The sequence below is a fragment of the Telopea speciosissima genome, chromosome 9 (assembly GCF_018873765.1).
Source record: "Telopea speciosissima isolate NSW1024214 ecotype Mountain lineage chromosome 9, Tspe_v1, whole genome shotgun sequence".
In the NCBI taxonomy this organism is placed as follows: domain Eukaryota; kingdom Viridiplantae; phylum Streptophyta; class Magnoliopsida; order Proteales; family Proteaceae; genus Telopea; species Telopea speciosissima.
In genome coordinates, this window is record NC_057924.1 from 41,977,736 (window position 1) to 42,121,914 (window position 144,179).

The 144,179-nt window shown below is 41.3% G+C and overlaps 4 protein-coding genes and 1 long non-coding RNA gene across 10 annotated transcripts; 2 read left to right on the forward strand and 3 right to left on the reverse strand.

The window, feature by feature from the left end:
• Window positions 1–23,155: 23,155 nt before the first annotated feature.
• LOC122640475 (potassium channel KAT3-like) lies at window positions 23,156–28,230 on the reverse strand. Of its 6 annotated transcripts, none has more exons than XM_043833683.1 (11): window positions 27,868–28,230; window positions 27,558–27,773; window positions 27,259–27,414; window positions 27,102–27,159; window positions 26,669–26,986; window positions 25,998–26,237; window positions 25,481–25,579; window positions 24,814–24,846; window positions 24,540–24,725; window positions 24,024–24,465; window positions 23,156–23,388 (listed from the first exon to the last, which is right to left on the reverse strand). In XM_043833683.1, the coding sequence occupies exons 1-11, from the start codon at window positions 28,038–28,040 to the stop codon at window positions 23,222–23,224; spliced, it is 2,088 nt and encodes a 695-aa protein (XP_043689618.1). In that variant the 5' UTR covers window positions 28,041–28,230; the 3' UTR covers window positions 23,156–23,221. The 6 variants fall into 6 exon arrangements, with proteins under 6 accessions (XP_043689618.1, XP_043689615.1, XP_043689620.1 ...); XM_043833680.1 differs by having other exon boundaries at window positions 23,736–24,465; window positions 27,868–28,229; XM_043833685.1 differs by having other exon boundaries at window positions 23,736–24,465; window positions 27,279–27,414; window positions 27,558–27,789; window positions 27,868–28,008.
• On the forward strand, window positions 26,595–27,399 carry LOC122640476. The gene is made up of 3 exons (XR_006329666.1): window positions 26,595–26,725; window positions 26,910–27,078; window positions 27,270–27,399. It is a non-coding gene; the product is annotated as an uncharacterized LOC122640476 (long non-coding RNA).
• Window positions 28,231–35,934: 7,704 nt separating the features above from the next.
• LOC122638911 lies at window positions 35,935–38,155 on the reverse strand. The gene is made up of 2 exons (XM_043831761.1): window positions 37,612–38,155; window positions 35,935–36,032 (listed from the first exon to the last, which is right to left on the reverse strand). Exons 1-2 carry the CDS (start codon window positions 38,153–38,155, stop codon window positions 35,935–35,937), a joined length of 642 nt encoding a protein of 213 aa, XP_043687696.1.
• A 17,617-nt stretch (window positions 38,156–55,772) lies between these two features.
• On the reverse strand, window positions 55,773–60,976 carry LOC122638912 (exopolygalacturonase-like). Its single transcript, XM_043831762.1, has 5 exons — window positions 60,534–60,976; window positions 59,945–60,460; window positions 59,632–59,851; window positions 56,617–56,757; window positions 55,773–56,335 (listed from the first exon to the last, which is right to left on the reverse strand). Exons 1-5 carry the CDS (start codon window positions 60,969–60,971, stop codon window positions 55,773–55,775), a joined length of 1,878 nt encoding a protein of 625 aa, XP_043687697.1. The 5' UTR covers window positions 60,972–60,976.
• A 33,735-nt stretch (window positions 60,977–94,711) lies between these two features.
• Window positions 94,712–96,057, forward strand: LOC122638913 (exopolygalacturonase-like). Its single transcript, XM_043831763.1, has 3 exons — window positions 94,712–95,147; window positions 95,221–95,736; window positions 95,830–96,057. Exons 1-3 carry the CDS (start codon window positions 94,740–94,742, stop codon window positions 96,055–96,057), a joined length of 1,152 nt encoding a protein of 383 aa, XP_043687698.1. The 5' UTR covers window positions 94,712–94,739.
• The last annotated feature ends 48,122 nt before the right edge of the window (window positions 96,058–144,179 follow it).

Below are 144,179 nucleotides of genomic sequence, written 5' to 3' on the forward strand. Positions count from 1 at the left end.
TTTTTTTTTAAAGGAAATCAGGGGTAAATTTATCCGATACGACTGATCCATGGCGATACCGTATTAGTATCATATTGGTTTTGCAAGTGACGGATACCCGATCTGATACCGTGCACTAAAACCATGCCCTTTGCTGCGTGAATATTGTCCTATGGATGTCAAGTGTACTACACGTTTTCAACAATAGACACTCTTTATCCCCTACGGTTCTGTCTGGTACAGTTCCTGCAATTCTTCTCATAGAGGATGGAAATGAGCAACTTACCCCTCCCGAACACACTGCCCGGGTGGGGTCCACCCCCTCTTATTAGAAGCACTAGGGAACTTTACCGGACAGAGAATCGCAGGAGATAATTTTCCCTCGTTTACCCAAACACCCCCCAACCAACAAAAAGACTATTAAAACATCGGGTTTTCGGTTGTAAGCCACCGACCCGCCCGCGAGCTCTTCTGCTACTCGATTTCGTCAAATTTCGGTCAGGTACCTGATCTGCTTCTCTCTCTGTTTCGTTAATTCTATTACCTGAGAAGAATTTCGAAAAAGAAGAAGAGTAAGAAAGATCCATAACAGTTCACAAGGACGAGCATGTCGAAAGAGCTACTTATTTAAATGAAAGATTTTGATTACGACAATGTAAAACTCCATCCTCGCTCATTCTTCAAGGTTATTTACTTCTGTATTGAGTAGTTTCAGTTGAATTTTGAAGTAGATATTGATCGCCTGATACTTGTTTTGTTTGGTTCAGTTTGATGCGGATTTGGATTGCGCTTACGTACGTGGAATGGAATTTTTTTTTTGACTAATGAAAGAATGATTCGGAGTTTAGGAATGGTTGAATTTGGATCTGTTTTGTTTATATGATTTTTCTACTAGTAATATTAGAAATCTGGAGACCTATCACAGTTTGTTCTTGTTCGTTTGTTACTGCAAATGTTCTATTAAGGCAAACCTAGTTCTGATCACCACTAGAGGACTAGAACAATTGATTCCTGCTGCTTCTGATTATATTTAAAGGCTAGGGTACATGTTTGTGGGTCTATTAGTTGCACTTGAATGTGAATTGATTGATTAATGTGGGAATTAAGTTGGTTCTATCGAGGCTCTTTGGATTTTGAATTACTTATAGCTATGATCGCACCATAGAGATCCAATGAAAAAGAAAGGAAAAAAAGCTAATTTTTGTTTTTTTAACAGTTTGTCGAATGGAAACAGAACTTCTTTTTGGTTCTCCCTGAAAATGACCATATTTTTTAAACCCATTTTAAAAGAACTTGAAAAAAATTCAAAAAGTGAAAATAATTTTTTTAGTTCTAAGAATTTTGGAAGGAAAAAAAAAAAAAAAACTGAATCAATGCATATATTTCTAAGTTGCAGTGATCCCCTTTTCCTTAAGTGGTGTTTGTGTCAGATAGTTGACTGAGCTTATTTGACCGAATTATATTGGTTATAGGTTGTCAAGCATGCAGATATCATTGTGGCCTTGGAAATGCTCCTGACTACTTGTCCATTTCTGAGATTTCTAGATGAGTTTCATTTGGATGAATCAGAATGACAGAAAATAATTTGGCATCGTTTGAAGGTGAATTCTACTAATAAAGTTCTATTGGTTTCTTCTTCTTTGTCCTTTAAAAGAAAATCTTTCTAGAGAAGTTTCATTTGTATGAGTGACAATAGCAAATAATGAATTTGCATCCTGGAAAGATGAAACTTTTCTAAAGAATTCCTCTTCAGATGAATAACAAGTGGTTTTTGAGGAGGGAAATCCAACAAGATAGAAAAAGAAACCAGAAATAACCGTAGATCACCTATCTATGGGCTCCCAATCTGACTAAATCATCCAACTAAGAGTTCACAGACCTTTGAAACAAGGAGAGTGAATCAAATTAGGGCCTTCTTCAAACTGTAAAATGTGCAGGTGGTCTTCTTCAAGCTTTATCTGCCACACTATAATCTCATTTGACCAAAACAAAATAAAGAGAGAAATCCTCCTGCGTTTCTCAATCCAGAAAGAAGAAGCTTCCACCTCACTAGGTTTGTTTATCTTAAAGATGAACAACTACTGATATGGTTTGTCTCTGTAATAGTGATTGATCTTTCGTCAATAGCATACAAATCTGTCTCAAGTTTGGTTTGTCCTCGATAAAATGTCTATTAGCTTCAAGCCTTCCACATGCTTTGCAATTTCATTTGGATTACATGGGATAATGAAAACAGTTCAACTGTTATAGATAGCCTCATTGGCGCTGGAGTAAAAAAAAAAAAACCTAATTCTCTTATTGGAGTTTCCTTAGTGACAAGCCGACAAGAGCTCACAAATGAAGTGTCTATCAGTTCCAACGTGTTTTGCAAAGTCATGCTAAAAGGATTGTTTGTGATATTAATAGCAGCTTATTGTTACCCTATTCTTTTGGAAGTTTCACCATCTACAAAGCTGCAAGAGCTCACATGTCCCCTGGGCATGGTTTTAAAGGTCTGTCTCAAATCAGTTGGACCATCCACTAAAAATTAGTATTGGATGGTACTATCAGGTATAGTGGATTGGCCAATCCAGTACCAGTGTTGGCATTTTTGTCACTGGATTGGCCGATCCGATCTGTGTTGATAACTCTATTTATCTGGGAAAAGGCTTAGCTGAGCTGATTTTGATCCTTTGATAGTGTTGTCCAATCCAGACGAATCCAGATTGGTATCATATGGATCTTTAAATCCCTCTGAATTGCTCCCTATGTACTCAGATCTTAATATTTCAAATTGCTTGTCAGTCTTCTGCTAAATCGCTAATAGAAGTTCAATATCCTGAGGTTTCCCTTCTATGTGTAATGAAACCTGCCCAATCTGGATTTATGTTGGCTTTCCTGTTATATGAACATGCCTACATAACTAGTTTCAGATAATGTATAGTGTATTGGGTAAATGGGTGGTTTCCAAGTGAAATCACATAAAATTTATTGGGTGGCTTCGTAATGAATGATCTTAGTAACATGATAAACTGGCTAACTAGACTCATGGCATTCTGTTATAAGAGTATCGATACTATCCGGATATTACGTATCATGTTACAGCCTATTGATACAATACAATAAGATATGATGCATGAAGTATAAAAAAAAGTTATCGACCCATATCAATTCGTCTTGGTTGATACGACCCGAGAGAGGGTCAATACAGGTTGAATTATTGAGACACAACCTGCAAACAGAGAACAAAAGCCAAAGAAGAAGATGATGCAGCCGCCACTGCCTCCCGCTCTCCACCCCTCTTACCACGACCATGGGAGGTGCAGCAGCGGTGACAGCAGAAGAAGAAGATGATGATAGGAGCCACTACTGACAGTGCCCCACCATCCCTCCACCACCACAATAACCACAGCAGTGACGACGGCAGTAAAGAAGAACTCACCTGGCACCAGTGGCAACGGTAGTGGTAGCGGGCACAGCAACAACTATAGTAACAATGACGGCAGCAGCGATGGTGGAAACCCTCGACCGACCCCATGTCCCTCCTTTCCTCTTTTATAGTTAGGTAAATGTTGTCATGCCCCAAACCCGGGTAAAAAGTAAATGTTGTCATGCCCCTAAAACAATCAATAAAAGTTACAAACCACCTATAAGGCTATAACCAGAAGTAGAAAAACAACGGGCAGGACCCCATACATTAGAATGAATTAAACCAAAAGGAACCAAACTTCGATTATCAGAAATAGGAGAAATGGCTCTGGTTTGCTTTGCAAAAATGCAAGCATCACAAGCAAAACTGTTGGGGTTACAATTCTTCACGAAATTGGGAAACAAAATAGATAAAACTCCTAAAGGAGGGTGGCCCAAACGATGATGCCACCGATGTAATTAGCCAATGCAGATGCAGACGAATTAGGGAGAGTAGTCTGGGAAACCAATGCTGATGGGGAACTATCAAGCAAGTAAAGACCACCAGCCACCTTACCACTGCCAATCGTATGACCCGTTACCAAGTCCTGAAAAAGACAATGATCAGGAAAAAAGGTTACTAATGTAGCTCTAAATAGGAGGCAGTCCTAGTAGAGGCCAGGTGAACAATGTTTCTAAAATTGATCAGCCAATTGGGGCAAAGTAGGCTGATTTGACTCAAATTAGGGTTAGGTAAGAGGAATGAGTGAGTGTGATATATGAAAATGATGGGCAGGTCTAAAGGAAGCTAATGGTATAGGATTTGAATAGGTTTAAACAAAAAAATTAAAATTCTGAAATTCTAGGGTTAGGGTTTCGGGTTTTGGGATTTAGAACTTAGGTTGAAATTAGGGTTTTTAATGGGAGTTTAGGGCTAGGGTTAGGATCGAATTTTCCAGGTAGGGAGGGGAAGGTTTGATCCAAGTATGAGAGGTTTTTGATGGTTGGAAGTACTGATTCTGGAATTTTGGGGTTTAATGGAGTTGGGGGATTTTAGGGTTTTGACAGACATATAGGGGCAGCAGCTTGGGTCAAGTGTAGGGGGTGTTAAGGAGAGGCTGTGGTTTGAATTTGAGATAATTCTAATGGTTAAATATAGCTGGGCAGCAAGATCTAGGGTTCAATGGAGTTAGTTTTTATGGGATTCAAACCAAAAATAAAGGGGATTGATTGGGGGAAAGGATTAGAGGGTAAGAAGAAGAAATTGGGTGTCAAACTTACTGGAGATTCCATTGGCAGCAGCTTGAACAGATGTGAAGGATAGAACCACCTTCGAATTGGAGAAGATCCTCCTAGACGTCACGGCGTAAGGAGTCAATCGGAATCCATCAGTCCCTTTCCACCTTGAGATCCACAAGGATGCAGACACTCACAAGGGAGCAAGGAGCAGCAGTAATGGCAGCCAACCAAAAACGAAATTTTAATTCAAATAATCTGTTGGGGGAGCCTCCCACGATATTACTATTTATAAAATAGGCTAACAGCCCAAATCCTATTACAATCTAACTTCTCCCTTGCTAAATCATGGAAGGGAAGGAATTAAAATCAAAGCTATTAACTTAAAGCAGTAAAATGTCCTATCTACCCCTAATAACTTAAATTAAAAGACACTTAACTAAATAACTTAAATTGACCCAATTGAACCAATTGGATGCAACCAATTTTGAACCGGCTCAATAAAAAACATAAAAATAAGACTAAGTATTGGGCTAATCCCGTATGCAACCTATACACCCTTTTAGGTTCATTAAAGTGGCCTATTACATAGAGAACCCTTGGGAACGAAGGCCCAACATATATATATCCCAACCCTAAACTTATTCCTAATAAAAGAAACCCAGTTTGGTGATAAATCTGCATCAACTCTCCCCAGCTTGAAAAAATTCGTCCTCGAATTTTGTAGTGGTAAGGGGGAAACAACATGTGAGTAGTAGATTTGACCATTCCCAAACAAAACTATGGTGGGATAGGAACATTAGGAATATAGTCTTCCAGGCGTGGAGCTTTCTCTTCGAAGAACCATGGTGGCATAACAAACTCTATATGCTCTATCTCTGAATCAGCACCAACTGTGAATGTCCTATCCATAGAGTCTTCAGTGTTAGCAACCTTCTCATCTAATACTGGAGACACATGCTCCACCTCTTCAAGAACAACATCTTGAAGGTCATTGTTCTCTTGTGGAATCACTTCTGAATCAATTACATGCTGAATATCCCTTAGTGGGGGTAACTCGTTTAGCAGCTCCTCTAGCACTACCTTAGAAAAAACATGCAATAACTCCTTGATGGGCTGTGCTAACTTGACCTCAGGCTGGGCAGCAGCTTCTGGTGTAACCACGGATAGGATCAGACCTGAATCATGGCTGGTCTGTTCAAATTCCTTCTGTAGTACAGCTAAGACTTTATTCTCATAATCTGTCCCCTTCTGACTGGTGCGCATGGGTTTTCGTTTACACATCTCGGAGGATAAATTAAGAGGATTTAGAATGATCTGCTGTCCCTTTTGTTCTCTATATCCATATCTGGGATTCCCATTTCTATCAGGGGGTGACTCTCAGCACCATTACTTGTGAGCATTGTCATAAGCCTTATCACACCAAGGAAAAATGTTGGAAACTTCATGGGAAGCCCGCTGGATTTGAGGCTACATGGGTTGCCAAGCGAAAACCAAAAACCAAGACCAATCACTCTGAGTTTGTCATTGCAACCCCTACTACTGACACTGGCCTATCTCAGGAGGATTTATAGGCATTCCTACATGTGCTAAAGTCTTCCACTACTGCTGCCTCTACTACACCAGCTACTACCACTTCGTCTACTCCCAAGGTTCACACTTTGCTCGGTCAGGTATTTCGTTTGGTGGTCATTGTGCCTCTGTAGCTTCCCATCCTTGGATCATTGATTCTGGAGCTACAGATCACATGACCGGGTCCTCTAGCCTCTTCCATCGTTATTCTCTTACCTTTGGGAAAGACAAAGTCAAGGTGGCTGATGGTTCCCTTTCCTCCCTTTCTGGAAAAGGAATCATTAACTGCACTCCTTCCCTTCCTTTATCCAATGTTTTACATATTCCAAATTTTACTACTAACCTTCTTTCTATTAGTAGTATAACTCGTGATCTTAACTGCAAAGTAACCTTTTTTTCCTTCGCATTGTGTTTTTCAGGATCTGTACTCTGGGAAGACGATTGGATTGGGTAAAGTGCATGGTGGCCTGTACCTGCTTGACGATGGATGTCTCACTCCACCTCCATTACTACCACTACATCAGAATTCCTTAGTATTTTCTGAAATTTATCAGTGGCACTCTAGATTAGGTCATCCCCCCTTAGGCATCTTAGCATCTTTATTTCCTACTTTGGTCAAACATTGTGATAAGACCGATTTCTTTTGTGAGGCTTGTGTTCTGGCCAAATAGACACGTTCAACTTATTTTATTTCTAATAAAAGGAGTTCTTCACTTTTTCAATTAGTACATTCTGATGTTTGGGGCCTCAGTCGTAAGACTTCGGTTTCTGGTCACCGTTGGTTTGTCTCTTTTATTGATTGTCATTCTAGACACACATGGGTTTATCTTTTACACACCAAAGGTCAAGTTTTTTCTTGTTTTTAGCATTTCCATAACATGGTCAAAACTCAATTCAATGCTACTCTTAAAGTCTTAAGAAGTGATAATGGGACTGAGTATGCAGAGACTCAATTTCAGAAATACCTTGCTGATAATGGGATTGTTCATCAGACAAGTTGTGTTGATACCCCAGCCTAAAATGGTGTGGCTGAAAGGAAGAACCGATACTTGTTGGAAGTGGTCAGGGCATTGTTGTTTTCGCGCCATGTTCCTTCCCAATATTGGAGGGATGCTATTCTTATTGCAACCTATCTTATTAATCGGTTGCCTTCCCGTGTTCTTGACTCCTGCAGTTCGGCCGATATTTTACATGAGAATTCCACCTTTGTGGTTCCTCCCAAAGTTTTCGGTTGTGTGTGTTATGCCAGAGACACTAAACCTCATGGCAAATTTGATCCTCGTGGGTTAAGGTGTATTTTTTTGGGTTAATCTCCAACCCAGAAAGGTTATAAGTGTTACCACCCTCCTTCTCGTCGTACTTTGGTCAGTATGGATGTGATCTTTCATGAAAGTCTTGCCTATTATCAGTCTACACATCTTCAGGGGGAGAATTTTGGTTCCATTGAAGATGTGCTTGTGTTTCCTCCCCTTGAAATTTCTCCTTTGGCTGCTGCCCAGCCTCCTACTGCTGCTGCCCACCCTCCTACCGCTGCTGCCCAGTCTCCTTTGGCTGCTGCCCAACCTCCTTTGGCTGCTGTCCCTTCATCTGTAGGGACTCCTTTACAGGGGGAGTGTGTAGGAAATAATGGTGGTAATGATCATTGTCAGGGGGAGTTGACTCCAGTCCAGAGAACCATCAATGAATTTCGAAGAAAATTGACAACTCTAATATCATTACCTACAAGAGACACTCCAATGCAGGGCAGCATCAATCCACTCGTGGGCACCAATACCTATCCAATTGCCAACCCAAAGACTGTATGGGCTGAAGCTGTCACCGAGCATGATTTGGTCGGTTTTGACAAGGCAATGACATCTCACTGATTGGCTCACAAGCAAAGTAATGCTGATCATACTCTCTTTATAAAGAGGGCTGGTTGAGAAGCTCACTGTTCTTATAGTGTATGTGGATGACATTGTGGTTACAGGCAATGATGGGGATGAGATCAGCCGGTTGTAGAGGTTTCTTGGGCAGGAATTCGAGATTAAAGATCTAGGGCCGCTACGGTACTTTCTTGGGATTGAGGTTGCCAGATCTTCTAAAGACATCTTTCTCTCCCAAAGGAAGTATGTCCTAGACTTGTTGGCTGAAACTGGTCTGTTAGGATGTCACCCTTCAGATACTCCTATGGAGGCTACTGTTCGTCTCAAAGAAAAGGAGGGTGAACCTGTTGATAAAGGCCGGTACCAACGCCTAGTAGGAAAGCTGATTTATCTCTCACACACTCGTCCAGATATTACTGTTGCTGTGAGTACTGTGAGTCAGTTCATTCATGATCCCTATTCTTGTCACATGGAGGCTATTCTTCGGATTCTCCACTACTTGAAGTCAGCTCCTGGAAAAGGCATTCTTCTGTCTCCTAATGGTAACCTACGGGTAGAGGCGTATACCGATGCTGATTGGGCTGGTTCTGCAGATTGGAAGTCTATCTCTGGGTACTGTTCTTTTGTAGGAGGCAATTTGGTCACTTGGTGTAGCAAGAAGCAGAATGTGGTGGCTCGTTCTAGTGCTGAAGCCAAGTTTCGGGCTATGGCATAGGGCATTTGTGAGTTACTTTGGTTGAAAGGCTTGTTATAAGATCTTGGTGTTCTTGTTCATCTTCCCATGATGTTGTACTGTAATAACAAAGCTGCAATCAGCATTGCACACAACCCGGTACAGCATGATCGCACTAAACATGTTGAAGTGGACAGACATTTCATTAAGGAAAAGTTGGAAGAAGGGTTGATTTGTGTTCCCTTTGTGAAGTCTGCTGATCAGGTTGCTGATATCTTCACTAAGGGATTATCTGGGAAATTGTTCCATCCCATTCTAGTCAAGTTGGGCATGATAGATATATTTGCACCAACTTGAGGGGGAGTGTTAAATTATGTACACCAGAATACCACCATGGTATTTTGGTCTTTTGGGTGTTTTATTTATTCTTTATTTATATATTTATGAGCAAGGGTAGAAATGTAATTAGGGCTGTGACACTGTTCACGTGAACAGTGTTGTGAATAGTATTTTTCCCCTTGTAATCTCTTTTATTATTATAAATAGAGAGCTTGACTGATCTCATTGATCATTCAAGCATTATTCCACAAACCTGTTTTGTTAACAAAAAGAAAAGAGAAGAAAGAAGAAGAGAAGAAAGAAGAAGAGAAGAGGAGAAGAAGAATGAGAATTTGGTAGCTTTGGAGTGTCTCACATAATGTGTGAGCTCCACATTCATTCACTATATATAATGACTTACGAGACACAATAGCAAATAAGAAAACTGAAAAATACCTAAACTACCCTTGAACATACCGAGACATAAAACAGTCCCTACTAACACTCCCTCTGAAGTTGGAGCATAGATATTAATCATGCCCAACTTGTTACAAATATATTTCACTCTAGCACTCTCCAAAGACTTTGTAAATAAATCTGTAAGTTGTTCTCTTGTACGAACATGACTAGGAGAGATGAGTCCCTGTTGCAGCTTCTCTCGAATAAAGTGACAATCTACTTCAATGTGTTTTGTTCTTTCATGAAACACAGGATTTGAAGCAATATGAACATTAGCTTGATTATCACACTATAATTGCATGGGAAAATAATCCCTAAATCCAAGCTCAGTCAACAACTGTTTCACCCACATCAACTCACAAGTAACGTGTGCCATGGCTCGATATTCTGATTCTGCACTCGATCTAGCCACGACAGTCTGTTTCTTGCTCTTCCATGACACAAGATTTCCACCAACGAAAGTATAGTAACCAGTAGTTGATCTCCTATTAATGGGAGATCCAGCCCAGTCAGCATCAAAGAAACCTTTAACACGCCCATGTCCATGATCAGAGTAAAGTAATCCATGTCCAGGAGCCTTTTTTGAGGTACCTCAAGATACTTATAACAACATCCCAATGAGATGTACGGGGAGCGGATAGAAACTGACTCACAACACTGATAGGAAAGGCAATGTCAGGTCGAGTCACAGTCAAATAGTTTAGTTTCCCAACAAGTCTTCGATACTTCTCAGGATCATTAACAACATCACCAACATTAGCTGTAAGCTTTAAATTAGGATCCATAGGAGTATCTAGAGGTTTGGATCCTAACAATCCTGTCTTTGAAAGAAGATCAAGAACATATTTTCGTTGTGAAAGCAAAACTCCTTTCCTAGATTGAGCTACTTCCACACCTAGAAAGTATTTCAATCCTCCCAAGTCTTTAGTTTGAAACTTCTGTTGTAAATGCATCTTCAACTTCTCAATTCCTGAAGAGTCATCTCCTGTAATGACAATATCATCCACATATACAATAAGAAATATTCTTCCTGCATCAGAATGCCGGAAAAATACAGAATGGTCACTACTACAATGTGTCAGTCCAAATTCCAAAACAACTTCAGTAAACCGACCAAATCAAGCTCGGGGTAACTGTTTCAACCCATACAAAGACTTCTTGAGCTTACACACCATCTTATACTCCCCCTAAGCAACAAACCCAGGAGGGTGCTCCATATAAACCACCTCCTTGTGGAGATCTCCATGCAAGAATGCATTTTTAACATCTAACTGAAAGAGAGGCCAATGATGTGTGGCCGCAAGAGAAATCAATATACGAACAGAAGTAAGCTTAGCCACAGGAGAAAAAGTGTCCACATAATCAACACCATACACTTGGGCATATCCCTTGGCAACAAGGCGAGCCTTCAAGCGAGCCAAAGAACCATCAGGATTCACCTTCACCATAAAGACCCATCGACAACCAATAGCTGATTTACCTGAGGGTAAAGGAACAAGATCCCATGTTTGATTCGCCTTTAAAGCCAACAATTCCTCAGTCATGGCAGCCCTCCAGCTAGGACTAGATAATGCCTCTGCAACAGACTTAGGAATAGGGTGGTGCTCAATAGTAGTCAAGCAGGTATGGAAAGTAGAGGATAAACCTGAGTAGGACACAAAGTTAGAGAGAGGATGTTGGGTACAACTCCAAACACCCTTGTGAACAGCAATAGGCACATCAAGGTCAGAAGGAACATCAAGGGAAGAGGAAGGATTACCTGGGGCAGGAGCAGCCGACGAAGAAGATGAGGCTGAAGGTGGAGCGGGGGGGGGAACTTTCCAAAGATGGCGCTGGTATATAACAAGAGGTGGCGGTGCAGAGGAGGCGGCGGCGGCGGTGGCGGCTGTGGCAGTTGTGTTGGAGGAACCTGTAGAGCAGAAGACTGAACAATATACAAAGGAAGATCATCATCCAAGTCAGAAGCAACAACAGTAGAATCAGTATAAGGGGTAGACTCAAAGAAAGAAACATCAGTTGTGACAAAGTATTTCTGTAACTCAAAGGAATAGCATCGATAGCCTTTTTGAGTACGAGAATAACCAACAAAGATGCATTTAAGAGCTTTGGGATCCAACTTAGAGACACCGGAACTATGATCGCGAATAAAACAAATACTACCAAAAACACGTGGTGGTAAGGTAAATTAGGGAGCAGAAGGAAACAAGAGAGAATGAGGTATCCCACCACGTAAGACAGAGGAAGGCATGCGGTTGATGAGATAGCATGCAGTCAGAATAGCATCAGCCTAAAAAGGTTTGGCCATCTTCATCTCAAATAAAAGTGACCGTGTGACCTCCATCGAATGTCTATTCATTCTTTCTGCCACACCATTTTGTTGTGGGGTGTCGGCACCATAGTTCGAGAACTCGCGAGATCTCGGTTTTTCGAAATCCCGAGACGAGATTGCCTACGAGTCTCAAAATGTCAATATCTCGTCGAGATCTCGGATCTCGGATCTCGGTCGAGAACTTAGTTTGACATAGGAAAATGCCCATCTAGGTCCTTTATATGAGTGCCAGATCTCGAGATCGTGTTGGAAATTCTTGGTATACAAACACCTATCTATGCTAGGAACCAAGACAGAGAAGACAGACACTTATTTATGCCTAATATCATTTACATTTACTTAAGATATTATTCATAAATAAGCAAATATCCCCCTATTTGAATCCAATAAAAATAGTTAAAAAATCAAATTCCAAAAGGAAAAAAAGTCAACCCCCCAGTTTAGGAACAAAAACTGGATTTTCGGCGGTAGGTGCAATTTTCAACTTTCTAATGCTGGGTTTTTTTGTCAAATCTAAAAATTTCATAAATTTTATTATGGTAAAACATTGCTAAAAACCGAAAGTGCGGTAAAATATTCATTTGTTTTGATGTCCAAAAATATATTTTCATTCAAAGCGATTTTGACAGCATTCGCGCACACCAAATTAAGTTTGACCGGCACATAACTCTTTCAATATAAATCAGATTTTAGCAATCTTGGACTTGTTGGAAAGCTTTGTAGAAAAACCCCAACATTAGAAAGTTGAAAATTGCACCTACCGCCGAAAATCCAGTTTTTGTTCTTGAACTGGGGGGTTGACTTTTTTTCCTTTTGGAATTTTATTTTTTAACTATTTTTATTGGATTCAAATAGGGGGGTATTTGCTTATTTATGAATAATATCTTAAGTAAATGAAATACAAATACAAAAGCATTTACTTAAATGGTATTAGGCATAAATAAGTGTGTTTGTCCTATGTCTGTCCTGGTTTCTAGCATAAGTGTGTGTCTGTCCTGCTTTCCCACTAACTGAAACTCCTATTTGGACTTTGTTTTTGCAAAATCTAATAGTGCCATTGTGTTTAAATGGCCTAAAATAGGCTGATTACCAAGTTTCAGATCCAAACTAGGTCTAAAACCCACCGAGATGAGGCTTCGAGTCGAGAAAAAAAAAAAAGTGCACCAACTCAGCGAGATCTCGACTCAAGGGACCGAGTTGGCACTGAGACCCGAGTTTTCAAACCTTGGTCGGCACAAGATTGATGTATTATGCCATGGTGAGTCATAAAATCAGTGAAGGGAGCCGAAAAGTATTCCTTAGCATTATCACTACGAAGAATGCGCAAACGAGTACTAAATTGAGTCTTAACTTCATTCACAAAAGCATAAAAAATAGAGAACAACTCAGAACGATTCTTCATTAAATAAAGCTAAGTAATTCTTGAATAGTCATCAACAAAAGTAACAAAATAGCGAAATCCCAATTTAGAGACAACCAGACAAGGGCCCCATACATCGGAATGAACTAAAGTAAAAGGTTTATTTGACCTTTGATTGACTTTAGGGGTATAGCTTGCACGGGGAAGCTTCCCAAATTGACAAGATTCACAATTTAAACTAGAAAGAGACTGAAAACGAGGATCTAAAATCTATAAACTCTGCAAGGATGGATGACCCAAACGACAATGTACTTGGTGAGGAGACGCCAAACTCGAACATGCCACAGACAAAGTGTCTTCAAGAAGATCCCCTCGACTCTCGACCTCTACCAATCATCTTCTTCGTCGAAAGGTCCAGAAAGACACATGAATCAGAAAGAAAAGTTACAGAACAGTTATAAGTTTTAGTAAACTTTGTAACAGACAGGAGATTAAAGGGAAACTCAGGTAAATAAAGAACAGAAGATAAGGATAGAGGAGTGGCCTGAACAGTGCCTGTACTAGTTACTTTAGCTAAAGAACCATTAGCTAAGGTAACACTAGAGGACGATGCACGAAAGGAAGAAAATATACCTGAGACCTCAGTCATGTGGTCCGATGCTCCTGAATCAATGATCCAGGGGCGGGAAGCAGTCGAAAGACATGCAGTGGCATTACTTGTCTGACCAAAAGTAGCAGAAGGCTGGGAAGACTGAGAAATCTGGAACTGGGTAAAGCGAGCATAATCCTCATCAGACATCATCACAGTCTTACCCTCAGAATGAGAAGATGATGGAATAGTAGACTCAGTAATTGCAGCAGAATTAGCAAACTGTTGTTGTGGTGGTTTGCCATGAAGTTTCCAACAGAAGTGTTAGATATGTCCAGTACGACCACAATGGTGATAGGTCTTCACTATGCCTGAAAGATCTGAGCCAGAAGTAGGTGCTTTCCCAGATATAGAGGCTTTGTTAGAACCACCCCCAGGACCACTGCCACCCCCAACCCCTGTCCCACTACTAGGACCACGGCTAGGTGTGAAAGAGGCCAAGGCTGATGTATCCACAGTAGTAGAATCATGAGAAGTCTCACGAGATACCCATAGAACTCGTGAAAACGTGTCAGAAAGGATGGCTACCTTATCACCACCAAGTATTTGAGAACGCACAAAGTCAAACTCCTTACCAAGACCACCTAGAAACCCCATAACTGTGAGCTGCCCTCGCTGGTTCTGCATCTGTTGCACATCTGAGGTGATAAGAAGTGGAGAATTCAGCTCCTCATACATCCTCTTAAAATCAGCAAAGTACTGGGTCAAGGGACGACCCTTTCGATAAGCTCTGTAGAAATCTTGAGATAACTCATAGATACGAGATAAGTTGTTCTGCCCAGAATACAGAACATGCAAATAATCCCATAGCTCCTTGATTGTATCAGTATGAGTTACCAGATCAACAATCTGGTTGTTCATAGAGTTCAGCAGCTGTCCCAAAATGCGAGCATCCACTGTATCCCATGAGGCATCACTGGCTGGTTTGGTCTTGGTCAAATGATCTTGTTGATCCCTACCAATCAGCACCAATCTAACAATCTTCTTCCATTGTTGGAAGTTGTTGATTCCCTCTAACTTCTTCTCAGTAATACAGTTAGATGAGGAAGACACAACTTCACTAACAACATTCTTCGATGGGTCAGACATTTCAGCAAACACAAAGGGTGCAAAATTAGAAGAAGAAACCTGAGGAAATCGATCTCAGCTCCCAAATTTCAACAAACACAGAGGATGTAAAATTAGAAGACGAACCTGAGAAAATCTATCTCAGCTTCCAATACCTGAATGTCGATCTCAGCTTGACATTTCAACAAACACAAAGGGTGCCGAATTATAAGAAGAAACCTTTGGAAATCGATTTCAGCTCCCAAAACCCTCAAAGTGAGGCTGATCTCCAACTTCAAATACCATAAGAATTAATCTCCAGTCACTGTGGTGAAGAAACCAGTCATAAACATGCAACCAAAACTAGATTTCAACCCGTTTCTGCAGAAATCGATCTCAAAAACCCAGACAGAAATTCGACTTTCAATTCTGCCCCAAAAATTGATACAAAAACTTCAACAAAACTTGATTTCCATGGTCTGGAATGTATTCTTCACTCCATAGATCAATCTCCACCAACAAAGAAGACCTAGTTCTCAATCTCCAGTGAGGAACTAGTCTCTAAACAGTTTGAAAATACAGCATAGGGTGCTGCACCCCTTTTACATGAAAACCGAAGAGCCTCTCAAGACTTTGAACTGAGATAAATCAATCAATGATGATTGAAACCTTGAAAGGAAGAGACAAGATGCTAGGAAGGTTGTAGCAGTCCCTAGAGATCTTGCTCTGATACCATGTAAGTGTAAACAATAAAGAAAAGAGAAGAAAGAAGAATAGAAGAAAGAAGAAGAGAAGAGGAGAAGAAGAATGAGAATCTGGTAGCTTTGGAGTGTCTCACATAATGAGTGAGCTCCACATTCGTTCACTATATATAATGACTTAAGAGACACAATAGCAAATAAGAAAACTGAAAAATACCTAAACTACTCTTGAACATACCGAGACATAAAACAATCCCTACTAACACCTGACAAAGGAGAGTACTGGGAAAAGTGATTGGGAGAACCAGTCATATGGTTAGTAGCCCCTGAGTCAATTATCCAGGGAATGGATAGGACTGAGGAACTATGACCATAAAAAGAAATACCTAGATGGTCAGATGAAGAAGAAGAAGGCGGTTCAGATTGCCCTAGCAGGGAGGTGGCCGAAGCTACAGATGGAGTTGGTGAAGAAGATGAGTCTAGTTGAGTCATCAGACGACGCAGGGTATGGAGTTCCTCTCGAGAAAGAGATTTGTCAGTAGAAGTGTGCTTAGATGAAGAATGATGTGCTCTAGCAGAAGAGGGTCGACTCTGCCCATTACCCTGAGTATCAGTGAGACGTCCATGTAATTCTCAGCACTTGTCTCATGTATGGCATTCCTTGCCACAATAGTTACACTTCACGGGAGCCCGATCAGGAGCAGGACGATCACCAGTACCAGGAGAGAGCCTTCCACAGGATGAATTTTGAGAACTAGTGGAAAGGGCTGATCGTTCTTAAGAAACTGGGTAAACCATGACATTGCAACGACTGTCCACTGATTGCACCATGGCATAGGCCTGCTCAAGTATGGGAAAGGGATCACGATCAGGACATGAGCTCGAATCTGATCTCAATGTTGAGCCCTGCAAGAAAATCGAAGACACGAAGGCTATCCTCCCATTTTTTAAAGGCAGTAGCATCAGTATCACAGGTAGCGGTGAATGGCCCATAAAAATCCAACTGTTGCCACATGCTACTCAGAGATGAATAATACTAGGAAAGAGATAACTCCCCTTGTTTGGTAGCATGGATTTTCTGGCGAAGTTCATAACACTGGGCAACGTTACTAACCTGGGAATACGTGTCTTTGGCTGTCTTCCCTTGGCAGAAGTATCGAGAAGCAGATAGCCCCCGACTATGGTAGGATCCATGGAGTTTATGAAATAGAACATCACAAAAAGTTAGATGTCATCCATTTGTCTTGGGAAGGACCAACAGTATTAGGTATAATAGTATCTTCTGTAATATAGCCTGAAAGACCACGTGAACCAATGGCTAGGTAGCAAGATCGCGACCACATCAACCATTCCTCCCATTTAGTTTAATGGAGCTAATAGGGAACATAAGAAGATCTCGTTGATTAACTCCTTCCTGTCCAGTAGATGTGGAGATCTTAGAATCACCCACGGTTGCTGGTCAGAGAAGATTCAAACACATCAACACGAAGTGGATTCAAAATAGAACATCAATCACCTTGAGTTGAAGAAGAATCAGACCATTGGGTGGTCAAAAGATCCCTTGGTGGGAGAAAAAACAAACCACCAAGGGTGAACCGAGAAGGAGGCTAGGGCGGTGGAGCTGCTAGAGGTGGTGGAAGGGAGAGGCGGTGGATGGTGTAGGTGGCGTTGGCTAAAACCGTGAAGAAAAGGGAGAGAGAGAGAAGGTGGAGGCGGTGGTTGGTGCTTGTGGCACAGAAAACGAGAAAAAGAGATGATGGAGAGAGCTTAGGGTTTTGAGATGAGAACCATTAGGGTTTGGATCCCAAAGTGGATCCCCTCTCTGATATAATGAGGAGATTTGAGAATAATGTCTTGTGACTTTATGATCACAGTCCCTCTTTATTTATAATAGATGAGAGAACATTCTAGAATACGTACAAGGACAGAAATACCCTTGAACCCATTTTACAACAATTATAAATAAAGTGCACCTCTGTTATTAATAACACGTCACTTCATTCCTCAATCTCTGATTCCGAACTTGGTATTAGAGCCCAAAACCCTAGAAAGTTTTCTCGTTCTTCGTGCTTCTCGTCTCTTCCACCGCCGCCGCCCATTGGAGGCTATTGCCTCCTCGTCTAGCATGGTAGATGACACCTAAACCATACACCTCTAGTTTTCTCTCTTTATTGTGCCACCCTCACCGTGCCTCATCCCACCATTGCGACCACGCTTTTGGTCGCCTCTTACCGCTCCGCCTTGTCCGTTATGCCTCTCTTCACCGCGATCCCTTCTTGATCGTCATGCCCTTCCCGCTGTGAGCAGCGACACTCCCCAATCGACTCTCTTGGCGCTGCCACCGCGATCACCAGTCGTCGCTGCCCATGTCGCCTCGCCTCTGTCTGCCAGCCCCTATCGTTGGTGCCACCGTGACCTCCAGTTGCCGCACCTTTTGTCCGTCGCTACCCAAGTTGCTGCGCCTCCTGCCGTTGCCTCTCGTGGCCTGCTTCTATTGCCCGTGCCATTGTGCCCTAGTCACCGTGACCCTAGTCTCCGTGCCTCTTTTGCCTGCTCCTTTTGTCGGCCTCCCTAGCCGCTGCCACAATTCGCCACGACCTACAAAGTCGCCATGCCTCTCGTGGCCTGCTTCTCTTGCTTGCTTCTTTGGTTGAAGAATGATAGTCCTACTTTGCAGTTCCCATGGCTGATGAAACTGTTAGTGCTACCTCCACTGGTGCGCCTCCACTAGCACAACTGAGGTGCACCTAGTTGGTCGTTTTAGTAACTCTGGGCATCACTCTCCAACCTGGTCCCATCAAACTTAGTGGTCAAAACTATCTCACCTGGTCCTGTGCATGTCTTCGCACTCTCCGGGGACACAATTATTTGGCCTCATTATAGGAGACACTCCCAAGCCTACAGATCCTATTGCAGCTACCACATGGTTGTCTAATGATGCGTTGGTTATGTCTTTCCTGCTCAACTCTATGGAGCCATCTATCAGTCCCAGCTTTGTTCTCTTTAATTTTGCCAAGGAACTATGGGATGCAGTTTGATACATCTACTCACAGGCAGGGAATTATGCTCAAATATATGAGATATGACACCAGGTTCGTAGTACTACTCAAAAGGAGCTCTCCCTCACTGCTTACTACTCTGCCTTGACCACCCTTTGGCAGCAATTAGATTTCTATCATCTCGTTCCCATGGTGCACCTTGATGATGCTGGTACATTTAAAAAGGAGAGGGAGATGGAACATGTGTGATTTTCTGACCGGCTTGAACCTTGAATATGATTAAGTTCGGGTACAGATACTAGGGAGAGATACATTCCCTACTCTTCGACAGGCATATAATTTGGTTAGTCCGAAGAACGTTGACGGACTGTTATGATGCCTCCAGCTATTCCCATACGGTCTGCCTTACTTACTACACCACCTATTGAAGGAGTTATGTTCCGGTCAAACTTAATTTGGTGTGCGTGAATGCTGTTTAAAATCGTTCTGAATGGAAATAAATTTTTGGACCTCAAAACAAATGAATATTTTACTTTTCTTTTGGTTTTTAGCAATGTTTTATCATATTAAGATTTATGTAATTTTTGGATTTGAGAAAAACCCAAAATTGAAAATTGCACCTACCGCAAAAAATCCAATTTTTGTTCTTGAGCTGGGGGGTTGACTTTTTATCCTTTTAGAATTTGTTTTTTTAATTATTTTTATTGGATTCGAATAGGAAGGTATTTGCTTATTTATGAATAATATCTTAAGTAAATGAAATCATTTACTTAACTGATATTTGACATAAATAAGTGTCTCTCCTGGTTTCTAGTTAGGTTTCCTCAAGTTTCGATAGGGATTAATGAATTTATATAGGTGTTCAGGTCGAAACTTGCGAAATTACGAAATATGGTTGAAACTAGTCGAAACTTGGTATTTTTTAAACTCCGTTAAGGTTTCATCTCGGTCAGTTGCGATACATATCAATACCTTTTTTTATATTTTAAAATAGGGACGTCTTGGCGTGTATCATATCGACACCTTGCAATACTGATACGTAATGCGGGGCAGAGAACCCGTTGCTGTCTCGACTGTGCTACTGGAGGCTCTGGGGAAGTCGGAATATGAGAGCACTCATCCTGGGGCTGATACGATATCGTACAGGCCGATACTTTAAACCATGATCATACCCCTCCCATAGGCTAATAACATCATTATAATACTCAGAAATGCTCCCATCTCCCTGCTTCATTGTAATGACTTTCTGAAGGAGTTGGTAAACCTTACCCGAGTCACCCACTCGCTCAAAGGTCTTGGAAACATTATCCTAAATGTCCTTGGCAGTCTCCTTTCTCATAAACCTCCTACCAAATTCAGGTTTCATAGAGAAGATCAGCCAAGTCATAACCACGGAGTTCTCAGTCTCCCATTTCTGATCCGTCGGAGCATGGGGTCAAGGGCTTGAATGGTCCCTGTAACATACCCTAGCTTCCTCCTACTTCTTAGGGAAAACTTTACCGAATGGGCCCAGTCCAAGTAGTTGGTGTTGTCAAACTTCACAATGGAAATCTGGGTGTTGGCGTTCTCAAAGGCTATCGTAGTAGGCTGATAGCCATTTGAAACATTTGCCGAAGCATCCATAGGTCCACTAACCTTATACATAACGAAGGAATACTCTTAGAAATATGGGAATGATATCCAATGATATCCAAACCAAATGGGGAGTATACACTCAACCCAAACACACTTCCCCAATACTAAAAAAAAATCCAGCAAGAAGAATCAAGCACCAAACTTGAAGTAATTCCACTCAAACACACCCATCAAAGGGTAACATCATCTAATGGTGGCTCAAAGAATCCATACAAAGTAGTTCACTACTATTATGTAACAGAAACCATCACACATTGCATCTCAAATGCACAAAGAAGCAGAAAAAGTTATACCGGCAGTACCTGGCAGACCACAAGGGATTGAGTTGTGTGCTGACAACTCATTTCTTCAATGATGGAGACCATGGAGCAATCAAAGAGGACCCCTAGGCTATTCACATGGGCCAACTGTTGCCAGAAGAGAGAAAATGAGAAAAACGAAAAAAAAAAAAGGCTGGCGGTAACCGTAGAAATCTGTCCTTGTCGATTTAGAGCTTCAAGGAGCTCATAGTCTCACATAGGATCTTCTTTTGGTGCTCCTGTAACCTCCATTCAAGACCTATTGCATACTTTCAATCTATTCACATGGTAGTCTCTTCCTTGGAACCCCTTTGTACCCTAGGGTTCCAAAGAGAAGGTAGAGATGTTGAACTTGTGATACGACTCTCAAGCCAACCATGGAGCTTTGATACCAAGTTAGAATCAAAGGTTGCAAGAGAATAAAGGAAGAAGATGAGAGGAGAAGGGAGAGGGAGAAGAAGAAGAAGAAGAAGAAGAAGAGAAGTTAGAAGTAGAAGTGTGTGGGAGAGAGTAGCCTTCTCTCCCCTATATTGATTCACTTAGCCAATAAAAGGAGAAATTACATTGGTGCCCCCATACTAACATAATGTAGTAAAGTGAGATAAAAAGGTAAAATAGTAAAAGCACAATACAACATAATATACCAACACTCAAAGTAACCTTATTACATGAATTCTAACACTTAATATACATGTTGATTTGGTTGGGTATTTTGATCCAGATTGGGTTGGTGTTGAAAGTGATATGAGATGTACCGCTCATTATTGTACACTTTTTGGTGGTAATCTTGTCACATGAAGGAGCAAGAAGTAGACTACGGTGGCAAAAGTCTAGTGTTGAGGTTGAGTATAGAGCTATGGTTCATACTGAAACTGAGTTAATGTGGTTAAGGTCACTTCTTCAGGAGATTGGATTTCCGGTTACTAAACCTATAGTTATGTTTTGTGATAATCAAGTTGCCATTTACATTGCCAGTAGTCCACTGTTTCACAAGAATATTAAACACATTGAGATCTACTTTCACTTTGTGGGGGATGCAGTAATGAGGAAGCTGATTTTTATTCCATTTGTCTCTTCTAGGAATCAGATTTGTGATATGTTCACCAAAGCTTTGTTTCGTTCAGCCTTTCTCGAGGGTTGTTCCAAGCTGGGCATTTGAGATGTTTATGCTCCAGCTTGAGGGGTAGTGTTGAGATTGGTTATTGAGTTGAGTTCTACTGCAGGAGTAGTGGGGATATATACGTGTTGTTAAGAGTATTTTGTGTAATGACTCAAAGTTAGGGGTATACTTGTCCTACACTGATTTCACAATATTAAAAATATATTATAGTGCTCACAGTTAGATATTCAGCCAAACTGTGAGCCTGGTTTCTTCAAGGCTTGTGGCACCTCTCTTCTCTCTTGAATAAGACTGATAACATGCCTTTGATCTTGTTCACCTTTCAATTGAGATCTTTTTGATAGATATAGTAACTTGGGGCATTTTGACCATTTCATCACCATCTGTTAACATGTACGAAAATTGTTTGTGCTTGGGCTACCCCAAACATAATTTTTTAAACGTTAGGTACCTTAAGAGTAGATACTCCAAACGTTAGGTACTGCAGGTTTAAAGCTCTTTTGTTGATTGCTTCACTATGCTAATCTACTGTCCAAGTGTGAACTCTTCATACAGAAGTATCTTTATGCCTATCCATGTGTGTTTCCTGCCAGGAATTATGGCGCTTGGTGCTACTAAAGGGATAACAAAGAAAAAGGCTATGGGAAATTTTTTTTTTACTTTTGAAGACTTAGAAAATTTGAAGGTTGCTGAAGATCTGGCAAAAACTTATTTTGAGATGTATTCAGTGACATCCATTGGTCTTGCTCCACAAATTTCTTACTTCCATATAGAGGTGGGTTGAATTGTTGTACCAACATTGCGATTTTCAGTAGAATGTATCAAATTTGAGTGAATGTGAACTGCAGTTAATGCACCATCCTTGCCTACTCCCAGTTTGGTAGCATTTACTTGTCTTTTATTTTATCGAGTATTGGTACAGGGAGCTGCTGTAGGAGGCCTTGATTGTGGGAACAAGAGTTCTGAATATGTGAAAAAGCTCACCCTTTTGCCATTGACAGGCCGGTGAAAAAGGAATGACACATCTATTACAATTCTTTTGAGTAATCATGGAAAAGAAAGCATGTGGGGATTTGAAGGTATCCTGGGTGAGCAAACTGAATCAGTTTCCTTTGATGTCATTGAAGCATCCTAACATGCTTTTGCTGTCACAATCGGCCATGCAAAGACTGGCACTGGCAATGTTGTGGAGGTTGTGAAGTGGCATTACAATGAAAACAGTGGCAAAAACTCTTGGCTTCTTTACTGTTACTTCTCCATTTCCAGTGCATAAGTGATTTGTTGTGTCCTCTGTATCACACCTGGAAACTTGAAGAGAGATATATGCCTCGGTCACAGCCTGCGCCTGCGCCTCCCCTCCCACAAAAAAAAAAAAAAAAAAAAAAAAATCATTAAAGTACTGAAAGATTTATTCTCTTCATAATTTTTCCCTGATAGGTTCTCTCCATTCCATCATATGAGAGTCAAATGTGACTTTTATCATATCCTAGTGTCATTCTTAGCTTTGAACAATGAGCTTCATTTGACTTGCACAATCTACTTCCTTGTTATTCTCATTATAAGCTGTGTCAAGTTTACAAACTATCTCCAGCTCTACATTTTATCCTTCAATAATTTTGATGGTAAACCGGTACCTGAAGTTTCACACTCGTCTTGAATGAGAAACAAATGATCCCCATCTCGAATGACGCTTATATCATCAATTACTGCATCCTCTGCACTGACCACTTTTGTAGGATGATAGCCTTCAAACTTTTGACCTGCATTTTCACAAGGTACTGGTATGAGACAGGTAAAGCACAAGCAATAAATGCCCCTAAATTTCACTGTTTAACTAATCCATATCAAAGGTGTGTATGTTGCAGGACTATGGTTAGTTCGTTCTTTATCCATTCTCATTTTTTCCTAAATGCAGTATATTGATTTAAACAAATAATGCTTTTAACTAATCCATGTCAAAGGTGTGAATGTTGCAGGACTATTGTGAGTTCATTCCTTATCCATTTTCATTTTTGCCTAGATGCATTTATATTGATTTAAACTAACAATGCTTCCCCTGAATTTTCAGGTTTATCATCAATACTCATTTACATCAAACCCAACTTACCAGAAATTTTGAGTAGCTCTTCTAACGAATCCGGTAGAACTACTAACTTTCCAAGCTGGTATTTCGATGTACGCTCTTTTGGAAATTTCATGTGGATTGTCACTCTTCTGTTGGTCAATTTTGCAATTGTGCTATCACTCGGAAAATAATAGCTTCTTGAAGTGGACTTTGGTGCTACCTTTCCAAAATGAAAGTTTGTGAAATTGGGAGAATTTTGGCTGTAGCTTCTTTGGTTACTTCCTTTGTAAATAGTGGGTTCTGTCTCAATGAAATCTATTTTATGGTCACCTGGACTTTTGTTCTGGTTATTGTAGCATTGTAAGAGGTCAAAGATGCTTTTATGCCCTTGCTTTTCTGCCAAGGCTTTTGGTGTCCACCCCATAGCATCTGGTTTGTTCACATTTGCCCCTCCCTGTAACAGAATCTTAATCATTTCTGGTTGCCCCTTGCAGACAGCAACATGAAGAGCTGTTCGGCCATCTGCATCTGTTGAGTTCACATCAACTCCATGTCTGATAAGATCATAAACTTTGTCTGGTTTTCCGTTTTCTGTAGCTTCCAGGATTCCTATTTCCCTTCCTCGACTTGGTGAATCTCTATGTGGATAATCTTCTTGATATGCCACTTGAGAACTAAATCCTTGCGGTCCTGTGTCTAGCCATTCTTTGAGGATCATCCCTGGATCCGTTTGTGGGTCTGCAAACCCTAGCCTTTCCATCCCCTTAAGTTTCTGGAAGAAAATGGCATGCAGAACCATTAGCTCTATAGCTTGTCCCCCACACACACACACACACAGAGGGTTACCTGGAAAAGGTTGTTCGTGATCATCTTTCCATCCTCCATATTTGCCTGAATTATGTTCATCAGTGAATTCCTGTTTAGCCGTAAGATCTGAGAAAGCTCAGTAGTGCGAACAGTGAATGGCTGTAGCCTGTAACATAAAACCCCTATCTCCCCAAACATTTCCCCTGGAACTGCCTTTCCATGAACCTGCATAGGATACATAGGAAGTGTCTTAACTTAGGTTATTTATCCTTACTGAACATAGCATTGATGAAGGCAATACATAGTTACATACTTGGTCACGCCCATCAATATTTGCTAGCAAATTCTGCAACCACAAATCAATTAGCAACTAGATTAGATAAGTCAGATTTAGCATGATAGAAGATCTGTAGCATCTTTCTGGCAAGTCAAGGACTAGGTGCGACAATAAGCTGCTTAGAGGGAGAAGCACATAGTGAACATGGGCAGTTTCAGTGAAAGTTGGTGCCAGTGTTCTGAGACCTGGATTAGCCTTACCCATGCTTCCAATCTGTTGTCAGAACAATTTTATAGATCCACTCAGCCCACAGCTTATAAACCAGATTTGAATTTAGGGTTGAAACTCTTTTATAGATCGGTCAGAGTAGGGTGGATCATGTGAGATACTATTTGATTTGGATCTGGACTGATCATGGATTCACATATGGTTTATGTATCTTTCATATGAACTATGAAGATAATCTAGGATTTTAGGTCCAACCCATAGCCTATCCATATTTAGGATCCATTAGGATTTGGATTTGATATGGACTTGAGTTGTCCAATCTGGGCATGGCTTTGCTAGTGGTAATTTGGATATGGAATGGGTTCTCCGTGGATCCAGTGTGAGTCTAAGCTGTTTTATACTCTACAGCCAGCTCTTTCACTAAGGTGTTAGGACAACATTGATCTGAAGATATTTTGTCATTAAGCTCACTGACCACTGCTCCCGAAACCAGTATATACAGATCCGTTGGGGCCTCATTCTGCAGAATCACATCTTCCTTGGGTGGGAAATACTCAGCCTCCATTTCTGAAACCTAAACATGGAAAAGCAATATTATATTAGTATACTTCGATGTTTTGCAAGGAATTCATGCACACCAATACCATAAAAAAATTCAGTCCGTTGGGATTGCTTGATGACTCATGTTGCAAATAGCAAAATAAAGATTCATCTTTTTTTTTTTGGGTCTCCTATCTGGCTGCGCCATGGGACTTTAACTACTGATACTAGAGAGAAGAGGGAGAAGACGGGGAAGTGGGGGGTTGGGGGTGCCTTAAGGCACAAGGTAAAGACAGGAGAGTCGAACCCGAGACCTCCTGAGAGCCTGTACTCTACCGGCAAGGTATTAAGCAACAACGCTAGCTGTTGTCTTCAAGATTGATCTTTTAACTCCTCCCTCCTCCAATCCCCTCCCCAACAGTTGAAAAAGAGAGAAGTACGCGAAGTAATACCAGTTGAAAAAGGAAATCATGGGAAACCCCTTGGAAAAGATAAACTTTTTGTATGATAGGATAGAAGAGATAGTGTGCTATGCTTGAACGAATGGCCTTCGGCAGACTATTCAAGGTCTCTTGCTGTTTCAGCCCTTCCGTTTTGAACTTGAGACATAGATGGGATAACATTTGATCCTGTATGCATGGGGGTAACTGGTTTCGTGCTGCAAATTCAGAAGCGGCTCGGACTGTATCCCTCTGCAGCATCAAAAGAATGGGCTGTTTAGTGCATTGCTTGAACAGAGTGGAGACAAAAAGTGTTGAAATTATTGACAAGTCTAGGACTAACTATGAGAACTCAAAGTTAAATTCCTGTTAAAAAAGCAATTTTTTGTGTTTTTTAATTGATACCATTTTAGAAATAGAACTTATTTCCATCGGTGGTTCAGTATTTAAAATATACTGTGCAGAAGTGTTAAAATGTAGCATTATTTTTTTGACATAGAAAAGAATAATTTCTGTCTATTTTTGAGAGTGAATACTTGTCTAGTTTATCAGTTTCTTGCCATGGAGTGTATTTTGCTGCTTTTCGAGTTATCAATTTGCTTAAAAACCTGTAGCTTTTATATGAATGAACAGATAAAGCTAGGAAGTGAGAAAAAACAAAATGTTTCGTAGATAGAACATACAAAATTTCTGGTGCGGCTGGTCCAGTGTACGACAAGGTTTGTCATATTACCAATGAGGTAAGCTGCCAATCCCAAGTTGAATAGCATGTAGAAGATATCAAACAACATCTCCCTTGGATTCTCAGCATGCAAGTCCCCATAACCGGTTGTAGTTAGTGTTGTGATAGACCAGTAGATTGCAGTTATGTATCTGTCCCACAGATTCTCTTCTTTGAAATTTGGCATTACTGCACCAATCCAGGTTCTTTTTGGATCCGGGTATCTGTCTGCTATGAGATAGTTAATGCATCCAGCGCAGTGTACTGCAAACAGAGTTACCTGCAGTTGAATTAAAAGGGAAATCATGTGTAATTTTGACGGGGCTGATGTGAGTAATTATGAGCAGTAGGGTGGAAAAAGACAAGCAAAAGGTAAAAATGTTTCAAACGCTTACTGAGACGAGTTTTGTGCACCGAGTCCAGAAATAGTCGAACCGGATGTCCTTCTCTAGTCTGAAGCAAAGGAAACTGGCTTAATGAATTTCTGTCCTTCCACCAAGACATTTGAAATTTGGAGAAACCAAAGGTGGAGATTTTAATTTGGTGTTAAACCTTGCAAACAGGGAACTGACCCGTCGAAGACGCCAGAGTCGGAGCATATTGAGTGCTTTAAAACCAAAACCGCTGCTGTGATTTGTGAACAGAAGGCTGAAAGGTTGAAGTGGTGCTGTTGAACTGACATCGAAAATGAACCAGGTTGATATGTACCTGTGCATGGGTTCAGATTATTTCAAGTTTTTTTCATCGATGGAACCAAGTAGGTCAGCAAAGATGCAACAAATATGAAATAAAGTGAACTATGAGCTGGACTTTGTTTTACTGATGTGGAGATTAAGAAACTACTGATTGACCTGATTGCAATTTTCTTGGGGTCATCAACCAAAATATAAGATTGGCGGTCAATATATGCAATGAAGAAGGTTAGGATGATGTCCATGGCAAAGAAACCATTGACAATGTTGTCTATGATGAACAGTGAGTCTTGCTTGTAACTTAGAAATGCAAACTCAAATGGGCAGATCCAAGCTGAGTAAATGACAAGAACAACGAGAAACATCTCCCAGGTCCTGAAATGACGAAAAACTAATAAGCAATGGTCTTCCATATGTACTTAAGAAAAATAATAATGATAAAAGTGTGAACGATGCATAGGATTGTGACCTATAGAGGTGATTGAAAGGAGAAATGATGTATCTTCGAAGCTTGGTTTGTTGGTGAATCCTGGCACCAAGGGATGGCAAGAGATCACTGGAGAAGAGGCCATGGCTGCCACTCTCCATGTGGAGCTCATAGTTACAAAGCCGTCCTAGGAAGGATGTGCAAGAAAATGACATGTTGGTGGTTCAATTCTCCAAAAGCTACTCCTATTACTGGTCAGGAGTTTGGAGACTGCTGTAAAACTTTTCGTTGGTAAGGCTTGGGAGAAGTGGTTATAAATAGCAAAGCGGGTGACATGGGTTGGGCTTCATTTCTTTTGCCTTGAATATGATCCAAGCAATTAAACAAGAAAAGCATGGATTAGTGTTTAAAGAAAGCCAAGTCCTATCATCTGTTTGAACAAAAATGACAAGGAAAGAAAAAAGGAAAGAAGGGAAAAAGAAGAGTGCTAGAAAGGTCAAGACCTGAGGCTTGATTTGGAGAAAGAACACTAAGAGTGGCAGACAGGAAGCTTTCTGATATGCAATTGCAGAGATATTTTGAGGATTAGAAGGTTCACAGAGTGGTGGTGGTGGTGGTGGTGGTGGGTGCTCCATAATCTGCAAAATATGGCTATGTAAGTTCTCTACGCATTTACTTTTAGCTGCATGGACTAAAATATTATCTTTCTTGTTTTGTTTAAACACCCAAAAATAAATGAGACCAGCCATCCTAGAACCCCTTCCTTCTGGGTAAGTGGAGTGGGGTCATGGATGCCACGTGGACCAGTTAAATTTAGGTTTTGAGGAATTTTGTATCCTCAAAACCCAAAGTCAATGTCAATCAACTCTTCTATATCATCTTGTTTAGTAAAAGCCAAGGATGTTTATGAAACGCAAGCAGGACCATAAAAGCTGTGGGAAACGTTTCACACCATAAACCAAAGCGTCCTTTCTGATGTGTTGGTCACTTACATATGATAGGATGGTGCGCATGAAAATTGTGGCATCTACTTCCCACTTATCTGTCCAAAATTTGTCAGATTAGACCCACCCAGTTGCACTCTGTAGTTGAGAAGTCACATTTGAGATGGGCTGGATCCCGGAAAATTATCCTCTCCAATTCCTTAGAGATCGGCAGTGCGGCAGTGTTAGGTAGAGATGCCGACACATGGCAGCTCGGACATATGGCAGTGCTTTGATGTCCGAGCTGCCATGTGTTGGCATCTCCACCTAGCACTGCCGCACTGTCGAGCTTTAGGAATTGGAGAGGATAATAATCCGCTGGACGATTCATGAATTCCGACTCTTCATGTGCTAATCCTTTCCATCTCAATCATCTCAGATCTTGGTAGGGTTCTTAATCTTTTATTTTTTCTCCGAAGTAATGTGGTAAGAGTTCTGATTGGTAAATTATCATTGAGGTGGACCAGATTACATTATCTTCCCTCTAGGTAGGACCCACCTGTGAAATGACTAGTCCACCCCTGTTTTTGCTGTTGTTTTGCAGGGTTGGACCCTTCAGCTCCCGCCACGGCTGAAGGAAATCCATTTCGCTAGGTTGATGGCTAGATACATGATGTGCGGTGCTGATGAATAAAACCTTACAAATAGGAAGAGACAGTGAAGATGACAAAAAATAAAAAAAGGCACGTGTAACATGTCTAATAATACTTCCATGGTCGACGTTGGTGGTTGTAGCTTGATGGTGGGCTCCTGATGCTGGTGGGGGAGGAGTCATGGCTTAACTTTAACCCAACGTCTCAAGGCTACGTCCCTCTCGTCTCTTGTGTCTTATTAGAAGCACAAGTGAAAGGTGATAGTAGCTTTGTAGTGGTTTAAACTGAATGCCTGAATCTATTCAGGTTGCTACTGTGAATCTATCTTTTATATAAGCGGTTACTTACGTAAATGTGGTTTTACAATAATACTTACCACAAGAGGTTATTAGTAGCAACTTTTTCATAGTCTAGATTGTGGGCTCAACCCCTGAACCCCGTGAATAGATAACACAACAATTTGGGGAAGAGAATGAGTCACCATGGACCCCTCTCTCTCTCTCTAAATCTGCTCAGGTTGCAAGTTTAATCAACTTCCAACCAAAGAATCCAAAAAAGAAGGGGTGTGTGGGTTTAGTCCCACATCGGGTGTGCGAGTGTGGTGTGTGCTGTGTATATCCGCCATTCTACGGTCCTAAAAGTCGGTTAACCTTTTGGGATTGGTGTGTGGTTTGTGCGATTACACTTCCATAAAAAAAAACAACTTCCAACCAAAGAAATAGTTAAGAGTCTATGTCATGTATTGCTTTGGTCATGGAAGTTGAAACTTGCAAAGCAAGAGGTCAGTAATCACATGAATTGCACTGGTAAAGCCTACAGCCATTTCTTTAGAAACATGTCCTCACCGGTCCAATAAAAAAAATAAATTAAACAGACTTATTAATATGACCGTTGGTACAGTTAGTGAACTGATAGTTACTAAGGATAGCCGTAAGGTGAGTGTAGCTGTATTGCTTGGACCATTCCCACTTGAGAGAGAGAGAGAGAGAGAGAGAGAGAGAGGTCTGAATTCTCACGAGCTTCACTTGGCTACAGTCGGAAAGTACACAGTGGTCCTCTTTAATTTGTGGTGTTTCCTCAATGATATTTCCTTGAGCTTCTTAACTTTCTTCAAATATGTGGTCCTTTCCATTATTGGGTTTACTAACAATTCCAGCCTCTTACATGATCACGAGCCAAAGTTGATCTTGGTCCCTATTCCCAGTTGATTTGTCATCTCTGCATCGACTAGATTCCTTGGCCTCATAATTATACCTCTAGCCTCATCCGATGAGGTTTGTGAGTTATTATTTACATCCTTCGTGGATTTGCAACATGTATCTAAATGTTGGGTCTTTCTAGGCATCACTATGTCTAGTGAAGTATAATAATGCTTCACTATTTGTGATTTGGTTGTAAATAAGTTATTTTATTTGTTAGAGGACTCTGCATACATCTCAATGGTCAAATTTTAATATAAAATAAGGAAGGAAAATTGTTCAAATTCTAATTAAAAGTTTTAGTAAAATTATCAAAATGCCATCAAATGGAGATTAACATAAAATACAAAATGACATCTTTTGTAATTTTAGTTTCTTCTACTCAGTTTAGCTGAAATTATACCAATGAGATGCTTGCCCGGCCCTCTATCACATGGACTAATCAATGTACTACCGTTTAGTAAATAATGAAGCTCTATACTTCACTAAACATAGTGACGGGGAAGAAAACCCATCTTAAAAAATATGGAAAGCAAACATACAAATACAAGTATTAGTTATTCAATTAGCAATTTAAGTTTTGAATGTGTAATCCCAATCACTATGAGCTAACGTTCTTGTTAATTAGATTTTAAACTTAAGCAGTGTTTGGTATTCATTCATGGAATATTTTTCTGAATCTGAAGTTAGAAAATGAAAAAGAAACTAGTTTGTTTTATAATACCCAAAATGTATTTTGAGAATGCATATCAAATACAGCCTTAATGTTTGACATCAATAATGACACATGGGAGATATGCCGGCAACGAACAGTCGACACGGTTTCAGTTCCCCATATTTGTGTGATTACATTAGAGTTGAGTTACGTAATTGATATTCTTGTCAATGGGTGGGTACTTTTTACATAAAAGTGCCTCCATATGAACAATTGTTAGGATGAGAAGTCATTAGAGCACTTGAAAAAGTTGTTGAATCTATCTATTAATCTATGGCCTAGCCATTTTGAAGTTGTAAGGAAAATTCCTAAATCTTTCCTCCCATATATATATATATATATATATATATATATATATATATATATATATATATATGTAGGCCTTCTGTATCTGACAACTGGCAGATTAGTTGTCACCCGAAACTTGTAGACAGGATTTTTTATAGATAAAAAAAAATGGGATAAAGTTCTCTATATTGGGGGCGCAGAGTGTGCCTAGACACATGGGGGTGGGCAAAATGACCGACCCACCCCCTAGATGACCCAAACTATGCCCATATCCCACCCCATGTGTTTGGGCACAACCTGCTTTCAGATGCTTTCCCGGACAGAGAATGTGCGCCCAAAACAAATAATTACTTGCATTTACTAATTCACATAGAAATTTTCAATGTCGGCTTAAATGAAAGGTCTCATGGACTTTGGGCCTCAGATGCAATAAATCTGCATGGGCTTGCATCGGAGGATTTCCCATCATCATCATCATCATCAAGTTGTTGTCCAACACAGACCCATTAAAACTTGGATGGATATTGGGGACCTAATTCATCCAATTAGGGTTTGTGTCATTGCCGTAGAGGGAAGTGGTCCACTTGACTATGACATGACGGTAACCATACCATTGAATGAGGCCCAAATGTCAATTCTAATCAGAAGAGTCTTTCATGGTCCACAATCATTAGTAGTGGGGCACTTAATTTGTCTTTTCACTTTAAAGATCAAGATTGGCTTAATGGGTTGGGGACAGAGCAATGGGGCTAATGAGATTGGGATCAACAAAATCTTTTTTTGACATTAGAATTGCATGCCTTCTGAATAAAGCCTAAAAGGTTTTGTTTCTCCTTTTTGAGTGAAAATTTTGCTTTCAAAGAGAGTTGGGTGACTCGCCAAACTTAAACCAGACAAAAACCATGTACCCCATCCTCATGACGTCTCTCTCTCTCTCTCTCTCACTCAGTTAAGGCTGCAGAAAGTTAAGTGGTCCTTACTCCTCTCATGTTATACGTTTCTTATCTCAATTATACGGGGTAGATTATATGGTTCTTTACCTTTTAATCAGTAATATTGGAGGTTATACTTGATACAAGGCTCAAGTTATACGTGTCTTTCCTCATTATTTCATTTAGTCATTTTAGGTCTGTCTCTATCTCTTTTAGTTTGTTCAGTCTGAATTAAATCACTCTTCCGTATTGAAGCATCTTAGGGTCTTCGTTAAACATGGTCATGCCACCTTAATCGATTTTCTCATAACATATTATGAATTGGAGAGTGAACCCTAATTTGATCATTCTTTACTTTATCATGTATCAGATTTATTCCCAAATCATCGCTAATTTGATAATTCCTTAACATATCCTTTGTAGTTTTGCCATACATCCATCTCATAATTCTCATCTTGGCTACACTGAATTTACCTATGTGATGCTTCTTAACAGCCCAACATTCCGTACCATACATCATAGGTGGTCATAGGATGTTCCTATAAAAGTTTTCTTTAAATTTTAAAAGAAATATGTTGATCTATAAACCACATCAGATACACCTCTCTACTTCATCCATCTTATTTTAATTCTTTATAAAACATAATCTTCTATATCACATTCATTATTTATGATTGCCCCCAAATACCTAAAATAATTACTTTGCAGAATCTTCCATCCATTAAATTTCACTGCTTCATTATCCGTTATGTTGTAACTAAAGTTTCCCATCATATACTCTATTTTCGTTCTACTTATCTTAAAACATTTTGACCCCAATGTTGATTTCCATAAGTCTAATTTAATGTTAATCCCATGTTTTTGTCTCATTCACCAAAACTGTATCATTAGCAAAAAACAAACACCAAGGAACTTGATTTTGAATATCTGCTTAAATTATCCACAATAAACGTAAACAAGTACGAGCTTAAAGCTGATTTTTTATGTAACACAATTGTAATTGAGAATTTAATACTTTGACCCCCGCAATTCTTGAACTAGTTACCACACCATTTTACATATCTTTAACTATGTTCACATATTTACTTGAAACATTTCTCTTCTCTAGCACTTATCAGATCAACTCTCTAAGGATTCTGTCATAAGTGTTTTCTACATCAATATTATGATAGATGGTTACAATTAGCCTAAACTCTAAGCTTTGTTATTAAGTCAAACAAATATGCTACAAAAAAAAAAAAAAAAAAATCAATTTGCAGGCTACTTTTTCACAGGTGTTCCCCTTTGTCTCTAATTCAATGTAGAATCAATTTTAGTATCAGATAGGATCCACTTGATAACCAAGGCTCATCTAATTGGAAGCATTTATCATCTTCACTAGCTAGTTGGTGCAGTTCAATCATAAAAATGGAACCTCTCATGTGATGTGCCCTTTATTGAGTCCACACCCTCTTTTCCTCCATCTTCCCTTAATAATGGAGATGCGTGGGAGAAGTGGAATTTGGACCTTTATCTTTTACACTTGAAATGAAAAGCTTCTAATTCTTATTAAGATTTATACCTAACCATAGATTAAATGAATAGATGGTTGATGAATTCTTCTAGATCGAATTGCTGATTATTTCCAACTAAACAAGTTTAATCAATGTCCCCAAAGGCCGTCCTTTTCTAAGTAATTATGATTAAGCATAGAACAATCCAACCTTTTGTGGAGAAAAAAGTGGAAATCCAAAAAGCAAGAGAGGTATCTCTTTTGTTTGAGCCCAGATCACCTACGCGTATGGTCAGGACAATGACACCTCACCTCCCACCCTGCTTTCATAAATGACGCTCCATGCATTCTAAATGGCAATGGGTGGTGGGTTAAGTGTCATCAACTCACCTTGCCATGCATATAAGCAGCGTGCATGTACGTGAAGGTGTGATCCAACCTCTTTTTGTTTGAAGATGGCATAATCTAGGCATTATGTGTTATAGTCCTCTTAAAATTTGGCTTTATTGGGATTGCTTTGTTGAACTATATAATGTAAGTAGTCATGCAAATGTGGCAAAGCATTATTTTGATTTTAGATCAAGTCTTTTTGCACTAATAATCAACTAAGACTTATGGTGATATACTCTTTTTTTTTTTTTTTTTTTTTTTTTTTTAAAAACAAGAAGCAAATTAACTAGTAATCTGATGAGCTTATTATATATAGGGAGAAAGAACGCTAACCGGTGCTGTGTGTGGGTGTTTACCTGTGCGTAGACACAGTCCGGTGAGAAAAGAGTGCCACACTCCCAGGAAAGGTGGAAAGGTCTAGGGGTGCAGCGGTCTTTTCGCTCTGAGCTTTGTTTGGGCGCAGGTACACGCCTACACACAAGACCGGTTAGTATTCCTTTTCCCATATATATAATAAGATATTTTTTAATTAGAAGGTACTGATGTTAGAACCTTGAAGTATATTATCCTTGGGAAAAGGCTGGGCACACCACCGGTGTATCATAAACTAGCATCTTCTCTCTCTTTCAAATGACCCCTATCCCTCATGTATGATACCCTATCCCACGCCCCTATTGGTGCCACCTGTTAGCTTACCATAGATGGGCGATATGCCGCCTATCTCTCTCCCTCTATCTTAGATACAGTGAATTTATCTTGATTTACAAATCCAGTTATTTGGTCCAACTTATATTCTAACCCAACTTTTGGATTACGAGTTCGGTTCCTTTGCACATACCAATAGGTGAACGTACATGTGAGAGCCAAGCACCTGTCCTATTTTTGCCATTTATAAGGGGAGAAGGGGTTTTTATGGAAACAAAATTAAAAGGTGATTGGCTCTGAGATGTACGTTCACCTGTTGGTATGTGCAGATGATCCATTCTCCTGAATTACATTGGGCCTAGTCCATTCCAAAGTGGCAAAGTCCCTAAGCTTTCACACTGCTGGCCAATTCAACCATTTCCCCAGCTTGAATCCCATCTCCAATTGAAACCACTCATCCGATCTCATCTATTTTCAAATTCGTATAAAAGTTGGTAATTCTACTTTCTAATAGAATCTCGGACTCGAATCGACATGCTCTAGCACTGCTTCTTAAGACTATCGTGCACCAATTTCACCATGACAGCTTGTTCGAAATCATAATAGCTCATTCACATTCAATCGTCGAGATTTATGGAGTCAATTCAATTAACAATTTAAAAAAAGATTAATATCGATGAATAAAAACTAGTTTAGTAAACCCTACCAGCCCCAGAAAATAGCAAATCTCTCTACCTCAATGGAAGTGATCATCCAGTTATTGACTTTTCACAGAAGAGATAACACCTTAGTTTTATTTATTGGGAGCCATTGAGTAAGAAGGTCCCTTAGTCCCTCTATATCCTACTCAGTGCACTGAGTGTAAGTTGTAATCATGGTTTCTGATAAACGATTGCTTTCTTCTGCAGCCCCACAGAAGCTATACTGTACACTTCAGGGCCTGTAATATTGGCATCCCAATTGACAGACACTAAAGAACACTTACAACACTCAGGTAAATGATTTCAACAACCCATAGCACATTCCTCGACAGACCGCATTTCCTGCGAAAAAAATTCTAACATAATAAGAGCTCGGCATACTAAATGAAGAAACACAAGGTTTTGGGTTATGGGTTGTAAAGGTTGCGTGTCTCATGGCCTTCTGAGAACTAAGTGGCAACCCAAATATGTGACACTCCAGGTTTTGCCGACCTTTCATCCAAATGAACCTAAATCTATACGCATGCAATGCTTGATTGGCCATGTATCTTGTCCAGATTAGCGGCTCCCATCCCATCATCACAGATATTATTTTTCTTACTTCGATAATATCGAATAGGTAACTGACCTTGTTGTTATCAAGTTGAGATCCTCTGCACATACGTTCACCTGCATGTACGTTTCATGTGCCAACACCTGGTCCTATTTACTGCCATTTAAAGGGTAAAAAGGGGTATTTATGGAAGCAAAAAGGAGAGGTGTTGCCAACTGAAACATCCGTACATGCAGAAGATCTCAACTCGCGGTTATCTAGTGACAAGGGCTGTCAAGGGGCTGGAGGTTTTAGGCCTAAATTTTAGCCTCTCGTCCAATGTACAGGTCTAAAGACAAGCCCAAGCAATTGGGTTTGGCTCACAAGCTACCTTTAAGTCATAGAGTTGGCATTGGGTTAAGTTTGCTAGCAGTTTGGTTAGTGCCACTGATTTTTTTGTATGGTTGTGGGTTTTGGGGAGGGGAGGGGAGGGGAGAAAATGGTTAGTGATATCAGTTTGGTTAATTCAAAAGGAAAATTACTACGAAAAAGAGTTTGTGGTAAATGTAAACGGTGGGCCTTGCCCATTTGACAAGCAGAACATAAATGAGAAGACTGAGGGAGGCGCTGATCCGGAACCATGAGACGAAGGACACAATCATGTGGGTGGCCCAAACGATTATGCCAATGGTCATAGGAGGGAACTGACGCCAAATGCGCAGAAGGAGGAGAAGCAGCAGTGAAGGTATACAAGCCAGCTTTACTAGGGCCTGAAAACAGAGTCGCCTTGGTAGCCAGATCCTTCACAAGAAAAAAGGAAGAGTGAAACTCAAAAAACACATGATTATCTTTACAAAACTTTTGAACAAAAATTAAAGAGTTTGTGAGAGTGGGAACATGAAGAACATTAGACAATAAAAAGGAACGATTTGAAGAAGGAAGGGATACAAAACCTATGTTCACAATTGGTAGACCATTACCGTTGCCCACTTGAAGCTGATTGGTACCTGCATATGGATCATAAGTGGTAAACGATTGCAAATCTGGAGTTGCATGGTGTGTAGAGCCAGTGTCAGGGATCCAATGGGTGGGAACGGATGGGGGTTGAGAAGGGACGTTTGGGGTGGATGGGTGTGGTGTAGCTGGGTTATTGTGGTGGGTATAGTGGGCCGTGGGTTGGTGTGTATAGGTGGGGGGTGACGGGGTAGGTAGTAGTGGTGGTTTGGGAGTGCGAGGGTGAGTGTAGGTGGTGTGATTAGCTTGCTGGCAATAGTAACATGTGGATGCTTGATGATTGGTACATCCACAAATCGTACAAGGACTATGTGCAAATGCATTGAACCGGTCAAAACCACGACCACGTCCCCGGCCTCTAGAAGCACCACCACGGCCAGGGGAGGGAGTCCCAGAGCCGCGACCTTGCTGTGAGAGATTAGCAGAGGCCGTAGCAGATGGATCAACAATAGCACGTCGTGAGGTGATGAGAGATTCATGGCTCATTAGAAGACCATGCAACTCAGAATAGGTGAGGGGTGGCTGCTGATACATCATAGTGGGCACCACGGACTGGTAGTCTTCACGTAGGGATCTGAAAATGTGAATATTGAAATCGTCATCAGGAAGGGGCTTCCCTGCAGCCGCCAATTCATCAGAAATTTCTTTCGCCCTATGAAGGAATTGAGAGACTGATTCATCATGTTTATGAACCAAATTTTGAAGTGCAAAACTTAATGCAAGAAGTCTTGGTGTATTGGGATTACTGAAAGCCACAGTGAGGGCACCCCAAATTTCTTTGCTGGTAGCACGACCCACAGCAAGAGGCAGTGCATCCTTGTCCAAAGAAGTGATCAAAAGGCTCATTATAGCGGCATCTTGAATACACCAATCTGCCACTTTTTCTGGTTCGGCAGGGCATGGTTTGTTGCCGGTGACATAATCATAGAGGCGTTGTCCGATGAGATAGGGGACAACCTGCGTCTTCCAATAAATATAGTTGGATGAATTTAGTTTAATTGAGAGAAAATGGTGTGCACCCAAGCCATGCGTGGTGGGTGTGATGGAGGTTGAAGAAGGGGCGGTTACACCTATAATGGAGGTATTTTGGCCTTCCATGGAAGCCAAAAACGTGGAGAAGAGAATAAGAGAAAAATGAATTTTGGGTTTAAGAGGAGAGCTCGTTTGAGCATATGGCTCTGATTACCATGTTGAGAGTAGAATAATATTCAATAGCTTGATTATCTCTACTATATTAGTAGAGTATATATACACAATATTACAATGAGATCTCCTAGTATCTTGGAGAAAATTACAGGTATGGAAATAAGATATTACATATGATATGATCACATGTGATAATACCCTGGAAGGTAATCCTTGGCTCTTAAGGAAATGCTGTGTACAGTAACTCTGATAATGGTAGGTCTGTAGAAGGCAGGTCTTCATATCTATGGAATTGCCACATGTGATAATGCCCAAGATGGTAATTTCTCATATGGCAAGTGGAGAGAAAATATGGAGAGAGAGGATCTCTCGGTTGATAAGTGAATGATTAGTTGTTAAAGAGTGTTAAAGGATAGCATAAGGTAGTATTTTTGTCAAATAATTTGGCTGAATTTTCAGCTTTCTATGAGGGAATTAAGATAGTGATTACACTTGATCTAGGGTTGCTTTGCATTGAGTGTGATTCCCATTCGGTCGTGCTTTGTATTAAAGAGAAAAATATTCCATGGTGCTTTAGACAGAAATGGTTATTTAGTAAGATCTACCTGGACAAGATTTCATGAAGTATTTCTTATTGTATTCATGAAGCAAATTCTGTGGCAGATCATCTTGCTATGCGTGCGGCTACATTGAGGGGGTTGGTTGTCTAGGATGAGGCGCTAAGTTTCACTTTAGACGACATAAATTGGGACTCTCAAGAGAGATGTAGATTTCATTTTGTTTAAGTTTATTAGGTGGTTTAAGCTTTGTATCAGTTTGCTTATCTATTGATGGCCATACCGAAGGTGGATAAGCAGTCCGATTGTTTGGTTTTTCTACGGCTTTTTTTCTAACTGTATTTCATTCATTCTTTCTTAATAATATCCTTTGCTGACTGATACACCATATTATATCCAACCAGTTATAGGGTGACATGTGGAAGAGTGGGGCCCTAAAAGCATATTTCGTCAAAGGCTCATATATCATATATGACAAGGAAAAATGTGAATAGACACATTAGCAAGATTAGTTGGAAAGACTCCCGGTGGTGTTAAGAATGGTAACTGCAATCCACATATGGGAAGACTCCTAATGGTTGAAAATTAGGAGGGGATCACTCCTCCAGGGAGTATCCAAAGCCTCGAATGACTCAATCATCCGGGGAAGAAGGAAGGTAATCTCGCACGTCTTTGCAAAGGGGATCGTGGGGGAAACATGTATAAAGAGAGGCCATAGTGCCATAAGAAAGGGGATCTGATCAATCAATAAAGATTTGACAGAGCTCTACGTGTCCATTACTAACTATTGTGTTGCAGAGAGGGAAACCTCACAAATCCAGTAACATCTTTCTTTGTGCAACATTTTTTGGCGCCGTCTGTGGGAATGAAGAGCAAAAACCTGCGAAGATACCCTGATGACTAACACCCGCAACCAATCAAAAGTCTCCAAAGCTGCTGCTGCTGTTACCGTCGCTCAGGCTGCTGCTCAAGATGGAGCACCAGAAAAATCCTCAGGCCCTCATGCTGGACAAGACGATGTTATCAGAGAAGGGAATGGCTCCTAGGAGGAAGATTCTCAACCTAGGCTCCCTGTCGATCCACCACGATACATAACGGTGGAGTAGTTCGAGGCGATGCAAACTTTGTTGTAGGATCAGATGAAACAGATGATGGAGAGATGCAGTGTAACATCCAATAGGGATTTCCATCGCCACCTCCACACCCATCCCAGATGAAGGAAAGAACACATTCTCCTGAACACAGTAAAAATCACAGCAATGCCAATAATGTTCGGGGGAACGATAAAGAGGCTCTGGGAGACAACATAAGGCAAGGATCTCAAATGACCAAGGTCGAACAAGCCTTCAACAACAAGGTGATGGAATTACAGGAGTAGATGCAGGAAGTTCTGAAGGGAAAGGGTCGCACTCCCAACCATGATTTCAACTTCACCACCGACACTACCTTCACGGAGGAGATTAGGGCAGAATGCCTACCTAAAGGCTTCAAGAAGCCCACCATTGAGCAGTGTGGAGGTACGACAGATCCCGAGGACCATCTAGAAAGTTTCAAGTCTGTAATACTCTTCTAGGGGGCATCAGACGCCATCATGTGCCGGGCATTCCCCTCTTCCTTGAAGGGCTCGGCAAGACAGTGGTTTGCGCACCTGAAGCCGTGATCAGTCTCTAGTTTTATGGAACTTGGACGAGCCTTTGTAGCCAATTTCATGAGCAGCAGAGTCCACAGGAAGATAGCGACCAATCTGTTGGCCATCAGATAGCATTCCGATGAGACGCTAAGAGCATTTCTCACAAGGTTCAATAACAAGGCATTGGAAGTCCGGGACTTGGACCCTATTGTGAAATTCCAAGCCCTGCGGAGTGGCATCAGGGATGTAGAATTGAAGAAGTACCTGATCATGGATGAGCCTGCAGATATGTACGATCTTTTCTCGCGCTGCGAAAAGCACATCAACCTTGTAGAGGTTCTTGTAGTCGAGCAAGAGAAGGAAACAAAACCAAAAAAGAGGAATCGGGAAAAGAAAGATTCCCATTCTGGAGGAAATAGCCACAAAAATGGCAAGGACCAAAAGGACGGGAAGAGAAAGAGAGATGATCCGGCATGGGTCTCGTGGAGCGATTCGACACCAGAGCCCACCTACACCGCCCTCACCCACAACCGAGCATACATCCTTATTGAAATTAAGGATTAGGTAACCCGACGCTAGCCAGGGAAGATGATTAAGCCTGCGCATGAGCGCAACAAGAACAAGTACTACGGATTCCACCAAGATCATGGCCATGACACGGAGGATTGCAGGCAGTTGAAGGAGGAGATAGAAGCCCTTCCATATGGATTGCTGCCCCTTTATGAATTTTCATTCCGATTGAATGAACCGGTGAATTTAATCTAATGAAATTCTTCCATTTTTGTCCAGTTCTTTAATTAACATTTCACAAAAACAACCAGAGACCCAGATTGGAAGAAAAAACAAAAAACAAAAACAAAACAACCAAAGACCTATCAAAAGAAAAAAAGAAGCAAAAAAGGAGGATTTTTTTTAGATGAATATGAGGAAGCAGAGAAAGCTTTTACCTGTGGAGCTTGGATCGGCTTGTGAGAGGTAAGAAGCTGTGAACTCGAGCTTCGATCGTTGGGGAAGTGCCTCAATGTCTTGGATTTTTGGAGTTTCTGCAAAAATCAGAGTACAATGTTTAAACCGCAAGCAAAAAAATAAATAGACAAAGAAGAAAAAGAAGAAGAAGATAACAGACGAAGAAGAAGAAGAAGCCGAGCAGAGGAAGAAGAAGAAGATAACAGACGAACAAGAAGAAATTGAGTAGAGAAAGAAGAAGAAGAAGAAGACAAGGGTTTACCTAAGTGTGCCGAAGGATCTCACAGAAGCACAACTTCTATGAAATGGAGCTTCGTTCTTACCCCTTGATGCCTTCGCAAGGGTTTCGGTCGGAGAAACTAGCTTGAAGCAAGGTAGTGATGATGGAGCTTTTGGAGAGGAGAGGAAAATTTTTATCAAGCACAAGTAAGTTGGAAATTCAAATGAAAAACATTTTAAAATTGTAGAAACAAGGTTTTTGTTGTTTCTCAAACTGATGTTTTGGTTTTTTTTTTTGCCCGGTTTGTTTTTATAAAAAGGAAAAACAGATCAGACAAACCAAACACAATATTCCATTTTTTTTTTGTGCCAGTAGCACAGAAAAACACCAGAAACATGAAATAGAAGCATTATCAAACACGCTCTAGAAGTTCTTTAAGGTTATCGTTTTAATTACAGGTGGCAATTAGCAAAGACAGGCCAGGATGCGCCCTGTCTCATCGCAGCATATATACTCTAATACACACTCTTTCTTTCTCCTCTCACTCTCCTATTTTCTCTCCATTATCCCTTCCTAAAAAATTGAACAACTTCCATCAAAATAAAATCCGAAAATCCGAAAAGGAAAATCTACCTTTTGATGATTTCAAATCCCACTTCAAGCTTGCCCTTCAACTCCTTGCTTCATTGAAAATCTCCCCTAAAATCCACAAGGTCAAATACTCAAAATACTCTTGCAAACTCCTCTCACAATTGGATAAAATTTTATTGCTATGGCCATAGCAAGATTGTTCCTACTACAAGTACGTGGTTGAACCTCAGCAAGCCATGTTTATTTTTATTATTTAATGTTAAAAAATAATATAACAAAAACATAACAGAAACGTAATTTGTTTGCTCAACGTTAATCTAATTATTATTCCAACTTTGCCCTTTTGTTTGGGATACAATAGTAAATTAAAAGTAAGAGATGTGATGGGAATCAAACACAGAACGACCCTCTTCTTCTTCCTCTGTATTCGGTCTCCAACCTCCCCTGCTAATTAGAAAACCTCTTTGTCAGAAATTTTAAGAATATTTACAAACCTTAATTCAAAATTTTAATTAAATAATTACAAGTATTGATCAATTTTTTGTCTGAACTTTTTGGAATATAAGATTGAATGCTTTCACTTAATCCATTTCCAACCTTTCTGTTGCAGGTAATTTTTTTTCCCAAAATAATCATCTCTTTAAAATTTGCAAGTCCAATTGAAAGTTAAGGAGAGGTCTTTCGTTGCCGTTGGCATTAAGGGTGTGCATTATCAAAAGCTCCCACGAAACATGCTTCCTTCTAGCTCAGTAAATGCAATATACCTTAAAGTTCTGGTGTTTTTTTTTTTTTTTTTTTTTTTTTTTTTTTAAGGTGATACAGTTTTTTTAATTATCAGGGGAGGTTGCAGACCGAATGCAGAAGAAGTTTCTCTTGAGAATGAGCAATTCCTTATTGAAGGAGGCCTTGAGCTCCTTCTATATGTGTTTTGTTGTGTGTAAATTGATTAGAAGTAGAAGAAAAGGATTAAAAATGGAGAAGAAGTAAAAGAAAAGAAGAAGAAGAGCATCGTTCCGTGTTTGATTCCCATTGCATCTCTTACTTTTAATTTACTATTGTATCCCAGACAAAAGGGCAAAGTTGGAATAATACTTAGATTAACGTCGAGCAAACAGATTATGTTTCTGTTAAGTTTTTGTTATATTATTTTTAGGAAAATTTACGAAACACCTCCTGAAAATGGGCCAATACTCAGATCACCCCCTCATATTTGAAAATACTCAGATCACCCCCTCTACACTAACGGTGTTAGTCTGCTGTTAGCTATTGGTGTAAAAGGACTATTTTACCCTTGTATATATTTCACTCTTATTTATTTTTTCCCCCTTCCCCTTGTTTATACCTACCCTTTTGATACTGTAAAATGGGTATTTTGAATTAGTACAAGCTTCTCTCTCTGAAACTTGGAATGAAGATGATCTCTGTCTTTTGATGATAAATGTGGTTTTGAGCAGAGAGAAAAAAAGAACAACCCACCCCTTCTAATCCATGAATTTCTTCTTTTTTTCCCCTTTTTTTAATTTTTCAGGTTTAACTTTTCTTTTCTACTGTTATTCTTTCTCCACTTCTTTTTTATTTGATTCCATATCTTTACTCTTCGTTTTGTTCTTCTTTTCTTTAAATCCATTACATAAATGGATGGATTTGCAGGTTTTATTTTCAGGAATACTTTCAGGTCATGAAGTTGTCAAAATAAAACCCTGTCCCTGTAGCCTTAGTTGAATCAAGTCTGCAACTTGAGCTTCTTCCTCTTCTCCTCTCTTTCATTCCTTCCCCTTCAAGACCCATTTCTCCATTATTTCTGCAACTGATAATAAGAAATATTGATCTTTAAAGACATTGGAAGTGATGTTGAAAACGATGGTTACCTTTTGTAGCTGTAATTTCTTCACTCTTCATTGTTTAGGGATGTTTGGAGTCATTGCAGTGAGAAAAGTTTGAGAATTGACAGCTTGAGGTGAGGTGCATTTCCAAAACTGCACAAATGAGGGATTCAAAGAACAATGGTAGAAATGTAGAAATGGAGGTGTGATTTGAATTTGGAGTGGAGGGTATCATGGTCAAGGAAGGAACTGAAATTTTATCTAGTTTGTGGTGTGGTCCTTGTCGCCATTAACGAGGACCAGTCTCCTGGAAGAAGAAGGTAAAAAACGAGATTAAAAAAAAAAGAGATTTGGCTGTAGAGGTTTTTCCCTTCAAGCTGGTTCGTTGAATCTTCACCTTTCTCGACGAGGTATGCCAACAACGGTGGCGGTGGTGGTGCTGCGAGCAGAGTTGCAGGAAAAGGTGGGGTATTTTAGGTTGAAGATGAAGGAAGGGTAGTATTGTAAATTTAATTGTACATTTTGGGTTTTTAGATCTAAGGGTAAAATAGTAATTATACTCTTCTCAAGGGTAGTTTAGGGTTTTCAAAAAATTTAAGTAGCTGACTTCATCAGTTAACTAACGATAGGGTCTAATTTGAGTATAGAGCTCTAATGTAGGGGATGATCTAAGTATTTTCAAATATGAGGGGGTGATCTGAGTATCGACCCATTTTTAGGGGGTGTTTCATAAATTTCCCTATTTTTTAACATTTCATAATAAAAAGTGAACATGGTTTGCTGAGGTTCAGCCACATACATGTAGCAGGAAAAATCCTGCTATGGCCATAGCAACGAAATTTTATCCCTTACAACCCTCTTCCATTCTCCACGATTTTCTCCCTTTCCCTCTTTCTTAAAATTCGATTCTCTCACTCTTCTCCTATTCTCTCCCTCTTGTCTCACTTCCTCTTGCTTTTCTCTTCTGTCCCTCACACTGATTCTTCTCTTATCCTTCAACTCCTTGCTTCCTTGAAAATCCCCTCTAAAATCCACAAGGTCAAATACTCAAAAACCTCTTGCAAACTCCTCTCTATTGACCAAATATTGGATTCCCTCCTAAACTTGGGAACCCAATATTTGGTCCTGTCTTCCACCTCATCTAATTGAGAAGAATCAATTATAATCCCTTGTAATATCCCTTGTAATCTTTTGTAATCCATTGTGTGTAGTGTACATACCTAACATAGATTAAGCTATCCATGTTAACTGTACACCTGTATAATATGTAATATTCAATACAATCAATCAAAGAAATTACATGCAATAATATCTAAGTCTATTATGGTATCATGAGCCAATTATAGGCTAACACCTAAATTAGACCCACCCAATCCCTCCCTCTTTCAACCGTTCCCCCCTCTCTAATCTCTCAATTTTGAAATTAGATTTTCACCCACCCACTCCCTCCCTCTTTCAACCGTTTCCCCCCCCCCCCCTCTCTAATATCTCATTTTTCCAATTAAACTCACCCAATCTCTCCCTCTTTCAACTATTCCCCCCTCTCTAGTCTATCATTTTTTTTATTTCTCCATCTTGTCTTCTCCCTCCTCCATGGCTGCCCAAATCCCCACCTTTGGAACACTCACCACCATGTCTCCTACAACCATCCTTTCTATTCCATCCTCCACATCCGCCCATCACCTTCTCTCTCTCAAGCTCACCCCCACTAATTATCTTCTTTGGAAGACTCAACTAGAGCCCTTTCTTCAAGGGCAAAACCTCTACAGATATGTTGATGGCACCTATCCCTGCCCAACCGATGACACTGATGCCTCCCTTTGGCACCAACATGATGCTCTACTTCAATCATTGCTCATTGCCTCTCTCTCTGAGGACATAGTTCCTCTCGCAATTGGAAAACTCACCAGTCATGAGCTCTGGACAACTCTACAAACTGCTTTTGGCTCTCCATCTCAAACTAGGCTAATGGCCCTTCACATTGGCCTCAAAGACTCTGTGCAACACCCTGATGAAACGGTCTCTGTTTTTCTTCGCTGCCTTAAAACTATGGCGGATGAACTTGCTGCAGCCAATCAACCTATCACGGATGAGAACTTCAATTTACATGTATATCTAGCTTTGAAGGCGGAACTCAAGGACATTGTTCCTTCATTGCTCACAAGGACTAAACCCCTTCCCTTTACTGAACTCCACTCGTTGCTATTGAGCCACGAATTTCTGAAGGGCTCCTCTCTTCATCCCCCTGCAACTGTGGCCACTGTTCCCACTGCCCATCTCACCTCCAAGGATTCCCCTGATGCCTAGATCTCTCATTCTGGTTGTGGGTCTTCCCGTGGACAATGGGGTTGTGGTTCTGGCCGTTTTTCAAGAGGGAGTGGTCAAGGCCGAATGTGGTGCTCCCTTTGTCTCCACAATAATCATTCCAATGCGAACTGTTACTATCGTCAACGTGGAGCACCCGCTGCCTATTACACATCCTCCAACTCCTCTCCCCTCCCTACCCCTAACTATCACAGCACCACCCCTCCCCTCTGTCCCACACCCCCTTACCCCCCATCTACGACCCTAACTTAGTACCCTGATACGAGGGCCACACACCACGTTACCCCAGATCTCCAAGCCCTTGCAAACTACGATACCTATGGTGGTAATGAGCAGTTTTTTGTTGGTAATGGTAAGGGGCTGCCGATCTCACACATCGGTTCTGCCTCCATCACTTCTCCTACATCTTCCATTTCTTTTCATTTACGTGATGTTTTTACATGTTCCTGGCATTTCTAAACCTCTCCTCTCCGTTCAAAAATTTGCTACTGACAATAATGCATTTTTTGAATTTTACCCATCTTTCTTTCTTGTGAAGGATCAAACAACCAAGGAGGTTCTTCTGTCCGGCCCGAGTAAGGACGGATTGTATGTCTTCTCCCCGCCGTCTCCTCAAATGAGTGCTAATATTGCTGCAGGAATGACATTGGATGGGTGGCATAGCCATTTGGGCCATCCTCATAAAGACTTGTTTCTTTGTATGATTCGCCAAAATAATTTGCCTTGTAATAATAAATCCCTATCCCCCCTTTGCAAGGCTTGCCAATTAGGAAAATCTTGTCGTTTACATTTATCCCTTTTCCCCTCTAGAAGTTTATTTCCGCTTGAATTACTTTTTAGTGATGTTTAGGGCCTTGCCCATGTTCCCTCTGTTTCTGGCCATAAGTACTTTGTCATCTTCGTGGATGACTTTTCCAAATACATATGGTTCTACCCAATGACCCATAAATCTGAAGTTTTTGACATATTTTGCCATTTTCAAACTATGGTTGAACGCCAATTTTTACGAAAAATTATTTCCATCCAAACAGATTGGGGGGGTGAGTATCGCACTCTCCCCTCCTTTGCCCAAATTGGCATTCAACATAGACTTTCGGCCCCCCATACCCGTGAGCAACAAGGCTCTGTTGAGAGGCGACATTGCTACATTGTTGAGACTGGCCTCTCTCTCCTTGGCCATAGCTCTGTTCCCTAGCAATATTGGCACAACGCATTTGAGACCGCTGTTTATCTCATAAATAGAATGCCCTCTCGGGCTTCCATGAATCTTTCCCCCTTCCAAATATTATTTCACAAAGCACCCGATTACTCTTTTCTTCGCGTATTTGGGTGCTTATGTTTCCCCTTTTTAAGACCATATAATCACTAAAAAATAGAGTACCAGTCTACCCCATGTGTGTTTCTAGGTTACAGTAATTCTCACATGGGCTATATTTGCCTTGACCGATTTACCAATAAAATATATATAGCTCGGCATGTCCGGTTTCATGAGTCTGAGTTTCTTTTTGTTACAAAGTTCAACTCCCCCATACCCTCACCAGCACCTCTACCATCACCTCCTTGGGCAATTGCTCCCACCAACTTACCATCATTACCCACTCCCCCTTCACCATCTCCTCAAAATAACCATCCTCAACCAAGCCCATACCCACCCCCACCCCAACCAAGCCCATACCCATCACCACCCCAACCGAGCCCACTTCTCCCTTCCCCCGGCCCCCCAACCGAACACCTCCCCCTCCCCTATGAGGCGCACCAGGTCTCTCCATGACATTTACCTCAACACCACTCCCACCGCCCTATCTACCACCACCCCCACCATTGAACCCACCTGTTTCACTCAGGCGAACGACGATGATGGAGGAATTTAATCCCCTTTTAAAAAATGGCACCTGGGACCTTGTACCACCCCCTCCCCCATCAAAGAACATTGTGGGCTGCAAATGGGTGTATCGGATCATGCGAAAAGTGGATGGATCTCTTGAGCGATATAATGCCCACCTTGTTGCAAAGGGCTATCATCAACATCCTGGGCTTGATTATACTGAAACTTTCAGCCCGGTTGTCAAGCCCACAACCATTTAGACCATTTTATCTCTAGCTATCTCAAATGGTTGGCCCATACACTAATTAGATGTTCACAACACCTTCTTACATGGCATCCTATAAGAAGAGGTCTACATGTCTCAACCTCCGGGTTTTGTTGATCCAGCCAAGCCCAATCATGTATGTAAATTATTAAAGTCTTTATATGGGCTCAAACAGGCTCCAAGGGCTTGGTTCACATGCCTCTCTCAGTTCCTTCTTAGCATTGGATACAGGGCCTCGCAGACGGATCCTTCTCTGTTCATTTATCGGCAGGGTACTAACATCATATTTGTTCTTATTTATGTTGATGACATAGTCGTCATCGGGAATTCCCCAAGTTATATATCCGCCCTTCTTCAACAACTAGCGGCAGAATTTGCAATCAAGGACTTGGGCCCGTTACACTTCTTTCTCTGTATTGGGGCTCTCCCACATGCCCAGGGACTCCTTCTTTGCCAATCTCGTTATATTGGCGATCTATTGACTAAGGCGGGTATGATAGACTGCAAGCCTCTACAGACACCAATGGCCACTTCAATGGCCCTTACAGCTACCTCTGGCTCTCCTATGACCAACCCCACACTCTATCGATCTATTGTTGGCGTACTTTAATATGTTACATTGACCTGACCAGATGTAGCCTTTGCAGTCAATAAGGCCTACCAATATATGCACGCCCCAACTGAGAATCATTGGATGTTGGTCAAGCGGATTCTTCGCTACCTCAAGGGCACCCAGTCCCATGGCCTATTGATAGATTGCCACTCTGATCTCCGGTTACAAGCCTTCAGTGATGCTGATTGGGCTGGCTACGGTGATGATAGGAAATCCACCGGTGGATTTGCAGTCTTTCTTGGTACCAACCTCATCTCATGGATTTCACATAAATAGCGCACTATTACACGCTCTTCCACCGAAGCAAAATACAAGGCCTTGGCAGATGCGGCCGCCGAGCTGATATGGCTTCAATCTTTATTCACAGAGCTTGGCTTTCCATTACCAGGTCCACCCATCCTGTGGTGCGACAATATTGGAGCCACATATCTCTCCGCCAATCTGGTGTTTCACGCTCGGACCAAGCATGTTGAAATTGATTTCCACTTCGTCCGGGATCGAGTCGCCAGACGCGAGTTACTGGTCCAATTCATCTCTACTAAGGATCAGTTTGCCGACATTCTCACCAAGGCCCTAGCAACAGCCCGGTTCCAATTTCTCCTTGACAAGTTGAAGCTCCGATGCTCAGGACCTTCCACTTGAGGTGGTGTATTGACCAAATATTGGATTCCCTCCTAAACTTGGGAACCCAATATTTGGTCCTATCTTCCACCTCATCTAATTGAGAAGAATCAATTATAATCCCTTGTAATATCCCTTGTAATCTTTTGTAATCCATTGTGTGTAGTGTACATACCTAACATAGATTAAGCTATCTATGTTAACTCTACACCTGTATAATATGTAATATTCATTACAATCAATCAAGGAAATTACATGCAATAATATCTAAGTCTATTACTCTCACAACCCTCTTCCATTCTCCACGATTTGAAACTGACTTTTTATATGTACTGGCAAAGTACAAACCAGTAGGTTAGGACACTAATTTATTACATTCTCAAAATTTAATTTTTTATGCAATTAATCACCTAACACATTTTAAAATGGAAAAATCACCGAAGGTTTGTAAATAAAATTACCTTCAGGCCAAAAATACTAAATATTTGAGTTTTGTTGGAGATAAAAGCAATCAACACATGACGACACAAAAATCATTTCGTAAGATTTCTAGGGTAAAATCATGGTGTTACATCCTTCCCTCTTTCGTCCTCAAAATTGCACAGTTTGACACCTGTCAAGACTTACGACTTGAGAACGATGGCTATTCCAAACTAACTGTCCAAATCATTCTGACCCAAAAGACAAAGAAGTTCCATCGCGGAAACCACTAGTTAAGAACCAAAATAGAAAAATTCAAAGACAAAATATAAAACAATGAAGAAAGCACATAATATGACCAATGATGACAGGAGCTAGCTTGGGCTCAAAGGGAGACATGTATGGGTCCCAGACCTTTATTTAGTTGGCGACTCCTTTACATAACAAATATTCCAGACTACCATCAACAAAATCCTCATCATCGTTTTCCCTTCTCTCGTTGCATTCGCCTCCCCACCGAACCAATGGGATAGATGTGGAAGTGAAGAGGGAAACCACGCATTGGACAGAGTTATATAGTGGAAAAATCCCCTTGTACCTACAATAGTGACTCCACTACATGGGGAATCAAAACTGTTGTTGCAGACTGTCAATGTACACTTGCTTGTTATAGTATTATTATTTTTGCTTCTTAGTAATTTAGTTACTTCCTATCATCATGTTCAAAGTGAAATCATGTGACCATGTGGATACAATGGATAGAAAAAAGTCATCCTGACATTGCACCTGGGTATATGCGAAAAATGGGAGTTGCCACCTAGATTTGGGGTCTAGGACCTATTGATGATGGCCCTCCTTCATAGAAGGGGCATTAAATTGATCCCAAGACTCAACAGTTGGTCTGCCCCAAATCTTTGGGTAAGTATTAGCTTACGGGCTAAGAAGTTGTTGAGCATCCATCAACCGCTTGGCCGAGGACCAGTCTTCGTAGACCACATTATTTGCTATACACCTGATGGTTCTACGTATTACAGACCAAGTTAAACTAATTTTTTTTTAATATTTAGCCTATCTTTGTTGGAGATTTGTTAGCTTAATTAAAATAGTGGGAATTAAAGACTCTTTGTCCTCTCTCTATCCTATGGTTTTATGCATAATAGCCCCCATTACTGAGATCTATACATTGTAGGGAGGAAGAGAGAAAACTTGAGATTCCATAATCAGTAGTTGTTGGTGAATCTAAAAGATGGGACACAGACATCATTCCATAATGAAGGGTATGTTTTCCTACCCTACTTTGTTTTATTTGTGATTCAGGAGGTGCATAGGCTAGCACGTATTTTTTTGGCATTAGGGGATTAAAAAAATCCCACACTGAAGAGTCCTGAATGAAATCGGGTACTTTTGTTATTACCATGAAAGTGAATGCTCATCTTGTATCATTCAACCCCTTAATTGGTATTAAATTAATATGGAAGGGATATCGATAGTTACCTTTGTAGCGTGATATCCACGACGCTGTGGAAGAGGATCGAGATAACTCTTGATTGACAGTCGAACGAACAGCGTAGCGTCTCCCTCGCGGCGGTGCACTTGATAGATAATGGATAGAAATCGATAGTTCACACTCCAAGTCCCTAGGCAATGATGGAAGCCTCTTGGAACACACACACACACACACACTAGAGGGAGAAAGAGGATGAGAGAGGGAGAGAGAACGTGGGGATTAGAGGGGCTGCAGTTATCTCTATCTAATGCAGCCTCTCTCAATCTATATATAGATATAAAGGGGGGGACCACTATGTGGCCCCTTTCCTCAAACCCTAACCCTAGTTGGGTCTTCTTGACCCACATCTGCCCCAAGTGGGCGTGGGTATGGGCCTCAGGTCCAAACCTGATTTGGTTACATCTCCCACTCGCCCACACAGAGCGGATATACTCAATCGCTCATCTAAGTCTCTCTCCTATATGTATTCCTTCATATAGGAAATGGAGCGTGCAACCTAACGAGATAGAAGAAAGGTAGGAGTGCTATATCAAGCTTCCATCTAACCAACATAGCACATCACTCACAGACTATCTAGGGTACCCCAAACAATCCAATCACACCAGGTTCAGTACTCTCGATCCCTCATGATGAGCAGTGTTGAACCCAAACCATGTAATGTGCTCATGACTAAGTCAAAACACAAATACGACAAGTCACTCGGGCAATGAGTCACATAACAAGGGTATAATTCCGAATAGTTTTTCCTGAGCCCCATATGTCAATCCGACTGTTCCCAATAGCTTTCCCAATCGTGTCCCGCTGGACCGCATCATCCATGGTCCTAAGGAGCGCACCAAAGTAGCATCATTGGTTGTCCTCTTCATGACATGGTCTCAAGTAGAGGGTATCCGTAGGATCAACTCAATTTGATCCATGTGGCTCACACAATGACGAAGTAGGGATCCATTCAGTTACTCTCACAAACGGTCGTAATAAAACACATACAGTATGAAATGTATGCTATCGTGCTTCTCCCACTAAGGTGGGCATGCCACTCATAAAATATAAAAGCACATCATACGAGTCTGGGTCCAGTCGCACTGTCAAGCGCCTGACCTGAGTCTTTTATTCCAGTCACATCCACGGTGCCTCCCAAAAGTCTCACATTCGACTATAAGCAGGCTACACTGAGATGTGGAAACTCTGTGTTCGACCATATAATCTCATCTTAGCTCTAACTAAGGCGCCACTTAGCATAAAAGTTGTCTGTTCATCTTGCTCGCTATCTCTAAGCACCAAAGTGAATTTGGCTCATCTTGCTCGATATCTCAAGCGCCAAGGTGAATCACCCGTGTGATTGGATCGATTCAAGCCTGGTGACATATTTATTAAATGGATGTGTACACAATCAATTACTCAAAGCATAACATGAAGGAAAAATAAGCAAGTAATTTATTTTATTAATGTCCAAATAAAGTGTCCATACAAATAGCAATAACCCAAATACGGCGGAGTCCCAAGTTCCTAATGTGAACAAGGAAGACGTCCCTAGCAATAGGCTTGGTAAGAGGATCAGCCACCATGTTGCTAGTAGAGATATGCTTTAGGACCACCTCACATTGAGAAACCATGTCCCGAATGTAGTGATAACGGATATCAATATGTTTGGCCTTCCCATGATATTTGGGGTCTTTAGCATATGCCAAGGCAGCTGTATTGTCACTGTGTATAACTACAGCTTCATCTAAATGCGCTGAAACACTTAGGCACCTCAAGAACCTCCTGAGCCAAACGGCCTCCTGAACTGCTGCCGAACAAGCAATGTACTCTGACTCCATCGTAGACAAGGTAATATAGGTCTGCTTCTTGCTGCACCAAGATACAGGTCCCCCACCAAGGACAAATGCATATCCTGAAGTGGATTTGCGCTCGTCTTTATCACTTACCCAATCTGCGTCGATGTAGCCTCTCAGTTTTAAATCCGAGCCACTATAGCTGAGGACGAAGTCAGCGGTACCACGTAGGTACCTAAAGATTTGTTTCACTGCCTGCCAATGACCTGGACCAGGGTTACTCTGATAGCGACTAACCATACCAACTGCAAAGCATATGTCCGGACGCGTGCACATCATTGCGTACATCAGACTATCCACTACAGCTGTATAGGGTACGTTGGACATTTGATTCTTCTCTTGATCAGTTTTTGGACACTGATCAGTGCTCAAGACACAAGCCTTGTCCATGGGAGTTTCAACAGGCTTTGAGTTATGCATGTGGAACCGTTCAAGGATTTTCTTGATATAAGTCTCTTGAGACAAACCGAGAAAGTTCCTAGATCGGTCTCTCACAATTTTAATTCCCAACACAAATTTGGCTTCACCCATGTCCTTCATCTCAAATGTGGAGGACAACCACTCTTTAGTGGTGACAATCATCCCAAGGTCATTCCCAACCAATAGTATGTCATCTACATACAAAGAAAGAATGAGAAAGTTCTTCTTGGATCGTTTGACATACACACAGTGGTCTTCTTCAATCATCTCAAACCCAAAAGATGTAACGGCGTGATGAAATCTGAAGTACCACTGCCTAGATGATTGCTTGAGTCCATAAATGGATCTCTTTAAGCGGTAGACTTTGCACTCTTGACTTTTGACTTCAAAACCCTCTGGTTGAGTTATAAAGATCTCTTCATCTAGTTCTCCAGTGAGAAATGCAGTTTTAACATTCATTTGGAAGAGTTCCAAATTCATTTTAGTGACAATGGCTAGAATGAGGCGAATAGAGGCAATTCTCACCCCAAGGGAGAAAGTCTCTTCATAGTCAATACCCTCCTTTGGGTATAACCTTTTGCCACAAGGCATGCCTTATACTTATCGATTGAACCATCCGCTTTGTGCTTACTTTTTAAGACCCATTTGTTTCCAATGGCCTTACGCCCTGGCGGAAGATCAACCAACTCCCATACTTGGTTCTGGCTCATAGAGGTCAACTCTTCCTCTACTGCAGCTAGCCGTAAATCCTTGGCAGATGAGGAGAGCGCTTCTCATATAGTAGGCTCATCCTTATCATTTGGTGCACCAATGGCAACGTTCCCCTCAATCAGGTGACGATGATGAGGTACGTGTTGATGTGCACTCTTGCGCATAAGGGATTCCTGATCATCTAGTGGTACACTCCCACTAGGCTGATGATCAATCTCACTATCTGTAGCGATTACAAGATGAGTAGGTGAGATGCTAATATCGTCCTCTAACTCAAAGAGGTCGAGATCCCTACTCGCATCACTAATACTAGGAAAATCTGTCTCAATGAAGTTAACATCGCGAGACTCTACCTCGGTCAGTCCTCCATCAGGGTGCTCACCGTACATCACGTAGCCCTTTGAGCTGTCAAAATATCTTATAAAGATGTGTTTCCTAGCTTCCCAAACTTGTGGGAGGTGTTATGAACATAACCAGCACTTCCCCAAGGTCGCATATGCTCTAGAGTGGGCTTTGCGCCTTTCCACAGTTCATAGGGGGTGGAAGAAACTGACTGTGAAGGCACCTTGTTAAGGATGTAGGCTGCAGTCAAAAGAGCGTCCCCCCAAAAGAATATTGGGAGGTTGGCCTGCGCCATCATCGACTTAACCATGTCTAAGAGGGTCCTATTTCTCCTTTCCGCTACACCATTTTGCTGCAGAGTGTGAGGAATAGTCAATTGCCTGCATATCCCCTTTTCCTCACACAATTCCTTAAACTGATCAGAGAGATACTCACGTCCCCGGTCAGTGCGTAGAGCCTTTAAACTCTTGCTTAACTGATTCTCAACCTCTGCTACGAAGCGCTTGAAGCAATCTAATGCTTCGTAGCGGTGAGCGATCAAATACACAACCGTATTCCGAATAATCATCAATGAATGTGAGAAAATATGAGGTGCCATGGCGTGCCTTTACATTCATAGGTCCGCACATGTTTGAGTGGACTAGCTCTAAGGGACAAGTCGCAGAACTGCCTTACCAAAAGGCTTCCGATGAGCTTTACCTGCTAGACAAGACTCACAAGTTGGTAAGGTGACTTTAGCGAGTGGTCCTAATAGGCCTTCTCGAGCTAGCCTGGTCATCCTATCCCTCCCTATCTGTCCTAGTCTAGCATTCCAAGTAGGGGATTCAGAACACACATTCACATCAATCACAAAGACAGAATTAGAAGGTGAAGAATCAATAAGATCTAATTTAATAAAACCATCATAAATCAAATCATGCCCAATAACGCCATTATCCAGAATAAAAGTAAAACCCTCTGCATCAATGGTAAATGAATATTCTAAAGTTAACATAGCTATAACTGAAAGTAGATTATGATGGATGCTAGGTGCATAAAACACATCATGGAGTAGGATGGTGTGCCCAGTGCGCAGTTGGAGTTGATAGACTCCAACACCTTTAACGTCCTCGCTTGTTCCATTCCCCATAAAGATGCTCTGCAAACCAGTCGGAGTCCTTCTATAATCTACAAACCCTGCTCGATCTCTGGCTATGTGTCTTGTCGCTCCTATATCCACAATCTAATCAGACTGTGTGTTAGCAACAAAGACATGTGTACACACAAAGGTACGTAGAGAGCTAGGATGATATGGTACCTTCTTCGGCTCCGTGCAGTCACGAGCGAAGTATCCCTTTTTCTGGCAATTATAGCAAGTCATCTTATTGATATCCCTTTTGCCACTACGTTTACCCCTTTACGCTTGGTGACCTTTCCTTCCTTTGACGCATCGTTCTTAGCCCCACCCTGACCTCCTAGTTTTCATTATCTAGTGCGCTTCTTGTTATTACGCTTGCCACCTTGGGTGACTAGGGCAGTAGCACGGTTTGCCTCTTGGCGCTCCGCTTTAAGTTCCACTTGTTGAGCAATATCAGAAAAGTTCTTGATATTGTCATTATGTGTAAGAACAATTTTCATCTGGTTCCAGGAGTCTGAGAGTGTTCGAATAACGGCTTGAACTTGCTACTCATCTGTTAGGGTATTCCCAGCTTCTTTCAGTTTCCTGATCATTTCTTTGACCACCCTAAGGTGTTTAGTAATGGTGTGCTTGGGATCCTTCCTAGACATTTCAAATTTCAAGGTGAGGCCCCTCAACCTGGTGGTGGACATACCACCAAAAGGTGTTTTCAGCGCATCCCACATGGATTTCGCTGTGGTGTATGTCTCAAATTCACCAAGTAGATCGTCATGAATGATGCTCAACAAAGTGTAGTGTGTGCTACGATCCTTTTTAAACTAGGTATCATAAGCCTCAAGGTCCCTACGAGCCTGGGCCGTAGTGCCCTTAGGGGGTTTTTGCATCTCAGTGGTGATAAAGTCCAGATATTCTTGCTTATTGAGCAGGAAACAAACCTTCTTAATTAGCCCATAGGTTATAGTTGGGGTCTTCTAATTTTTCACCTTTGTTCAAGTCAGCAATCACATTTTTGGAGTCTGCCATTGTTCTACAAACAACAATAGCGTGACATTAATTACACATCCATTAACGAATTCACTCCCAAAAATCCTATCAAAATTATGGGTTCCAAGTACCACAGAGTGAGACCAAAAATTTTGCCATGGCTCATAATCAAATCTCACATTAGTGGTGGTGGGACCTAGAATTTTGATTGATTTTGAGTGAATCAAACATAAAGGGAGGAATGGGCATCTCCAATCCACAAATTGCACCATACATACGTGTGCGCATGAGTCCTTCGATGGAACCCGGTTAGTATTTAAAGTGGCATGTCGAGTTAGTATAAGCATGTGATATGCAGTGCGGGGCGCTAACCCTTTACAAGGTTTCTCAAAATTATAATTACATTGTCCCAAAAATTACAACTTGCAAATCCTACTACATCAATCTACTGAGTAGGGAGCGTTACACTTTACATCACACACCAATACTACCTCTAACGCACATACATAGTAACATGTCCACTTATATAAAATACCAATCATGACCTCCAACCCAAAACATGCATAATCATACATAGTCCGATGGGTGGAGGTCGACCACGCATCCCAAAAAAAATGGAGCGGGTCATGAGTCAATAACCGCCATGGGAGGGTAAAATTGCCAATTCATAAATTGGGCTTAACTGATTTAAAGCAAAATAAAAAAATGTGCAATATACACTCAAGCATGCAAAAAACACATTAAAGCATTTACATAAGAAATAATACTAATTAAACAAGTCATTATCAACTATTTCTGAACTTATAAGCAAACAGGCCCTTATGGCCTGGGTTCCAGAAACAACATGCAATAACCATAAAAAAAAGAATATATAAACAAAAATGTTAACAAATAGCATTCCCAAAAAAAATAAAAAAAATAAACAAAAGAAGTTCAAAACACTACGGTTTACCAAAACCGTTTTAATTTCAGCCTCTTTTATTTTTTTTTTTAAAAGATGGTGCAACACATGGGTTGAGGGAAACTTAAAAAAGGAGTCCAATCCCCTCTTCCTTCCCCAACCCACTAACTACTCCATGAAAAACGTAGAACCAGCACCATTATCGCCATGGTTGCCGCGGCAGTGGCTGGCAGACTCGCTGCCTCAGCCTGCAGCGACTGTGGTCACTGCCAATTTCAGCGGGTTCCGGCCACTGTCCGGTATGCCTTGGCTATTAATCCTCTTTTTTTTTATTATTTTGCAGCAGCTGCAGCAGCGACAGAGCCACGTACTCTGGCCAACGATGGTCTTGCGACTCGAGCAGCGCATGAGACCAGGATCTATGGCAACGACTAAAGGGCGTATAAGCCACATAGGCCCACAGCTTGTGGCAAGAAAGAGCAACAAGAGCCTCTGGCCGTGCACAGCAATCTGCTGCAGCCTTAAGGCCGTGCATGCCTCAGGCCATGCGCAACAATTTTTGTTTTTAAATATGCAGTAAACATGAATAAAAAAAATATCTCCAAACAGACCTACTACTATTCAGTCACCCAAACTCGCAGAGATGGCCCCAAACCAGCCTGCCTTTGCTCGGTGTAGGCCACGAAGGCCATGAGAGCAGTCGCGCAGAGAGCCGCGGCCACAAAAGGTTGAAGACAATAAAAAAACAACAGCCCAAGTTTCACTGTGCGGCTTAGCCGCAGCCAAACACGATGTGACGCGGCGATTCGCGACAGTATGCGGCGCAATAAAGAACATTACAAGCTCTGATACCAATATTAAATTAATATGGAAGGGATATCGATCGTTACCTTCGTAGCATGATATCCATGATGCAGCGGAAGAGGATCGGGATAACTCTTGATTGACAGCCGAACGAACAGCGTAGCGTCTCCCTCGCGGAGGTGCACTCGATAGGTAATTGATAGAAATCGATAGTTCACACTCCAAGTCCCTAGGCAATGGTGGAAGCCTCTTGGAACACACACACACACTGTAGGGAGAGAGCAAGACGAGAGAGGGAGAGAGAATGTGGGGATTAGAGGGGCTGCAGTTATCTCTATCTAACGCAGCCTCTCTCAATCTATATATAGATATAAGGGGGGGACCACCATGTGGCCCCTTTCCTCAAACCCTAACCCTAGTTGGGTCCTCTTGACCCACATCTGCCCCAAGTGGGCGGGGGTATGGGCCTCGGGTTCAAACCCGATTTGGTTACAATTGGTTCCAGAACTAATTCCACACCACACAACTTTTAAATGATGTACCAAATCTTTACAATAATCAACTTGATTTTCATTGCTGCAGTGCAAAATTTGTGTTGACAACAAAAATTAATCATGACTTTATTAGTGCATCTTATGAAATGGCTGGGCTTTGTGATCAGTATTTCAAATTTATCTTGATAGAATATAATTTAGATACAGGTAGGGGGGATCTGCAGGCCGGAACAAATGGGTTTCACATTAGAACATGTAGACTGAGCGGGACCATCAGTTCCAGTGTACTCCAAATGGATGTCTCCAACCTCCAAGTGCTCACATGGTGCCCCTTTGCTACATGCTATTATGACTGCAAGCTGCGAAGATGATGTACCTCTGATCTTGTTGAATTTGATGTTGCTGAGCTTAACAAGCGATGGATCCTACAAACATCAATGAGACAGGTTGTTTTTTTAAATGTTTCTTTCATTAAAGTTGAATTAATAATAAGCTTCATCATGATAGACAAAACTTACATCCTTATCGCATTTGAAATGTGGGCAATACTCTTGGTCCAAGATGACTGGATTGGAGACATTCTGCATGATGATATCCTCAAAGATTATATCCGAGGCGATACCGGCAGGTGAGGAAGGCCATGTCTTGATCCTTACACCATTTTGGGAGTTGATGAAGGTGCAGTTCCTCACTGAGATTCCACATACTTCTTCTTCATCTTTGTACTTGCCTAAGCTCCCCACACTAACGCCATGCCCTGGTCCACATACAACTTTGGTAACAGTTAGGTTGCGGGTACCAGGACCAATGGAGATGCAATCGTCACCGGTAGCGATCACTGTGTCGGTAATATTGATCCTCCCCGAGCTTCCCATGTGGATACCATCGGTGTTGGCACTCTCGCCGGGTGCTGATATGTTAATGTGTTGAACTGTCATGTCATAGCATGCAAAGAAGTTCATGTGGAAATTTTTGCTGTTCAGTGAGGTTATGTCTCTGATCAAAGTGTTGTTGAGGAAGTTGAATCTTAAACTCTGCAGTTAAACAATAGAAAATAAGAGCTGGTATATCTTGAGACTAACATATGGAGATAAAAGTGAAGCTTACAATGGGGAGCATTTTGCAATTAGGATTTTGGGCGCAGTTGTTGATACTCCAAGCTCTTTGTCCCTGCCCATCAAATGTTCCTTTTCCGAAGAGGGTCAAGCCATTGATGTATTGGAAAACAATCCAACCGTCGGTCTTGAAAACAGAAGGATTGGATGGAGCCTGCACCACTCCTTCAAGCTGAAACCCAATTGAAGGACTCTTGCATGGTCCTTTCAAAATTACAGGACCCAAGAAATAGGTTCCCTCTGGAATGAGAACCGTACTTGGTTCAAGTGATTCACAGGCATCATTCCAAGCAGATAACAGAGCTTTACTGATGTCTGTCTTGCCATCAGCCTTCCCACCGAAGTCTTTGACATTGAAAATATGGGCTTCTGTAACTCTAATAGCAAGAACAATGCACATAAAGCAACATTGCTTCCATTTTAAATCCATCTTTTTCTTTTTTTTTTATTTCTATTTTTTCCCCTCTTTTTCCCCTTTTTGTCTCGTTCCTATCCTCCTCTTCCGTTTTGGGCTGTTCTCTGTATATGGTGGCATTTATATATATACATATAGAGAGAGAGAGAGAGTACTGTAATGGGGAAGGAGATTACAGTTCTTTGTTTGGGGTTCTGTTGAATGGGATAACCAAAAAGGTTAAAAGAATTAGTTGGTAAGTTGGTTTAACGAAACCTTTCTATTATTATTAGTTTGTTCTCCACTTGCAACGACTGAGACTACTAAGTCTTGGAAACAACTAGTAATTGAGAATAACTAAGTTTTATTCGTGTTGGAAGAAACTAGAAGTCTGTTAAGTTTATGGTTTTAATTACTGGTGGCAATTAGCCAAGACCGGGCCGACTCATCACAGCATATATGCTCTAATACACACACTTTCTTTCTCCTCTCACTCTCCTATTTTCTCTCCATTATCCCTTCCTCAAAAATAGAACAACTTCCATCAAAATAAAAGCCCAAAATCAGAAAAGGAAAATCTACCTTTTGAAGATTCCAAATCCCACTTCAAACTTGGCCCTTCAACTCCTTGCTTCCTTGAAAATCTCCTTTAAAATCCACAAGGTCAAATACTCAAAATCCTCTTGCAAACTCCTCTCGGAGCCCTCCTCCACTCTCCACGATTTATCCTTTTCCCTCTTTCTGAAATTCGATTCTCTTACTCCTCTCCTATTCTCTCCCTCTTGCCTCACTTTCTCTTGCTCTTCTTAAGGGTGTCAATGAGTAACCAGTATCCAAGTACCGGATCCGGACCGAATAACTAGAACCGATCTGAACTGAATTTAATATGGTTGAGTCCTGGATCTGAAAATGTCTTTATAATTTGGTTCATATCGGATCCGGATCTACCCACCTATCCGGTGGATCTAACCGAATCTGAACTGAGTACCCGCCTTAAAAATTAACATAAAACTCTTATAGTTTATTAGGTTTAAAATCTTCCACTGATTTGAAATAGTTGCTTGATTAAGGATTTAATAAAAAATATATATAAGAAAATATAAAGAAAATAAAGAAAATTATTGCATGATAAATTACCAAAGTACCCTTATGACTATTCTAGCCTAGAGAGATGAAAAACATGAAAAACAGGTGGGGAAATGGATTTAGAATCTTAAATGGGAGAAAACCGGTTAAAACACTGGTGAAAATGCCTTTTTTTCTTCCTAAAGATCAGATTATAGTAAAGAAAAAATAGAAAGAATACACAGCAAAGCTTCCGCCCAGACAACCCCAAGGAAGATCAATCAAAAGGAAAAAATACCAGAAATCCCCACCTTCGGCATGGCCATCAATAGGGAAAACCAGCTCTCCATACAACATCAAAAATAAAACGGAATCTCGCTTTCCTAGCGGCATCCCAATGAAGCTCCTCTTTAACTGACATTGGAAAAATACAATCGTTCGTAGGTGCACCAATCTTAGATGCCTCTTTGGCCAAGAAATCCATAATCGGATTTGCTTCTCTGAAACAATGAGTAATTTTCCAGCTAATATTACATAGGTATGGCTGCGAAAAAATCTAATCCTAATGAGCAAACCACGGGCACATCTGGCCTGAATCAGAGTCACCACAGTTACCAAATCAGTTTCAATCCACAACTTCTGAAGACCCAACTCCTTCGCCCGAATAACATCTTGAATAAAGCCCTTAAACTCAACCTCAAAATTAGTCGCAACACCCAAGAAGGTAATTAAGGAGAAATAACCACGCCATCATGATTGCGAAAAACCCTACCTGCCCCAGAACAACCCGGATTTTCTATAGAACACCCATCAAAGTTTAACTTAACCCACCTCTATTCCGATTTACACCAAGATACCTGTAGAAGGGGAAGCAGGCGGCTTGATACACAATCCAATCCTCCTATCTGTTAATAAATCATTCGTAGATTTAATAGAATCATGAAAGCGGCTTCCTAACTCACGAAGGTGAACCAACAAGAGATTGATACACTTTGTAACTTCGGAGGTACGCGCTATTGTTGGATTTATGTGTCCATCAAACCCGATTCGGTTCGGTTCAATCCGGTTTTACTTTATATTGAACTTTTATACATTTTGGTTTAATATTATCACATGCGATATAAACTTTTTGAGCATTATGTGTCCATAAGTATTACTTAAAATGGTAATCATGACTAGCGTTTGGGTTGGGTACCCTTATCATATGGTCGTCGCACTAGGTATGCCTAGACATGTGATGTCAGGGTACGAATGTGAGTACTCACATGATCGATGTGTGTATTGGCGAAGAATCTATTTTGTCGATTCTTTCATGTATTACTGCTAGATGTAGGAAGGGATAGACATGTGTCACCGACACCCTTTACCTGAGGGAACCCTGTCGCTGCAAAGTATGACCGCATTCTTTGGTTCATCAATGACTGAGACTCAAACGAGTCAAAGCCGGTGTTCTGGGAATGCACGAACACTTTGTGAGTGAAGGGGTTACTCAACATGGTCACCACTGCTCGATTGGGGAACACCAAGATTGAAGTTGTCCGTGTATGGTCGGATCGGAATCTGGATCCAGTGCCGTTTTGGAAATGATTTTTGCAAAACCTATTTTACACAAAATAATAGATTATATATAGTTATTTGAATAAAGTGTTTTATCGAGTTTTGAGGGACCTAATCAAATACACAGACACTCTTATATGGACATGTACTATGGAATGGGGTTTGGCAGTACAAATGTACATGCCATAGATTCCATAATGATGGTGTTGATTAGTGGAGGGGGGGGTTGTACATGATAATTTATTATCATGTAGGGAGTTATTTGGAATTTGTTAAAATAATTGATTCTTTATTTAATTAATGGATATGGTGCTAATTATAAATATCTATAAATTAAAATAATTAATTAATTATAACATTCCCTATTAGATTCTGCATTTTCACCAATTAGAAGCACTTTGAGTTTAAACAGGATAGTCAAACAAGAAGAGAGAGAGTCTGACTCTCACTGGGATTTCTTTTTTCCATCTAGGGTTTTTTGGAAACCCTAGTATTATATAATAACCAAAAACGTAGGAGGGGGCAGTGCTCCACGTTTTTGGCTGCCCCCCCCTTCTTGGATGGTTTTTGGTTCCCCTCCTTTCTCTCTTGTGATCTCTTCTTCTCCTTCTTCTTGCTCTATACTATGTTGGAGAGTTGGGATATTGAAAACCAAGATTTATGCTTGAAGAACTGAAGAACATCTAGGATTGGCTTGAAGAACTTTTGTTGCACCATTGGAGGTTCAGATTTGTTTGCTTGGAATGCTCACCGGGGGAAGAACCATTGTCTATTGGAGGAGCAACACTTGAGACTCATCAGGTTAGAAATTCTATGTTAATTCCTATTGATTTAATTATATTGATTATTCATGGGATGTGAAAGTAATCCAAATCGATTATTTTTCACTGCGCATTCGGGTGTGGGATAGATCCCTCTACCCATGAGATAGAATAAGGATGATTATTCTCTATGACATGGATCCCAATAATTTTATGGGAAGTCAAAGAGATGGACTGGGCACTGGTTTATCACACCAAACCCTAATAGGGTTCCAGTAGGGCACCATGGACGACCATGGATAATCCTAAAATTGAAAATATGATGCCCAAGCCAGATTAGGGTGCCCTAGGGCAACCCTAGGGTTCCCTAGGGACAACCCTGGAGTTCCCTAAAACAGGGAACTCGATAAATATCATATATTGGTTTACCATAGTGAACCATTATGATCCCATGAACCGTAGGATCGACCTACAGTGTGGTATCAGAGACACCTTTCTCACCCATGGATATCATATAATTAGTGTTTTAATGTAATTATCATGTATAGGATGCAAGTTGTCAAATTCTTGATTGAGTTCGTTGAAGATGCACATGGGTGGTTATATGGTTGTTGTAACAACCTTCCCATGTGTACATGGGTAGTTACAGGGTTATTAGAATCTAGTAACTTACCCATGTGGTTGGTTATATTGACCTTAGATTTGATTGATTCTATTATTTCAATTATTGAAAAATTGTATCCATGAAAAAGGAAAGGAAAATTTTATTTGTTTAATTTTTTTTTTTAATGATGGATGTGGGGATGGAGCGCACGCTGCCAACCATCCCCGCATTAATGCCCCTGCCCATGCCACCTTCTCACGGCCAGCAAGGCGAGTGAACAGCAGTCGGCGCACAAGCTGCATGCGCGCTGCCTGTGCGCCTGGCATGCGCACAAGCTGCCTGCAGCAAGCCACATGCAGCACCACGCATGCGCGCACGGCCTATCCAGTGCGGGCTGCGTGCAACCCGTGGGTGCTGCCCACGGCTTCTCCCCTTTTGCCCATGTGGTTTTGAGCAGATTTTCTGCAGTGTTTTTCCCACCTAGTTTTAATTAAAAAAAGGGTTTTTACAAAACAAAAATTTTTATTTATTTTGTTTTGGAGGAAGAAGATGGGTGAAGAGATTTTTCTCTCCACCCACTTGGAATTAAAATGAGATTTTAATTGGCAATGGGTTTGGATACATGTTATCACATGTGATGTGGTGGTTCAATAATTGAAGAAATCTAGTGTTATGCTTGCTTACTTTAATGATGCCCATGCATGATGTTATATTATAATGTGATTATGGGATTGGCTTTCTAATAAAATGGATGGTAAATTTGATGCATGTTATGCATTGGGATTATGGGTGGATGTAATGCTTCTCTCTCTTTCTCTCTCTCCCCCTTTCTTTTTTATAAACAAATGTACTCCACTCCATGGGCAGCCCAAAATGGTGGGTTGGTTTCTCCATTCGGGGTTTCTTTATTATGGAAAGGAAAGTGTATAGAATATTTTTTATAGGTTTCCATTGTAATTTTAGAGGAGTTAGGACTCTCAGGGCATGTTGATGACGATCCACATGTGACGCTCAAAGCTTATGGAGATGCAAGTCACATACTTTGAAGACGTGATCAGGCGGAGGAGATGATTGAGGCGTGGCATCCATGGCATGATTGATGCACTCATAATTAAAAGAAAGTTATTAGTTTTATTTTTATTGGGAGGGTTTTTTAATTGCTTCTGATAAAAATGCCGCCATCCCATAATCAGTTTTAATTAATATTGATTAATTATGTTATTTGATTCCATCCATGATATGTATGTGAGAGTTGCTTAATCCCTCTTCAATCATAATACATGTATAATATGGACTAGTCCAAGTTAGTAGACATGTCCATGGCTTTCCATTGAAGATAAAAGTAGAGATTGTGTGATATGACCCAGCATACGCCAATAGGACATTGCCAGGCTCATTATCACATGGTTATCTATATTTACCACTCTCTAGATACGTTAGGATATGGATAATGAGTGGGCACTGCGATAGTAGATCATCTTTCATGATTCCATGATTCTAACTAATGCAATAGGTAAATATATGACTTGGGTGTATGTCAGCCGACAGGATCTGAGCATGACACCCCGGTGGTCAAAAATATTAGAAGCCCATGAGGTGGACAGTTTAGTCCACACTACCACGGTGTGTATAATGACTCCTGACAGGGTAAGTTATTCATGCAAGGGTTGTAGGTATCCAATTTATTTTTTGGGGTAATGAGAGACCTAAATCATGAAAGACCATTGATTTGTATGCTCAATTTTTATCAATGGCTATTAATATGCTTGTGTTTTTTACTTGTACATGTGTAGATTATTACTTAATGGCTGCCGTTAATTCTAACCTATTAACACTCATTAGTGAATACAAATTATGTCGATTGGTACTGGAGCATTAAATTGCTCCTGACTGCAGAAGGACTATACATTGTTCTTAATGAATAAGTTCCTCCTCAACCCGACCCGAATGATTTTGAGGAATAGGAGGAGATGCAAGATTCCCTTAAGAGGGACTCCTAGGCATCGCTTTATATCCTAGGATCATTGAAGAAATCAATATTGGACTTAGTCAAGGATATACGTACCTCAGGCAGTAAACTGGATAAGTTTATTGAATTGTTCAATAGGCAGCTGACACATGCACACTCCAATGTAGTGAGTCAGATCCATAACTATAAGATGTCCCAGGGGACTCTAGTGATGGACCATGTCATGAAAATGATTAATCTATTCGAGAAACTGGAAGCCATGGGGACCAGGTTTGAGCTGTGATACAAAATTGATTTGATCTTAGCATTACTCACCTCCGCCTATGCATCTTAAGATGTCCTATAAGATGTCAATAAGGAACTAGAGCTCATCGAGCTTGCTAATGCACTGGTTAAAGCGGAGGCCACTTTGAAAAAGGATAAGGCTGAGGTCCATACTACTGATGTGAAGCATTCTTCAAATGGAAAGAAGAACAAAAAAGAAAATAAGGGTAAGCCCCTGAAACTCAAGGGTGGGAAGTCTGACAATAAGAAAGCTAAAGGCAAGTGCTTCTTTTGCAAGAAGGAGGGTCACTGGAAAAAGAACTGTCATGCATTCCTGGCTACTGTGAAAGATAAAAAGCTAGATAATACTGTGGCTGCTAAAGAAGGTACATGTAATGTTTACGTTCTTAATGAGTCTAATTTATCTTTTGAACCGATCGATTCTTGGTTGGTGTATAGTGGCTCCACTGTTCACATTTTCAATGATTTGCAGGGGTTCAAGGAGATAAGAAATTTGGAAAGAAATGAGGTGCGTCTTCGGATGGGCACTGGAGCTAAAACCATGATAATGGATGTGAAAACTTTTATTTTGAATTTTAGTTCTGCTAATTTAGTTTTAAAGGATTGCTGCTATGTACCTTCTTTTAAGAGGAAGATTATTTCAGTTTCAAAACTCGCTTTGGACGGGTATAGTTTTTCCTTTAATTCTAAATTGATTATTCATTTTAATAATTCTTTTGTGGCATCTGGATACATACAAAGTGGATTATATTTCCTAGATTACCCTATTAGAACGAATGTTGTTTCGAATGTTGATTTGAAATGGAAAGCAGCTCCAGTGAACTCAACATATCTATGGCATCTAAGATTAGGTCACGTTAATTTGGACCGAATCAGTAGATCGGTAAGGGATGGGCCCTTGGAGTGTCTGAGGGTGGAACCATTCCCTATCTGTGAGTCATGCCTTTAAGAAATAGCAATAAAGGTACTAGAGCCACAGATCTGTTAGAGTTAATACATACTGACGTGTGTGGGCCCATAAATATATAAGCAAGATATGGATATGAGTATTTCATAACTTTCAGCGATGATTGCTATAGATATGGTTAAATATACTTGATGCGTAGAAAATCGAAAGCCTTTGATAAATTCAAAGAGTTTCAAGATGAGGTCGAAAGACAGCTCGATAAACGCATCAAGTCCTTACGATCAGATCGTAGAGGGGAGTTCTATCAGATGAATTTAAAGAACATCTCATAGCGCAAGGTATAGTTAGTCAACTAACTGATCCAAGAACACCACAACAAAATGGTGTATCCGAACGAAGCAATCAGACTCTATTGGACATGGTCTGGGTGGTGCTCACTTATAGTGAACTACCTCTCTCTTTCTGGGGGTATGCTTTAGAAATGGCTATTTATATCTTGAATAGGGTTCCATCCAAGTCTGTAGCTAAGACACCCTTTGAGTTGTGGAAAGGGCGCAAGCCCAGCATTTAACACCTTAGGGTATGGGGTTGCATTGCATATGTGTGAAAGCAACAGACAGACAAGTTGGAATCCAAGACTTCAAGGTGCTTTTTCTTAGGCTACCCCAAAGGCACAATAGGTTACTACTTCTATGACCCGGTTGACCAAAAGGTTATTATAAGTAAACACGTCACATTTCTGGAGGAAGAAATGTTGATCAAGAGGTCTGAATCTGTAGTTATTAAAAAGTTATTGGATACTCAGAACTTCACTTCCAGAAGTGAGACCAATTGACATACCCGCCGAAATACCAACACCTCAAGAACCTCGACACAGTGGGAAGACTGTTAGACCACCCACCTGTAGACTTACTTTTCTTACCAAAGAGGAGCAAACAGTGGAAGAGTTCCACATGGTATCGGTTGAATCGGATGATGATCCGATAACATACTCTGAGGCTCTTAAGGATGTTGATGCCACTAGGTGGCTGGAGGCAATGTGCTCTGAAATCGATTCTATGCATTCCAACAAAGTCTAGACTCTGGTCGATCTACCACTTAGCATTAAGACGATTGGATGTAAATGGATTTTTAAGAGGAAGAAGGGCGCAGATGAAAAGGTCGAAAGATTCAAAGCGAGACTGGTGGCAAAGGGCTATACCCAGAAAGAGGGTATAGACTATGAGGAAACATTTTCACCAGTGGCGATGATGAAGTCCATCAGGATTTTAGTGGCTATCGCCGCATACTTTGATTATGAGATCTGGCAGATGGATGTGCAAACTGCATTTCTGAATGGATTTCTTCAAGAAGAAATCTACATGCAACAGCCAGAGGGGTTCTCTTCCTTGGAGGAAGAAAGAAAAATATGCAAATTGCACAGGTCTATTTATGGACTAAAGCAGGCTTCCAGAAGTTAGAACATTATGTTTGATCAATTAATCAAATCTTTTGATTTTGATCAAAACATGGATGAACCATGCGTTTGTAAGAAGATCAATGGGAGTGCAATATGTTTTTTTGTTTTATACATAGATGACATATTGCTGATGGATAACGATGTAGGGTTTCTTTCATTAGTGAAACAGTGGGTGTCCACAATGTTCTTGATGAAAGACCTTGGTTAAGCTAGCTATATCCTTGGGATCAAACTCGAAAGAGATCGCCAGAAAAGGATGCTAGGCTTATCATAGGCTACCTATATAGATAAATTCTTGGCCAGATTTAGCATAAAGAACTCCAAACGGGGAAGTGTCCCTTTTCGACATGGAGTCAGTCTTTTCAGATCTCAATGTCCTCAGTCTCACTTCAAGGGCTTCGAGGAGGGTCCAACCATGTGAGTGTCAGGGTAAGGACCATGCCTATGGTATTTTCTCACCTTTCATCTAAGCTTAGTTCCCAGACCCTGAATAGCAGTCTCTTCTCGATGCATATGACACAGAGGCACCACTTGTTGATGCACGCGACCATCGGGTTCTCCTTGCGATCCTCTTCGCTTTTGGGATAAGTGCTAGGAGGGTAATCTTGGAAATCACCATCCACGAACCTTCCCCAATCTCGGTTAAGGAACCTTTCTTCAACCGAGAGTTTGGTGTTTTGGTCGATGATCTAATGAGTTGGCTTGACGACCATCGTAAATAATTCCCCAGCATAAGCTGTTGCCTCGCCTATGTGGCACAATAGTACCATTTTATATTAGGGTTTTGGGTACGGTTGTAACATCCCCCACACCTTATAACGAATTTCATCCTTGAAATTAATGTACCTTCAAATCAAGAAAGGAGGGATACTTCACCTGCATTTCTACTTTGGATTCCCATGACGCCTCCTCAACCGGGTGATTACACCACTTGATCTTCAAGTAAGAGAGTGGACGGTTGTGGAGGTGAAGCAATTTATTGTCTAGTATCCTTTTGGACTATTCCGGGTAGGTCATATCGGATTCAACTCCGGAGGTTCTTGTGTTAGGATGTGGGCCAGATCATGAATATACTTTCGCAACATGGAGACGTGGAACACATTGTGTACATCTGCCAAGGAAGGAGGAAGAGCTAATCGGTACGCCATCGGCCCAACCTTTGTAAGAATCTCATACGGGCCAATAAACCTTGGACTCAGCTTCCCTTTTTTGCTGAATCACATCACTCCCTTGGTAGGAGATACCTTGAGAAACACTTTATCCCCAACAGTGAATTCCAAGTCCTTGCACTATTGGTCCATGTAACCCTTTTGTTTGGACTGGGGAGCCTTGATTCATTCCCGAATCAGATCAACCTTCTCACACATTGCCTGAATTAATTCGGGTCCCAAGAGCCAACACTCTCCAACTTCATCCCAATACAATGGTGTCCTGCATTTCTTTTCGTACTGGGCTTTGAACGGCGTCATGCCAATAGTAGCCTAATAGCTATTGTTATATACGAACTCGATGAGCGAGAGGTGCTCATCCCAACTGCCTTGCATATCTATGGCACAAGTACGGAGCATGTCTTCTAATGTTTGTATGGTCCTCTCCGACTGTCCGTCCTTCTAAGGATGGAATGCAGTGTTGAAGTTCAATAGGGTCCCCATGGCTTTCTAAAAGCCACCCCAAAATTTGAAGTAAACCTGGGATGCCTATTAGAAATGATGTTGACTGGTACGCCATGCAAGCGGACCACATTATCGATGTACAATCGAGCCAACCTGTCCATCGAGTACATGACCTTCATAGGAATGAAGTGGGTTGTCTTTGTCAATCTGTCTACGACCACCCATATGGCATTGACACCCCTAGGTGTACAGGGTAGCCCAGTGACGAAGTCTATAGTAACATGTTCCCATTTCTACTCAGGAATAGGTAGGGATTGTAGTAGACCATGTGGTCGCTGCCTATCAGCTTTTACTTGTTGGTAGGTAAGGCACTTTGCCACAAACTTGGCCACATCTTTCTTCATTCCACTCCACCAGTAGTGCCCCTTCAGTTCTAGATACATCTTGGTGCTACCTAGATGGATTGAATAGGGAGAGTTATGGGCTCTGCCATAATGTCCTTTCGCAACTGCTCCTCCTTAGGCACACACAACCGATCTCTAAACATGAGGATGCCATCCTCGATCAATGTAAAGTCTAGTTCCCGTTGTGTGTCTTCTTGAATAGCTTCAATAATCTCTTGAAAGCCTTCGTTGAATGCCTGTGCTGCCAGGATTCTTCCCACTAATGTTGACTGTACTGATAGGGCTGCTAAGGATAGGGTAACACCCTCTACGGTAACTCCAAGTCCATCTTCCTTGCTTCTTCAATGAGTTTCCCACTGATAACCAGCGATGCCAGTGACAATGTCTGAGATTTCTGGCTCAGCACATCCGCTACAACATTCGCCTTACCCGGATAGTAATGGATACTGTAATTATAGTCTTTCATCAGCTCCAACCGTCACCTCTGTCTCATGTTGAGCTCTTTCTGGATGAAGAAATACTTGAGGCTCTTGTGGTCATTGTAGATCTCACTCTTTTCTCCATATAGATAATGCCTTCAGATTTTCAAAGTGAACACTACAGCTACAAGCTCTAAGTCATGAGTTGGGTAATTCTTTTCATCCTTCAATTGTCGCGAAGCATAGGCCACTACTTTCTCATCTTGCATTAGTACATAGTCGAGACCCATTTTTGATGCATCATTGTAAACTACCATACCTCCAGTATCATTAGGAATGGTGAGTACTAGAGTGGAAACTAACCTTTGCTTCAATTCCTAGAAGCTCTTTTCACACTCACTAGACCACTCAAACTTCACTCCCTTCCAAGTTAGTCAAGTCATGGGGGATGAAATTCTTGAGAAGTTCTTGATGAATCTTCTATAGTAACCAGCTAAGCCCAGAAAACTATGAATGCCCACTATATTCTTGGGTGTCTCCCAATCAACCACCAACTTCACCTTACCGTGGTCTACTTCAATACCGTTAGCGAAAACTAGATGCCCCAGGAAAGCCACTTGCTACAACCCAAATTCGCATTTACTGAACTTGGCATACAGTTGCTTCTCCCTCAATCTCTGTAGTACCAGGCGGAGATGGTCTGCGTACTCTTTTTCACTCTTGGAGTAAACCAAGATGTCGTCAATGAACACAATGATATACTTGTCTAGAACATCAGGAAACACCTGGTTCATTAACTCCATGAAAGCTATCGGGGCATTGGTCAATCCGAAGGACATGACCAGGAATTCCTAATGACCATAGCGAGATCTAAACACCGTCATGCTTATGTCACTACAAGTGATTTTCAACTAGTGGTACCCCGACCAGAGGTAAATCTTTGAAAACACCTTGGCACCTTGTAGTTGATCGAACAAGTTATCAATCCTAGGTAAGGGGTATCAATTCGTAATTGTCAACTTGTTAAGCTCATGGTAGTCGATGCACATTCGCATACTACCATCCTTCTTCATCACAAACAACACCGGTGCTCCCCACGAGGATACACTGGGTCTAATGAAGCCCTTCTTTAATAGATCTTGAAGTTGTGCTTACAGTTCTTTCAGTTCAGATGGTGCCATCTTGTAGGGGGCTTTAGACGTTGGGGCTGCACCCGACGCCAAATCAATCATGAACTCTGTCTCTCAATCAGGTAGTAGCCGTTTGAGGTCTTTCGAAAAGACATCCAGGAATTCTTTCACTTCAGAGATCTCCTCGAGTGGTTTAACCCTTACCCCAACATCAATCACTGACGCTAAATAGCATTGACATCTCATTTATCAATTTCTGTTCTTGTTGTGCGGAGACAATTAACTTCCTGGGTCTCTTGCATTCATCACCCTTGAATTAAAACCTTACACCCTTCCTTGGTTCCAACAGTATCCTCCTCTCCGCACAGATTAGGCTGGCTCCGTGCACTGATAACCAATCCATCCCCAGGATTACGTCAAAATCTTTTATGTTTAGTTCTATCAAGTGGGTTACCATCCCTCTATCATTTACCTTAACACGACAAGGGTCATACACTCGGTTGAGTTCGGTGGCACCGCCAGTAGGCATACTAACCCTCAAGCTTTGAGACAACCGTCTCGGTTTTATACTTATCTTCTCAGTGAATGATGGGGAGATGAACGAGTGAGAAGCCGAGTTGTGAGCAAACAGAAATTATACCTGTAATGACTTTCAGATCAGTATGGGCCTCCTCATTTGTGACTGAATAGACACGCCCTTGAGTTCGACTCACAGTTGGAACAAGATGGGGATGACTCACAGTCCGTGTCTGGGAAGTCTTGGAAGGAAGAGCAGCAGGGGGACCTCCCCATCAAGAAAGTGGATAGTCTCTAATCATGTGCCCAGTCTCATTGCAGTTATAGCACATCAAAGTCTGTGTGCCATAATGAGGTAATGTAGCCGTCTTGGGCACCTGAGCCGGATCAGGTTTATAGTATCAGACTGGGGATGCGGTGGTGTAGGATCCCCTCTGGAATTTACTGGCCCCTTTGTAGCCAGGAAAACTCATAGGTCTTTTACCAGCTTGAATGGCCCAGTAACTTTCTCTCTACTGATTCTCTATGATCTTGGTAGCCTGAACCACCTTAGCATAGGTGGGGTAGTTGTACAGCACCACAGAAGTGCTAATGCTGTGGCTGAGTCCCTTCTCAAAATTTCGGGCCTTGATGTTGTCGGGCTTTTGGTGCTCTGGGGCAAAGTAAAACAAGTCCTCAAAAGTTTGTTGGTACTCCAGGACTGACTTGGATCCCTAGTTGAGACTCACGAACTCCTTCTCCTTCTTGTCGCGAAAGTTCCGTGGGAAGTAGTTCTCTAAGAAGATTTCAGTGAACTGGGCCCAAGTGGCATTAGGGTACTTGGCCTAAAAGTTTTCCTTAGAGCAACGCCACCAGGCATCGGCGTCACCTTGAAGTTGGAACACAGTGCATCTGATCTTATCCAAGTCATTGCACTGTAGGACTTCAAAAATCCTCTCAAGATCTCGGATTCAAGTTACCAAAAACAAGAAGTCATGGATCATCTTAGAGAAGGTTGGGGACGATGCTTTTAGAACTTGTCCGATAACTTGGAGACATCGGCCCAAACTGGTGCCACACTTTGGACTTGTGGAGTATCAGGAGTAGGAGGAAGATGCATTTGCACCACTTGTGCAAGAGGGGTGCCGGCAGCAGCAACAGGTGCCGGTGGAGATGTTCCCGCTGCAGCAGCAGCCACTGGTGCTGGTGGGGGAGGAGCCACTGGCACCAGAGGGGGCACTTGTTGCCTTTCCCTCACAATGTCCCTAAGTTGGTTAGTCATTGTTCGCATGAAATGGCATTGCTCCTATTGTGCATCTCTATGCTCCTGTTGCAGGATCCAGAGCATATTGCTTAGTAATGCGGCGGCGTCCGCACTGTTGTTGATTGGTAGTGGCACCAGTAAGGCCATATTTGAGGCATGACCGGCATCATCTCTGGGAGAATAGCGTTTCCTATTCCGGGTATTAACCATGGCGGACACCTTTTCATGGTCAAGTTGTCCAGTATGGTTAAACACAAGTCATACACTAGTAGTAAGGTACAAGAGAGAAGAGAGTCAATACGCACAAGCACAAAAAGAGTGCATATCATAGGGGCAGCATAATAAAAGGGGAAAAGTGGGGGTCCTAATATAGGTGTCCACCAAAATCCAGTGCAAAATGGCCTTTAAATCGAATGGAACTACGGAAGGAAGCAGTCCTGTGAGTCCGTTCATTGTTCCGTTCCGAGAATTTGCAAACTAGGTAGGATGGACTCATGGACGGAAGCAACATTGTGGTTCCGTTCGTTACTCTGTCGTGACTGAGATTTTACCGAGCAGAACGGAACATCAGACGGAACTTTAACCTTGGTTCCGTTCAATAATCCGCCCAGCATAAAAGTTCAAATTGCTCAACCATTACACTTTCGACGGATGATCGGACGCGTTCGATCGTCCGTTCGCAAAACTTTACAAATTACCCTACCACGAGTTGTAAAACTCATTTGGGGCCTTTTGAGTTAGAACAGGGAGTAGAGCAAGGGGAGAGCACTGCATCCGTTCATGCCTTCGCTGCAATCTCTTGGCATTTGGGTGCTCAACTTGATCTAACCTCTTCTCTCAATACTCCTCAGGTATGGTTTTTTCTTCTCCTTCTCTATTTTCCAACTTTTATTACCTAGTTTTCTAGGGTTTTTTTATTTATTTTTTTAACGTCCATTAGTCATGTTGATGATGCTCTAAGTGTGTGCTTTCTTGCTTCTGTTATGGCTAACTACATTGCACACCACACACCTCACACCATGTCGAAATGGAGCTAGGGCTTGGAAGAATCAAGCCCAAATCAAGTTGTCCTTCCACTATTTTGGGAAATAGGCATTGTATGATGAATGCACTCATGTTTTCTCTTCTAGGCATTACTTATACTTGTTAATTGGATACTTTTACTCCTACTTGGATTGTCTAGATGGTTTCTATGTGATTACTTACAATGGATTCCATCACTACATTGGATTTCTTCCATTTCTCCTTAGCTAGGTGCGAAATGCTCTATACATTAGTCTGGAATTTATTGCACACCTTGGCTTTCATACCATCTTATCCCCCACACTTGTTTAGATTCATTCTTGGATTTACTTCCTTGTTTGGTTTGGTGTTTAAGATGGTTTAAATTCCTAGTTGCTGTCCTTTTGGAAATGCTCGTGTGATAGGCCATTAAGACTTTATCCCATTCATTGCCACGTGTTGTTTTAGGTTGGGTTTTAACGGCTTCAACTGCTAATTGAACTAACCTCTGCTCTTTTTCTTGTTTCTTGTGTGTACGCAAAAGGTCAAAATGGTTAGGGGAAGAAGGAATGCCCCGGTTGTGCCACCACCACCGCCTCCATTCAATGCTAATAGGATTGTGTTTGCAGAGGCTAAGGGGAGGTTCAATCAATTCCTCCACAACAGGAAGATTCTTACTAGGAGAGACGTAGTGGTGGATGAGGTGGTAGCCTTCAAAGTGGGGCAGAGGTTCGACAAGCTGGGTTGGTTCAGCATGCTTTCACTTCCCACCTATTACTACCCAACTTGGTTCTTATCCACGAGGGCAAGGTGAAGCGCAGGATCACCTCCTTCGTGAAGGGAGTACCCATCACTTTTGGTGAGATAGAGTTGGGAGCAGTGTTGGATGTGTCCCATGAGGGGAACAGAATTTACCACCCACGAGGTAGAGACCCCAACGCCTGCCTTTCCAAGATATTCTACAAGAACTTGTACAAGGTCCTTATAGATGGCAAGTTTACGGTCAGATCTGTAAATAAAGATTGGATCTTCAATTCTATTTGTCTTTCTGGTTAAAAACAAGTTTCAAGCATTAAAGGTCGGGTTTGGATTTGTTGGGATGATTTACTCCTGGTACCTAGCTGTCCGATCAAGAAATTCCTGAGCATCGAGCCCTTAAGTTGAATGGCCCTATCCCTCTTCTTCAAGACGCTCTGGCTCGTGCAGCAGATCAAGAGGAGGTTGAGGAACAATGCCAATCATCGACCCTAGAAACTGGTGGTAGACACCATCACCCAAGTACCAGGCATAGCCATCAATACCTGAAGATGCCTATGCAAGAAAGAACAAATATCAGAGCAAGAGAACAAGAAAAAGAAAAAAAAAGGACAAAGGCTAGTTATGGTATAAAAGATAATACCTGAATGACAAAGCCCGGATGATGAGCACATTTATGTGTGAAATCTTAGGGCATAAAACATACATTTTACCACATTGGACAGAGTTACTCGGTGCTTTCTTGTGCTTTTCAGGTTTTAGGTGAATTCTTGTGAAAATGGAGGAGATGATGCTAAGGAAATGTTTTTAAGTTGTTTAAAGGTGTTAATGGCTTAGATGCATAGCCCATCGAGTCAGCTTCGCAACGGTTCAAACGGTACTTGATTCCGAGTTGAAACGAAGAAGTTACGGCCGTTTCCATAACGAAGTGCGAAAATGGTCTATAGGGGTTTATTTGTAATTATTGACAGTCGGACAGGGACAAAATGAAGCAAAAGTTCAGATGCCAGGGGTCTTAACGCAATAACCAGAAGTTATATTTCTTGTACCCGAAAGATTCCATTTGGAGGGCTCTGGACAGTCCAACTTCAACTTGAGATATCTTGGGCTCCCGAACTCCAAATTGGACGAAATTTGGGTCTATTTTGGGTGATTTTTCGCAAGGAACACAATGGTGAGGCCTATATAAGCACCCCATGCTCCACATTTTTTGAAGGACAGAATGGGTATTTTATTTATTCTTGAAGGAATCCTAGTCATCACCCTTACTCTCTCTCTCCTCCAACTTCTCAAGGGCACTTCTGAAATTCTACTTGGGATAGATTTATTTTGAAAGATATTCTCTCACCTATGGAAAGTTGAAAAATCAAAGATGCTTTGATTTTATTGCTTGGAGAAGATATCTACAAAGAAAAGGAAGACTTGTTAGAATGGAAGTTTACTTTTAGAAATGAAGTCATGTAAACAATCTTTCTTCTTTTTCTTTCTATTTTTTCTTTTTCTTAGGATTCAAGGCATTGTAAAGAGGAAGGAGAAGAGAATATTCTCTTTTCTTAGGGAATATTTCTCCTACACTTCCCTCTTCTCTCTTCTCCTCTCTTCCTCTTATAAATACCCCTTACCCTCTGGGTTGTAAGAAGTTAGTAGTTTTAGTTCAGTTTTTAGTTAGTTTCTAGTTCAATTTTAATTCAATTTTTTAGTGTAATTTTTATTTCATTCACTTAGTGAAATTTTCTCTTCTTTTCCTATTTTTGGCTTAAGTTCTTAGTTTTGATTTCAAGTTTTTAGTTTTGATTTCATAAGTCTAGTTTAATGGTTGTAATAGTTTTAGTTTAAAGCTTCATAGTCTAAGTTCCTATGTTGATGACAAGACATGGAGATTTAGAAGAGGAAGCCATGGTGAGTTTATTCAAGTATTCAAGCACAGCAAGGTATCTCATTCTCTAAACCCTTAATCTCATTCTCTCTTTCCTCTATCTCTCTCTATCTTCTTCTTCTTCTCCCTCTATTTCTTTTATTTTTTTTATATGGTTGTGGTATGTGGATGCACTTTTATTCCCTTATTTCTTTTTATGTGATTATGAAGTGTGACTGCGCTTTTGTTATTCCTTTCAATTCGCTTTAGTTTGATAGGTTAGATGCTCATGTGTTAGGACGTCAATTTAATCCCTTAATTTTGTTAGATGCTTATGAGTTAGGATGCATTAATTTTCATTAGTTTAATTAGTTTAATTTAACACTTTAATTTGGTTCACTTTGCATTACTTTTAAGTTAATTAAATAGAGTGGCGTATATCTCCTCGTGTTCGACCCGTAGCTACGATTGACCCGTACGCTTGCGGTATTATTTTAACTCAAACACCGGACCATATAAGTTGATGGAATCCAGAGGAAGAATAGAAAATGAGTGTAAACAGTGCCAGCCCAGTCAAACTCCTAGACATGCTTGAAAGTGGCAAAAAAGTGGGAAAATTTTGATGGCATCTCTCCGGATGGGTGGCAAAACCACAATTGCCCAATCATGTAAAGTAAGAAGCTCCGAGCAAGCTGATCTAGAGCCTGCGATGGAGAAGCATCGGAGATTGTTTTTCTCTCCCAGTAGGCCCTCAAATTGACAAGAGAAATCATTTGACTTGCGACTGGCATGCCAATCAAGTCCTCAATACTCTCGGCTTTAGGAGGAAATACTACATCCTCCAGCACGGGTGAATACCTTCAAAGTTAAGCCCAATCAGGGCATGGAAACATAGGGGAGTGATGGTCATCTCCCCCTTGATTAGGTGGAAAGTATGGGTCCCTAGCCACCAACGCTCAGAAAGAAGGTGCTCAACTACCGGATCGGTATCCCAAACATTCCAACCAGGCAGTATGCTTGAAACTTACCCTCTTGGTACGATCTTTTACTTGAGGACAAAGGGTCAAATACCAATTTCGTACCCGTTTAGGAAATCCTTTTCTCCTATATTTAGGTGGGCTCTAATACGAATACAATAATACAAGATTAGGAATCTTGGATACAAAGAGACATTTTGTATGCAAGGGCATAAAAATACAAGATCAGGGATCGCATTTACAAGGCAACATTTCATACGCGAGGGCATAAAAATACAAGATCAGGGATCGCAGTTGCAAGACAACATTTCATATGCAAGGGCATAACAGTACAAGGTCAGGGATCGCATTTACAAGGCAACATTTTATATGCTAGGGAATAATAATACAAGATTGGGAATCTTGGTTGTAGGGCAACATTTTATATGCAGGGTCATAAGAGTACAAGATCAAAGATCACAAGTTACAAGACAACATTTCATTTGCTAGGGCATAACAGTCCAAGATCAGGGATCTTGATTACAGGGCAGCATTTCATATGCAAGACCAGGCATCATGGTGGCAAACCAATATTTCGTAGAAGAATCAAGCACCTGCAAAAAAGAAGGATGGGCAAATACGTAAATTTGAAAGTAAGTAGGACTCAAGGAAGTGTTTGGTTCGGTTGTTTTGAAGAATTAGATTCTGATTCTGGATCAGGTTCTCTAAAATCAGGTTTTGTGGATTCGTAATTTTGAAATTTAACTGTTTGGTTACCCTGATTTTGTAACATGATTCTTCATGAATAACTGTTTGGTTACCCTGATTCTGTGTCTTGATTCTTTCTGAAATACTGTTTGGTTACCCTGAGTCTGTCAGATGGATTCTTCTGAATCTAGATGAATAACCATTTGGTTACCTTGAGTCTATGACTTGGATTTATCCTGAAGCTATCTAAATAACCGTTTTTTACATCTTCATTTCCCATATCATCTTGGATTTTTCATCCTATACAAGCAAACATATATAATATGGAAATCTCAATTGCAAAAACAAGCCAGCAGATTCTAGTCCTTGGTTGTAACTACTCCTCTACAAGCTTCCCAAGTGCTTAAATTTGTCTAATTTTACTTTTATTTTCATTCTTGTGGGGGATAATGCAATGCCAGGGCTCAATCTTAAAATATGTGATTGTCAACTGTGGACAGAGCATGGCTGTAGACCAAAACCCAGTCACATACCATACTTTTGAAAAATTCTTTCCCATGACAGAAGCCTACAGAAGTTTTAGTTTTTGAAGTTAAAAAGGGAAAAACACTGGCTGAGGAAAGAGTATGACTTTTGTTTCTATATGATGTCATTACCTTGCAATCCAACATAAATAAAAAAAATATATGAACAGAGTCCCTATCACAGTCACTTAATTCTTACTTCTAATTGAAGTTAAGCTTTTGAACAGCACCAATGACATCATTTTGTGATCCATATATCCCAAAGAAAGAAATTGATGTGTGAGAGAGACAAAGATAATGGAAAACACCACTTGAAATTGTCTAGATTATTGTCATAACTAACTATGTTATAAACAGTTGAATAAAAAGGGCCTTGGTGGATTCGAACCACCATCTCTGGAACATGCTCATGTTCCAAGTGCTCTACCAATTTGAGCTAAAGACCCATCAAGTGGAGCTTGGAATTTACAAATAACCACGAGACCTTGCCACAAAACCTTGACATTCTTGATGTTGGAAAGACACAGTCCTAAAGTTCTGGAATCCCCCTTCTTTGTATTCACATTATGCTAGTTTAAGCATAGTTGTCATGGCGTCTGAGGGCTGCATGGCGACCACGCCATGGCGACCCTCTTTGATTTCTTCTTCGACTCTCTTCCTCTTCGATTTCTTCTTCTGTCTTCGATTTCTTCTTCCTCTTGATTTCTTCTTTCCCTCTTCAATTTCTTTCGATTCTTCTTGATTTCTTCTTCTGTCTTCTTTCCCTCTTCGATTTCTTCTTCTGTCTTCTTTCCCTCTTGATTTCTTTCGATTTCTTCTTTCCCTCTTGATTTCTTCTTGATTTCTGAATTTTCTTCTTAAAACTTGAGAAACAATAGAGAAAAATAAAACATGGCTTGAGTATACATCTATTAACACATTAAAAATAGAAAATAAAAATTAAAGGACTTAACTTATGCGTGGCCGTGCAACTAGTTTAAAGGACTTAATAAGTCCTGAATTCAAGTGCCTGAGAGAGACACTTACAGCCCATGGTTAGGGAATACATTTGAAGATATCTTAATTTATTTGGACACCTCTAAGCTTAAAATCTGTACTGGGTTAGGTGCTTCCTTGTTCCTTATATCTTATTTTAAGCTTTATGAAACTTATAATCATACATACATGCATATGTATGCAAAGATAAACTCAAGGGCCGAGCCCAACTTTACATTAAATTTCAATTTGGAGCCCTCATGCTCTTGCTCCCACACAAATGCTCTCTCTAGCGCCTTGTAAATGTATATTTAATCCAAGGTTTGCATGTTTTTGGAATACAAATTGATATTGCAAAATCATTGTAACAGAAGGCTTGGCAGACCAGAACAAGGTCCCTCGTAGAATTTAACTTCAATCGATTTCTTTTTCTCTTCCTCTCTTCCTCTCTTCCTCTTCTTTAACCTCAACAATCCTCCATGTACTTCCCATCAATATCTTATATTCTCTCCTGTTATTCCCTAATATTTCCAATTCCTCTCCCCTATTCAATTTCATTTCCCCAACCTAAGTATCCTATATGTTCTTTTCCTTCTCCCCCCCCCCCCTCTTTTTGCTTTCATGAAGAATTTATGGAACGGTGAAAAAAACCCAAAATCTTGTTCCTAATTGCTGGTCCACAACATTTTCTCCCTTACATTTGCATTAACACTGACCCTACAATTCTTAGCAGTTATATCTGCTGAAAGGATTCAATAAGATTGGATCCATTTAAACCAGCTGTTTAACAAATATTTTCTATTTCTTCAGATAGATGATCTCTCTTCCTTTAATCCGATTCCAAACACACATCTAACATTAAAACAATACAAATCTCATGGCAATCTAAGATTTCGGATCCAGTAGATATCAAAATATTTTCAGTCGAAAGAACAACAGGAAATGCACAAGAACAGAACAATTTTCTAACATTCGTAAAGCAAAAAGAATGATCAAAGTAATCTATAGATTCATTAAATTAAATTCCCGACACACAATTTAAGTATCATAAAAAACAAAGAATAAAAAAGGGAAAGAAAAAAAATAGATAGATGCATGAATGACTAACCAGCACAGTTAAATGAGCAGTAAACAACAAGAAGAAACCTCCGTTAATCACAAACACTGGCACTGATGAAATCTAGGTCTCAAACGCAAAGACCTTGACGACAGGCTTGCATTTGACCGAAGAATTCACAATTGCAGACACAAAGCAAACATACAGAGCGAGAGAGAGAGATGTACTACAGGAGTACACTTGCTTGCCTTGTTTTTTCAGAATCGCAAATGGTTAACTCGACATTTTTCCGGAAAAGTGGCTAACCAGAAGAGCGAGGGAACCCCTGGCTTATTTATCAATGGATCCAGCTAACTCTTTAACACATCAAACTAAAACTAATGCCAACCACAAACCCAAAGCAAGAGCAAAAGAGAGAGAGAGAAAACCATACCTCGGTCACTCGGGAGACTTGGATCGAGCTTCTCGTGCTTCAATCGGTGAATGGAAAACTGAAGATTAGGGCTTCTCGGGAGACTTTGTCTCTATCTCTGCAAATGCAAACAATAATAACAGTAAGAACAACTCACAAACGATGAAAAGTCAGAGAGAGCAAAGAGGGATAGAGCGAAAAAGAGAGAGAAAGCAGAGAGCTGAGAGAATGAGAGAGAGAGCAGATAGCAGAGAGAGCGAGAGAGAGAGAGTGAGAGAGAGAGAGAGAGAGAGCGAGCAGAGAGAGAGAGAGAGAGAGAGAGAGAGAAGTACCTTCCTCCTTCAGCCGTAGGGTTCCTCTTCGTTCACCTTGCGTGCTGGAGGTTGAAGGCGATGGGGGTGCTGGAGGTAGAAAACGATAGGGTTCCTCTTCGTTGGAATATCACGATTTTGGAATTAGGATAGATTTTAGGGGGAGAATCACCCAAATTTCTAATTTATATACTAGGTACCTCAACAGTATATTTTTCTTTCGAGGTGAATTCTTGTCTGACTCAATTTTACGTTGAAATGAAGAATCACTGATTTTCGTAGAATCCAATTCACATTCAACTAAACGCTATTTTTTTGTTAGAATCATGAGTCCGTAGACTCAAATTCTTAAGACTTAGCGAACCAAACGCTTCCTAACGCATCCTCCACGATGTGCCCGCAAATATGACATGCCGAATGTTGAAGAATGCTCCTGCGTTACCCGCAAAACTTGAGCATTCCACGGATCTGGGAAGCCTACACGGATCCATGTATGGCACCCTGGATTTGTGGAACTGGTTTGGGTCAGATTTTGGTCTGGTTCGGCTGGTTTTGGCCCATTTGAACTAATTTAGTCCATTTTAACCCCGATCACGTCATTTTCAACCATTTTTCAAGCTTATAACAAATTAACATGATTTTATGCATATTGATGCATTTATTTAATTATATATGTGACCATTCTCCAAGTTAAAGTGTCTGTTTTGACAGTACCTTGGACTCATTTTTGTGAACTTCGAACATCATGAATCACTCACCGACACATAGTTTTTGTGTTGAGTTTTAGTTCATTTTATTTCTTTATAGGGTTTATTATGTCTATTTTCACTATTCCCTGTGTCCACTTGGTGATTTTGGCAATTATTGTAATATTGCATTGTTTTCGCATGCCTTCGATAAAAACTTATCTAAATTGTTAAACCTTTATGAAAGGTTTTGTTCACACAATTTCGTTAACTTTATGAGGGGTTTTTTTTTTTTTTTTTTTTTTGATGAGAACAAAAAATATTTAAAACATTAGTCTATACATGCATTCTTGGCCAAGTTCTGCGCTGAGCCTATACTAAAAGTATTAGTACACAACCTAAAATACACATTCTGAGTTATGTTTGAAATTTCAAGGAACTTAGTAAATAGATGCCATGGCCATATGCATTTGGTTGGAGATGAAAGAGATTCAGTGATAAACTTATGAGGGGTTTTGTTTACACAATTATAATAACCTTATGAGGGGTCTATTAACCTTACAAGGGGTTTTGTTCACACAATTTTGTTAACCATATGAGGGGTTTTTGTTTACACAATGATGCCACCCTTATGAGGGTTTTACCTACATAAAAGATTATTGGAGCCTTATGAGGCTCAACCACCATGTTTTGGTTTTGGTTAACGCCATTTCCTTCAATCAATCGATTTTCACGGGCTTGGTCTTATTGTTCACATTTCGCATCGCATCTCTGTCACCCCTGAGCAGGGTGTAGCAGTAATGCTCTGGGTGACAAAATCAATTGCTCTTTCTCTTTGCCCTTCGGCCAACTCATAGGCCTCGGCCAAAGAGGGGCATTCTGCAGACCCTGAATTTTGTCACCCTCCGACAATGATGACAACCGAACGTACGTGAATCAACAAAATTTCTCTCTCCAGAAGGGCTCGACCACCTAACCCATTTTTACCTCGATAAGGTTCAGAAAAGTGTTTTAAAAATGGAAAATACTCAATGATAGTTGAAGGTGCAGAAGCAGTCATTGGAAACACTACCGGCAAAACCAAATGATGGTTAATCATTGTTTTCAAAATTAAAATATTTTTTCACCTAATATTGGACTAAAAATTATACCTTTGGATAGTGCTCGAAAAGACAAATCCAAGGGTATATTTTCTGTCAAAATCCAATGCCCAGGCGCGGTGCAGGACCCGAAACTGGCAAAAGATTCTATTTTGGATTAGATGGATCAACCTGAGCTTACAAGGATCCTTCTAAGCTCCACGGATCCGTCGAACCCAGGGACGTTCTTTGGATAAACCAAGGTGCTATTTTATTTATCCATTAAATACAAAATAAATAATTAATTAACTATTCCCTGTTAGATTCTGCTTCTTCACCAATTAGAAGCCCATCAGGTTTAAACAGGTTCAGGTCAATGAGGAGAGAGAGTGTCAGACTCTTACTGGTAATCATCCAAGCAGGGTTTTAGAAACCCTATTATTTAAACACAACAAGGGGAGGGGGCAGCCCACTGCACATTTTTCACAGCCTTGGGAGATTTTAGGTGCTCCCCCCTCTCTCCCACGTTTTTGGCTCTCTCTTGACCTCTTCTCTCTCCTTCTTGCTCTCTAGCTTTTGAAAGTTAGGGTTTTGGAAACCCAGATTTATACTTGAAGATTTGAAGAGATTCTTGGATTGACTTGGAGAACCTTGGCTGCACCATTGGAGGTTCAAGTTTGTTTACTTGGTGTGCTCATTGGAGGAAGAGCCATTATTTATTGGAGGAGCAACACTTGAGGCTCAACAGGTTAGCAAGTTTTTATTGATTCCTCTAGTTTTTAATTATATGATAATCATGGAATGCGAAAGAAACCCGAATCGATCTCTATCTGCTATCCATTCGGATATGGGATGGATCCCTCTTTCCATGGGATGAAAAGGAGATGAGTTTTCTCTCTCTTATGGATCCCATAATTTTATGGGACGAGAAAGAGAAGGATTGGGTAATGGTTTCTCATACCATACTCTAATTGGATTACACCAGGGTTCCCATGCACAACCATGGGCAACACTAAAATTTAAATAGGGTCACAGTAGGGCACCCATGGGCGACCATGGGAAACCTTAAAATTTAAATAGGGTGCCCTAGGGCAACCTAGACTTTCCAATTCTTCTGAACCCAAGATGATGCTTCTTATTGGTTTCCTAGGGGAACCATGGAGATAATCCCACGGACTGCTATTTGATTACCCAACAGCCAAGCCAATACTTCACGAACGGCGAAAGGGAATGCGAACAACTTTCCTTGCCGTGGTGTACTCGATAAGTGATTGGGATAACTCAATCCTCCACACTCCAAGATCAGAGGTAATGAGGGATGTAAAATGTTGATGGACTTTGGGCCCAACTTGATGTCCCACATGTGGGGGCTGATTGCAGGCCCAACTTGAGAGAGGGAGGAATGATCACTTAAGTGATCGATTCCTTCCCCCCTTCTTATCCCTTGTTTTAGATTCCCAAAGGGAATCGGATTAGTGGGGGAGCCCTAGGGGTTTAGCCTATAAATAAGTTATTCGGCTCAAACCCTATGATAAGAACACAATTAGAAACTCTCTCCCTCTCTTTCAAGTTCTGTGTTATCCTAGGGTTTTCATCGTTGCCTAGGGTTTTGTGGTGTGGAGTTCTTCTTCGTGAAGGAACCTTTCGAGATTGTTCTTGTTCGTGATCTGCTCATAACCGCAAGCCGCATTTAATCATCCCTTCCGCTGCGATTCCATTCGGTTCAGGTAATCCCTAAACCTCTGTGATTAATGAAATGCTAATTTGCCAACAGTGGCATCAGAGCCGATTAGCTAGGGCTTGTTATTTGCAGTTTTTTTTTCTTCTTCCCTTTCGCCTATCGATCGACCCTCCTTGGTAGCAACCTTGGCGCAAGGCGTGCCACACCTGGCTGCATTTTTTTTTAATTAAAAAAAAAAGGGGAACATTGAGTGGGCAACGCCCATGCTCGGCAGTGGCCAAGCACGACCGCTGCAATTGTTCCAATTGTATTTTTTTGTTTCTCTACGCAGTAGGTGGGTTGATTTAAAAAAAAAAAAAAAAACCAAAGAGAGGGGGCAGCAGCCATGCTCGGCAGTGGCCAAGCACGGCTGCTGCAACTATAAAGAAAACTGAAGAGGAAGAGGAAGAAAAATAGAAAAACGTTTTTATTTTATTCATATCAATCATGACATTTAAGGGTTTTTGTTTTATTGAAATCATGATGTTTATTTTAATAAAAAAAAAACATGGATGAAACTGCTATTTTTTTCCTTCTTTCTTTTGGCTTGCCGTGATATGCCTCTGCACAGCAGCGACAACCATAGGCCACGGCTGGGTGCCCGTGTTACAAGGCAATTGGCATGGTGGCTGCCCACGGATAGAAATAAAAAAATAAAAAAAAACCCTCTATTTTGTTATATTTGTTTTATTTTAGTTATAAAACAATTGCATATATGTGCGTATCTTGGTTATAACTATACGCATAATATGGGGATTTTGGTTTTAACAATATGCATATGATTGATTGATTGGTTATTATATGGTTTCTTGATCTAAGGATAAATCATATCTTTATTATGCATGTAATTTGATATATGTATTGTTTATGATCTGTTCTTGTGGATCCCATCAAATTTTGGGGATCTCCCCTGTAGGGTTTTTTATTTTGGGGATATTTTATTTATTTCATGTACACCCCCATTAGTGAGAAACCATTTTGTGAGATCCATGGGAGAAAAATAGGAGATAGGGTATTGTCCCAAATCATCCCATATTTTTCCCATGTGTATTGGAGATCGCCCACACTTTGTTAATAAAGAAACATATGATTCTCCCCATTGCGGTACGGACCAGTTTGACGCTGCCATTAGGGTATCGCTATCAAACACCCCATCCCATGCAACCATGTGTTTTATTATTTATTTCTCATGGGATGGGTTTGGTACTTGTCAAGTGATGTGTTTATTTGGATAGATGTGCGTTAGAGTTAGTGCCTGGAAGTGATACAAAGTGTAGTGCTCGCCGGTAGTTTGTAGTAGGGATCTTAAATGTAAAGAGCCGGTTGTAATTTTAATATTTTTTGAGAAGCCATGTAATGGGAGCTATTGCACTGCGTATTACAACCTTGTACCGACTCGGCATATCACTTCGAGTACCAAATTTGGGTCTCTTGTGTGAGTCCCTTACGCGCCCGTATGTATGGCGCATTAAACTGTGGCTAGGAGATTCTTGTTTTTTCTCCTACATTTGTTCAAAGTCAGTTAAAGTTATACGTCCCTAGACCCACACATTGTGAGATTTGATTACCAGTTTAGCGAAGTTTTTGGTCTCACCATGTGGGAAATGATACCATTAATTTTAATTAGGATTTCTTGAATAAATTTGTGGATTTATGGATGTATACTAAATGTCCTCCCTTGCACATTGCAGTGATGACTTCTAAGACTGTTGTGGCCGACCTTAACTAAGGCAACAAGTTGGATGGCACCAACTATGACATGTGGCACCAAAAGGCCAAGTTTTTACTTAATGAGCAAGATTACCTAGACCTCCTGACCACTGAGATGGCCCCACCCGAAGTGGGTACTACTGCCCGTCACCGTCAAGAAAAAGAGGCTTACGATAATTGGTTTAAGAGAGATCGTAGTGCGCGCTTTCTCATATTAAGCACGAGGCACGTTGATCTGATCGGCCAGTATGAGAAGTGCGAGACTGCCAAGTCCATGTGGGACTAGGTAAGGCTCTACTGTGGTGGTACATCCATGATCAGACTTAGGTCCCTGACCTTGAAGTTTGAGATGTACCGTAAGGACCCCAAGCATACTATGATTGAACACCTCAGGGTCGTGAAAGACATGATCCAAAAATTGGATGATGCTGAGTACACCTTATCGATGAGTAGCAAGTACAGGCCGTCATCAGGACGTTGCCTGATTCCTGGGGGCAGATAAAGATAGTTCTAACACATAACGACACTGTCAAGACATTTAATGACATTGCCACTCATGTGGAACTAGAGGCGGAGCGTCTAGAGGCGACCCAATCACATGCCCTTGTCTCCCAAGCGAGGCAGCACAAGAATGGGTCTAAGCGCAAGAGACAAAGGACCACTGGGAATCAGGATCAAGCTCAGAAAGCTACGCTAACTGGGCGTAAGACCACCAAGCGCCGACATGGCAAGCGAGGTGGAAAGAAAGATATCACCAAGGTCTAGTGCTATAACTGCCAGAAGATGGGACACTTCGCTCATGATTGAACTGAAGCGAAGCAGGTACCATTTCTGCCTCTCTCTCCTTGTACTTTTATATGTACACATGTTTTGGTTGTCCTAACTTAATCTGATTGGATTGTGGATACAAGTGTAACATGACACATAGCGCGAGATCGAGGAGGGTTCATAGATTATAGAAAGATTTCGGATGGCGCCCAAAGTATCTATATGGGGAATGGCATAAGTGAAGCAGTTTGAGGAGTTGGTACCTACCAGCTCACCTTGCGCACTGGGCACATCTTGCTACTTCATGATGTGTTATACACACCAAAAATCCAGCATAATCTACTTTCCATTATTGCATTATTGACTTTAGGATATTCCTTTATTTTTTATTGTGACTCTTTTGAGATTCGTTTGGATGGTAGTAGTTTTGGACATTGTAGGGTTGAGAATGGTTTTATTAAATTAGATTTCATAATTCCTGTTGTTTCCTCTTCATCTTTTGCAGTTGATTCTAATACTAGTCCAGATTCAGTTACATGGCATGCTAGACTAGGACACATAGGTCGAGATAGGATGGGACGGTTAGCTCGAGAAGGCCTTCTTAGCTCACTCACTAAAATCAACCTACCAACATGTGAGGCCTGTTTAGCGGGTAAGGCCCACCGGAAACCTTTTGGAAAGGCTAAACGGGCAACCCAGACCCTAGAGCTTGTCCATTCGGACATCTGCGGACCTATGAACGTGAAGACACGTCATGGTGCTTCCTATTTTCTCACCTTTATCGATGATTACTCACGATATGGTTATGTGTATCTAATTGCTCACCGCTACGAAGCGCTAGATTGCTTCAAACGCTTTGTAGCAGAGGTTGAGAATCAGCAAGGCAAGAGGTTAAAAACTTTGCACATTGACCGAGGACGCGAGTATTTGTCTGATCAATTTAAAGAGATGTGTGACGAAAAAGGGATCACTAGGCAGTTGACTATTCCCCCACACTCCATAGCAAAATGGTGTAGCAGAGCGGAAGAATAGGACGCATTTAGATATGGTTAGATCGATGATGGCGCAGGCCAACCTCCCAATATCTTTCTGGGGGGATGCTATGTTGATCGCTGCCTACGTCCTTAACCACGTGCCATCACAGTCACTTTCCTCCACTCCCTATGAATTGTGGAAAGGCGCAAAGCCCACTTTGGGGCATATGCGACCATGGGAATGTGCATGATATGTTCACCTCCCATAAGTTTGGGAAACTTGGCCCTAGAGCTAAAAAGAGTATCTTTATAAGATATTCTGATACCTCGAAAGGCTATGTAGTGTACGGTGAACATCAAGATGGAGGAATGACAGAAAGTGAGTCCTGCGATGTGGATTTTCTTGAGACTGATTTCCCTAGCATCAGTGACGCTGGCAGAGACCTTGATCTCTTTGAGATAGAGACTGATGAAAGCGTCTCACCTACTCTTGGCGAGGGTGAGGAATTAAACACTCATCATGAGATCGCCAGAGAGGGTGAGAGTGATCATCAGCTCAGTGGGAGTGTGCTACCTAATGAAAGCGCACAACCCGCGGGTCAAGAACCCTCTGCGCGTAAGAGCGCATATGGACACTTTCCCCGACGTCATTTTAAGATTGAAGGGGACGCTGTCCTTGTCTATGTCCCGAGGGATGAGGATGAGCCAGCCTCTGTAAGTGAGGTGCTCTCTTCTCCAGCTAAGGAAATGTGGCAAGCTGCTATGGAAGATGAGTTGAGTTCTATGAGTAAGAACCAAGTCTGAGAGTTAGTTGATTTGCCACATGGGCACAAGGCCATCAGGAATAAGTGGGTCCTGAAGGTCAAGTGAAAGGCAGATGGATCAATTGACAAATATAAGGCATGTCTTGTGGCGAAGGGATATACCCAAAAGGAGGGTATAGACTATGATGAGACGTTCTCTCCTGTGGTGAGAATGGCCTCAATTCGCCTCATTCTAGCCATTGTCGCAAAGTTGGATTTGGAACTCTATCAAATGGACGTTAAAACTGCCTTTCTCAATGGAGAACTGGACGAGGAAATCTTTATGGCTCAGCCTGTGGGCTTTGAGAAGAAGGGACATGAGGGCAAAGTATGCCATCTCAAATGTTCTATCTATGGCCTTAAGCAATCAACTAGCCAGTGGTACATTAGATTTTACCATGCCATTACCACAATGGGTTTTGACATGACTGAAGAGGACCACTGTGTGTATGTTAAACGGTCCAAGGCGGGGTTTCTTATCCTAACATTGTATGTAGACGACATCTTATTAGCTGGGAATGACATTGGAATGATTGTCACCACCAAAGAGTGACTGTCCTCTACTTTTGAGATGAAGGACATGGGTGAGGCCAACTTTGTGTTGGGCATGAAGATTGTGAGGGATTGCACTAGGAGACTTCTTAGTTTGTCTCAAGAGACTTACATAAAGAAAGTCCTGGAGCGGTTTCATATGAGCAACTCGAAACCTGTTGACACTCCAATGGACAAGGCATGCACTTTGAGCCTAGACCAATGCCCTAAGAGTGATAAAGAGAGAAACCAAATGTCCAAAATACCCTATGCAGTGGCAGTAGGCAGTCTGATGTATGCGATGATGTGCACGCATCCAAATATTTGCTTTGCCATTGGCATGGTGAGCCGTTACCAGAGTAACCCAGGGCTAGCTCATTGGCAGGCAATAAAGAGGATACTTTGATACCTACGTGGCACTGCAGACCTCTCGCTCACCTTCAGTGGTTTAGTCTTGAGACTGAGAGGCTACAGTGATGCTGATTGGGCTAGTGATAGAGACGAGCGCAAGTCCACTTTGGCGTATGCATTTGTCCTGGGAGGCGGGGCTGTCACTTGGAGTAGCAAGAAGTAGACCTACATCGTCCTATCCACGATGGAGTTGGAGTACGTCGCATGTTCGGCAGCAGTGCAGGAGGTTGTTTGGCTCAGGAGGTTCTTACAGAGACTTAGCGTTTCTGCTCACTCAGATGACGCTGTGCTTATACACTGTGACAGCAAGGCAGTGCTTGCATTTGTAAAGGACCCCAAGTTCCATGGTAGAGCCAAGCACATTGACATACGGTATCACTACATTAGAGACATGGAAGCGCGAGGTGAAGTGGTTCTGCAGCATATCTCCACTGGCAATATGTTGGCTGATCCATTGACTAAGCCCATTGCCAAAGATGTTTTCCTAGTTCACGTTAGGAACTTGGGACTCAGGCGGATCTGATATGTATTTGCTTTAAGAACACTTTGTTTGTGATGGACATTTATCTGTATTTCCCTTACATTTATTGATGAGCATATATTTGTTTTAGTAATCTTGTGTGTATACATTCATTGTTTGTAAAGATGTCACCAAGCTTAGAATCGACCCACTCACACTGGTGATTCACCTCGGTGCTGGGGTGTAACAAGCGAGATGAGCCCATGAGCGTGTGTGTTCTATGGCACTTTAGTTAGAGCTAAGATGAGACCTTTACTTGGTCCAACTTGGAAGACACCACACTTCCAAGTAGCCTGTTAGAAGTCAGATGTGAGGTTCTAGGCAGAAACCATGAGGGTGACTATGCTAAAGACTCAGGTTAGGCGCTTAGAGTAGTGACTAGACTAAGATTTGTATGGCGTTTATTTATTGTGAGTGACATGCCCACCTTAGTGGGAGTTACGCCATAACATGCATATCATACTGCATGTGCTCATGACGATCGATTGTGAGAGTGATCGAATGGATCCCTGCTTCGTCATTGTGTGAGTCACGTGGATTATATTAATCCCACAATACCCTTATTACCTGAGACGATGTCATGAAAAAGACACCCAATGACGCTACTTTGACGTTCTCCTTAGGACCATGGATGATGCGGTCCAGCGAGAAGCGATTGGGAAAGCTGTTGGGGATATTTGGATTGACATGAGGGGCTCAGGGAAAAACCATTGGACGTTACACCTTTGTTATGTGACTCATTGCCCGGGCGACTCGTCGTATTTGTGATCAACGCAGTCATGAGTACATTGCATACCAAGGATTAACACTGGTCATCATGAGGGGTTGAGAGTGATGTACTATGTTGGCTAGATGGAAGTTTGATATAGTACTCCTACCTTGTACCATCTCGACAGGTCGCACACCCCATTACCTGTATGGAGGATAACGCGGAATGAGAGAAAATTGAATGCATAATTAAATTTATGCGTCCTATGTGGGCGAGTGGGAGATGTAAAACGTTGATGGGCTTTGGGCCCAACTTGATCGCCCACATGTGGGGGCTGATCGCAGGCCCAACTTGAGAGAGGGAGGAACGATCACTTAAGTGATCGATTCCTTCCCCCCTTCTTATCCCTTGTTTTAGATTCCTAGAGGGAATCGGATTAGTGGGGGAGCCCTAGGGGTTTAGCCTATAAATAAGTTATTCAGCTCAAACCCTATGATAAGAACACAATTAGAAACTCACTCCCTCTCTTTCAAGTTCTGTATTATCCTAGGATTTCCATCGTTGCCTAGGGTTTTGTAGTGTGGAGTTCTTCTTCGTAAAGGAACCTTTCGAGATTGTTCGAGTTCGTGATCTGCTTGTAACTGCAAGCCGCATTCGATCATCCCTTCCGTTGCAATTCCATTCGGTTCAGGTAATTCCTAAACCTCTGTGATTAATGGAATGCTAATTTGCCAACAATTGAATCATTTGGAAATACACTCACACCAATAAACAATGAAAACCGAGAAAGATGTAAGGGAGTGAGGGAGAGAACGTGAAGCAGGGAAGGAGAGAAGCTGCGGCAAATCTGTTGTGCGCAGCCCCCTCTCACTAATTATATAAATAAAAGGTGGCCCCCCTCATTTAACCTAACCCTAGTGGGCCCTCTTAACCCACAACAGCCAAATTTTTTCAGCTCATTCCTGACCCGTCTTGGCGAATTGCCACCATGAAGTAAAACCATAACCTTAACGGAAGTCTAGTTTCTTCCAAAACGAACCAAACTTAGTTATTCTCAATTACTAGCTGTTTCCAAGACTCAATAGTCTCAGTCGTTGCAAGTGGAGAACGAACTAATAATAATAGAAAGATTTCGTTAAACCCACTTACCAACTAACTCTTTTAACCTTTTTTGTTATCCCATTCAACAGAACCTCAAACAAAGAACTGTAACCTCCTTCCCCATTACAGTATTCTCTCTCTCTCTCTTTATATATGTGTATATATAAATGCCACCATATACAGAGAAGAGCCCAAAACGGAAGAGGACAGGAACGAGCCAAAAAAAGGGAAAAAGAGGGAAACAATAGAAATAAAAAAAAAAAAGAAGAAAAAGATGGATTTAAAATGGAAGCAATGGTGCTTTATGTGCATTGTTCTTACTATTAGAGTTACAGAAGCCCATGTTTTCAATGTCAAAGACTTCGGTGGGAAGGCAGATGGCAAGACAGACATCAGTAAAGCTCTGTTATCTGCTTGGAATGATGCCTGTGAATCACTTGAACCAAGTACGGTTCTCATTCCAGAGGGAACCTATTTCTTGGGTCCTGTAATTTTGAAAGGACCATGCAAGAGTCCTTCAATTGGGTTTCAGGTTGAAGGAGTGGTGAAGGCTCCATCCAATCCTTCCGTTTTCAAGACCGACGGTTGGATTGTTTTCCAATACATCAATGGCTTGACCCTCTTCGGAAAAGGAACATTTGATGGGCAGGGACAAAGAGCTTGGAGTATCAACAACTGCGCCCAAAATCCTAATTGCAAAATGCTCCCCATTGTAAGCTTCACTTTTATCTCCATATGTTAGTCTCAAGATATACCAGCTCTTATTTTCTATTGTTTAACTGCAGAGTTTAAGATTCAACTTCCTCAACAACACTTTGATCAGAGACATAACCTCACTGAACAGCAAAAATTTCCACATGAACTTCTTTGCATGCTATGACATGACAGTTCAACACATTAACATATCAGCACCCGGCGAGAGTGCCAACACCGATGGTATCCACATGGGAAGCTCGGGGAGGATCAATATTACCAACACAGTGATCGCTACCGGTGACGATTGCATCTCCATTGGTCCTGGTACCCGCAACCTAACTGTTACCAAAGTTGTATGTGGACCAGGGCATGGCGTTAGTGTGGGGAGCTTAGGCAAGTACAAAGATGAAGAAGAAGTATGTGGAATCTCAGTGAGGAACTGCACCTTCATCAACACCCAAAATGGTGTTAGGATCAAGACATGGCCTTCCTCACCTGCCGGTATCGCCTCGGATATAATCTTTGAGGATATCATCATGCAGAATGTCTCCAATCCAGTCATCTTGGACCAAGAGTATTGCCCACATTTCAAATGCGATAAGGATGTAAGTTTTGTCTATCATGATGAAGCTTATTATTAATTCAACTTTAATGAAAGAAACATATAAAAAAACAACCTATCTCATTGATGTTTGTAGGATCCATCGCTTGTTAAGCTCAGCAACATCAAATTCAACAAGATCAGAGGTACATCATCTTCGCAGCTTGCAGTCATAATAGCATGTAGCAAAGGGGCACCATGTGAGCACTTGGAGGTTGGAGACATCCATTTGGAGTACACTGGAACTGATGGTCCCGTTCAGTCTACATGTTCTAATGTGAAACCCATTTGTTCCGGCCTGCAGATCCCCCCTACCTGTATCTAAATTATATTCTATCAAGATAAATTTGAAATACTGATCACAAAGCCCGGCCATTTCATAAGATGCACTAATAAAGTCATGATTAATTTTTGTTGTCAACACAAATTTTGCACTGCAGCAATGAAAATCAAGTTGATTATCTTAAAGATTTGGTACATCATTTAAAAGTTGTGTTGTGTGGAATTAGTTCTGGAACTAATTAAAGGGTTGAATGATACAGGATGAGCATTCACTTTCATTGTAACAAAATAAAGTAGGGTAGGAAAACATACCGTTCATTATGGAATGATGTCTGTGTCCCATCTTTGAGAATCACCAACAACTACTGATTATGGAATCTCAAGGTTTCTCTCTCTTCCTCTCTACAATGTATAGATCTTAGTAATGGGGGCTGTTATGCATACAACCATGTGATAGAGAGAGGACAAAGAGTCCTTAATTCTCACTATTCTAATTAAGCTAACAAATCTCCAACAAAGATAGGCTAAACATTAAAAAAAAAATAATTATTTTAACTTGGTCCGTAATACATATAACCATCAGGTGTATAGCAAATAGTATGGTCTAGAAAGACTGATCCTCGGCCAAGCGGTTGATGGATGCTTAACAACTTCCTAGCCCGTAACCTAATACTTACCCAAAGATTTGGGGCAAACCAACCATTGAGTCTTGGAATTAATTTAATACCCCTTCTATGAAGGAGGGCCATCATCAATGGGTCCTAGACCCCAAATCTAGGTGGTAACTCCCATTTTTCACATATACCCAGTACACCCAGGTGCAATGCTAAATTGACTTTTTTCTATCTGTTGTATCCACATGGTCACATGATTTCATTTGAACATGGGATTTCGACCAAACCCAAAATTCTGATGAGAGGTGCTCTGTATTAGGAAAAGGTAGGTTGTTGAGAAGTCCTCGATTAGATCTCCTTGTGATAATTCAAATTTGATCTCTGAGAACTTTTAAATGAAGGATCTATGGTAAGCTTACATCATATCACAAGATCGCAAAGGTTATTCCCGAGCAATCTTGAATGTAGATGTAAACCTTACCATCGACTATCTGAGTAAAACAGAATCAGAAGAGTGTAAGCATATTGTCACTTTGTTTGTATATATGTATGCAAGTATATATTTGTTTGTAAACCAAAAAAAATATGAAATATTAAAATAAGATAAAAAATGAATCACTTGAGTCCTAAATTGGTCCCCTTTTACCTTTACAAGGCACAATTCCGCGACAAAGAAAATCCTCGATACCCGTGTGGAACCGTCATGGCGAACGATTGAACCGGGCCATTCTCCACCATTTCTCACCTTCTAAGCTAGTTGAAAATTCTGGTTCACCTTCCTTGACTTCTAGTCCCTCCACACAAAGTCCAACATGGTCACCCCCTATTATGAGCACCATGAATTTGCTAGAGGCCAATTCTTCAGAAGAAGCACTGAGTCAGGAAATGGTTAGCATGCAGAGGGACATGACAGAGATGAAACAACTAGTTACATAGTTGGTCCAATCAATGCAAGGTCAATCTCGAGCAGATAATGCACCAACCCCCGAAGAGCCAACGGTGACCCCAACGATGTCTAGGACACACCCCAGGATCATAATAGAAGAAGAGGATATAACCATTAATGCTCATCAAGACCGACCAAGAAACGGAAAAGGGAGAAGCAGATGAAGGCATTCACCAAACAGTACTCATACAACATCGAAGTGGACATTACCCGGCGTGAGTTGGAAACCCTGAGGCAAGGAGCCGACGAGGGATTTTCTAACTTCATCATGAGGTTCCGTGAAAAGGCGTCTAAGATGTGGAATCGCCCGAATGAATCAGAACAAGTGGAAATCATATTAGAAAACTTACATTGAGAGTACAATGATCGCCTCTACTGTCAGCATATGAAGACCTTCAAAGCCCTCATAGCCATTGGGAAGCGCATTGAGGACAAGTACTTCAAAGGAAAGCAAGCCCAGACTTCAACCAAAGAAGTTTTCGGATCTTATTCCGGCAAGAACAACAGAGGAGGAAGAGGGAAAGGTCCCGAAGTGAATGCGGTTACTACCGTTCAGTACACTGAGAAGCAAATTTCACCAATAGTTGCTCCTCCTTTGGTAATCCAAGCTGAAGAGTCAACCCCTCCCAAATAGTTTACCTTCGGCAGTATGACATCTACCCACCTTTTCTTCATACTCAAGAGGAAAGGGATGTTGGATGCTGTACCTCCGCGGCCCGTGAACACAACCAATCCACCTCCAGGATATAAGTTAGAGTGGCACTATTATTACCACAGTCAGAAGGGTCATCAGACAAATAGATGCATACACCTCAAGCATGCAATCCAAGACCTGATAAATGCGGGGAAAATTGAATTTTGAAGATAGGACAACAGCCCAATGTGACTACCAACCCTCTGCCAGATCATGGATTGAACATGTTACAAGAGGATTTTCTCTTTAAGGATTCGACGATCCTGATTCAACCTGTGAAGTAAGAGCGAAAGCTGATTGACGCTCGAATCTATAGGGCTATCCTTACAGCCCAAACTGATCAGAGTATGAAGAAAAAAAAAAAGAATTGGAGGCACTAAAGCAAGAGCCGAATGAAGGATTCTCCGACTTCATCAGAAGGTTCAAAGAATCTGAAAGGATGCGCCCCCCTCTAACGGAGGAAGAGCAAGTGGAGATAATCCTAGAAAATCTACATGGAGTGTATCATGAGTATCTATACCCTCAACGATGTGAGATACTGGAAACATTTGATGGTTCGCTTGATGAAGATGTCTGTGAATGCTTACGGGTCCAACAATTGATAAGCTATTTCAACAAAGATGAATCGTTTCTCAAATCTGTCCCTTCTCGGTTGAACACGATGAAGTTTCTTCTCAGATATTAAGCCCGGACTTAATGGCTCGAGCAATTGTCTGAATGTGCAAAATGGAACATCCTCTGTATCTTTCACGACCCTACAGAATGCCATTCCTATTGGACGCCAGAAGGGTTAGTGTCAAGTATAGTAGGATGTCGGCCACATTGTATCTTCCATTCAGGGATTGATTTGGACATGGAAGAAATTTTCAGCATGAGAAATTGGGAAAACGACTGGCTTAGAGTAAGAGATCATTTTTGTGAAGTCAATGGAATCCTTAAATAACAAATTCCCCCAAAACTATGGGAAGATCCTTTTGATTCCACGGAAAATAGGGAAAGGAATTACCTCTTTCAGATCACCGAAATACGAAGAAGGAAGGCTGCCAAAAGGACATTCCCATGAAAAGAGATTGAGCACTACTGCCCGAAGGCGTTAAACTATGATCATTAATTTAGTGAGAAATAATGAACAGTAGAGACCATAAGGATTTTATTTTGACCAGATCCAAGTGGCTAATTGGATTTGGAAATATTTATTTCTGGTTTGATAATTTGTTAGGGGTAGGACCTCTTATTGACTATGTGGATAATGCTATGCAGGTTGACCTATCTCTGTGTATGAAGTATGCTGTTGATGAAAGTCCGATGTGGAACCAGGAGGTTTTAATCCATATTGACTCGACGGAGGTGAGGGACAGCATTACCAATGTTAATTATGCTTTTTCCAATATGAATGACAGGTTAATCTGGACACTGTCCAATGATGGCATTTTTACAACCAAATCTTCCTGGAATGAAGTTTGACAATAGGTGACAGTGGTTCTTTATGCGAAGTAGATTGGAAACTGTTTCTGGCCTACTAAAATAGCTTTTTTCACTTGGCAAATCCTCAAAGGCAGAATTTCCACTGCTGAATCGTTAATGTTGTTAGCTCTTCCTCTAGCTTCTCGATGCTTATGTTGTGGGAGTCCAAGGATGGATAAGGCAAATCACTACTTGGTAGAGGGAGGTACAACATCCAAGGTATGGCTTTATTTTTCGAAGTTGTTTGATATGGATTTCATTCACTCACAGGAGATTAGAACCCGTATGTTAGCTTGGCAGAGTTCAGCTAGTTTTAAATGTTTGGGAAGTTTTATTACTGGCATTCTTCCTTCTCTAATTATTTGGGAGTTTTGGCGGAAAAGGAACAATAGAAGACATGATGAAGCTTATCGTACTGCGGGTACGATTATAGAGAAGATAAAAGATTGGGTGAGAGGAATTCCTCACCCGTCCAAGTTTAAAGTTTACCCCACACACAGAGAAAGGTTAATTCTTGATTGCTTTGGTTTACAACCTTCTCCGCCAAAGTGAAACCCCCCCCCCCATTCATTCAAGTTTTTTGGTGCCCTTCTTTTGGGACGATCAAGCTTAATGTTGATGGTGCTTGCAAAGGTAACCTCAGATTGGGGGGTGGAGGTGGTATAGTTAAAAATCAAGAGGGGGTGGTTTTGGTGGCTTTCTCTAATTTATATGGGAAGTGCACCAATTCTATTACAGAATTAAGGGCCTTGCGGGAAGGGCTAAAAATATATGTTGATCTTGGGTTGTCGGATTTGGTAGTTAACTCAGATTCGGCTCTGATAGTTAAAATGGTCAATCAGAGTAATTGCAATCTCTAGAAGGGGTGGTACTAGTTTCAGGAGATCATGAAGTTATGTGATTCTACTAGGTCCTGCGTCACATTTGTTTCAGGGAAAGTAGCAAAACGGTGGATTGGCTAGAGAAGCTAGCTTGTGAAGCAAATGCCAACAAGATGTTCCAATTTGGGGAAGAGCCACCAAGGGAGCTTCGACAAATTCTTTTGGAGGTTAAAATCGGTCTTCCGGTTCTTAGAAAGTAGTTTGTTTGGTTTTGCACTCTTTTCGTTTGCTTCTTCATTTGTAGGGGTTGGGTTTTTTGGAGTGTTTTTGAGAGATGTTTCTCCTTTGGGTTGGGGTAAGGCAGCTATGCCCCCCCCCTTGTACCTTTTTAAGTTTGGTTCCTTTTCAATTAAAATTCTAGGGACTTCCCCGGGTCCCAGATAATATTCGGGGTTAAAAAATATAATAAAAAACATAATGGTAAGGAATATAAAGCAAGAAGCATTAGGTCGTAGGTGGTTTGTCAAAATGGAAAGGACAACCTGGTCCGCCTCTTGCCAAATTTGTTGTATTAAAAGATTTGATTTTGGTGAGTTGTCCTAGGATACAATTACTAACATGCTATAATTGAAAATAAATAAATAAATAAATATATATATATATATATATATATACATGGGAAAATATAGATACATTGCCCTTATACATGTTTCTTTAGGAAAGAGATCCTCTCCAACGTGTATCCCGAGTGCCTCTATCCTGCGTGCATGGAGGCACTTGGGATGTATGCTCAGCTGTTCCTAGCTATCGAATGTGCGTACGAGGGGCTAGTGCGCTAGAGAGGATCCGGGTCCATTCTTTATGCTCTCCTCACATAATAAACAGTGTGACCCATATTAATATTTTCTCTCCTACACTGACTTTGCTGGCTCTATATGAATGATACCATTTTCAACCCTTCATTTGGTGTAGTGTACAAATTCCTTCTTACACTGCCCTTGTAGGAAACCCTCTCCCACACACACACACACACTAGTTTTGCTTATAGAATCTGGATAGATTTAATACCTTCCATGGCTTTTCTTATTTTTTCTTATTTTTTTTTTTTTTTTTTGAAACTCTAAAGATCAACAAGAATAAATTATATGCGAAAGAGATCACTGCGTGGGCCTCTAGAGCTGTACTTGCCCATGGGAGTGCACCAACAAACATCGTCCTAGGTCAAAACCCAGAAGCCACAGGGGCCAGGCAACTAGGTAACATTTTCCCCCCCCTAATTAAAACAAGGATAAAATTATACGATTAACCAAGCACTCCCAGACGGAATACAAGATAGGACAATTGAAGGATTTGAAGACCACCTTCGGATTGGTAACCTCTACCATCCAATGGAGGAAATCTATCCATAGGTTTTGACGCCCCTACCAACCACCCGGAGAGAAAAAAAGATTTCAGTTTTACAAGGAAACTCTAAAAATGTCAAAAAATGATTGTGAAAAGAATATGCCTTAAACTCACATTGAGTAGCCGTTATCTTCTTGATTGGCAAGTGTCATCACAATGCACTGTCAGTTGGTGGGTTACAAAATAGTGTCAGATTTTTGCAACGCTACCCCCTCCTCAATATATAAACCATCTCTCTCTCTCTCTCTCTCTCTCTCTCTCCCTCCTCAATATATAAACCCTCTCTCTCTCTCTCGCTCTGCAAAAGATCTTTCTCTTTGCTATCTTAACCAAGAGAGCGTGAAGTCTCTGTGCTTTTCCACCGCTGTTTCTTTTCTCTTTTCCTTTTTTGGCTCCCAACAAATATACAATGGAAGAAAACATGGCCATTACTCCCTACGGAGAAATGGAAATCGCGGAACCTTTGGCCTGGGCACCACCTCTTGACGAAACACCACTGCTACTACCACCACCACCCCAGCAAGTGTTTCAAGGGATTCGTGTATCTGCTAGAAATATGAGCAAGAAAGAGATAAGAATTCATGTGGAGAGCTCAATGGAATGGAGGGTTGAAGAGAAAATTCGTGATAGTGGAATATATAAGGGTCGAACTGAATACGTAAGATTGTTTAATCTCTTCCTAGAGTTTACTGAACTATTGTTCAATACTTTTTTTGCTTTGAACTGTTTTATGTCTTGCTCGAGTTACTAGCTAGATAGCATTAGTTCTGCAATTTTTTCATATTTGGGATCTAAAGAATTTATACATAATTTGATCTATTAGCATAATGATAAATATTTTGTGAAGACTTCATTCCTTTTTTGGATTAAAAACTATTTTAATAGAAATTTTGCAGAAAAATTAATAGAGAAAGGTAGGATTTTACTTGAAAATTATGCTTTCTATGATTTTAACCAAGAAATAAAAGAAGGATAAAGCTAAAAATGTTGATTGTTCTCACTGGTATATGTTAGAATGTGTCCTAATGATCGAATCATGAACAAATATAATTGTGATACATAAATAAGCTGCCTATGGTATTGTGGATCAAAGTAGTTCACTAACCCTTTGACCATACCCTCTTTCTGTGGTTTAAAATTAAGAATTAACAAGAAAATATAAAAAGACCTAAATTTCCTTTATTTCAAAATCTATTAAGATGGAGTCGAGGAATGTTTCTAGTTATCTTGTAGTTTTGCCATTATAAACCTTAAAAACCAGCTCATTATTATTTCGGGCTGCCATGTAGTACTGTCTCCTATTTAGAACTTTAGATTTCTTAAAATCTATTTTTTCTTGCTTAAATATTATCAAGGACAAAATATATGTTGGAAAGGATCTATAATTCATTAAAAAAAAAAACACAATTAATAATTTTAGTTGAGAATCACTCTCATTGGTTCAAATGTTAATTGACGCATACATAGATTATTTTATGTATCCTTACTTGAAATCATATGTCTATTTAATTTATTCTCTATAATATATTAAATCTAATATAGAACTAGGGAGTGTTTTTTTTTTTTTTTTTTTTTTTTTGGGGGGGTAAGAGTCAGCAAAGGAGTACATTAATTGTTTAAAAAATATACAACACTATAAGAGCTAGGAAAGACCACTGAGCCACTGCTCCACCTTCGGCATTGCCATCAATAGAGTAGGGACTCATTCAGAAGATAGAACAAAAATTATGAGAATCTATATATGGGCCTCATTTGCGATTCCCAACTAATATCCTGAAGAACAAAAGAAGGACCACAATCCTAGACTAAAGATATTCTTGTTGATGTCGTGTTCTTTGCCAGCCGATCTACTACCACATTCACTTCACGAAAAACATGAGGAATTGTCCATGAGATTCCTTCCAAGTAGCTCTTGTAAAACCTCCACTTTTGTTGGAAGTAGCATGGAATATTTTGCTTGATAATCCAACTTACTACAGCTCGTGAGTCGCACTCTATCCATAGGTTATCTACTTTCATTAAATAAACCTGGTGTAACCCTACAAAGAGAGCTGCAAACTCCTACTATGTGTCTCCGGTAAAGAGAGATGACTTGCTTTGGCCAATTGACAAGCCTTACAATGGTGACTAAGATGGTGTGACTGACACGGTCAATTATTTATTTTCAGCAAATGAAAAAGAAGACGCTCATGCGGGTGTCCTAGGCGATGATGTCAAGTATCAAGAGAGGTACAAATAGCAGTATTAGCAAACGGAGAAGGTGGGGGTAGAGTTTGTAGTGATCCCCTTTACTCGGACCGGTGAGAAGAGTTGACTTGGTTACCTAATCCTTCACAAGAAAATGAGATGGGTGAAACTCAAAGAAAACATTATTATCACAAGTAATTTTTTTAATAGAAAGAAGATATTTAGATATAGAAAGAACATGGAGAACATTATTTAAAAGAAAAGTACGAGAAGAGAGATGGAAAAGATGAAGAACCTATACGGGAGATGGATAAGCCTTTAACGTTGCCAACATGCAATTGATCTTGACCATTCTACTTATCATATTAGAAGAGGGATTGAATATCAGGGGTCACATGGTGTGAGGCATGAGTGTCAGGGTACCATGTGAGAGAAATGGATGGATGCGGGGTAGGTAAGAGAGGAGGGTTGGGCTAGCCATAAGGAGGGCGATATGGGGATAAGATGGGTAAGTAGGGTAAGTATAATGAACCGCTGGTGTGGGAACATTGGGAGAAAAGGGGAGGGAAGCGGGGTAGGGTAACCAGATTGAGAGCGATAGTAACAATGATCAGTAGAATGATTTGTGCGCCGACAAATAGACCACCACAATCGGCCATAGGTTTAATCTGGGAGACCATGGCCAAGGTCACCCCGACTACCTCGGCAACCCCTATTGGATGAGGGGGAACTGGAGGCACCGGGTATGGAGGAGCATTGAACGGTGTTGGTGGACGGAGAACCGGCCGAGCTGGAAACATCACTTAGGGTGAGTTTGTTCATAGACGTGCCATGAAGAAATTCATGGCTCAGTAGCTTGCGTGAAGATCATCATAAGGAATAAATCTGTCCTAATAAGGAGTGAAGACACCATTTCATAAAACTCTAACTTGAAGCCAAGGTAGATGTGCGAGTTGAAGGCACTGGGACGATGTGTGTGATCAACAGCATTGAGTTTGGCAGAGATCGACTTTGCACGATGTAAGAACTGGGAGATAAGTTCATCCGATTTTTGCTGAATATCTTCTAAAGCCATGTTGGAGATATGATACGGCTTTCAAAGGGAGAGGAGAAAGTCGTGGAAAGAGTTTGTCAAATGTCGCGACTTGTTCGCTTACCAATCACAAATGGAAAGACCACCTCGATTAGAGAGGCAGTAAGAAAGCTTCTAATCATGGAGTCTTGGTGGCACCAAGCAGCAATGATGGGATGTTCAGGGCATGGAGTAGTGCCATCAAGGTGTCTAACAGATCATATCCAGCATACCTTCCATCTTGGCATCGGATCCTATCTCATCTTCCCATATTTATCATTGCTTGAGTATCAAGCATGCAATCTTCTTGACAGCCTATGATCTCTACAATCTCTCTCAATATAGTATGAGCAATATTCTTCTGTAATGGTGATTGAGTTTCCAACCAATGGATTCCTCTCATCTATATATTCAATCTTGTAAATCTCCAAACATAAGCTAATAACAATATCACAATTTCCAACATGGTATCATGAGCTTCTAGCTCCAACGAGCAGGAATTAATTCGGTCCTCCCTCCCTCCCATCTCCAACGACTTCATCCTTCTACCTTCAAGCCATGGTCTCTCCTCTCTCCACTCCATCAACCATACCTAATCTTAGTTAGATTCTCTCCATTAAATTATCATCTAAGAACTATGTATATTGGAGAACCCAAATTATCCCTACCTCAAAGGCCAACGACTATATGGATATATCACCAGATAAATTCCCTACCCCAAAGATGAAGCGCATGTTGAAGCATGGCAAGAACAATACACCTCCATCATGAGCATCCTTATCTCTTCTCTCTCCGACAAGGCCATGCCTCTTGTTGTCGGACGTGAAACAAGCAAAGAAATTTGGGACTCATGCAGCCTTCAGTTCCGCTTCTACAATGTGCATTTCTTCCCTCAATGTCGCCCTCTAGAATCTTGTTCACAAACCCAAGGAGACTATCACTCAGTTTCTACATTGGGCCAAAGTTCCTTTTGATGAGCTCAGTGGCACTGGCAAACCCCTCCCAACGGAGGATCTCAACATTCATATTTTTTGTGCACTAAGCATAAAGTTTCAGTTTGTGGTTTCCACAGTGATGGCTCATCAAGAACCGATTCCCTATACAGAGCTACACGGAATTCTTGTCAACCATGAGTACCTCCTTGTATCACGCCAAGCCATGATTGATCCTGCCAACATTGCTCAACAAAACCGTGGCCCTCTCACTCAGACCTATGGTCATGGCTCCCCTGGTGGCTGTGGTCGTGGCAAGGATGGTTGTAACTATGGTGCTCTGACTGGACCTAGTGGTTTTGGGCGCTCTAATGCCTTTGCACACAACCCCTGCCAATAATCTCAATCCCCTTTCCCCACTCCTACCCCAACTTATAACCAACTCATTCCCCCTCTTCTTCCACCTATCTCACCACACACAACCCACCTTTACTCCCCACACCCCAACAACAACTGTATTATTCCCAACCCTAGCCACCTTTCAACCAACCCCACCCGCCTTACAACCAACCCACCGCCTACCTGGCCTTACCCATTGGATCCCCGACATTGGCATAACACATCATGTAATGCTTGATCTACAGTCCCTCTTCTCTTATGCATCGTATAATGGTAAGAATAGTCTTTTAGTTGGTGATTGTAATTCTATCCCTATCTCGCATATTGGTTCTTCTTCTCTTCCCTCCAGCTCTCACTCTTTACTTCCTTTTGATGTCTTACATGTCCCATCTCTTACTAATTCCTTGCTTTCCATTCATAAATTTTCTTCTGACAATAATGTGTTTTTTGAATTTCATGTTTTCCATTTCAATGTGAAGGATCCGACGTCCAATAGAGATCTGCTTACGGGGCCTAGAAAAATGGTCTCTATTATCTACCATCGGTACCGCTGTCATCTCCATCCATCAATCTTGTGCATCTCTCCTCCTATGATCGTTGCACAAAAGTCTTGGTCATTCTAATGATCGTTCTCTTCAGCTCATGTTGCACGACGTCAAGCTTTCTCCATCTCGTCACTTGTGCTCCGCCTGTCAAATTGGCAAATCATGCCATTTGACCCTTCATGAAACTAGTAGTCGTAGAAGCTCTCCTCTTCATTTAATTTTTAGTGATATTTGGGGACCAGCCTCCACTGTTTCTTCTCTTGGACATCGTTATTTTATCATTTTTATGGACGATTTTCCTAAATATGTTTGGTTTTATCCTCTTAAAGTAAAATCTGATGCGTTCTCTACTTTCAAACAATTTCAAGCCCTTGTTGAGTGCCAATTTTCTAGGTAAACTAAAAGTGTTCAAATAGATTGGGGAGGGGAGTACTGCTCCCTCACCTCCTATTTTGCCACTCTTGGCATTCACCATCATATCTCCTGCCCTCATACCCATGAGCAACAAGGCACCATTGAGAGGCGCAATCGCCATATTGCTGAAACAGGGCTCACCCTCTTGGCCCAAAGCTCTGTACCACAGGCCTACTAGGATTATGCCATTGGAACGACAGTTTATTTAATCAATCGGATGCCCTCTCCTATCATTGGCAATATTTCACCCTACCCACTCCTCACCAATCAACCTCTTGATTATAGTTTTCTCAAAGTCTTTGGGTGCCTTTGTTTTCCCTTTCTCAGACCGTACAATAGTCATAACATGGATCCACGGTCCGCTCCATGTGTCTTCCTTGGGTATAGTTATCATCACCATGGTTATCGTTGCATGCACCTTGAGTCACGACGAATATACATTGCTCGCCCTGTACGGTTCAATGAGCTTCATTTTCCATTTCAAGAACAACCCTCCACTTCACCCCCTCATTACTTACCTCTCCTCCTTGGGTTTCTCTACTCTTAGCCACCATACCTGATCCCCCATCCAACACGACAACCACACCCCTCCCACACACGCCTTCGTTACCCTCTACCCATTCACCCACCTCTAGTTGTGACCCCCTCTCTCCCTCACCTAGTCCGTCTCCCACTCCCTCTCTGATGCCCCATACCATCCCACCACTTTGTACCCGCCTCCTTAGTGACCTTTACGATGACCCATCCACTTCTTTACAGACCACTTTCCACCAATCCACCCCTACCCCCACCAACTCCAACAGAACCCAATGGTGGTTGGCCATGTCCGATGAGTTTGCTGCCTTGATGCGAATTGGCACATGGTCTTTAGTCCCTCCCGCTACTAACATGAATTTGGTTGGCTGTAAGTGTGTGTACAAGATCAAGTGGAAGGCAGATGGCACAATTGAGCATTACAAGGCAAGGCTTGTTGCTAAGAGGTTTCATCAGCAACAAGGTCTTGATTATGATGAGACTTTTAGCCCTGTTGTCAAGCCTACCACCATCCATATGGTGCTCAGTATGGCTATTTCTAATGGTTGGGCAGTTCGGCAGCTTGATGTTCAAAATGCTTTCTTGCATGTTGTTCTTTATAATGAAGAAGTTTACATGGCCCAGACTCAGGGATTCGAAGATTCCAATCAGCTCAATCATGTTTGCAAATTATACAAGTCCCTCTATGGGCTCAACCAAGCCCCTCATGCTTGGTTCAGTCGTCTCTCTCAAATTTTTATTCAATCTGGTTTTCGGGCATCCCAAACCGAGCCATCTTTATTTATCTACACACAAGGCCCACGACATCTTCTATACTTGTCTATCTAGATGACATCCGTATTACAGGGAATCAGCCTACACATATTACTACTCTCCTCCAACAACTTGCTTCTGAATTTTTCAATTAAGGATCTTGGCTGTTTAAGTTTTTTTCTAGGTATGGAGGCAACATACAGACCCAACGGTGTTACTCTATCTCAGTCATAGTATATTACAGATTTGCTTCAACGAGCTAGTATAGCCGATTGCAAACCGATTCTGACACACATGGCGACCACATTCAAAGCCTACTCTGCAAGGGTTGTGACTTTCGCTAACCCCACCAAATACAGGTCTATAGTTGGTGCGCTCCAGTACATCACACTCACCCGCCCAGATGTAGCCTTTTCTGTGAATCAGGCTTGTCAATTCATGCATTGCCCTACTGAAGACCATTGGTCGATGGTAAAGCGTATTCTACACTACCTCAAATACACAATGCACTATGGGCTTCACATCACCAAGTCCTCTTCTCCAGATCTTCATGCTTTTACTAACACCGATTGGGCTGGGGATGCTGATGATCAAAAATCAACCGGTAGATATGCCATCTATATGGGATAGAACTTGGTCTCTTGGGCATCCAAGAAGCAAACGACCATTGCATGATCCTCCACTGAATCAAAATATAAAGTTCTTGCATATGCTTGTGCTGAACTGACCTGGGTTCAGTCCCTGTTTGGTGAGCTTGATCTGTCCACAACCCAAGCCCCCGTGTTGTGGTGTGACAATATCGGTGCAACATATCTCTCAACAAACCCAGTCTTTCACGCCCGTACTAAACACTTGGAGATCGATTTCTACTTTGTGCATGATAAAGTTGCCAAACAAGATCTTCAGGTTAGTTTTATTTCCACTAAAGACCAGATTGCGGACATTATGACTAAGAGGCTCAACACGACACGTTTATCCTTCCTTCAAGACAAGCTAAAGATTAGATCCATCGAATCTTCATCTAGAGGGGGTGTAACAGATCAAATCCAGCATACCTTCCATCTTGGCATCGGATCCTATCTCATCTTCCCATACTTGTCATTGCTTGAGTATCAAGCATGCAATCTTCATGACAACCTATGATCTCTACAATCTCTCTCTCAATCTTTCTCAATATAGCATGTGCAATATTCTTCTCTAATGGTGATTGACTTTCCAACCTGTGGATTCCTCTCGTCTATATATTCAATCTTGTAAATCTTCAAACATAACATAATAATATAGCACAATTTCCAACAGTGTCCAAATAAATTTTGCACATTGTAGACGGTGATTTTTGTCACCCCCTAAGTGGCGATGATGACAACGGGACATGGACAATGGACGACGCACTCTCCCTCTTTCTAGACCCAAGATATCTGACCCATAAGACCAAGAACCATGCTGAGTACAAAATGACCCATTTTAGGCCAAAAAAGAAAGAAAAATGGCACTGCGCCCCCACAGCGCCGTGGACTCCTTCCCACAGCGCCGTGGGCACCTTCCCATGGTACCGTGGGGATGTGTACCGGATTTTCACAGTGCCATAAGGGGGTGTGACATCAGCTTGCTGACGTCACCCACGGTGCCGTGGACATCTCCCTGGCGCCGTGGAGGACTTATCTGGCCAGGAGAGAGAGAGGGTCCCTCCCTATAAATAGGAGGGTCCTCTCCCACATTTTGGGGAAAAAGGAATTTTTGGGTGGAGAGACCCTCCCCAAGTAATTCCTACCCACTTTTCTCCCTTTTCACCCTCATTTCTGCTCCTCTCATAAGAGTGTGAGTGAGTGAAGTTTTCTTGGTTGTAGATAGATCCTTCGATTATCCTTCTGAGTATAGAGCGCTTTTGCTCCTAGACATTGTTATCCCGTCAGTGTGCGACTAACAATCAAAACCCGTTTATTGCAGACATTATTCTGTTTGTTCACTCTTCTCCAAATCACTTGAAAGAGCTGTTACTCTGCCCAGAAAGGAATCAGCGTCAGTCTATTCATCTATCTCCCCTGAGCCAGGGGAATACAACCATCAGGTATAATAATTGCATTCTTGTTAATTCGATGTAGTCCTTTCGTGTTCCATCGTTTTAATCCGTATTTTTCATATATGTAATGTAGTTTATTATGTTTAAGTTTAGTTCATATTATCCGAATATAGTTCATAATATCCTTCATCCCCGTGATAAAAAAAGAGAGAACATTCATCTTTATGTAGCATCTAATACAGAGAGACCAGCTTCGGCAGGGCGAGGTGGGTGCCTAACACCTTCCCACGCTCGTAACCTGACCCCTTACCCAAACCTCTGGTCAAACCATATGGAGTCATGTAGCCCGATTCTGTTCACAATGGATAGGGCTACACCTGATGGGTCCTAGGCCCTAACCCTAGGTGGCGACTTCACATTATATTAGCATATTTTAATACATGATCCCACTCCCCTATTTATCAATATTATACATGGACAATGTTATCCATATCCATATCCACATATACAATACCAAACCCTATGTCGCCATATATACGGGAGGGCTGAGGAACCCTCATCCCGAGGACCACGGTACTTACAGTGGCGACTCCACTAGGGATGGTGGACAAACGTCCACCAGAGGTCAAACTTTCTAAATAGGTGCTATCAATAAATGAAAGAATGTTCTCTCTAAACTTTTATGTAAAAAAAAAATAAAAAAATAAAAAATAAAAAAATAAAAAAATAAAAAAAAAAAAAAATAATATATATATATATAAATACCATAATATGTTTGTCTAGCTAACCCCTGTGTGTACTAACCGCATCATGCATAGTGCTCGAAGTAAAATCAAACGACGAGGGTACTCCCTGTCGTGCCTTTACCCCCGGGGAGGTGAGGCACGTCATACTAAGTACTCTGAGATCGGATGATAGCCGCTTCTTGTACCACTTTCTTGCACACATTCACTGCATGGGAATCCCTCTTACCCCCGTAGTTAGTCATTGGACCCCATGAGTAGTCATGGGTAATTCGCGGCGAAGCTACAGCCCTTGATATTTATTGTACGAGTTTAGAATCACCAACGAGGGTATTCATTAGTGTGCTGTGGAGTGCTTTGCCACTCAAAAAAGGCACTAGCTCGATTACTCTGAGTTTGTGTGACCTATTCTCCAGGTATATCAAAAGAACCATGTGCCTACAATTCGCGACCACGAGCGATAGGTATATCGGTTCTGTCAAGGGTGACCTTGTTCTGTCCTATGAAAGCCTACCCATTACATGCATCATATAAGAAAATAGACCATATATGACTAGGGTACGACACAAACTAACCTTTGTTAGCTGTAAGAGAGAGACCGAGTTTTAGGGTCATTTGACGATTAACCTGGCTTTGACATGAGATGCCACCGAAGGTAAGGAATTCCATAGTCCCGCGATGGTCCCTCGAAGAAGAATGGAAGCTCACTTCCATATGATGGAACCTTACATGTCCCTCAAAATAAGGGCATCTCATTTTGACTCCAGACATAATCGTCAATTACCCGGTAACTAGGATCTTTCTCTGGTTTGTTCTTTTTGTTATGTTCAAACATGCTTGGGCAATGACGATATTCAAAGTCTGGTCTCAGAAGGAGTCTACTGAAACTCCGATGACCACTCCGATTACTTGAGTCAAATAAAAAAATAATATGAAACATATGTTATAAAATACCAAAAAAAAATCATAAAAAAAATGAAAAAAAAATATAAAAAAAAAAAAAATATATATATATATATATATATATATATATATATATAAAGTAAAATTCTCTTTTTAGCCTTCTTAGGGTCTAAACTAGGTATTCTTCTCTCTTTCGTAGAAGCACGATTCCGTCCTTGCCCATCTGGATCCGACGCGGTGGAAGGTTAACCCGGGCCAACCCACCATTCTTCTCAAGATTGTCAACTCCTTCTCATCCTTCAAGTTCATCATCTAAGGTATCGCTTGTGAGTAATATGGATCCTACGGAGGACCACTTATCTGAAAGTCACGTCGAAAATCGAGTAGATAGGCTGCAAGTAGACATGGCTGAAATGCGGCAACTCATGGCACAACTAGTTCAGTCGGTCAATGAACTATCTAAGGATGGATCCATAGCTGGACTAGCAGAGCAAGAAGTCTGGAAAACTAACCCCGCAACCCTCAAGACTCCAATCATCATACCAGTAGAAGATGGGGAAGATAGCCACCCTATGGACCCTCCTGAGACTGAAAGGGAGAAGAAAATGAGAGAAAAAGTAGCCGAATTGGAAGTGGTTGTCAAGGGCAAAGTCAAAGAAAAAGATGAAGAAGACCTGGTGTTCTTTCCCGAAGGGAAAATCCCCAAAGATTTCAAGTGGAAATTGGATAAGCTCGACGGATCGGGGGATCCTAGGGCTCATCTCAAGATTTTTGCCACCATTGCCAGATCATGGGGACTTTCTGAAAACCAAATGGGATAGGCGTTCTTGTATTCTTTGGCTGGATCTACTTTGAGGTGGTTAACCCAGCTTGATCACTCTCAAACCCAGTCATGGGCCTCTGTGGTCAAAGCCTTCACTAAGCAATATTCGTACAACACCGAGATGGATATTACTTAAAGAGAATTGGAAACCTTGAGGCAAGAACCAAGTGAAGAGTTCTCAAACTACATCATGCGATTCAGGGAGAAGGCCGCAAAGATGTGGAACCGCCCTACTGAGGAGGCGCAGGTCGAGATATTATTAAAAAATCTGTACGGGGAGTACCGTGAGAAGATATACTACCAACATATCAAGACATTTGATGCTCTTATGACGATTGGGAAGAAGATTGAAGACAAGATCTTTAAAGAAAGGCAGAATCAGGGTATGACCCGTGACGCAGCAGGAAGCTATTCGGCGAGGAAAAACCCAAGAGCCAAAGGAGGAAATACTGCAGGGACAAGCAGCCAGGTGGTAGAAGTCCAGGTGGTAGCAGCAGGATCAACCCCTCTTGTGATCCAAACTGAATCTGAAGCATCCAGGAGGAATTTCAACTTTGAAGGAATGACACCCTCGTTGTTATTCACCAAGCTCAAGAAGCAGGGAATGATCAATTCAGTTCCTCCTAGGCCTGTGGATTTAAATAATCCACCTAACTGGTATAAACCCAATCTGTACTGTCATTACCATGACCAACAACGCCATCATAAGGATAGATGCCTATCTCTTAAGCATGCGATCCAGGACTTGATTGACGAGGGTAAAATTGAACTTCAAAAGAAGCAGCCACCAAATGTCACCACAAATCCTTTGCCTAACCATGGAGTAAACATGCTTCAAGAGGATGCCAAACAAGTAGATCCTACCACTTTGATTCATCCAGTCGAGAAGAGGAAGCTAATGAAGGCACACGTCTATATAGTAATGTTAACCAAGAAACTTAAGGAGGAAAAGGAACCACAGATTCAACAAGAGATGTCTCAGAAAGTGGATCGGCCCGATTCCCCTTTCTATCATCCAAAGTCAGAAGGTGCCACCTGGGAAGAGCACCAGATACCTGCATGGAAAATCTCGCAACCACTGATGAAGGGGACCTATTCTCCAGAGTCATCTACAGGGTCAGTAAACATGTTGCAGGAAGAGACACCATTCCAAGATCCTACTACATTGATCCAACCCATCCCGTGGTATTTAGGAAGAGATGAGCAATCACGGCAAGCACGGGCAGAAAGGATGCGGGTTTGCATTTACTGTGCCTGAACCAACTGTGATGGGAATATCCGAACAGGCGAGCAACCATGTGATCAAGGTAGAGGTATAGCATCCATCAACCGGCTTTGAAAGTTGGATTTCTTGGAGTATGGATTAGAAGGTCTCGAGACAATGACGCCATTGTGCAAGTATGGTTTCTCATCATCCGAAATATGTCACCTGGTTCCTATAGAAGAAGAAGGGAATGAAATCACCAGAGTCACACCTCAGCTCCTTAAAGCAGTCTCAGCACTAGCTATTGGTCAAGCTCTAACAGAAGAAGTCTCTCTTATCAATATAGGGGGAGATACTGATGACAGCTCAGATGAGGAGGACGACCAAGAAATCCATGAAGGATGGATAGAGTATGCCGAGCAAAGTCCAACGATGGAGGACGAAGGAGTAGAAGCGATGGATTGGGTAAATAACATCGAAAGCGATGATAATAATGATCCTACCAGCCTTATTCAACCCATATCATTAGCTGAGGATGAAAGCAGAGATGATGAGGAGATATCATCTCCAGAGGTCCCCAGAGGCGATTGGACGGTGTCCAGAGAAGATTTTAAGCGTTGGAGCATGACCGCCTTCTACCAGGTCGCAGATATACTCGATGTTTCCACCAATACTCAAGAGATCCTATACAAGGCTACTTGTCTATTTCCAGATCTGGAGTTTAGTAACTTCGCAGCACATTGTGAGAGCTTGGTGATGCCAAATGAGAGCGATGTACTCGCTCGAACCCTCCATGAGCTGAAAAACATGACTTAGTTAGTCAATGCTTTGGCCTGTGATCTGTTTAGAACTCCTCCAGAAGACCTGGTCTTCTATTCAGATTCATTCTCCTATCCAGATCCACCCCGAAGAAGTGAAACATGGGACGCATGGATCAATGATATCAGTCTCGGGGAATTTCAGAGTGACCCCACCAAAGGTATCTTTCCTATGGACATCGATGATGAAAGGGAAGAGCAGTTAGAAGAAGAACAATCATCTGAAGAAGATGAAAGTGAGCAAGAATCTACATCAGAAGAATCCAATGATGAAGAATCCGAAGGGGAAGAAGAAACAGAGGAGGAGGAGCCTTGGCAACCAAGGACGCATTTGAAAAAGTATGAAAACATCTGCGGACCCGCACCATGGGCTTTGTCATTCTAGGTGAACAAGATCCATCGGGATGTAGACAAGATCCCAAAAATGCTTATGAGAATGGTGGTCTTGGATGATAAGTACCAAGAAGAGCTTCAATAGCTAGAACCCGTCAAAGAGCAATGGTCACTCCCTCAAGCAATCCATCATTTGGAGAACTCTATAAAGCTAACTTTAGCTCTGGCACAAGACCTATGTGGAACTCCTCCTTTGTCTCCAAATCAAGGTAACAGAGAATACCATGCGTGGGCAAGAGCACATGATGATTTCAATATGTGTCATGTCAATGAGGGAGGAGCAGTAAATGACCTAACAGGGAATATCCACCCAGTTATTTCAAGCCCGGAAGAGAGGTCCGAAAGTTTAGTTTCTCAAGGAGAAAAGAAGGATTGCAACTTCTATAAGTCACTGGCGGAAGCAAGGAAGATGTACCAAGCGGCTTCGGAAGCCTTTCATGCCATTAGCCAATTGATACCAGAAGAATCTCATATAGTCCAGCAGGTTGCTGAAAAGCAAGAAACCTTATCAGGAATCCTAAATCAGGCCCGGAAGTCTATTGTGGCATTGTCTGATGAAGGAGGTAAAACCTGAATTTGTCTCAAGGGTCCTCTTATCATCACTGATAGTGACGAAGAAGATGGAGACTTTTGCCCAGTCCAGTTGGTCATCAAAGAAAGAGAGTCAAAGGTTGCGAAAACCAGGAGTGGCCAAAACTTCAAGAATAAGGAGTTGACAGTGGAAAAATATCGGTCTAGCCAATCAACAACGGTTGTTGAGCCAGAAAACCGAGTACTAGACCAATTGAAGAAGGCCCAAGCCAACATCTCAATCTGGGGATTATTAATGGCGTCACCAACCCACCGAGAAGCTGTTTTGAAAGCTCTTACCAAGGTTCAAGTGCCCATAGAAATGGGACCTGAGGAATTATCTCACATAGTGGGGGCCACTTATGCCATTCAGCCACTCTTTTTCTCAGAAGAGGATTTACCCCCGGGAGGAAAGAATCACGACCGGGCACTTTACATTACGGTGGAATGTAACAAGAATCAGGTCCCCCAGGTTCTAATAGACAATGGGTCCGCCCTCAATGTAATGCCCCTCAAAGCAGCCAGATGCATGAGTTTATCTCTAGACAAGATGAAGTCGTCCAGTCAAACCATCAGGGCATACGATAATTCCAAGAGGGATGTAATTGGGATTCTTACCACCAGAGTCAAGATTGGACCAGCCTTCTTTACTATAGACTTCCAAGTCATCGACATTCAAGCATCCTTCAATATGTTGCTTGGAAGACCATGGCTGCATTCGACAGGAGCCCTAGCATCAAGTCTTCATCAAAAGCTGAAGTTCATATATGACCAAAAAGTAATTACCATCTTTGGAGACCCAGAAATGGTGCACACTTTGGCCAACATTGAAGTAGGTGGTTCATCCTCGTAGGAGGTGCAGCTGGGTGGGTTTGAAATCGGCCACATTTGTACTACCTTTGCAAGTGAAGAAGATTAGAGTCTAGGGAAATTCTCGACGATGTGGAGTAAGGCCTCTGTAAAGATCATGAAAAAGATGAAATATTTTCCTAGACTGGGATTGGGAAAGAACCAACAGGGGATACCACCATTCCCAGAGATACCAGCCAATGCCAACCGATGTGGATTAGGGTTTAACCTGAAGGACCCAAGGAAGAAAACCACAGGACAGAGGGACAATGTAGCGAATGGTACGCCATACTTCAAGACTCTGAACGGGTACTTCATGAAAGAGGGAGAAGACTTCCCTTACTGTGGAAATCAGGAACCATGGTTCAATCAAGAGTAGGGCGAATGTCTACCAGGACTTGAAATATTCTTTAAGAATGAAGTGGACTGGATAGCCATGGAATTGGATCAAGCCAGCAAGAAGGAAGTCACAGGGGATCAAGGGATCGGTGAGCTGTTCGAAGTGGCGGTGATCATTGAAGAAGAGGAAGAAGGACCGGCACCACATCTTTTCATACAACCTCTCCAAGGATCCATAGAGAATTGGGAAAGAATGATGGAAGATTTCCATATTAATGAGTCTGAAGTTGTAACCAGCTCTAGCATAGTCCTGTCTAAGTCTGTCTCTGAGTCTATATCTGAGTCCTATAGAAATGTCCAGTCCATTAGGTCTGTCTATACTCTTCCCCTTATCATGAATGAAATTGCTGATTCCGAGTATGTTTCTTCTTCTTCTTCCTATTCTTCTGATGATGATAATGTCCTAGAACATCGTAATCTGTTAGAATAGTTGGAGCAAAGAATAGCTCAACCCGTCCGAGAGGACACCCACCCCGTAAATATAGGGACCGATCAATGCCCTCGAATGATCAAAATTGGTGCTTCTCTCAATAATGACGAAACATCCCAAATGATCTCTCTCCTCAAGGAATTTGAGGAAGTCTTCGTCTGGTCCTACAAGGATATGCCCGGCATCGATCCAAAGATTGTGCAACATGAACTACCAACATATCCGGAGGCTCGCCCAGTCAAGCAGAAGTTAAGAAGGATGCGGCCGAAATGGAGTGAGAAGATTAGGGAAGAAGTCATCAAACAATGGAATGCAGGATTTCTCCAAGTAACCCAGTACCCTCAATGGTTATCCAATATTGTCCCAGTCCCTAAAAAAGACGGGAAGGTCAAAATGTGTGTGGATTTTCGTGACCTAAATAGGGTCAGCCCAAAGGATGATTTTCCATTACCCCACATTGACATTTTGGTAGACAACACTGCAGGCCATGCTCTACTGTCCTCCATGGATGGTTTCTCAGGATATAACCAAATTAGTATGTGCCTGAAGGACAGGGAGAAAACTGCCTTCACCACACCCTGGGGCATATTTTGTTACAAAATAATGCCTTTTGGGTTGAAAAATGCTGGGGCAACATATCAAAGAGCGGCCATGGCTATCCTACACAACATGATACACAAAGAAGTAAAGGTATATGTCGATGATATGATAGTCAAATCTGTTGACCGACAAGGCCATTTTGTAGCTCTCAGAAAGTTTTTTGAAAGAATCAAAGAATACAAGCTAAGACTGAACCCTCAGAAGTGTGTGTTTGGGGCCAAAGCAGGAAAATTACTGGGGTTCCTTGTCAGCGAAAGAGGGATAGAAGTGGACCCTGACAAGATAAAAGCCATCACGGAAATGCCACCACCCGGGATAGAAAAAGAGGTACGAGGGTTTTTGGGCCGCATCCAGTACATCAGCAGATTCATATCCCGGTTGACATCCACTTGTGAACTTATCTTCAAACTCCTAAGGAAGACAGAGCCGAAAGAATGGAATGAGAAATGGCAAGATGCCTTTATGAAAATCAAAGAGTATCTACTTTCTCCTCCTATACTTGTCCTTCCAGTGTTTGGTGAACCTTTGTTCCTATATTTGTCAGTAGGAGAAACAGCAGTCGGATCAATGATGGTCCAAGTTGGCAAGACGGATGGAGAAGAGCACGCAATCTACTATGTAAGCAAGAAATTCCTCGAGTATGAAACTCGATATGCTCCAATAGAGAAGACATGCACATCTCTGGTTTGGGTAACTAAGCGTCTGAGGCACTACATGGTGTCACATCCCGTCAGGTTGATCTCTCGAATGGATCCAATTAAGCACCTCTTCGAGAAACCAGCATTGACAGGGAGAATGGCTAGGTGGTTGTTGTTATTATCAGAATTCGACATAACTTATGTCAATCAAAAGTCTGTGAAAGGACGGGCAATCTCCGACCATCTAGCAGCATTTCCCTCAGAGGACGATTCCCGAGCAACAGAGGACCTCTTCCTAGATGAAGATTTACACTCTATAGAAGCTGAACCGACTAGAGAGTGGCAATTGTACTTTGATGGAGCAGCCAATCAAAAAGGATTTGGCGCAGGGGTATTATTGATAACCCCAGAGGATTTTTACTTGCCGATGGCCTTTAGATTGGAATTTAGTTGTACCAATAACATAGCAGAGTATGAAGCTTGTGCTATTGGGTTAGAAATGGCTCTGTCTGTAGGGGTTGACAAAATTAAAGTTTACAGAGATTCCTCCGTTGTGATCTATCAAACACAAGGAAAGTGGAAGACTAAGGACGAGAAGCTTAAGCCCTACCAAGTTTATCTGGAACAACTGACTCAATACTTCAAGGAAGTTTCTTTTGAGTATCTACCCAGGGATAGCAACCGGTTTGCCGATGCTTTAGCCACTTTGGCGTCCATGGTAGAATGTGATACCCGGGACAAAATCCAACCTTTCTTAATAGAAAGGAGGACTCGCCCAGCATATGGAGAGCTAGTCAATGCACTCACTAAGGATGGAAGGCCTTGGTATGCTCCAGTGGTCGACTACATCAAGGAAAGGAGGTACCCCCAAGAGTTTTCAGAAAAAGAGAAGAGGCATTTGCAAAAATATGCTACTCAATTCATCCTCCAAGGAAATTTGTTGTATAAGAGGTCTTATGATAGTATCCAACTATTATGTGTAGATGAAGATCAGGCTCAAATCATTATGGAAGAAATCCATCAAGGAATATGTGGACCACACATGAATGCAAGGATCCTGGCCAAGAAAATTCTCAGGATGGGATACTATTGGGTCACTATGGAAGCTGAGTGTGCTACCTTCGTAAGGCGATGTCATAAATGCCAGATATTTGCCAACATCATTCATATTCCTTCTGCAGAGTTGCACTCATTAAATGCCCCTTGGCCATTTTCTACCTGGGGAATTGATGTAGTTGGTAAAATAACCCCAAAAGCTTCAAATGGACATCAATTCGTGCTAGTCGCTATCGACTATTTCACAAAATGGGTGGAGGCTCAATCTTATGTAGTTTTAACTTCTGCCAAGGTGGCAAAATTCATAAAAGAGAATCTCAACTGCAGATACGGTGTGCCGCAGCAGTTGATTTCAGATCAAGGCTTGTATTTCAGGGGAAAAGTGGAAGAACTCTGTAACCAATTTGGCATAAGTTTACTACTTACCGGTCACAGACTAATGGAACGGTAGAGACAGCCAACAAAAATATGAAGGTCATATTGCAAAAGATGGCAGACACACACAATGACTGGGCAGAGAAACTTCCACTGGCCTTATGGGCATATCGGACATCCATCCGAACCTCTACAGGAGCTACCCCGTATTCTCTGGTATATGGGATGGAAGCTGTATTGCCGGTAGAAATTCAGGTCTCTTCTCTTCGAGTCTTACTCGATAGTCAATTGCCAGAAGGGGAATGGGTAAGGGCCAGATACGAAGAGCTCAATCTCCTGGATGAGAAAAGGATGAAGGCCATGGACAATCTCAAGAAATATCAGCAAAGAATGGCTAGGGCATTCAATAAGGGTGTCCGCACTCAAAGCATTGAAGAAGGAGATTTGGTCCTTAGAGAGTAGCGAGCCCCAATCCATGACCCCAGAGGAAAGTTCTGACCCAATTGGAGTGGACCCTACAAAGTCAAGACCATATTGCCAAGACAGGCGGTCCAACTCTCTGATCTTGACGGAGAAGATCTTCGGGGATTGGTCAATATGGACCAGCTAAAGAAGTATTTTGTCTGAGATATGTGAAGCAATTTTGAACTACATTTGACCTGATTCCTCCAAAGGGATACGTAGGCAACTTGATGCATTCGGGTACGGTCTCAAAAAAAAAACAAAAAAAATATATAAAAAAAAAAAGAGAGGGCATTGTGTTGGTTTCCTCCCATAAATTCTGTCAGCCGGCGTCCCTTGCACATATGGGTAGATCTCACCATTTGGCCTTCTATTCCTTGACCTAGTTTAGGAGTAGAATCATCTAGAGCTGGTTATTAACGAAGGATTTATTCATTCTATGTTGCAAAATGCTAACCCAATCCTCGATGCAGGTAGTATGAGGGGAGCAAAGAAAGAAGGACTTGACGAACAGTTGCGCCAGTGGACTCTCCGGATGAATGTGGATGGGCCTACGCTTCTAGAGGATCACCATCTGACAGTATTGGGAAGAATCGGTTGTTTCAAGCTCCATCATGACTTGCTAAGGGAAGTGACAAAGTGCTGGAACCCCCAATTGCATGCATTTCACTTCGAAAAAGTCTGGCTGGCTCCGACCATTGAAGAATTCTGGGCTTGCATGATGTCACCCCCTCGAGGAAAGTTGTTCCTCCCAACTATGAAGAAAGAACAGCTTTTCAAAAATTTGGAAGATTTCTTTGCCATGAATAAGAAGGAGTTAAAGCAAGTTCTTAATTATGACAAGGTGGATGCGTTGAAAGTTGTGAAGATCTTCAACAACAATGGATTTGAAGAAGAAAGACAGATCCGGCGCAGAAAGTGGGCATACTTATTCTGTATGATTGGGAGGTACTTGTTAGCATCTCCGGGAAAAGGCATGTCTCCAATAATTGTAGAAGTGGTTAAGCAAATTGAAGAAGGATGCGACATCGGTCCTACCATTTTAGCAAAAACGTTCAAAGGGTTTGATACCATGAGTCAGTCTCAGAAATACGGAACAGACTTCCTTCATGGATCTCCGGCGGTGTTCCAAATGTGGTTGATGGAAAAACTAAAGTTGGTAACACCAATTTCGTGTCCTCACCTCCGACCTATGCATTATCAAATGAAAAGGGAAAAGCCAGAATTCCACAAGGTCCAAGACTAGAAGAAATATTTGGAGGAGAAAGATGTCCAAGAAATCCAATGGAACTGCCCTTGGATAAAGGCCGAGATAGAAAAACCAGAAACAACAGGGTATAATTATGTGAGATTCATAGGTTTAACTCACACCAGTTTTTATATCCCGTCCTTAGTATCTCCGAGGCAGGAACAACCTAAGATGGAGAATTTCAGAACTCCAGAGATGTGACACAAGAAGTGGTGATTCTGTTATCCGAAAAATGTTACAAATAAGTGATATCAATTTGATGTTCCTATCTTTACTTGTTTGTCTGTCCTTTCTCATGTAATGAAACCATTTACCAATGGAATTTGTGCTTCTAAAGAAAGGGATGGAGTCTCATGTGCATTTCAAAGAAAGAAATATCCAATGAATTCATAAAAAAAAAATTTTCTGACTGTGTACAAAAAAAAAAAAAGAAAGAAAAGAAAAGTATAAATAAAATTTGCACCAGTATCCATACAAAAAAAATAATATAAACAAAAAAAAGGAAGGAGAGTAAATGTACATAGTTGTAACAACACTTCCAAAAAAAAAAGGAGAAGAAAAAAAGAACAAAACAAAAAAAAAAAAAAAGGAAGAGGAGCGGTCACGACTCAGGGGAGTAATCGTCAACATCCAAGCCTTCCCCCTCTCCGCTCTGGGACGCCATCAGGGCATCCCTCTCGACCTCAGCCCGCGTAAGGTTGAGCTGCAGCTGCTCATTTGCAAGCCTCAGTCTCTCAATCTCTCTCCTACAATGGTCAAGCTCAACCCTCTAAAAAAAAAAAAGAAAGAGAGAGAGAGAGGAAAATCAAAAGATAAACAAAGATAAAAATGGAAATAAAATGAAATAAAAAAGAGGAGGGGGGGGGGAAAGAGATGAAGCATTACCATCCTATGGCCCGCGTCCACACGCGAGATGATTGTCTCGTCCATGCTCGCCATCATGCGCCTCATGTTGGCGTATCGGCTCGCATCCACCTAAACATGATAATCATCCAAGATGTCAAGAATTCAAAGAATAACCGATGAAGGTAGGAAAGTTGGATGTGCTTACCCCATCATAAGGAAGAGGGAGGCCTAGGTCCATGTCTGCAGCCCGAGGAGGTGGTAAGATGACCTCAACCATCCCAGGCTCGTGGTGGCGAATAAACCAAGAACGATACCCTGAAATGTGGTCATCTGGACCAGCAATCCGCAAGGCTGGAACCTCTCTAGAAGGCCCAACACCTGACTCCACCTCCCCTACTCGGGAGGCGCAAGAAGAGCTCCCACCACCATAGACCCCTGGAATCATGGGGCGACCTGGAAACTGTCAAGAAAAGAAGCAAGTCAAGATAAAGGCTAGTTTAACAATCTAAGGAAAAGAAGGAAAAATGGAGAAAATCTCACCTGAGGCCCCTCACGGGTGAGGGGGACGTAGACTGTCTCTCGGAGAAGGAAGTCGGTATAGTCCGTCTCGGCTAGCACCAACCCAGTCGTAGGCTCACCAACCCTCCAGTGCTCGATCTCCTCCCGATCCATCAAAGCTGGCTAATGGACCCGAGCAAGAGGAGGGCAGGGCACCAAGCGAGCCTTAGACCACTGCAGGGACACTCGCTCTCCCAAGTAAAAGGCAAACCCCCATGGGCCCTCAAAGAGGATCCTGCGGGTGGAGAGAGCTGAGGCCCTATCAAACAGGTCCGGCTCTAAAATCTTCTCCCCCAAGTAAGGGCAGAGAGAAACCTGTCAAGTAAAAGTCAAGATCAATGCCAAAAAAAAAAAAAGAAGAAAAGAGAAAATAAGATAAACAATCAGTTTAGATTTACCTCAGTAAGTTGCAGCTCGTTCAGGAGGCCACGAATGGACCCAAGGTCCTTATCGCGACCACTCTTGAGCAAATGGGACTTATGCCATCGCGTAGTCCGAGGAAAGGTGGTCCCGGGATCATCCCCAGGTCTGAAGGTGGGGACCCAAAACCGAAGGATCTCGTAGCTCCACGTCTATAATAGATAGTCGTAAATGAGCTCAAATAAATAAAATAAAGATTAAAAAAAAAAAAAAAGAAGTAGAAAAGAAAAGAAAAAAAGGAAGAAAGAACATTAAAAAGAAAAAAAAAAAAAAAAAATCCCTAGTGAAATCCCTCAAAACTGAATGCTTCGGTCGAGTGGTGCCTTATCACCCTCCAAAGTTGATGGCTTCGATCGAGTGGCACCTTATAACCATCCAAGTCTGACTTTCGGTCGAGTGGTGCCTTATCACCCTCCAAACTTGATGGTTTTGGTCGAGTGGCACCTTATAACCATCCAAATTTGACTTTCGGTCGAGTGGTGCCTTATCACCCTCCAAACTTGATGGTTTCGGTCGAGTGGCACCTTATAACCATCCAAGTGTGACTTCCGGTCGAGTGGTGCCTTATCACCCTCCAAACTTGATGTTTCAATCAAAGTTTGATTTACGGTCGAGCGGTGCCTTATCACCCTCAAATTTGATCTTTGGGCCGAGTGGTGCCTTATCTAGATCTTCGATTGAGTGGTGCCTTATCACCCTCAAAACTCTATCCCCAGTGGAGTCCCTCATATTCGATCTTGTGGGCCGAATGGTGCCTTATCTAGATCTTTGGTCGAGCGGTGCCTTATCACCCTCAAAAATTGATTGAACAATGCTCACAAGATAAAGATTTGGTTCTTTCGAGTTTTTCTTTTGAGGATTATCGAAAGATTTCATCGTGATTAACCGCCTGTTTTTAGCAACTCTGTCGCCTTTGAGCAAAGCGTTAGCAGTACATGCTCTTGGTGACAAAATTAGTCGATCTTTTGTCTTTACCCTTTGGCTGTTGGCACAGGCCTCGGCCAAAGAGGAGCAAACTGTAGACGCTGATTTTTGTCACCCCCTAATTGGCGATGATGACAACGGAACATAGACGATGGACGACGCACTCTCCCTCTTTCTAGACCCAAGATACTTGACCCATAAGACCAAAAACCATGCTGAGCACAAAATGGCCCATTTTAGGCCAAAAAAGAAGGAAAAATGGCACTGCGCCCCCACGACGCCGTGGACTCCTTCCCACGGCACCATGGGGATGTGTATCGAATTTCCACGGCGCCATAAGGGGGTGTGACATTAGCTTGCTGATGTCACCCACGGCGCTATGGAAAAGTCCCCCACGGTGCCATGGAGGACTTATCTGGCCAGGAGAGAGAGAGGGTCCCTCCTTATAAATAGGAGGGTCCTCTCCCACATTTTGGCAAAAAAGGAATTTTTGGGTGGAGAGACCCTCCCCAAGTAATTCCTACCCTCTTTTCTCCCTTTTCACCCTCATTTCTCCTCCTTCTCTCAGAAGAGTATGAGTGAGTGAAGTTTTCTTGGTTGCGGATAGATCCTTCGATTATCCTTCTGAGTATAGAGGGCTTTTGCTCCTAGGCATTGTTATCCCGCCAGTGTACGGCTAACAATCAAAACCCGTTTATTACAGACATTATTTTGTCGGTTCACTCTTCTCCAAATCACTTGAAAGAGTTGTTACTCGCCGAGAAAGGAATCAGCGTCAGTCTATTCGTCTATCTCCCTGAGCAGGGGAATACAACCATCAAGTATAATAACCGCATTCTTATTGATTCGATGTAGTCCTTTCGTGTTCCATCATTTTAATCCGTATTTTTCATATATGTAATGTAGTTTATTATGTTTAAGTTCAGTTCATATTATCCGAATATAGTTCATAATATCCTTCATCCCCATGATAAAAAAAGAGAGAACATTCATCTTTATGTAGCATCTAATACAGAGAGACCGGCTTCGGCTGGGTGACGTGGGTGCCTAACACCTTCCCACACTCGTAACCTGACCCCTTACCGGAACCTCTGGTCAGACCATATGGAGTCATGTAGCTTGATTGTGTTCACAACGGATACGGCTACACCTGATGGGTCCTAGGCCCTCACCCTAGGTGGCGACTTCACATTATATTAGCATATTTTAATACATGATCCCACTCCCTTATTTATCAATATTATACATGGACACTATTATCCACATATACAATACCAAACCCTATGTCGCCATATATACTGGAGGGCTGAGGAACCCTCGTCCGGAGGTACCACGGTACTTACACACATCAAGGAAGGGCTCTATCAGAGTTTGCCAGAAGAGAAAATTCTTAGGGGTGAGTTTGATCGAAATATAATGGTGAGCCTGGTTTTAAGAGGGAGAAGAGGAGGGACCGATTGCATGAGGAGGGGGTCACCAGCTGTGGGATTGGCAATCTCAAGGGCAGCATTAGAGGAAGCGGTGGTGTGCTCATTGGTTATGATGGATAAAAATAATAGAAGAAGGGACAAAAAAAAAAAAAAAAAGAGAGACCTCAGTGGAGCTTTAGATGGCTCTAGATATCATGTCAAAGTGAATATAATTGGCTTAACATTCCTTGTTCTCAGAGCGAATATATTTAAGTTACAAGAGTGAGAGTCCTAGTCTTTATAAACTAGGAATGACAGTACTAAGATTACATGAAATATAGAGTTTGCATTCTAAGAGGATTCAATATTAGAGTTACTATAGTGAACGGATCCATATTACATGAGATATGGGATTTATATCACATGTGAAGATATGGAGAGTCCAAGAAAGGGAAGACGTCTGGCGTTCTCTTAATAAGATTGACTTCAACCCCAGATAGGATTGCCATTTTATTTTTTTTATATAATTTCTAGTTTCACTTAAAAGATCCTGTTACATGTTAAATATCTTTTTGGCCAATGAATATTTAGTAGGCACCACCATTGACATTCCATTAATAACTAGCTCCTCATTGAAATAAATCCTTTAACAAGTACTAAAAAACATTCTCTTCACCATTACAAGCATAACGTCTTATAGATCCATATTCTTCAAATAAAGATAAAAAAAAAAAAAGCCTTGTATCCAACTTTATTTTTGGGTAAAGATCAGCAATGTATATATTAAAATTAGAAAGAGAGTGTTACATCAAGCGGGAGAGGGGAGATAAATCATAGCCAAAGCTGGCCAATCCCTTCTCACAATTACAATCATCGCGCTCTAACCTCATACTGGTTAGAACCTGTAATAGGGGCGACCTGAAGCTTCCCATTCGATTGCCTGGGCAATGAAACGGGGTGCAATGGTCCAAAAGAAGGTTTCTTGTTGGGTTGCTGCTTTTTTGGCGAGTGCATCCGCCGCCATGTTAAACTCACGGAAACAGTGTGTAATACGCCATTGGATGGAGCAAAGGAAACCAGAAATTGCCCACCACTGCTGCAGAAAGCGCCATGTAAATGAGCTTGAGAGTATTGAGGAGACCACCGATGCAGAATCACACTCCACCCATAAATTGCTAATATGTAGCTCTTTCGCTTCTCTAATTCCTTCAAAGAAGGCCTCCATTTCTGCATTAAAATTAATTTCCACTCCTTGGAAAGTTGCGAAGCATCTGATTGGGTATCCAATGTGGTTTCTGAAAATCCCTCCTGCCCCTGATGACCCCGGATTTCCCAGGGATGAGCCATCTATATTCAACTTTGTCCAACCTGGGGGTGGGTGACACCATTTGAGTTCTAAGATAGAACCTGTTGATGGCCTAGCAGTGGCTACTGTATCTACCTTTATGTCGTCAAGAATTGATCTAATTTCTCCTACCATTCTATTACTAGTACTAATTTTTTTTTGAAAAAGCATAGATTGCCATCCAACAGGAAATCCCTAAACATCCACAATGATCACCCAGATTACCAGACATGCTCCATCACTATTTACCAATTATATTGTTCACAAGTAACCAACAAATTAACAATAAGACAGTTCTTTGATTTTATTCAACACAAGGTGAAATTGATATTAATCATCAAGGATTTTTAATGTCTTGAATTCAGATTTGATTAATGCTCTATTATATAAACCAAATTTATGCATTGTTGTTCTCTTAAACCATAAAACTGCAGGACCCTAAAACAAACTTCAAAATAGTATTGATGAAGAAATTGAGAACAACCTAAGTGGGGAGGGAGCATGAAGACCAACCCTTTTAAAAATCAATAAATTTTTATTATTGGTACCAAACCTTCAAGAATCAATACACATACACAGAAAGAACAACCTCCAATAACTGATAGATCAATAAACTTGGTTTCCCAGTGTGTTATAAGTCTAACTATTCTTTCTCTATATTTATTTCTTTCCTTGGACAAGTTATTGTTCCCTTGTATAACTCTGCTTCATGTTATACATAATAACATATTCATGTGCCTTAGTGGTCACAGTCATTTAATCAACATCAATAACTCAACAATCAAAATATTTGTCGTCTCTGGACGTTTTTCAAAGATGGATGTCCTAGTACCATGACAACCGGGATAAAAGAGTTGCTTTTTTAAGCATTTGAACTCTTTGAGACTTTTATCTCCCATTTGAGATGCCTTTTATATTGGATGATGAAGTTAGTAAAGATGACACAGAAAATGTTGGCAAAGTAGGATCCATATTTGTAAATTAGAAACTAAAAATCTCTTTCTATTCTTACTGTGGTTTACTGTGGGTTTACCTTGTTTATGTAAAATGCTTTCTCTTTACAATTTCGACGAAATTGTGATCCTGTAAAGGAATTCGTAGGACCAATTTTGGGGACATTGATGCTACTAAATACAAGATTTCTTTACTACTGTTATTCTTATTTTGTTCTTTACCATTCAACTTATTCTTTGTATTTTCTTTTTTAACTCCATAACTTCATGAGTCTAGGCCTCCATTAGGAATGTTATTATAATAATTCAAAGGAAAATAATGTTAGAACTTTAATGGTCATTTAGGAGTTGGAAAGAGTTGGTCAGTTAAGAGTTAGAACCTTATTTTTTCATATTTCAACCAAGATTAGAAGAGGACTAAGAGTTGGGTTAGAGAGATCAAGACTAAGGATGGGAGGCTTCTAGTAGTTCAGAATCTTATTCCTCAGTTCATTGTGGATAATTATAATTCTTTCCACAAGAAAAGGCCGATTTATATGGACCAAGATTTGCTGCCATGTATTCCACCATTAATCAATGAGGAGGACAAGAAGTTGTTAACATCAGTTCCTAGTGCAGATGAGATAATTACAGCGATTTTCTCCCTCGATCCAAATAGTTCCCCAGGCCCTTACAGTTTCCCTGGTCACCTTTTCAAGGTATGTCGTGATGTTTGCTTGACATTACAAAATTTCTTCTCTGAATAGGTCCACACAAAAGGGATAAATTGTAATTTCATTAAAGCTCTGAAACTCTTCCAATTTCAGCCACTTTTTTTTTTATCCTAAATATTACCTGGGACCCGGGCTGGCCCCTAAGATTTTATTAGGATAGGAAAAAAGAATACAAGGGGGGGGGGGACATAACCCGCCTTACCCAAACTCAACAACACAAAAGCTCACTCAAGGACTAACAACCAAACCCCATCCCCAATCAAATTATAATCTAAACACTGGAAGACCACCTTTACCCTCACGCAAAATAGACCTAAGATTACCCATGTAGGGAAAATAGAATTAGACAAAGTGGAACAAGCATAATTTACCAAAAAAATCCGCAGCTCGATTGCTTTCCCGAAATGAGAAAGACAAATTAATGCTCATAGAGTCAGCTAGGGTGAGGACCTCCTGAAACCAGTACCAGCAACTCCATAATGTGCACTTCCTACAATTCACAAACCTTATAGTGGCCATAGAGTGTAAGTTCACATGGCAGCCCGTGAATCTAAGATCAGTACACATACGGAAACCGTCTAGCAGGGCTCTCAATTCAACTATAGAATTAGTGCAAACACCATAACAGTTAGCAAAAGCCCCAATAACGTTGCCTCCCTGATCTCTAATAATACCTCCTCCACCCCCGATACCTGGGTTTCCTTTGCTAGCACCATCCACGTTAAGTTTAACAGGGTTGAAAGGGGGACACCCATAAATTGGTTGAGGGGGCTTAAGCGAGCTACCTGGGAAACCAACATGTAGAACCTAGAGAACCAGCTCATCTTTCATATTTGGTCTTTTCTTAAATTTTGGTGGGTAGGGTAACTCCCTGAACCAATCCTTGATTTTGTCTATGATAGTCGTTGTCGTTCTCACACCCGTACCATGTCTACGGTTGTTCCTTTCTTTTCACAGTCCCGAAAGTATGAGGGATGGCACCACACCTTTAATGCACTCACAAATGCCCACCCTACTAGCTTGAGACAGTCATAAAAGAATTCTCGCCCTAATCTCATGAAATTGCATGAAGACCAGATCCAACATTCTACCAAAAAAATGCAATACCTTAGAAGCTGTGACACCCACCACCAAAATATGTGAAGTTGTTTCTTTATGGGGATTCCTACAACAAACACATTTAGACTCCAGAGGAATGCCAAGATGCATTAAAGAGTCATTTGATGGAATATTGCCAATTTCAGCCAATCTTTTTAGGGAATTTCTTTTTAAATCATACCTTAAATAATAGCTTCTCACATGGCTGAAATTTTTCCTATATAATCTCTTTAGAGCAATGGACATTACTTAAAAGTTGGCGTATCTACTCCAACATTGGAATGGCCTCTGAACTAGCAAACCTTATCCGCATCAAGTCTCTTGGGGGTAGTATCAGACTGAAGTTAGATGTTCAAAAAGCTTATACTCTGGAATGGGAGTTTCTCTTTAAGGTGATGTGCAAATTCAGATTCTCTAAAGTCATTATCCAAAGAATTCGTCAAATCTTGCAGGCATCTAAACTCTCCATAGTAGTGAGTGGTGGCCCTATGGTTCCATTGAAGTGGAGTGTGGGCTCCTCTTTTCCCCTTCTATTCATTATAGCCAAAGAAGTTCTATGCAAGGGAATTTCCAAACTTGCTATCGAGAAGAGAATTCAAGCCCTTTTGTGTCCCTGACATTTTAACACCCCTACTCGTCTGCTATTTGAAAATGATATTTTCATTTTCATTAGTGCCGGTGTTCATGGGTGAGGAATCTAAACTCTTTCTTGATAAAATATCAAGGCTATTCTCAATGGCAAATCAACTTGGATAAGAGCAAAGCTCAATTTGGGAAAGTCTCTAATTCTAGTAAGGACCTCAAATAAGATTAAAGCTCTCCCTGGCCCTAGAGGAGTGCACGTTCCCACCCACCTTCTATTTGCAGATTATGTATTCATTTTTATGAATGCTTCTTTCAGGTATGTTTCCAATCTTAAGGGTTTTTTGCTTTAATATAAAGAATTTTTGGGCCGGCGGGTAAATGTGGAGAAAAGCATGTTAATTTTTGGTCATGTTTCCCCTAGACACAAGCACCGCATTTCAGATCTTTCGGACATCCCTGTTTTCTCCCTCCCGACTCGATATCTTGGCGTGGAGATTTTCAAGGGCCGTGTGAGACGTGTCCTGCTGCTTCGTCTTCTAGACAAGGTTGGAAGAGATTAGTGTGGAAAATTAAGCATGGGGTGTCGGCGATGAGAAAGTTATTTCAGGCCAGATTTTTAAATCATGATGGCTCTCTGAAGTGGTGCTATAAGTCATCCTCTATCTAGCCGGGTGTTAAAAGGATGTGGGAGTCCTTCTCAAGTAACGAAAGGTGGTTCTGCATGATGTAAATAAGGCATTAATATGCAAATTAGTGTGGCAGATTAAGCATCGGGAGTCGGTGATGAGAAAGTTTTTTTGGGCCAGATTTTTAAATCATGATGGCTCTCTGAAGCGGTGCTATAAGTCATCCTCTATCTAGCCAGATTTTAAAAGGATGTGGGAGTCCTTCTCAAGTAACGAAAGGTGGTCTGTGGGTAATGGTCAACAGGTTTGGTTTTGGTTTGATAGGTGGTTGGGTTCCTCTACCCTGGTGGAACTTTCAAACCTGGATCCCTCTCTCTTCAATGGCTTCAGTAATCAAGTTGCAGATTTTATTTCAAATTCAGTTTGGAATTTTCCTCAGGTGGAATCAGTTTGTTTAAAGGAGGTTTTCTAGTCAACTCAGACTGTGCCTCTCCTTAAACCTCCAGTTGTTGATATTTGTTTCTGGCCTCATACTCTTCTGGTGCTTTCTCGGTGAAATCAGCTTGGGAGGTGCTTAGATCCAAAAGCTGAAAGTGGCTTGGTCGTCAATGGTCTGGTCCAAGTTCTTGCAACCTCGTCATTTGGTTTCTGGATGGAGAGTCCACCATGGTAAGCTCTCGACAGATGATAAGGTTATGGATAGAGGCGTCTATATTTGTTCCAGGTGTGATTTGTGTGGGAAGGTAGCAGAATCCATCAACCATTTGTTCTTAGATTGTTCATTTGCTCATTCAATTTGGTGTTCATTCACTGCTTCTTTTAGCATTGTCCGGTAGTGTCATCCCTCCTTTCTATACTTGAGTCTGTGGTGGAAGCGTACGACGAATGCATTCTCCCTTAAGGGAGCTTGGTTATCAGGCTTGATCTTGATCCCTTTCTTTATCTAGCTTGAGCGTAATGTTAGGCATTTTGAGGGCAAAAGCCATAACCAATCTCAGATTTGGGTCCTAGTTCAGAAAGAGCTCAGTGCCCAATCATCCATCTTCTCCCATTGTGTGTCCTCGATAGATATCTCATACAATCTCGGCACATCAACATTCCGCTTCAGCCCCGAGTTCTATAGAGGATGTTAGAGATTTTTTGGGTCTGTCCTCTTCCAAACTGGTGCAAAACTTAATGTTGATGGTTGTTCGTTGGGGAACCCTGGCAAGTCGGGGACAATTGGCATTATTCGTGATGACAAAGCAAGGGTGGTTTTCTCTTTTCGGAATTTTCTGGGAGTGAAATCCAACTGAGGCACAATTCATGGCACTCATCTAGGGTATAGAACATGCAAGAGATCTTGATATAATAAATCTTTGGATTGAATGTGACTCAACATCTGTTTCAATCCTGGTTTCTTGTGGAAAGATTCCTTGGTAAGCTTGGCAAAGGTGGTCTTCCATGCAATCCTATCTCACTTCTATTGTGTGGAAGATTCTGCATTGCTTTAGAGACGTTGATCCTATAGCTGATTTTCTTGCCAAGTCAGCCGCCAGACTATTAGACTCTTCGGTGATGGTAGCTTTGCCTCCTTCAGTTCAAGAGGATCTTGAGATTGATGCGCAATGTAGACCTCGTTTTTGGGTCTCTTTTTCTTAATATCTTGTAGCTTTGTTGTTTTTCCTTCCCACTGATGGCATTACTAAAGTTGGGATAGGTTTATCTTGCTCTTTGTAATTGTGTTTGGCCTTGACCAGGTTGTCTCTTTGTACCATTTTTTTTCTTTTTAATGCACATGATCTTTTAGCAAAAAAAAGGAAGGACCACTTACTATAGATTCTTGGTTTCCAAGATAGCAGTTTCCTAACCAAATACCTTAGGGTTGAAATATTCAAGGGCAAAGTGAAGAAAGATGCAATGCTTCCTTTGATTGATAAATTCATATCAAGATTATTTGGCTAGAAAGGGAAGCTTCTCTCCTATGCAGGTAGAGTAGAGTTGGCCTCATCATATTTTCTCTTTGCAGGAAAAAATGGATTAAAAACCTCTCTAGAGTGGATATTTTGAATCTTCGAAGGCTATAATAGGCAGATGGAGTTCGGTGGGCCTCCCTAAAAGGGAGGGGGCCTAGGAATAAGAATATTAAAGGACTTAAACTTGTCTCTTTTTCAGCGCACATCTGAAAGGATACATCAGTTCTGTGTTTGATCTCATTGGTGCTAGAAGATTGGGTTTTATTCCTAGGCCAAAATCCCCTCGTTAGACCATGGAGGTGATGTGGTGCAAACCAACATTAAGAAGTGCTAAAATTAATATTGATGGGTGCTCCCTTGGGAACTTGGGAAGAGCAGGAGTAGGTGGCACTTTTAGAGACCATCTGGGTAAGGTGTTGTGTTCTTTTAAGGTTTTTCTTGGAATCAAAACTAATTATGAAGCAGAAGCTGCAGCTTTAATGTGTAGTATTAAGAGGGACAAGGAAATGAAGATTTCCAATTTGTGGATCGAATGGGACTCGGCTGCGTGTATGTGGCAAGATTGGACTTCCTTGAAAACATATTCATGAAGAACTGCTTGGAAGATAACCCATTGCTGTTTTCTATTGATAATTAAATCACTATATTAGAAAAGAAGGAAAATATAATTACACAACTGAAAGGAGGTTGATCTCCACCCCAAGGATAGACCCAAGGAGAAGAAACAAAACCTCCACCAAGCCATAGGACCATGGGATCCCAAAAAACAAAATCTAAGAGCTACAAAACTTCCATCAAAGATGAGGGGAGAACTCATGTTAACCAACGGACCAGGTAGGATGAATATTCCAATTGTTGGCCAAGAACATGTTCCTAGAAGACCTGGGCCCTTTAGGAGAGACACCATGACATCGGTCCTCAATAACTCATTGCTTTAGGGAATCCAACATGGTCATAGACTTACTTTCAAAGGAGGCAGCTAATCAGGTACCTCTAGATTAGTTGATGATTTTCCTCTCCACATTAAAGAGAAAAATAGAGATATCCTAGGCATCCCAAGATACCGATTTTATTTTTAATCTCTTTTGTGAAGTATAGATCCATGTTGATGTCCATGCCGAAGGTGGGGATCCATCCTTCTTTTACCTAGTGTATTTGTTGCCCTAGGAATGCCTAGGTTTATCTTATATTCTTTTATATCTTTTTAGGTTGATTGTTCTCTACCTGGGAACGCAGGCTGCACCCAGACAAATGAAGCAATCATTTCGGCCATTCAGGGGGGACGGGGCGCTCATTTCACCCACCCCTGACATAGAGAACATTTGGTCATCTTTTTAATACAAATTTTAATCTGATCCTTTAGCAAAAAAAAAATTTGCTTTCTCCCATACAGTTCCTTTAGAAAATCTTATATTCCATCATCTATCTTGTCGGGTCTCAAGAAAGTTTAGGATTTTGTCAACAATAAAGAAAGGTGGGTAGTTGGGAACAACTCGACAATTGACTTTTGGAAGCATAGGTGATTGGTAGACTTCTCCATTGGGAAGGAATCTGATTTGGTTGAAGTCATCTTTGCACAATTCTCATCTAAAGTCTCAGACTACATTGATAATGGCACTTAGTTCTTCTGTGCAGCCTCGTGGCAGCTATGGACTGGGAAAGTCGAGAACAACAACTTGTCGCAGCGTTGATCAATCGAACAAGAATGCACAATTGCAAAGAAACTCTTTTAAGCTTCAGAGAGTAAGGTCTCAAAGAAATTCTATTTCCAATATTCACTGAGGAGCAATGTCTCCCAAATATTACATTTATATTCTCCAAGATTTTGAACATAAAATACAAAATAAAATAAAGATAAAAATCTGGGCAGACATGTGCCAAAAATCATGGAAGGCTTGGCTGAGTCTCTCCCACTATTTTGGCTTTCTTCTTTTGAAAATTGGCCAGCTACTAGTGGATCTGATCTCCTCCAATTGGTTTCCTTATTTACAAGAAATAAAATCACTCTTATTTATATTGGATCCTCCCAAATTGAGGTACTACCAAAGTGGGAGGGATTCTTGATTGATTGTCAATCAACCAAGAATGGCAAGCGCATCAATCAAAGGGATTGGTCCCTTGGCCTTGGCTAGGTGGGTGGGCTCGGTTTCTCTTGTCCTTGATATTGGCTATCCTGACCGATCTCCTTAAGGCCTTAGGATGCTTGTTGATTGTTGTGGGTCGGAAGAGGGAGGGGTAGGGAACGACCAGATTGCACTGGTTGCTTGTCTGTAGCTGGTTGAGTGACTCCTTGACTACCGATTGTAGGAGTGTACTGGCTGGATTGTGATGACCGATTGGTGTAAGGTAGTGACGATTGCTTTCGTACCCGAGATCGTTCAACCTTAACAGCCCTTTGATGCGCATCACCCAAATCCCATAAATATAAAACTTCGAGAATTTCTTGGATATAGGGTTGTAATCCCCCTAGGTACTTACGAACAAGCATTTCTTTAGAATCTCCAATATTGTTGCGAGTTATCAAGTTATTGAAATCACCAGTGTATTGATCCATCGAATTAGCCCCTTGCTTAAGATGTTGGAATTTCTGGTACAACTCGCGGTAGTAGCTGCTCGGGAGGAAGTTCTTTCTAATCTTCTCCTCCATTTTTCTCCATTGGGTGATGGGGTTCTTACCAATACTGGTGTGGGTCTGCTTTTCGCGTCTCCACCATGCTATAGCCTTTCCTCGTAACCTCATCACAACAATCCCTACACGCCTGTCCTTCGGAACTTCATTTTATTGAAAAACTTTGCTGACAAGAGTTAACCAATCCACGACCCCATCAGGTGAAGATGTGCCTGAAAACTCGGGGATGTCACGTCAGACAGCCTTGTCCCAGTTAGGTTCACGCCGTTCAAGGGGTTGTGGCTTGCGAATGTGATTTCTCTTGTCCACTGCAAGGCAAGGGTCCTCAGTAGAAGTCGAATGAGCGTCTGACGCCTCCTCGGTAGGACTCGGGTGTCGAGCAACACGTCTTAATCGTTCATTCTCGAGGCAAAGTTTGACAAGTTCTTGTTGCATTTCTTGCTGAATGCAAATTAGTTCATCACTTGCATTGATATCCTCCACATGGACGGCATGACCTCCTCGTCGCCTCGGTGCCATCTCCATCTCTCGCTCTCCTCCAAAGCTCTGATTCCATCGAGTGCAGCCATATGGCGGCTATGGACCAGGAAAGTCGAGAACAACAACTTGTCGCAGGGTTGATCAATCGAACAAGAATCCAAAATTGCAAAAAAACTCTTTTGAGCTTCAGAGACTAAGGTCGGAAAGAAGTTTTATTTCCAATATTCACTGAGGAGCAATGTCTCCCAAGTATTACATTTATGTTCTCCAAGATTTTGAACATAAAATGCAAAATAAAATAATGATAAAAATTTGGGCAGACATGTGTCAAAAATCATGGAAGGCTTGGCTGAGTCTCTCCCATGATTTTGGCTTTCTTCTTTAATGGTACTAGTGGATCTGATCTCCCCCAATTGGTTTCCTTATTTGCAAGAAATAAAATCACCCTCATTTAAAATGTATCCTCCCACATTGAGGGGCTATCAAAGTGGGACGGATTCTTGATTTATTGTCAATCAACCAAGAATTGCAGGTGCATCAATCAAAGGGATTGGTCCCTTGGCCTTGGCCAGGTGGGCTCGATTTCTCTTGGTCTTGCTATTGGCTATCTTGCTCGATCTCCTTAAGGCCTTGGGATGCTTGGCCTGGGCTTCATATTGCAGGGCTGCATCATCTTCCCTATTCTTCGCTCGGATGTTTTTTAAAGATATGGGTTTCTTGGCTTCTCAAATCCGTCTTCCTAATCAAGGTATGGAGGACAGAAGAATCTGGGTGGGCTCTTCCTTTGAAAATTTCACTGTTAAGTCTACTTGGAACAGTATTAATCAGGTTAGCCCCATGTGTCTTTGTATAAGCTAATATGGTCCCCGCTTCAGCTTCGAAGATTGTCATTCTTTGGCTGGCGATGGATGCACAATAAATTTCCCCTAGAAAAAATGTTAGAAAAATGGGATTCAATTGGCTTAGAGGTGTCCCCTTTACACTTATGCATGTGAAAGTATCTTCAATATTTTTCTTGAATGCAAATTCTTTATTAATATTTGGAGCAAAATTATTAGAGTTTTCAAATCACTTCTAGCCACAACCCATCTTTACTTAAGAATTATTGTCTTGGTGGAATAGCAAAGCCCTTTTTTTGGCTAAAAGATCATTGTATTAAAGAGAAAAAAGTAAAAAGCAAACACAAAACCCAATCACAAGAAAACTACAGCACCCCAAACACATAGGGGAGCTACATTGAATTACCAGAACCGATATCCCAGCCGCCCCATGGCGTCCTGAGCCAAATGTTCCTCAATGTGTCTAGGAAGATCACAGTTGGTCACTGAAGAACCTGATGCCTATTTGGCCAAGTAGTCCGCTATTGGATTTGCCTCCCTGAAACAGTGAGTTATTTTCCAGTTACAAGAGTCCAGATAGGGTTTTAGAACCATCCATCTCTGCCGAGCAAACCACGGGATATTCAAGGACTGAATAGACAAAACCATTGAAGCCGAGTCGGATTCAATTCATAGCTCTCTAAACCCCATCTCCCTGGCATTGAAGAGACCATCAAGAAGGGCCTCATACTCCGCCACATAACTGCTAGAGACCCCCAAGTATCTGCTAAAAGAAAAGGCCACTTGCGCTTGGTGATTACGGAAAACACCTCCCGCACCCGCCCTTCCAGGGTTCCCTATAGAGCTACCATCAATATTTATTTTTTTCCAAGTAGGCAAAGGCTTACACCAGAACACCTTAGAGATGTCATTAGAAGCCGAGGTAGAGGTAGCCAGACCTATAGCTCTGACACATCTCAGGTCTTGAGCTGTCTTGACTCCCTTAATCACCATCTTACATTCCTTTAATTCTCCCTTAATGATCTCAAGAATCTGCCTTTGGCTGCGAAAACAGTTCTCATAACACCTTCTGTTCCTCTCCTCCCAAAGAGTAGCGCAGGTGACAAAAGCTCCTACAGCCCAAGGTTCCTTCACATTCGTACATCGCCGCTTTCTTTTCCACCATTCCCAAAAATCAGCAATGGAATCTGGCTGATTCCAATCAATGCCAAACCAAGAGCAAAATTCTCCCCACACAACATTACTAAACTCACATTTGAAGATCAAGTGGAGGGCTGAATCGCACTTCTTCTTACACAGCATGCATCTGAATGCTAAACTAACACCCCGTCTCTGATATTCTTCCTCTGTGGGAAGCTTCTCATGCGCTAATCTCCACCCAAAAATTGAGAGGCAAGGCTGCAGATTTTTATGCCAAACAAGTTGACTCCAAGGAGCTTTCGAACCCTTCGATCTCAACTCTTCCCAAGCTGACGCTATAGAGAATTCACCCGACTACGAAAGGCCCCAACAAACTGAATCCTCCACATCATAACTAGGGATTTCAGTGCAATTAATCTCTTTGAACATTTCGATCAAGGCAGCTGATCTGACCGTAGCAAAGCCTTAGTTATAGCATTAAATCGGATTTGGTTGTTGCTTTTAATTCTGATTCCATTCCATATCTGGAAGGAAAGGAATAATAGAATTTATGACAATCGAAGTAGGCATGGTTCCATTATAGTCAATTCAATCTTTAAAGATATTCAAGACATCCCTTTGATCCGGCCTTGCAAGATATCATCAGTTCAAAATCTCATTCTATCCAAATCAATAGGGATAAAAATAATCGGTAGAGTGATTCAACCTTTTCAAGAAATTTTTTGAATCCATCCTCCTTACTCTTTGGCAAAGCTGAATGTAATGGTTGCTTTCTCGGTAATCTTGGACATACAGGATATGATGGCATATTTCTTCTATCATCTGGGATTCCATTGTGCGGGTTTTACCATTACATAAGGCTTTATTGTTGCTTCTATTGGGCTGGACTTGAGAGCCAGAATCATTTGTTCTTTGAGTGCCCCTTTAAAGCCCAGAATTGGGAGGACATGCTTACGTTGTGTTCCTCCTCTCAACCCCCAAGTAATACTATTATGTTGGGTGCTCCTTGGGTAGCCAAAACCTATGGGGGGTGTTGTAATATTGGTGACATTGGTAAGCTTGCGTTTTATGCTTCTGTGTATCATATTTGGAGGGAGCGAAAATGGTAGACTGATTCATAATACGACAAGACTAAGGCCGGGCATTGTTCGAGACATCAAATCTGACATTTTGGATAAATGTCATTCAATCCCCTTTAAAGGGAAACCATCTCCTCATAATAGCAGACTTTTGGATCAATGGGGTGTTCTACGATACATATGACACATTGAATTACCTTATGCTTGTATTTTTGGATGTTTCCTTCTGTCTTTGGTTGTATGCCTTTCTCTTAGGGCCCTTGTTTGTTGGTCCCTTTCCTTCCTCAGGTTAGGGCCCTACTTTCTTGTATATTTTTCTTTTATTTTCTCAATAAATTGATGACCTATCAAAAAAAAAAGCAAAAAAATTTTGTTGTTGAATTCAAGGCAGTGCTTCATGGTCTATTAATTGCTACGGAGAAATGGTTCAATAGTTTAGATCGAATGTGATTCCAAAGCTGTGGACGAGAGTATCACCCACCAAAATATCAATTAGAATCTTCCTCAAGATTGGCTTCATCTGAAAAGTTTCCTAAACTCAATCTCTTGGAAAATCTGCCACTGTTTCAGAGAAGTGAATTCCATAGCTAATAGTCTATCAAAGAGGGCTGCATAACCCAAAGTATCTGTAGTATGGGAGGATATCCTAGATTTCCTTGTCCCAGATATTAGATGGGAAATGGAATACCGCCCTAGATTTATATTTCCCATTTTTTTTTTTCTTTCGTCTGGATTGAGTCTTTTCTCTGATGATGGCCATGCCAAAGGTGGAGCATTGATCTAATCTTTTTTGTATTTATTCCATTTGGGTATGCCTAGACGTTAAATCAGTATGGAAGGATCTGAGGATGTTATGTACAATAGTCCTACATCGGTCCCGTAAGGGATTGGATGTGGGCATTTATAATATTGGGTTCCCTCCCCTTGTAGACCGGTTTATGAGGGTGAGTTCTTCCAATCGTATCATTTGGTGCTGTCATTGAGCCATTCTTTTGTGGTTGATTACTCGGGAGGGGCGACCTAGTGCCAGAGTGTGAGCCGCTAGGAAAAGGCTACCTACCACTAGGCAGAATTTTGGAGCAGGGTGGAGCCGCCTAGAAAGGGCTACCTGATCCGGAGTGGGCCGACAAGGACGTCGGCCGTTAAAGGGTGGGGTAATGCTGTGTACAATAGTCCCACATCTGTCCCGTAAGGGCTTGGATATGGGCATATATAATATTGGTTTCCCTCCCCTTGTAGACCGGTTTATGAGGGTGAGTTCTTCCAATCATATCAGAGGATCACCAAATGGAATCTCCATGGATGGTAATAGTTTGGAATAAATAATTCTTGGCTTGCCAATCGGTGTTCGCATGGCATTGGATTTAGGAGAAGCTCCCCTCGGATGATATAGGGAAAAAAGACACATTACTCTTGCTTATGTATGTGATCTATGAAGCCACGATTGTGAAAATATTGCACATATAATTTTGCAATGTCCTATAGCGGTTGAGATTTGGAGAACTACGATGGTGGTGTTTGATGTCGGTTGGCAGAAATTAAATTCAATGATGGATTTCTTTGTCTAGCTGGAATCGAAAAATAAATGAGTATTCCTCTTAATCGGGTATGGTAGGTGACCTTGTTTCAGTTCCTTACCGAATATGGTCAGAGCAAAATATAAGGAGGTATGATGGAAGATATAGTCTAGTTGTTGTAATTATGGAAAGGATAATAAGAGATTTGCATCTGATATCAACGGCGATCTTGTGTAAGATTGTAACAACAAGAGATCAAATATCTTCTAGGCGCCTCAGTATGCTGTTCACCCTTGCCCTTCCTCCTGTTATCCTTGATGTTCGGTGGAGAGCACCAGTTATGGAATGAATAAAATTGAATGTTGATGGTGTTCTCAAGGAAAACTCGGTATGGCAAGGGTTGGCGAAATCTTAATAGATTTTAATGGTAGACATCATGGAAGTTTCTCTCACTTTTTGGGGCATAAATCAAATTTTTATGCTGAGTTTTCGGCTCTTTCAATTGGTCTACAATTGTCCAAAACTAAATGCATTGAATTTTTTTGGATTGAAGGTGATTCTGAGGCAATTATTCACCTCATTGCTTCCATGAGGCAAATTCGATTGCGGACTACTTGGCCAAGGACGCAGCTAAAAACTCTTTGTTTGCAGCGTCTCCCACCTTCCCTTCTTCGGTGCAAGACAATCACTTGGTGGATGCTCAGGGTAGACCAAGATATCGGTTACAGAATTTGTAATTATGGTTGTTGCTTGCCCTCTTCCCTGCTTATGGCTATGTCGTAGGTCAGGTTTAGAGGGTCCTAGCATTTTGTTTTTGTTGAGTTCTTATCCGTTTGTAATTCTTTTGTTCTTTTAATATTAATGATCTTTTAGCAAAAAAAAAAAAAAAAAAGGGCGTTATTCATTGCATCAAGAAGGCTTCCATTCCAGTGTCATTTGAGCAACAATGGAGATAACTGAAAGGTTATTTGGGGTCTATTACTTGGTGTATTTCACATACTTTTAGGGAGTTTAATCGGGTGGCAGATATCTTGGCTAAGACACTGCAGATGAGCATCGGGTAAATTCTTGGGATGAAAGCCTAATTACGTTCAAAGAGAAGTCCTTTGGGACATTCAGGGAAGATCTCATTTCAAATTTTTTTTTTAATCTTTAGCATAAAAAAAAGTAGTTATGTACTCGTTTTGTGAAAATGAGTGTATGGTGCGTCCTCCGAGGTGGTATTTGGCTGGATCTTGGGGTCGATGCGTGAGTTGGGATACTATTTTCAGGGTGTTGTTAAGACATCAACGGATCTGGTTGCTGCAAGAAGGATTGGAATTAGTATACCTCTTCCTAAATCCCCAAGGATTCTAGAGGTGTTTTGGTGCAAACCAGAGTCGGATTGGATAAAGCTAAATACTGATGGGTGTTCCTTTGAAAACTCAGGACGTGCTAGTGCAAGTGGTGTGTTTTGGAGACATGATGGAATGGTGGTTTCTTCCTCCTCAAATTTCCTAGGAATTGCAACAAACTTTGAAGTGGAGTTCTTTACTTTCATGCATGGTGTTGTGCGGGCGATGGATTTAGGGATGCAACAACTTTGGGTTGAATGTGACTCGGCATCAGTGGTGCTTTCAATCCAACGGCAGAAGTGTCCACGGTTTATGCGCCAGGATTGGGTGTTTTTACTTTCGTACTTGTCAGCCATTTCATGGAAGATTTCACATTGTTTTAGAGAAGCGAATCCAATTGCGGATTATTTGGCTAAAGATGCAGCAAAACGAGGTTCATCCTGTATTGATTTAACCTTCCCTAGGACAGCGCAAGAGGACATCTCTTGGGACGCTGCTGGGAAGGCTAGATTTCGTTGTTAAATGGGTTATGGGGTCCAGGGTCTCTGCTTATGGCAATGCCGAAGGTGGAGCCCGAGATCTTATTCTTTTTTTGTTCCACTTCTGGGCCAGTCCAGGTTGAGGTTCTTTTGTACATTCTTTCTCCTTTTTTTTTTTAATACAAATCTGATCGTTAGCAAAAAAACAAAAAAAGAGTACCCTAGTGCATTGGACAGGTTCTGCAATGTTCTATTATAATCATTCATTTTTTTATTATTATACCCCTGGTACAGTTGGTGAAAAATATATACAACTTGCAGTACTGCAACAAAAAAGGTATTTGGGATGGAAAAAACCCCATTATGTTGAAGTGTTTCTTGATTCAAAAAAATAAAAACTTTTGGTTCTTGGTCTCTCTATCATCAAACCAGAAGTAATATAAATTGTGAAATTAAATCTTGGGTTTTAGAGACTAGAATGCTACCACGTCCAAAATAGTAATAGACAACGGCATATTCATGTTTCATCTTCTAGCACTAATAAAAAGGTTTTAAAGTTGAGTGCAACTTGCTGTCACCAAGGTGGTGAAATTAATAGTAGTAACCTTCTTTTGAGTGCCTCTTGTCTTATTCCCAAAATTTATTAAGTCAAGGGTAAAAAGATATTTTCAAAATAAGTCGAAATTGACTTATATATCATTATGTCATTTCCGGTACTTGTCATTGTCCATGTGATATGACATGATTAACCAGAAAAGAGAAATATATTATTCTTAAAGGACAAAAAAAATAAGGTTACGATCTTGTTGTAACCAAGCTTGGTGACAACAAGATTCTCTCTTTAAATTATGTATTCATGTTAAATTATAATGGGTGTATATTCATTGTTAAATTATAAGGGGTTAATCATATTCATGTGTCTGGT

Coding starts and splice junctions, on each gene's coding strand:
- LOC122640475 (XM_043833680.1), bottom strand. CDS start 28,040: ATGTCATTTTCTTGCACATCCTTCCTAGGACGGCTTTGTAACTATGAG. Junction 27,774..27,867: donor CCTTTCAATCACCTCTATAG/GTCACAATCCTA, acceptor TCGTCATTTCAG/GACCTGGGAGATGTTTCTCG. Junction 24,466..24,539: donor TCACGAACAACCTTTTCCAG/GTAACCCTCTGT, acceptor ATTTTCTTCCAG/AAACTTAAGGGGATGGAAAG.
- LOC122638911 (XM_043831761.1), bottom strand. CDS start 38,155: ATGAGCCTTTTGATCACTTCTTTGGACAAGGATGCACTGCCTCTTGCT. Junction 36,033..37,611: donor TGCATTTGCACATAGTCCTT/GTACGATTTGTG, acceptor AGTGTTCTTTAG/TGTCTGTCAATTGGGATGCC.
- LOC122638912 (XM_043831762.1), bottom strand. CDS start 60,971: ATGGATTTAAAATGGAAGCAATGTTGCTTTATGTGCATTGTTCTTGCT. Junction 59,852..59,944: donor ATTTCAAATGCGATAAGGAT/GTAAGTTTTGTC, acceptor TGATGTTTGTAG/GATCCATCGCTTGTTAAGCT. Junction 56,758..59,631: donor CCTGCAGATCCCCCCTACCT/GTATCTAAATTA, acceptor GAACACTCTCAG/ACTCCTGGAACCAGATGAAA.
- LOC122638913 (XM_043831763.1), top strand. CDS start 94,740: ATGTGCATTGTTCTTACTATTAGAGTTACAGAAGCCCATGTTTTCAAT. Junction 95,148..95,220: donor ATTGCAAAATGCTCCCCATT/GTAAGCTTCACT, acceptor GTTTAACTGCAG/AGTTTAAGATTCAACTTCCT. Junction 95,737..95,829: donor ATTTCAAATGCGATAAGGAT/GTAAGTTTTGTC, acceptor TGATGTTTGTAG/GATCCATCGCTTGTTAAGCT.